At 33.1% G+C, this 144,179-nt stretch overlaps 10 protein-coding genes across 11 annotated transcripts; 3 read left to right on the top strand and 7 right to left on the bottom strand.

The window, feature by feature from the left end:
* Positions 1-33,107: 33,107 nt before the first annotated feature.
* LOC140058251 (uncharacterized) lies at positions 33,108-34,646 on the top strand. The gene has a single exon (XM_072103816.1). The coding sequence runs from the start codon at positions 33,108-33,110 to the stop codon at positions 34,644-34,646; it is 1,539 nt and encodes a 512-aa protein (XP_071959917.1).
* A 2,200-nt stretch (positions 34,647-36,846) lies between these two features.
* Positions 36,847-38,046, bottom strand: LOC140058250 (uncharacterized). Its single transcript, XM_072103815.1, has one exon. It carries the CDS (start codon positions 38,044-38,046, stop codon positions 36,847-36,849), a length of 1,200 nt encoding a protein of 399 aa, XP_071959916.1.
* An 8,881-nt stretch (positions 38,047-46,927) lies between these two features.
* On the bottom strand, positions 46,928-48,091 carry LOC140058249 (uncharacterized). The gene has a single exon (XM_072103814.1). It carries the CDS (start codon positions 48,089-48,091, stop codon positions 47,024-47,026), a length of 1,068 nt encoding a protein of 355 aa, XP_071959915.1. The 3' UTR covers positions 46,928-47,023.
* Positions 48,092-63,496: 15,405 nt separating this feature from the next.
* On the bottom strand, positions 63,497-85,712 carry LOC140058733 (uncharacterized). Its single transcript, XM_072104456.1, has 2 exons — positions 85,640-85,712; positions 63,497-65,142 (listed from the first exon to the last, which is right to left on the bottom strand). The coding sequence occupies exon 2, from the start codon at positions 64,914-64,916 to the stop codon at positions 63,999-64,001; it is 918 nt and encodes a 305-aa protein (XP_071960557.1). The 5' UTR covers positions 64,917-65,142; positions 85,640-85,712; the 3' UTR covers positions 63,497-63,998.
* On the bottom strand, positions 72,080-73,915 carry LOC140058248 (uncharacterized). The gene is made up of 6 exons (XM_072103812.1): positions 73,777-73,915; positions 73,543-73,685; positions 73,318-73,461; positions 73,019-73,223; positions 72,641-72,935; positions 72,080-72,250 (listed from the first exon to the last, which is right to left on the bottom strand). Exons 1-5 carry the CDS (start codon positions 73,913-73,915, stop codon positions 72,769-72,771), a joined length of 798 nt encoding a protein of 265 aa, XP_071959913.1. The 3' UTR covers positions 72,080-72,250; positions 72,641-72,768.
* LOC140058830 (uncharacterized) lies at positions 73,587-75,252 on the bottom strand. Its single transcript, XM_072104582.1, has 7 exons — positions 75,142-75,252; positions 74,843-75,046; positions 74,503-74,733; positions 74,335-74,411; positions 74,054-74,246; positions 73,777-73,969; positions 73,587-73,685 (listed from the first exon to the last, which is right to left on the bottom strand). Exons 1-5 carry the CDS (start codon positions 75,213-75,215, stop codon positions 74,173-74,175), a joined length of 660 nt encoding a protein of 219 aa, XP_071960683.1. The 5' UTR covers positions 75,216-75,252; the 3' UTR covers positions 73,587-73,685; positions 73,777-73,969; positions 74,054-74,172.
* A 5,380-nt stretch (positions 85,713-91,092) lies between the features above and the next one.
* On the top strand, positions 91,093-100,869 carry LOC140059236 (uncharacterized). Its single transcript, XM_072105101.1, has 4 exons — positions 91,093-91,330; positions 97,734-97,935; positions 98,998-99,155; positions 99,416-100,869. Exons 1-4 carry the CDS (start codon positions 91,274-91,276, stop codon positions 99,677-99,679), a joined length of 681 nt encoding a protein of 226 aa, XP_071961202.1. The 5' UTR covers positions 91,093-91,273; the 3' UTR covers positions 99,680-100,869.
* Positions 100,870-105,762: 4,893 nt separating this feature from the next.
* LOC140059235 (dipeptidyl peptidase 1-like) lies at positions 105,763-114,750 on the bottom strand. Its single transcript, XM_072105100.1, has 5 exons — positions 114,517-114,750; positions 112,436-112,712; positions 111,030-111,188; positions 108,763-109,013; positions 105,763-107,102 (listed from the first exon to the last, which is right to left on the bottom strand). Exons 1-5 carry the CDS (start codon positions 114,686-114,688, stop codon positions 106,606-106,608), a joined length of 1,356 nt encoding a protein of 451 aa, XP_071961201.1. The 5' UTR covers positions 114,689-114,750; the 3' UTR covers positions 105,763-106,605.
* A 310-nt stretch (positions 114,751-115,060) lies between these two features.
* Positions 115,061-121,824, top strand: LOC140059237 (ADP-ribosylation factor-like protein 8A). The gene is made up of 6 exons (XM_072105102.1): positions 115,061-115,269; positions 116,092-116,172; positions 118,034-118,107; positions 118,380-118,473; positions 120,311-120,449; positions 121,472-121,824. Exons 1-6 carry the CDS (start codon positions 115,147-115,149, stop codon positions 121,519-121,521), a joined length of 561 nt encoding a protein of 186 aa, XP_071961203.1. The 5' UTR covers positions 115,061-115,146; the 3' UTR covers positions 121,522-121,824.
* Positions 121,825-127,586: 5,762 nt separating this feature from the next.
* Positions 127,587-139,914, bottom strand: LOC140058759 (acid-sensing ion channel 1A-like). 2 transcript variants are annotated; one of them, XM_072104493.1, is made up of 12 exons: positions 139,699-139,914; positions 139,005-139,413; positions 138,477-138,658; positions 136,812-136,915; positions 135,908-136,071; positions 134,643-134,747; positions 129,895-130,009; positions 129,577-129,649; positions 129,132-129,189; positions 128,916-128,989; positions 128,550-128,625; positions 127,587-128,036 (listed from the first exon to the last, which is right to left on the bottom strand). In XM_072104493.1, exons 2-12 carry the CDS (start codon positions 139,374-139,376, stop codon positions 127,824-127,826), a joined length of 1,536 nt encoding a protein of 511 aa, XP_071960594.1. In that variant the 5' UTR covers positions 139,377-139,413; positions 139,699-139,914; the 3' UTR covers positions 127,587-127,823. The 2 variants fall into 2 exon arrangements, with proteins under 2 accessions (XP_071960594.1, XP_071960595.1); XM_072104494.1 differs by lacking the exon at positions 139,699-139,914 and having other exon boundaries at positions 139,005-139,419.
* Between the last annotated feature and the right edge of the window lie 4,265 nt (positions 139,915-144,179).

Raw genomic sequence — 144,179 nt, 5'->3', positions numbered from 1 at the left:
GAATTCCAGAGTGTGGGTGCTGCAAAAGAAAACGATCTATGACCAAAGGTTTTAGTGGTTATGCGTGGAACAGAGAGTAAAAAATCATCAGATAATCTAAGAGTCCGTCCAGGAACATAAAAGGTGATCAATTGACGGATATAAGCAGGTTGGTTGAAAAGAAGTGCTTTAAAAGTAAGGAGCAAGATTATAAATTTGATTCGATTGTCAATTGGGAGCCAGTGAAGTTCTCGAAGAACAGGTGAAATGTGAGAGCGACGGTTAGTGAACGTAATGATACGAGCAGCCGAGTTCTGTAGTCGTTGAAGACGATTAATTTGAAAATTCGGAAGGGCATAGAACAGAGAATTGCAATAATCAAGACGAGAGGAGATAAAACCATGAATGATAGAGGATGTGGAGCGTATCGAAAGAAATCATCGAATGTGTGCAATATTGTGAAGATAAAAGTTTACTGATTTAGTAATATAACTGATGTGTGCTTGCATGTTTAGAGATTCGTCACGTTTTATACCAAGATTAGTAACTAATTGAGACGGATGTATGAAAGATGAGCCAATAGTAATAAAATGGGGTGCTATTTTTTTTTCTTATGACAAAGTTATACAACTACAGTTTCGAGATCACTTTTGCAAACCACAAAAAAGGCATCTTTTCGGGATTGGGCATCTTTTCGAGGTGGGCTTCTTTTCGAGGTCGGCCTTTTTTTTTAGATGTTATGGTATGTCATCAAAACGGACATAGTAGCCTACATCAGCTCTTACAATTCGTTTTTTTAAAGGGAAAGTACAATCATGTCGCTCCAATTTCATCCGTATTAGGGTTCGGGATGCTAAACAAATATTATTTGTTTGATATGGCCTACGAAATGTTCACATTATTAACTTTATTTTAATGATTAGTGAAAAGTCAAAATTAATTATAAATGATAAAAATACAGTACCGTAAATACTTTATCTACCAAACCTTACATGAATTCACAAAATCCACCAAACTATATCGATAAATGTATATGTCATAATTAATGATAAAACCAACATCAATTGAAATAAAAACTAAATTTTATATACCAAATCTTACATAAAACTAATGTAATCCACCAAACCACATCGATAAATGTATATGTAATCATGGATTAAAAAATGATGTAATGTACTTTGTTTACGTCTTTTATGGGATCGTCCTACTTTTAGGCCTATTTAATTTTAAATAGAAACGTTCTCTATAAATTGTATTGTATAGTACACAAATATTTTCTATCTTCGGGAAAAACCCTTTTGCGTGTAACTCAATGGATACTTGGGCTTACTTATGTTTACATATGCACATATAGACAATTGTGAAAAGATAAGGGTTGACCGACGAGTTTATTGGTATAATAAACGTCGCTGCCCACACGTAAATTTCGTCAGGAATATCCCACCACCCCATTTCTGAACAGAAACTCATTAGGATTATCGGGAACCAGCAACAAAAATCAGTAAAGACAATGATTCCTAATTTCCGTGCCATTTTTAATTGTTCCTTTCGTTTTCGTCGTCCACAGACGGTGGCTCCTGACCTCTGAACTGAGAAGAAAATGGTGGCATAACTCACAGCGATGACGATAAAACCTATTCCATTAAACACAACAAATATGGCAACGGCGTACTCCCATCCTGGCCATCGGCTTCTGGTTAGTGGAAGTGCCAGACATACACTCTGCTTTCCATAGTAACTGTCGCCGAAATACGGCATGTCGATGACGCTTAGTTTGTGTAAAACTGGTAGAAAACTAAGCACAAGGAAAACGAGCCAAGCGAATACAATGAGAATTCTGCAGTATTTGCGGTTGAGACGTCTGGTGCTAAATGGGTTTACGATGTTAACAGCGCGATCAACGTTCATAACCATTAAAGTAAACACCGAACATTCACCCGAAAGAGTAGAAACAGCTCCGGAAAAGCTACACATGAAGCTGTCCTTCCAATCCTTTGCAACTACCCAGTATCGTCCTCTGTAATGAACATCCGCACTTGCTATTGTTATTAAATAAATAGCCATTAACAGGTCGGACACGGCAAGGTTGGTGATCAGTGTGGTTTGAACCCTTTTCGCACTGCTGTTGATATTATCGGTTTTGTCATCCTTTTTATAACATCGTGAGATTATAACAACTAAATTTCCAATGACGAATGATATCCCAATAAGGAACATCAACACCCGTAAGACTTCTCTTTTTAACAAGTCTTTGCAAGACGCAAAGACATCGGTCGGCTTGCAGATTTTAATGTCACCCACAAGACAGCATAGACGATCAAAATCCGAGTACCTATTTTGGTGATGTACAAATAAAAACAGTATTATTTGCAATATAAACGTGTATATAACTAAGCCTTATTCATCCTGAAAAGGGATTTTTGAATTGTTTTGTTGAATATGCCATTTTGATATCACATGACAGTCATTCACTTTGAATACTTATAGATTTAAGTTATCTTATATTTTATATGAAATTCTATTTGTTGAAGTTAATTTAACCAATTTGAAACAATAACAATATCAATATATAAACTTCACACCGACTTGTAGGTTCATGTTTTTTCTATCTTTGTTCATGGATTGTATATATTAATAAATTGCACACGTTTGGAGATGATTCTAACTTTCAATTCAATTTAATTTCTTTTTATTTCGGAAATATTATCCATATTAACAAACTTATAAACAGAAAAAGAAAAATCGTAAACTCTAGACTTAAGTATATAGAATGCTTCTCCATCTACAATACATTTTGGCTGCAGTCGCGTGCTCAAGTTAGTATTTACCGATTAACCGACCGACCGACCAACAAACCGACCGACATAGTGAGCTGTAGAGTCGCGTTGCACGCGACTAAACACTGTAATTTAAAAAAAAAAAAAAAAACAGTAAAAATAGTATTTTTTCATTGCATTTAACCGCTTATTTTTGTTTTATTTTGTTCTATTATATTTCTTGTTATTGTATGTCAAATTATATTGTTGTGACGTTCCCTAATAATCAGTTTGGTCCATGAAACACACTCGTACGATAAATATTGTTGAAATAAAAAACTACAAAATGTCCTCTGATTTTATTAATTTCATTTTTTTTTAATGTTTTGGGGACAGTAAATCTTTAAACAGTAAGTCACCAACTCACTGCTTTTGATTAAAGGCCATGTGCAAGCAGTTTATCAAGAGAGATCATTTTCGGTTACCGCTTGATGAAAACCATTTCCATGGTTTGCCGTCACATCATAAATATTCCTGTATGGAATCAGGCCCTCTATAGTTTCTGCCTTAACCTAATAGGGAAAAAAATGCGTCCCGAGTCTACTTCAATCTCATCAAGCAGACTGACAGTGTCTTTAGTTAGAGATTGTCTTTCCACAGGGGCATCAGTGTATGCCTACTTGTCAATTTGCCAAATAATTATACAGAAATATTATTATATTTACATCTGACAGCAGCGCCTTACTTTATTACCAGACAATTATAACAATAGAAAATACAAATTATATTTTTTTTTACAACATTGATTTATTTAAATCTAACATTAATAAATGTTCACATACAGTAAATTTTGGTTCCCACTAGAGACGCAATGCCATGCGCAAGCGAGTTAACCAATCGCAATCGACAGTTGGAATAATCCATCGCTTGCATGATTGGTAAACAACGTTGCGTACCGTGCATTGCGTCCATAGGGGTCCAAACATTAGCAATATACCAAGCATGCAGTAATAATTCCTTCACAGAATCTTCACAAGAATATACATTGATACGGTTCTTACAATTTAATCACAACATGATAAAGCCAACAAAGTTACAGATCGGGGTTGGTGAAATCTGTAATTATAAGGGTTTAATTTGTCTATTATTGTTCTGTCCGTTGTGGACAGAAAAACGCACATGTATATGTAAAGCACATAATCTGAGTGCTTCACATACTGTCATAACATTGGTTAAAATAAAAGTCTTTAATTACGATTTTTAAATTATTAATTTAAATTTAATATAGTAATCCGGCAACTGAACACGAGCGATCAGCTGAATGTCTTCACATAGCATCCGTTGCACTGCCAAACCGACCCTCTAGGAAAAAAGCCTAAACTATCTTTAAAAGAAGCCAGATAGTCACAGTGTCTTTTTTCCGATGGACTTCTTTTCGAGATTAATATTTCAAGCTAAGGAGCGGCTTCTTTTTATTTGACTGTGTTCTTTTTTTTTTCAAAGTGGGCTTCTTTACGATGTCGGCTTCTTTTTTAGAAATTCGTTTTCTTTAATATAAATGAATTTCATCAGTGGGTATCAATACGTTAAAAAATTAGTATTTGTTTTATATGGCCTAATATGAAATATTCAAATTAATAACTTTATCTTTATAATAATTACTGAAAAGCGAACATTAATATAATAATAATCAGTATTTATCTATCAAATATTACATAAAACTAATACAATCCACCAAACTACTGTCATATATAAATGTAAATGGTATATTAATGAAAAAGACAAGATAAAAATTGAACTAGATTTGGGTTATCTGCAGCGCAAAAGCCACGTGCACGTCATACGTTAGAATATTGCGCACAGAAAAATGATTATGCCATTGAAAAAATGTTCGTGTGCGCTCCCTATTTGTGTCACGTCTAAGTATATACAGTATACACTAACTGTATACGTACTACATGCAGTGCAAAATAGGTGAAAATAAGTGACGCTTTTGAACATGATGACGTCATCACAATTTTTAAAATCGTAACTTTCTGTGAAACATGCCATTTTTAATTCATAGAAAGTTTGCGCATGATATGACTTAAATTTTCAACAAGTTTCAATACAAAATTACTTTTGGTTTTCAATCTATGATCAATCATTGCAATTCATTGTGCAACTCTAAAATCATAAAACGAAGTTTCTTGCACATCTACAGCTACAAGTCAATCTTATTATTATTATTATTATTATTATTATTACTATTATATCAAAATTTATAAAGCGTCAATTCAAAGACCGAGGTACAAAATCAAAGGCGCTGGGCATGTTAGTGGTCGAAAAAATGAGTTTTGAGCAATTTTTTAAATAAGGCAACAGAAGAGCAGTGTTTAATTTGTGCGGGGAGTGAATTCCAGAGTGTGGGTGCTGCAAAAGAAAACGATCTATGACCAAAGGTTTTAGTGGTTATGCGTGGAACAGAGAGTAAAAAATCATCAGATAATCTAAGAGTCCGTCAAGGAACATAAAAGGTGATCAATTGACGGATATAAGCAGGTTGGTTGAAAAGAAGTGCTTTAAAAGTAAGGAGCAAGATTATAAATTTGATTCGATTGTCAATTGGGAGCCAGTGAAGTTCTCGAAGAACAGGTGAAATGTGAGAGCGACGGTTAGTGAACGTAATGATACGAGCAGCCGAGTTCTGTAGTCGTTGAAGACGATTAATTTGAAAATTCGGAAGGGCATAGAACAGAGAATTGCAATAATCAAGACGAGAGGAGATAAAACCATGAATGATAGAGGATGTGGAGCGTATCGAAAGAAATCATCGAATGTGTGCAATATTGTGAAGATAAAAGTTTACTGATTTAGTAATATAACTGATGTGTGCTTGCATGTTTAGAGATTCGTCACGTTTTATACCAAGATTAGTAACTAATTGAGACGGATGTATGAAAGATGAGCCAATAGTAATAAAATGGGGTGCTATTTTTTTTTCTTATGACAAAGTTATACAACTACAGTTTCGAGATCACTTTTGCAAACCACAAAAAAGGCATCTTTTCGGGATTGGGCATCTTTTCGAGGTGGGCTTCTTTTCGAGGTCGGCCTTTTTTTTTAGATGTTATGGTATGTCATCAAAACGGACATAGTAGCCTACATCAGCTCTTACAATTCGTTTTTTTAAAGGGAAAGTACAATCATGTCGCTCCAATTTCATCCGTATTAGGGTTCGGGATGCTAAACAAATATTATTTGTTTGATATGGCCTACGAAATGTTCACATTATTAACTTTATTTTAATGATTAGTGAAAAGTCAAAATTAATTATAAATGATAAAAATACAGTACCGTAAATACTTTATCTACCAAACCTTACATGAATTCACAAAATCCACCAAACTATATCGATAAATGTATATGTCATAATTAATGATAAAACCAACATCAATTGAAATAAAAACTAAATTTTATATACCAAATCTTACATAAAACTAATGTAATCCACCAAACCACATCGATAAATGTATATGTAATCATGGATTAAAAAATGATGTAATGTACTTTGTTTACGTCTTTTATGGGATCGTCCTACTTTTAGGCCTATTTAATTTTAAATAGAAACGTTCTCTATAAATTGTATTGTATAGTACACAAATATTTTCTATCTTCGGGAAAAACCCTTTTGCGTGTAACTCAATGGATACTTGGGCTTACTTATGTTTACATATGCACATATAGACAATTGTGAAAAGATAAGGGTTGACCGACGAGTTTATTGGTATAATAAACGTCGCTGCCCACACGTAAATTTCGTCAGGAATATCCCACCACCCCATTTCTGAACAGAAACTCATTAGGATTATCGGGAACCAGCAACAAAAATCAGTAAAGACAATGATTCCTAATTTCCGTGCCATTTTTAATTGTTCCTTTCGTTTTCGTCGTCCACAGACGGTGGCTCCTGACCTTTGAACTGAGAAGAAAATGGTGGCATAACTCACAGCGATGACGATAAAACCTATTCCATTAAACACAACAAATATGGCAACGGCGTACTCCCATCCTGGCCATCGGCTTCTGGTTAGCGGAAGTGCAAGACATACACTCTGCTTTCCATAGTAATTGTCGCCGAAATACGGCATGTCGATGACGCTTAGTTTGTGTACAACTGGTAGAAAACTAAGCACAAGGAAAACCAGCCAAGCGATTCCGATGAGAATTCTGCAGTATTTGCGGTTGAGACGTCTGGTGCTAAATGGGTTTACAATGTTAACCGCGCGATCAACGCTCATAACCATCAAAGTAAACACCGAACATTCACCCGAAAGAGTAGAAACAGCTCCGGAAAAGCTACACAGGAAGCTGTCCTTCCAATCCTTTGCAACTACCCAGTATCGTCCTCTGTAATGAACATCCGCACTTGCTATTGTTATTAAATAAATAGCCATTAACAGGTCGGAAACGGCAAGGTTGGTGATCAGTGTGGTTTGAACCTTTTTCGCACTGCTGTTGATATTACCGGTGTTGTCATCCTTTTTATAACATCGTGAGATTATAACCACTAAATTTCCAATGACGGATGATATCCCAATAAGGAACATCAACACCCGTAAGACTTCTCTTTTTAACAAGTCTTTGCAAGACGCAAAGACATCGGTCGGCTTGCAGATTTTAATGTCACCCACAAGACAGCATAGACGAGCAAAATCCGAGTACCTATTTTGGTGATGAACAAATAAAAACAGTATTATTTGCAATATAAACGTGTATATAACTAAGCCTTATTCATCCTGAAAAGGGATTTTTGAATTGTTTTGTTGAATATGCTATTTTGATATCACATGACAGTTATTCACTTTGAATACTTATAGAATTAAGTTATCTTATATTTTATGTGAAATTCTATTTGTTTAAGTTAATTTAACCAATTTGAACCAATAACAATATCAATATATAAACTTTTTTCTATCTTTGTTCATGGATTGTATATATTAATAAATTGCACACCTTTGGAGATGATTCTAGCTTTCAATTCAATTTAATTTCTTTTTATTTCGGAAATATCATCCATATTAATAATAAAATCATCAACAGAAAAAGAAAAATCGTAAACTCTAGACTTAAGTATATAGAGTGCTTCTCCATCTACAATACATTTTGGAGTTATGGAGCATATGTTTGCAAACACAAGCAACAAATGTGTTACCACTATTCAACATACATTGCATGAAACCATAGGTAGATTTTCTACTAATGTACTCATTAAAGCGTGGTTCCCACTAGCGACGTAACGCAAGGACGTAACGCAACGCAAGTGAATTGACCAATCACAAGCGATGGCTTATTCGCTTGTGATTGCTAACTGTCTATAACTTCGCTTGTCATTGGTTAAAACGCTTGCGTTGCGTTTACGTCCTTGCGTTACGTTCTAGTGGGAACCAAGCTTAAAGACACTTATAGAGACATTAAGTATACAGCGCAGAGCATTATTGTAACATACATTAAGAGATCTAATATTCTTCATACGATAGATACACCAAAGGGCTGCACAATACATATTAATACAGCAAGATCTAAAGATTATTAAATAAAATATCATTCTCTTGCGAAAACTCTTCACAATCATGTACCAATTGCTGGAAGCCAGCAACTGAGGGGGGAAGTAGAACAAGATCATCCGCATAACTAAGATGGTTCAAGATGTTTCTACGTTGGCAACCCTGATACAAACCACTTGGTCTACAATTAAGAGTACTAATATATATGTTATAAAGAAAAGGGGACATAACCCCACCCTGACTAACTCCCAATGGATACTGTAAATGCATTGGAAACAGAGTTTCCCCAACGTATCATAAAACTCTGTTTCTCATACCAACATTTGAGCAATTTATCAAAGATTAATAACATTGTTAATAGTTTAGTTTAGTTTAGCTTTAGTTAGTTTTTAATTGTAGTAGTCAATTACATGTTTTAATACAAAGATACACGTATCAGTCGAGTTTTTCGCTTTAAATGCAAATTGGTAGTCATTGGAAGTTAAAAAGCCATGTGAATACTTACAATTCGTTTAAGTTGATCAAGTTTTCAAAAGTACTATCTTTGTATTTTTTTAATCCGTTGCCTTGTATCAACCTGCAAAAACATTTGAGAATCGTAAAAGTAAAGATGTAGTGGTGCTAGGTCATGAAAAAGGCCAACGTTAAGTTGGGGTCGCTGTGGACATTTCTCATTCCTGGTTAAACCGTGTGCGTTACTAACCGTAAGGTGATTGGTTGTCTTTGTTCACACTTAACGCAAGGACGTAAAAGGAAGTAATTTGACTATACGACATAACATAATAGGTCATCCGAACGGGATGTGTCAACTTATTTGCGTTTTTCCTACGCCGTCAAGTAGTGGAAACCTAGATTTGAAGTAGTATATTTGATAATTTGCTAATCGACAAGGTAAGGCATATTATACTATTTTTTTCCATCAGTTCATTTTAGATACTATATAAGCCTATGTTATTACTATTATATTTACAATAAATTAAACTAATTTCATTACAAAACAGATAGTTTTAACTAGCTTATGACGTCATATACTTTAATTTAAATTTAATAATATTATTTTCCTTTTGGTTAACTTTAGATGATGTTCATTTTAACAATATCAACAGACAAACCAAAAAACAAATTATTTTGCAATTTGTTCTAGATTCACCCTAGTTTTGACTTATCTTTATATTGGATTAAGATTTATATGACATCGTAACAATGTGTTTAATACGGTCCAATGTACTTGAAATGAATGCAGTGTGTAGAGGTAGGAGGAGAAACTGTTGTCGTTGTTTATTTCCTATAAACGTACAACCGTACGAGTCGGTGTCCAAAGCCAGTGGCCTAAAGCATACGTGTATTTCGAACTATTAAAAAATGTTAACTTTTTTCTTGCTATGTCTACGATACGTAGTGTGTTGTATGTAAAATAGAATTTGGTAGTCCAATGAATTGTTTAGAGCATGCATACAAACAACTGCATTTAGATTATTAGACTGCTACACAGTTAAGTATTAACTTACAGTTTTAACAGTGACGAAGCAAACGCAGAAAATGCACCTTGTTCTATGGTAGTTATACCGTTGTCATTTAAATACCTGCAAATAAATCAATATACACACATTTCCAAGAAGTATAGTGATACTACTATATAACAATACAATAACTAGAATAACAATCCAGTTTTTCTGCTATATTTCATAGTACAGTTATGTAATTGTTTTCATCATTTTGCCGATTTAGACTTTCTCTGACACACGAATTATCACCTCACAAGCAAGCTATTACTGAACCATACAACATGAGGGAAGAAATAAAGAGAATAAAAAACTTGAAAATCAGAAAAATGGCTAAACTTAGGAAAATGGTATGTTTACATTTTAACTTAGGTTAATATTACGGACGGATAACGTGAATAATGTATCTGGACCTACAATCAAAATAAGGTCCGATTTTTTGCGCGTGCGAAGAAAGAAATAGTGCTATTCCTCCGTACGGAGGGATAAATAACCGATGTATGTCATAATTACATTACTTTTCATTCAATAACATGTAAGTGATAATAATAATTTACTGTAAAACTAACGAATCCAAGCATCAATACACACAATACAACTACAGGAGCCTATGTTATAGAATAACGGTTACATCAATCATAAAAAAATAATCCAGTATTGCAAAGGATTAGCCTACAAATGAAATAAATGTATATTATAACGAAAATATACTATTTTCAAAAGTATGATAAACAATAGAAAGCACTCACAGTACTGTCAATGATGTCAAACCATCAAACACATTTGCTGGTATTGTAGTTATCTGGTTAAAGGATAAACCCCTGAAAACCGTGGAAAAATAATATAAATAAGTATACACAGTACCAAAGGATAGTACCTGAAACCGTGAACAATGCGTTAAATAATAATTACTACAGTTCCCAGGTACATTACGATCAACATTTATTTATTTTTTTATTCTTGAAAACACAGATAGCTGTATTATTGTGCTAAAAGAACCAAAGAGCTTTTGTAGCCGATTAAGTGTGCCATTCCAACATTCCAAGGTGAACCAAGTCATCAAAAAGTCACTAAAATGTGTACAAGGAAAAAAATAATACTTGTTGATGTTACTTTGGTCCTTATTACCATATTATTAAATGAAGATGATGCATTCGTTCTGCTATTTTATTTTTCATTGTAGGATTATTTCATCATAGAAGAACAAAATGAAAGATATTACGCTTGCACGTATTGCACATGAAACAGATACTTTAGAAGTATTAATGTAAAAATACAATAATTAGTATTCGGCTTAGTGTAAAACTTTGCCAGAAAATAAACCTGATTCAAAGCACTACACAGCTGAGCTCCCTGGTTGAAACACATTGTTCAGCCGATACAATTGTATGCGGAACAAAACGACGAATATACAAAAAGAGACACAAAGTTTATGAATAATGGCATACTACATTTTCGATAATTATAAGGATGATTATTTTCACATTTGTGCCGATACAATTGATACGTCCTAAATTCACCTAAATACCGATAACGATATACGGGCAGGGCCTACGTAACAGATGCATCTCATGACCGATGACGATTTCATAAGAGATATATAACATTTGTTCCGCGTGCTCAATAAGCTTATTACACTATTGCAGCATATTTTAGGTGAATGGAACAATGTCGAGCATTCCTTCTCGTGTGGACAACCACATAGAGAAACTTGAACATGTGAACGCAAACTTAACGTCGTGCGTCTGAAATGCCCATTATGTTACCCTGTTCTCAGTCTTCACGTATGACAATTATTTCCCCAGTATATAGGATAATTTGGTAATACAAAGCCTCACGTATATCACATGTTTTGCATGTATCATTAGCTTATGAATTAGGTTATAGTCTATTATAGTAGGTGATACATATGAAACATGTGAATACTGTGATACTAGAGAAATCGAAATACACTACCAATAATCAGGTGTATGTTAGACGTTACTTCGGCTTGGAATGGAGGTCTTAGCTTTGACCACCTTCTGAAATGTGACTGTACAATTTTGTGAGGCAAAAATTGTATCTTGTACACATGGATAAGGTACCGTAGAGACATATATATTGTCTAATAGCTAAATCCTTTCAGAAACTTGTCGATAGATATAACACAGTACTACTGATTTTATACGAATTGTATAATTGTAACATAATGCGAAATGTTCCTTACCATGCTAGTAGTGGTGCAGTTATTAAAGAATTACATGATTTGTAAATTAGTTTTTATTATCACAGCGTTGAACATAGTGTGACATATTTTCTGCAAACTCTTATGAATGATGAATTAATATGCATTTTATAATTATTATGTAATTTCTCATTTAATAAAACATACCAGTTATAATAACAAATTACCGTACTGTAATACAACAACCGAATCCAAGCAAACTACATTGTGGTAAAATATTACAGATGTTATTATATTATATCATTAAAGATGTATTGTCCCTTTGTCAAATTCCAAAAAAAAAATTAAAAAAAAAGATTTCGAAAAAAGTGGCTCATTTTGAAGTATAAATAGTTATTAACTTTCACAAAAAATTAGTCGAAATCATTTAACTGAAATACAGATGTTTTTTGGTTCAAAAAATAACTTTGACTTCCAGTCAAAGTTTTCGATCAAAACATATCTCATAATGCAACCCGCTTATTTGGCTACTCTGTATGTATTAATCATAAAACTTCCTCGGAATCTGTGTGAAAACACCACCGTGACGAGTTGTAAACAATCCTAATTAGCATCATGCATAATGCGTACTCATAGTTTGAAATCTGTGTTTACTTTTGCTCGCGACGATTTTCCAGACAATGTAATCAAAATAAAGCTGTTAATTACGTAAAATTGTTGTTTTTGGCTCGAATTTTCGACTTAAAGTGAATAACTTTAATAATAATTTGATATGGCCAATTTAAATATTTTTACCTTCATTTTGTTTGTGTTTCAAGGGAAAAAACATCTTTAAGATAATAATAATAATAAAAAAACAACAAAAAACACCTGATATATTATTTTAGATTTGAATGAATATTCTGTAATTGTAAAGCATAACAAGTAACGAAAATATACTATTTTCAAAAGTATGATAAACAAAACGAAGCACTCACAGTCCTATCAATGATGTCAAACCACCAAACACATTTGATGGTAATGTTGTTATTTGATTACTGCCCAAATCCCTGAAAACCGTGAAAAAAGGTATAATAATGATATGTATAGTTTCAAGGTACAGTAAACAACCAAAAAAGAGTGCTCTGTTACAATGTAGAAAACTCCAGCTAATGTCGAAACAACCGTTAATGTAGAACAATCCACCCACTAATAAGTAAAACCTCCAGCTAATGTAGAAACCCCAACAGCTTATGTAGTAAATAAAAATCAACACCAACTATGATGTAGAAACGGTCAACAGCTTATGTAGTAACGAAAATAGCCTCCCAGCTTATGTAGTTACTTGATTGCATTGTCAGTACCAACGTAATAAAAGTATCAGAATATACTACACCCAATCTTTTATGATAAAGCGATCACATTATTATTTGAATAGACTCATAGAATCATATGAAATTGATTACAAAAATAACGTTTTAAAACTGGTTTCTTGGTGGTCAACAATCAATATTGACGTGAGTAGTGTACTCCATATTAATTATGTACTGTCATTTGTTAGGATATATTTTTAAGTAAACAAAGCTAAAAGTTAAATCAAATAAACTAGACTTATAATTTTAGTTTTTCCTAAGTAAATTTACACTGTTCAAACTGTACACCTACACATATCATATATCATGTCTAATTTCATGATTAATTTGCAATGTAAATCTGCAGCATTGACATTTTTTTGAAGTATAACATTATAAGAAAAAACACTTACAGCGTCTGCAAAGATTTCAAACCATCAAATACATTTGCAGGCAATGATTGTAAGTCGTTGTCGTGTAAAGAGCTTCAACAACAAAAAACGTACAGCAGTTAGTAATAAAACATTCACGAGCTGTTTTTAAGGATGTCGTCTTTGATTGGGGCCAAAAAATAGTTACATTTGCGTATTTGCCAGTGATAACAATATGTTGGTTCGGTTATTACGCAAATGTGCCACTTATTAAAACAATGTATAGAATAGGTGTCAGTGGAAATTAATATTATGACCGAGATAACGTTACGAACGTTCGGTTATTACACAAATAAAAATGTAAAGTGTATTAATCGAATAGTGTTAGGGTTCTAAGATGGAGAGATAGACATCAAACTCGTCTGCTGTCATTCATCTGAAACTTAATTGATAAACAGTCAAGCCGTTATTATACATGAGCAAAAACGTTGTAAAAGTATTAGTAATATACTTAAATTGAATTTAAACGTTTCCCAAAACGTCGATTGATGTTACGCATGAAGTTATATCCGGGAACATTGCGTCACGTTTATCGAAATATTTGGGTATGAACTTTCAAAACAGCCTTACCATGCCATTAAGTAATTGTTCATATAAAGAATAGATTTTCCTATACCAATGTAAACGCTTTCATGTGGTTCATGTTCTAAAAAAAACTTCTATTATTAGGCCTTTCCGTTGAAAAAATGAACCTATTATGTTATGACGGGACATTTTGCTAATCGCTGAACACGTCGTTGATGTTGGTACTTAGCGTTAGTTAGTTTTAAGTTGGACAAAGGCATTTTAGTAACTTAAAAGGAGCATCCTAACCATTGCTTGGTCGTCGATCTTTTGAATAAACTACCTAAATATACAGCAAAACGATGTCCAGGCATTTGGCGGTCACGTAATGATACAACATGATCCCAAGCTATAATTTACGAACGTAGGAAGCCTCAAAATCAAAATGATACGCACATATCTTAGTGCCTTTATTTATGATATTTATTAGGTCCATATTAGGCCTAGGTTAACCCACTGTGCAACTGTAGAGCTGTTTTTTTTTTAATTTCAATTCTTCTAGGATAATTATTGTTTTATTTATTTTACCTATAGAAGGTCCATAACAATACGAACGTTAGCCTATAATAATATGAACAAAAAAATGTAAAGTTTATCGATAAAGTAGATCTTTGGATGTTTGTCTAGATTAGGTAGTTTTCGTAGGTTAACGAATTATTTTTTTTATAGCGCCGCTACATACTCGCACATCATTTGTTTAATAATTTAAGCAGATACTGAAAGATACGAAGGGTTTTTTTCTATATCAAAATAATACGTATGTAAGGATCAACACCTGGAAGAATAACATCGGTGGATTTAAGGAAAACACTTAACCTAATAAAACTTAAAATCATCAACTAACATACCCTTTTATCCGCTTTGACAATAAAGAATAAATCAAAGAAGTTGTTATTGTTCACAGTCATACCACCATAACGCTTCACTTTAATTAACAGACTCTAACGTACCATAATTTTAGAAGTAAAATTAAACAGTTTAACCTACCGTTAAATGTATAATTTCACAATTAACATGATTTATTTGAATTTTTACAAGTAAGAAAAAAAAATGGGGAAAAACACTTACAGTGTAACCAATGACGTCAAACCAACAAATGCATTTTGCCGTTACTTTCTAAATCCCTTCAAAATAAAAATAGTTGGTAAAATAACAGTTCATGAGTTGAAATTTTCTTCTTTAGGGATAGTTACAGTTTGGTGTTTATATGTCAGTGGATGAATTAGTGAAGGTAAAACCCTTTGTCTGTAATGTACTATTATTGTGTATTACGTGTCAGTGAAACCTAAAGAGAGTCGATAACGGTACAAACAATAACATTTTATTCAAAATAAAATACAAAATGTATTCATTGAGTGTACGTAATACGTCAGGAATAGATCGTTAGTTTATATAATCACTAACAGGAAAAACGTTTCTAAGACTGAGAGATATATCAACATTTTAATATATCTTAGGGCAATTGATAAATAATCGATCCCTTGCTATAAGCAGAAACGTAGCAACAGTATGGGTAACTTATTTGTTATAGAATAGAGACAAAATAGTACATGTTTAGACTCAAACCAACACAGCTGATGTAATCTGAGGGTATGTAGTCTACAATAATTAAAGTGTATAACAAAACGATAGATAAAGAAATGTAGGCCTATACAGAATATAGATGTTATCTGATAACTAGCTCGATGAGATCAAACGGTGCATCTACACACACTCACACATCGATCCAATTCAAAGAGTTTTTTTAATTATGAATATTATCGTCAAGTGCCAAAATAATAATAAAATTGCATGTACATATTAATCGTTATTTAGTGCCTTTGATTCTAACATCCGTTACTTTATGAGTTAACCCACTGTGTAATAATAATATTGCCTGTTCCCGTGGTTAATTGCGCGGTGCAATGCTGGTTTTTCAATTGAGGATTTTTTAATTCTGTTCTCCCACGATTGTATTATTCTATTTGTTACGATTTGAGATAGTGACAAGATGAGGGGCATTTTGGAAACACATTTGTTATTCAAATGAGTACCGGTACACGATGTATCTCATTTCTTTATTAGCCAAACAAATTTTAAAAAAATAAATAGTCCAAGAAGATGGCATGGAATGTGTAAAATAAAACTTTGACCCGCAGGCCGTTCAATCCGTAAATGTAATGTATCAACCGATTTATGGAACTTACGTATCGAAAATGAACCACGGACTGAAATCGAGGTTTTGTGTGGATGGTGCTAATTGGAATGATTCGTTTACGCTAGTCCTGTATCTATATATAATTTTTACTATTAACTAATTTTAATTTTTCGTTGTATCACTTTCATTTCTATAATTTTAAATCAAATAATATAATCATAATAAACTATTTTTTAAAATATAAGCTTAAGAAATAACGTAACTGCGATCAACGTTTCAATGTTACATTATCTAATTTAAATTTTCCGTTGTATGATTCTCATTTCTATAATAATAAAAATATTATAAATTATAATATTTAAAAAAAAATAATATACACTGTAAAAATAACGTAACTGCGATTAACGTTTCAATGTAACTACGCTTTGCACAAAACAGGTTCTTGGATGATACTTACAAGAATGTTATTGGTTGATGATTGTTGTAGTTCCTGACGGATTTTGCTGTTTTATTAATATATTTCTGACATCTTAAATAGCTTAATGAACACGTGCATTTGATTGGACATATCTGTGTTAGGAATAATTGTTCTGTAAAAAAAATATGATTGTTAAAATAGCTAGTTAATAGTTTCGAATTTACTTAAATGGACAGTAAAACACTGATTTAAAAATAGCAACAAAATTAACTATGTATTAACTATGTTTGTCATTTAACTATTACTGGTATATGACTTGGCTCTTTAGTAGGACTGGACGTTGTTTAAAATGCAGATGTATCTTAATTCTTCAAAGATATCATGAACTAATATCATTTTTTTTAAAACACTGCTGTTGTACATCTTTAATTTTGGATGTGTGGATTTGCAGCACACTGGATAAATATTGATTACAAAAGAAATCTCTTGTTACTTCAAAGGTCTCTCAATTCAGTGTCCAATTTCGTCTGCCGATGGAAATATTGGTATAGTCTATAACAATGCACCATCATAGCGTTGGCTCCTTGTCTACCTTCTCCGGAGAGAGATATATCCTTATCTAATTTTCATTTCACTTATTTTTGATGCGTGTAAACTCACAGGTTAGCCTAAAATGTGAATACATGTTTGAACCAATTCAATTATTTTAAAATATTTTGTTAAATTTGGTCAACGTTTATTTACCTTGTGTAACAATTACTGCTGTAACTGTTGCATTAAATCCTCTCTTTGTTACAGTCTTATCAGTAGATAAAGCAATCCACATTGTGTTGTTGGTGGAAACTAGAGAATCAAATATTGAACCTGTAAACTTAAAATTATATTCATTTTCTGCAAATGCTATTTTCAAATAATCATATCCATCTTCCAGTTGAACTTCGTTGAACTCAAGATGAATTAACAACTCTGGAGAGGTTGTAACCATCCATTCACAGTTTAAATTGTTGTCGTAGTTCTTCGGATAATTAGGAGACCAAAATACATATGATGAGTTCTCAGATTCAAGATGAATATCCCTGTTACATTCTGCAAAAATGTAGAATTAGTTCGATAATAATAAATATTATAATCATTATTATATTATGACTAATAGCATAAAAAGTAGCAGTAAATTCATCTCGAGAAGCGGATTAGATCAGATTAGAATGAGATTTAAATATACTGATTTTCATTTTAAGAGATTAAATGTTATCATTTCATTTTGCAAAATTGACCTATATATTTCTGAACAATATTAGCTTTTAGAAATGCAGAATACTTATTAAAGTGACTGGTATGCATATGCGGATTGCCGGCGTATTTTATCCCTTTAAAAAAAATTGTGGATTATTAAAGAAATAAAAAATCATGCAATTGTATTTGTACTGATGTAGTGTAGAATAAATAACCAACAAAAAGTATCAAAGCGAATCAGAGCGAATCAGTGCGAATCAGAGCGAATCAGAGCGAACCAGAGCAAATCAGTGCGAATCAGAGCGAATCAGTGCGAATCAGAGCGAATCAGAGCGATTCATAGCGAATCAGAGCGAATCAGTGCGAATCAGAGCGAACCAGAGCGATTCATAGCGAATCAGAGCGAATCAGTGCGAATCAGAGAGTTGGAAAGCCATCGTTGACCTTCGATAATGCATAACTTGTAGGCCTTCTGCTCAGTATCTTGAACATTTGTTTTAAACATGTCAATATGAAATATTCACAACAGATTTTGTGAAATAATCTAATAAAGTAGGCATGAGTAGGCATATTATGTTATAACATCCGAACAATGATTTTAATAATTTATCTTTCATAATGATATTATAATATTCAGTCAAATTAATGTTTTATTTATATCCAATTATCATCGTCGTCACTATTATACGTCATCATTTTGGCCTATACCATTACAGATACAAGCATTACACATATATCACAGTTAAGTAGTGTCAATGTTTATACATTTTTCATGCTGCTGCTCTAGTCCGCTACGTCCCATTAGGACTACTTAATCAGAAGCTAAAGCAAGCAGCAGTTATAGTTCTAAGGACGACAGTTTTGCGAAAATGGAAACTCGACTATAATTTATAGATTTCCAGCTGCTATGGTACCTACTGTAGACCCAGAAAACGTATTAGGACATGTCATGCTAAAATTACAAATCCCAAAGCATTTGTGGTATTTATGACTTTTGATTGTAATTTACTGTCAGATATTCATTGAATTATTATCGAAACAGTCCATTAAAGTTTGTGTCTGTAATATGATACTTCACACTTGAAATATCTAAGGTGATGAAGTGACCCCCAGACTTGACCTTAGCAATGAAATTAACTAAAGTGACAGATATTGAGTATTTACTTCTGTAACAAAAAAATAATATTTATTCACATATAAAAAGAGAAAAGAAACCCAAAAACCATTGTCTGCCTGACAGACAATTTAAGTATTTGTTGCTTTAAATTACATTTTTTCAGGTAAAATAACTATTATGTGACAATAAAATGACACATTCAAAAACATTTGAAATAAAAAATATTTTTCAATAAGCGAGCAGCGTTTTTTGTAAGAAATATTTCTTATTTAATCTGCTTTATGCTTACCACAATAAAAAGTACAAATTTTGGATAACGAGTGTTTGTTACTAAGTTGGTCGCACATTAAACCACTACTAAACCCTTTCTTTTTCTGGTTTATGATTATCAATTTTAAAACACTGGACTTTTTAAATATAAGACAAGACCGAACATTTTATTCAATTTCGATTGTAAACAAAGTATCATTAATAATGAATGCTGTAGGCTATGTAAGCCTACATGTTTCCGTTGTATATATAGAGTAGTTTTCGTGGTGTAAAAGCGCAGAGGGAGATCCTTTCAATTTTCTTGGCGTTCTTATTATAACATATTCATTAGTGTACAATAATATTGGTTCAGTAATGTATTTTCAGTATTTTGTACAAATTATTATAAGAAAGTGTACGATTACGTGAATTGTCCGCTTAACGTAGGTATTTCTATTAAATACAGGAATAACAATTATTTTTTTTAATTACTTTTGGGTGAGTGTGCTTTATGTTAGGTGTCCGTATAGAATGCATGCCATTTTATGAATTACCTATTAATTTGATTTCAATGAATTTCGGTAAATAATAATGGTTAGCGATTTCCGTTTACCAGGTGTCCAGTTTTAACCGAACAAGGAAAGTCAGCACCAAATCTACTCTTACACCAAAACCTGAATCTGCACATGCGCAAAAGCTTGGTGTTCTACAAATGTGGGTGAAACATGGATAAAAACAAACAACAGCGACTACTTCTACCAGGTAAATCAAATTTACAAATAACATGCCTATCGTCTTCTTCTTTACTTATGTAAAATTACATACACATTCACAATCGTCTGTTCATGTTAATATTTAACTCATAGTCATACACTTTTTAGTAGGCCTATGTTATGTAGAAAGAGAATCACGATTGATAAAGAGAGATAAAACATTAATTTGTGTAAAATTGAAGCGAATTACGATTTCCAATGAACTCTCAAACGTTGTTTATTTAAAAAGTTAAAAAAAACTAGTCGGGCAATTGTTGTTTTTAATATGTTTTACAGAATTAACCAGTTTTCTGTAGAAGAGAATTACGGTTGGTTAAGATTGAAATGATTGTGTAAAATTTCAGAGAATTAAAATTTTCAATCCACACATTAGGTCTATAAGTTGTTTTCAAATCAGTCGGGCAATTGTTGTTACTATGTTTTCTGTAGAAAGAGAATTACGGTGGGGAATTGTTCAAGGAAGAAACGACTGTGTAAAATTGTGGAGAATTACGACTTTAAATCAATTCTAAGATAAAAAGTAAAACAAGTTGAAGTACTTGAAAGCATACTCACGACTAGAACAGCTTGAAAACGGTACAACAACCAACAACATGATAACGCTAAAGATAAACATCTTGTTACGTAATTCTGTACTGATTCCTTGACGATTTTACGCAATTCCGTAAGTTCACTCACTCGTTTTCGCGAATTCAACTTACCTCTATGATTCTTTCCAACTTATACTTGTTTTCGGTGGTCTTCATTAAATTATGATATTGCTTTTAGACAATTTACAAAATTGATTAGATAAATCGTATCACCAGGCCTATAGGCCTACCTAATAAATTATGAGTCTGTTACTGATGTTGCTTGCATTATGTTATCTACAATAATTCTAAACTTTGTACGATATACGCTAACTAAGATCTAGAAGCGATGTGAATAAGATTTAGTTACTTAACTTAACTGGTGACGTAGGCCTACACGGCTTTGCATACAGAGTTGTAGTGGGACTGACAGGATTGTTATCCCAGAGTAATTAAAAGAAGGTAAAATAACTGTTGAGTAACTATAATGTGACAAAATTCAGAGGCGAATTCAATGGGAGGGGAGGACCAACCGTCTTGGTGGGTCTTATCATGGAGGTATACCTCCATGGTCTTATAAACGTGTGCCGCTGATACAAAAGCGTTTGTTCAATAATGTTTACTTTACCGTTCAATCGCCACTAAACACACCTGAAATAATCACTTCCGATACGTGTTGTTAAGTTTGTAAACGTTTAATTGAATTGTCAGACATATCCTTTGATTAATTATTTATTTGTTTATAAACCGTTGAGAGAAGTTGATTGATTGTATACGAGTACATATGTTAAAGTCTCCATTTTGTCATTAGTTGTTACACATAATCTATATATATAAATTTACGTAAGTGCAAGTGCATTCGGTAAATCGCGCGTTATTTCTAGAAGGTTTACTCAATGATGGTATATAAAGTTGGTTAGAATATCGGTACTTATTTTAACCACCTGATGTAACCCTGTTTACTAATTAAATTGAGTTAGATAATTAGTTATTGACAATTAAAACGAATTTAGGTTCAACGATTTGCCCCAAATAGGGGTGTTTTCCAATCGTGGTATACACTGTCTAGATGGATGTCCTATTGAAAAACACCTGCACACAATAATACGATAATTGATTTTAATAGCTGAAAAACCGTTTGAACAGCTCGAGTACAGAATCATAATGTTAAAGACAGGCCGATTTTTCTTTAAAAAAATACTATTTTGATAGATTTAATATTATACGTTTATACAAATGTATTGATTTGCGATGAATGGAACATTCCAATCTCTCGGACTCTCAGTTTGTAGGTAAATTTATGAGCCCTTGGTTTAACACAAGTAGGTACATTTATGGGCCCTTGGTTTAACACAAGTACATTTTGGGCCCTTGGAGAATAAATTTACAACGGAGATATAATATTGTAATACTTTGGCAATATTGTAAATACGTATTAACCATTTTTAGTCGCCTTTTGAATCAGTTTTAAAAAAGTATTATAAATCGTAAATGTTTTACTGTGTTTAGTGGTATATTATTGATATAGCATTTAAAACAATATTTCGTCACTGAGTGGATAGAACATATATTTAAAAATTGTTCTTCCAATCCTCTTCCCCATCCCACAACTCTAATGTTATATACTAAACACAAATTGGGTTTGTTTAAATGAGTTAAGATAAAAAAATTGGACTCATTTTTCATCGTGCCTATTTATTCGTTTCTGAAAACGACAATGTATTTATAGGCATGCGGTACGTACATTTGAAATCACCAGTTTTTTTTACGCTGAAATTACTGTGTATTTGAGTACCATCTGTGAACACGACCTAGATGGTACGCGAGCGAACCATAGTCTAGTAATTATTAATTCTTCTTATCTGCTTCAGATAAAATATCTATGTTTAAGCAAACGTTCATTATGTTCATATTGAACACACATAAACATTGTTATTTTTTATGTTTATGTATGTTGATTTGATAAACCACATTTCACTCCTTAGCTAATCTGCTGGTGGATAAATAAATCAAATTATTTTGTTGTTTCTTTGCTCAACATGGCCACTCTTCTCTATCTCATTCTTTTTTCATTCAACTCTCTTATTCAACAAAATGTATTCATATGCACACTTGTCCTCCAATCAGCAACTCACATACTGTCTTTACTCTGATACTTCTCAACAAATTAGGGACCTACATACAATCCTTCTCTGCAACACACTACTCTACTCACACAAAGGCTTGATTCATCGTTTTCAAGTTTATAAAGTAATTCGGGCGTAGCTGTTTTTAAATCGTCTTAACTTGTTAATAATTCATTTACATATTTAGAGATTTTACATTTTTTTGGTAGAGGCTTTGTTACAATTTCATTTCGGTATTAATAAGTCTGTCTGTCTGTCTGTCTGTCCCAATATTCTGGGCCTACTTCAATCCAATCAAGCAGACTGACAGTGTCTTTAAGTTAATAATAATAATATCCAGGATTTATAAAGCGCCTAATGTAATGAAACCTCTATGCGATGAACATTATTACCCCAGTCATTTTTTTGGATCAAACACGTATGGAAACATACTTCCATAATACAGCTAGTAATCAGCGCAAAGTTGTGTCTTGATCTTGATGACCATTCACAAGCAATGGTTTTTATGATGTTATTACTCACTCGCGCTGTGTATATATTACGTCTCTAGTGGGAATCACGATTTACTTACTTACTTAATTAAACATTTATTAATTCAAACAATTATTAATTCTCCTGGGTGAAGAGAGGCAAACGTAAGTCAAGTATCTTGCCTACAGATACAAACAATGCGGCGAGAGTTGGATTCGAACCTCGGTCTCACGATCAGTATTCCAACGTCAAACACACTGCGCCACACGCCTAAGTTAGAGATTGTCTTTCGACAGGGGCATCAGTGTAGGCCTAATTGCCATTTATCAAATAATTATACAGAAATAGTATTATATTTACATGAGACAGCAGCGCCCTACCTTATTACCAGACAATTTTATAACAATAACAAAAAAACAAATTGTATTTATTGATTTATTTAAATCTATAACATTAATAAATGTTTACATACAGTAAATAGTGATTCCCACTAGAGACGTAATGCATACACAGCGCAAGTGAGTAATACAATCATAAAATCCATTGCTTGTGATTGGTCACTAACGTTGCGTAACGTACATTGCATCTATCTAGCGGGGGGGGGGGGGGGGGGCAAGCATTAGCAATACCAAGCATGCAGTAATAATTTCTTCACAGAATATTTATCAGACTATACATTGATACGGCTCTTACATTTCGAGATTACAAAAGCTTCAGGATCGGGCTGCAAGGTTAATTTACCAAGTACCTATGTTTGTTAGTTCTAGACCTCTGCTTTATGAATTGCATTGGTTACCTGTTGAAAGTAGAATCACTTTTATAGTGTTACTTCATGTCTAGAATTGTATAAATAATAATGCGCCCTGTTATCTGAGCAATTTCTTACGGGTGTTTAGATGTGCTAAGAGAGGCCTGAGGTCCGAGATAGATCACACTAAATTGGATCACTGTCTCGAAAAGCAGACTTCTGGAAATAATACCTTCTCAAAATTTGGACCGGTGATGTGGAATGAACTCCCGTATGTGATCCGGGGACAAACCACGGTTTTAAAATTTAAAAAAGCCCTCAATACACATCTATTTCCTAAGAAGTAACTCATTGTTGGGTCTGCTGATGTAAAGTGCTTTGATCATTTTACACTAATTTGGAAAAGCGCTATATAAATAAAATAATAATAATAATAATAATTAATAACAACATGATACAGCAAACAAAGTTACAAATCGGGGTTGGTGAAATCTGTAATTATGAAGGTTGTATTTTTTTCCATTATAATTATTGTTCTTTCCGTTGTGGACAGAAAATTCCCAGTATGGACAAATAAAGCCCATTACTATAATGACGCTATACTAATAATAGACTAGGTTAGAATAGGTTCACCAACCCTATCAAAACCTCGTGTATGGCATAATTGTAACAATACGGTTACCAACAATTACATCAATATTTTTGTTAAGGCCAAATAAATAAATGTTTAAGTTTTTAAAGTTTTTTTTCTAAGGAAATAATTAGATACACGGCAAGTAAGTAGGCCTACCGTCTGTCTATTCGTCAGTATTCGTCATATCCAATATATTTGGTACCAGCAACGTTAAACGAACGATAGAGGTCATAGGTCAATTATCACTAAATTACTGTTATACAATTCCACTATAATAATATATATCGCAGCAGCCAAACAAATCTTGAACCATGATTCTGTTCATGTTACCATCTGTTATATGCCTACAGTATTATCAATTAAGGTATTAACATTAACACTTATTTAGCGCACTTTTCTATAGTGGCGCTTCACATACTGTCATAACATTAGTTGAAATAAAAGTCTTTAATTGATTTTTAAATTGTTAATTTAAAAGTTTATATAGACTATAGTAATCCACGTTGCTAAAGCCTGTTTTCCTGTCGACGTTATTCGACGCTATCATCGTTGATCGTTAACAGTTCAACGACGACCGTTTGCGCGTCGAATAACGTCGACAGGAAACAGGCTTAATGTTACTTGGCAAATTGCAATGTAAAAGCAACGGAAAACGAGCGGTCAGCAAATTTCTTCGCCTAGCATCCGTTGCACTGTCACAACATGGGGGTAAAAACACTAATAGGCCTAAAGAAGCCTTAAAGAAGCCCCGATAATCCCAACAGGCTTTATTTCGATGGGCTTCTTTCCGATAACATTTTTTTGTCAAACTAAGGAGCGGCTTCTTTTCGAGGTGTTCTTTTTTCGAGGTGCGCTACTTTTTGAGATGTTACGGTATATCATCAAAACGGACAGTGGCCCACATGAGCTCCTGAAATTCGGAATTAGGAATTAATTTCATCAGTTGGGATCGAGATGCTGAACAAATTATTGTTTTACATGGCCTATGGAATGCTCATAATAATAAACTTTATCTTTTAATAATTACTGAAAAGCGAACATTAATTATAATAATAATGCAGTATTATAGGCCTACTTTATCTATGGAATCTTACATACAACAAATACAATACACCAGACCTAAGATATCACACTTCCCATTCGATCAATGAAAATAAACACGAGAAACTATTTCAAGGGCGCCTCGCACGTCGAGTTAGGGACGAAACAGTGCAAATTAATCATATTTTTATGATTTGGAATAAAAATTTGTGTTTAATTACCTAGAATTGTTTAGGTACTATCTACCATATTTTTATTTCTTTTATTTTTATTTCTTTTATTTTAATGTTTTTATTTTATTACAAATCAACTGAACCATTTTATTTTATTATTTACACTACTAGAGACATTTTTTTGTAATAATTATACATATTTAAACCCTCTATTGTACATACACACACAATTATATATAAGATCAACGTTCGATCAAGCACAATCTGTTTTGAATTGCCTTCACTTTATTCCAAATCATATTTTTTTTCTTAACAATTTTAAAACAAATGCTATAATATGAAAAGGAATGGGCAACCACGAACAAGCAAAGCTTTGCAACTGTGGCACCCTTTAAAAATTATAAAACAAATTATTTTAATAGTATGCATGAAAGAATAGAAATGTACTAAAAACAGTTTTTTTTTTTTTTGCAAGATAATAAATATTAAACTACTGTATACTAACTTATATATACATATAATTAAGACTTCATCAGAGGAAATAAACAAATACAATGTGTATGCCTGTATAATGATTTTTAGTCGTGTGCAACGCGACTCTACAGCTCAGTGTCGGTCGGTTGGTCGGTCGGTAGTAGGTTGGTCGGTAAACACTAACTTGAGCACGAGACTGCAGCCATGTATATGGCCTTGTTAATGATTGTATCCCTACTCGTCGTGAGAGGCGGCTTATCTTCCTACTACACTATCTTTTACCAATCTACATCGGTAAATATATACCGTATGTTATGTTAATTAATTTCAAAATTCAATTATTTTGCCATATTGTTATAGATTATAATAAGCAGGCCTTTACAGTATATTTTTTTTTAATGTGTTGTCGGTTGATTTAATTTTTGTGTCGCTTTGCTTTTTTTCAAAACAAAATGTGCCCATTAATTTCTAAGTTGATGTGCAAAACAAATTGTCACATTATATAACATGCGCATGGCCATTGTTTGAAGAAAAGGAATGTCTGTACAGCGATTTTTCGCAAAATGTCTAAAATGTATCAATAATAGCGATAACATTCCTATTTATACACTATGCGAGTAGTATAGGGAGTAAACCAGGCCAAAATATAAGTTTATACACCCAGGGCAGAAGTATTCCAGACCCGAATGGAATGTCATACCCCCAGGGCATATTTCATATTTCTATTGTTTAATTTCCAGGTATTGTAATAATAATTAGTGAAAGGTCACTCTTTGTACCAGACCCGAAAGGAATGTCATATCCCCAGGGTTTATATTATATTTTCTATTGTTTAATTTCCTGTTATTGTAATATTAATTAGCGGTCATTCTTTGTTAGAGAAGGGGGTTTGTTATTTTGGCGGGGTTTTCGTTTTGGCCTGGGTTATAATTGTAGTTGGTGATGAATTTGTAATTTAAATATATTAGTGAAGGTAGTTCTTTGTTTGAGGATTGCTGTTGTTATTTTTAGGCGGTTTGACTATTGCATAGGTCACCTTTGTTTAGTATATCCTAATTTCTTTTGTTCATTGGTCTTTTTGTTTGGTACAATAGTTTTGTTTTTGATATTTTAGAGCCGTTTCTTTTTAGACATTGTAAGAAGAGGGACTGCTTTTTGTGACCTTTTCAGTTGTTTCGTCTATTTTAACGTAGAGTTACAGTATTTCGCTATGTCTGGAAGTATAGATTTTTCGTTAAGTAGCTGTGTAGATACAGTTATAATTATTACCGATGATGAGGAGACTGTTGTTACAGGTAACGATATCGGTGATCGGTACATGCGGACCAATGAGGGTATACCGGTGTTGATGAAGGAGTTGAGAGGGGTAGCCGCGATACAAGTTGTATATTTACGTTCGTTTCACTCTCTCTGTACATCACTCTACATACAATCGCTCAATATGAGTTTAAAAAAAGTACCTGCTCCAAAATTAGCAATTGGTGAGAAGGCTCGTAGGACTATGAAAAGAGTTATGAGGAGCTCTAAAACTGACGAGTGTAGCAGTTTTAAAGTACCAACGATGACTTCTAACTCCTCGAAATTATTGGATCCTAGAAAATTTTTCAACGGTCAATCTAACGATTTGAGTAAAGCAACGAAGCCGTCAACAAGTAAAAAAACATTTCACTCTGCCCCAGGAATGAGCGCCAAGGATTATGCCGAAATGACCGGTGCTGAACCAAAGATTACAATAACATCAACAAACAGGATTTTCTGTCTGAAAAACGCCATGTAGTGGCCCAGCGCTGGGGTGAAGTTGTTTATGTTTGCCTCAGAGAATTTTATCAAACGGAAGAAAATGGTGCCTTCAAACCTGGACCTGTAGGAGTAGAAGTAGTGGGACTTCAGACAGAAAATGACCTTGTGTATTTCCTGATTACGTAATTTCCGCCAGGTGTTTCTATTGAAGGTCATTCATTTCCTGTTATTGTAATAGTTATGTAATTTCCGCCAGGTGTTTCTAATGAAGGTCATTCATTTCCTGTTATTGTAATAGTTATGTAATTTCCGCCAGGTGTTTCTAATGAAGGTCGTTCTTTTCCAGTTAATGTATTAGTTATGTAATTTCCGCCAGGTGTTTCTAATGAAGGTCGTTCTTTTCCTGTTATTGTATTAGTTATGTAATTTCCGCCAGGTGTTTCTTTGTCTCATATTTATTAATTTTTCGGCGCGAGGTTCTGGTACGTGGTGAGTGACGTCATTACTTTATTTACGATTTAAGATGGTGTAACAAAGTGAATCGGTTATTGTTGTACTATTCTCCAGTTGTTTTGTCTATTTTTGCGTAGAGTATCTCTTTACAGTATTTCATTATGTCTGGAAGTATATATTTTTCGCAAGGGAGTTGTGTAGATACTGTTATAATAATTAGCGATGACGAGGATAGTGTTGTTGTTCCAGGCAGTGATATAGATGATCGTTACATGGCGGCCGAAGAGGTTATCCCCGCCGGTATAGATGAAGGAGTCGAGAAGAGTAACAGGCCTACAAGTTGTATATTTACGTACGTGGACGAGGTGGAGAGAGAATTTTTGTTGAAAATGGAACGTTTGATTAAAAAATTGTTTGTTGCTCAAGTGTTAGGCCAGTGTTGGTTGTTAAGTAAAGCGGCTTGTTATGGTTGTGAATTTGACAGGAGCAGTCAAAAAGATCATGTTTTTTGTTGTATGAAGTCTCTAGAAGAACAGATTGACTATTTTTATCGGGAGGTTCTGGATAAGAAGTATGTTTCAGCCGATACCGTTTACAACGAACTAAATATGCACGGAGAATGTTCATTGCCTCGGTATAGACATTTCGTTTATTTTCTTGTAAATATCCTGATTAATTCAGAGGCTATTTTTAAGCTGTTGTGCGAGGACATTTAAGTTGTGTTTCGCACGTGTCACGGAAACGATTGACCGGAAAAAGGTATCACTACATCTCTCAATTTTCTCCCTTTGTTGTTTTAATTAAGGTGTTTCCTGGGTCCATGTTTTCCGTTTGGTCGAAGGCTAAATCTAATGGTCACTGTTGTGGGAAGGTCTTCCTAATTATTTAAGGGCTGTTTGACCAATCTTAATAGCGGACACATTTCCTAAAGGAAGTTCTTGCTTTCAGTGCTTCCCGTTTAGGTATAATAAATTATTTTTCTGGCGCGTATTTTTGATTTGTCCTTTCACTACATCTCTCAATTTTTTCCCTTTGTTGTTTTAATTAAGGTGTTTCCGGGGTCCATGTTTTTCCGTTTTGTCGAAGGCTAAATCTAATGGTCACTGTTGTGGGAGGGTCTTCCTAATTATGTAAGGGCTGTTTGACCAATCTTAATAGCGGACACATTTCCTAAAGGAAGTTCCAAGTACCTTTGTTTGCATATATTATTAAATGTAATTAGTGTCATGGGATGGTATAAAAACAGCGTAAGTGTGGGTAATTCTTCATTCGCTTACTGATTATTCTAGACTTATTACTGATTTTTTTTTTTTTACAATGGCTCATAACGAATCATCTTCATCATCTTCCGATTCTAACGATAGCTTGTTTATCGAATGCCAGAGAGCAGTAGAAGCTATCGTTAGTTTATCGCAAAATAATGTCGAAAATATCGATACCGACGATGTTATCCCCGATATTGGACTACTAGAAGATTTCGTATTTAATGACCAGGATCTTGATTTGGATGTTAGCCAGAGTGTTTCTGAAGCCGATAGCCTCTCACTTTCGGATATTTGTAATAATGCTATTGAGATAGTGCAGGAGCTATCGGCTAATTTGCGTATTGATGACGTAGAAGTAAGTGTTTGTTTATTTTATTTTTTTTTAACGTACTATTTATTTTACCGTGTATAATTCTAAAAAAGTAGATTGCGTGTAACCGAACGTGTGTTTACAGCGTTTTACGGCTTCTTTGTGTTTCTTTCTAATTTATTTATTTAATTTTAAATTTTTTTTTTTTTACCGGGTATATCTCATAAAGTAGTAGTTTATGTAATTGGGGCATTTACAAAGTGTTTCTGCGTTTACGGTTTATATACGTTTTCCTTTCTAATTTATCTATTTTTTTTTTTTTTCTGTATAGTACGGTGTTGGTGCTCACACCAAATGTTTGAGTTTGAGAGGAAATGTCGAGATTAATGATTCAGCGGAGTCTTCGATTATTGAGGTAACTATCGTTTTATTTTCTTTACTACTGTTGTTGTTGTTGTTGTACAACGTCTTTTATTTCATTTTCTTTACCGTTTTTCTCTTTTTGTTTTCAGCCTGCACCCATACAATACGGAAGGGGCGTTAATAGAAAGAGGCTCAGAATCGAAGACGGAGAAGAAGAAGAAGAATTTGCCGATATTGATACTGTTGAAGACGAGTACCTTAACCTTGATGAGGTAGAGTTGAATCACTTCTGTAGAATCGTTCAATTAGCTGATAGGTATAACCAACGTTTTAACGCGACTATTAGCGATTTTTTAGTAAATTTTTTTAATATTGATCATAAAAGTTTAGAGGTGTTTCTGCCCACACTGTATCGAATTTTCGAGCATGTCGTCGATAATGTCTGCGTTAACGTGCATGTCGACGACATGCTTCGAATAGTCATACAGGCTGAGGGGTTATATTCACCTATCTCTATCCCTTTTGGACGGAGGGGCCATCTTACGGCTGACGTTATTTTTGCAGCCATTATGAAGGTCCTTCAGTCCAAAACGGATATTTTTATTAATAACAAGTTTAAATTTAACGTTCTCCACATGAGAATGCCTAGGGGTGGGGGCTATAGAAGAAACGGTATCGACATATTGTTAAATGCTAAATGTATAATTAAGATTAAGAATGATGATAACGAAACTATCTGCTGCGCACGCGCTATTGTTACGGGTATTTCTATGCTCGAAGACAAAATTAACAACGTAACTAGATGGAATAACGTTAGGCAAGGTTGGCGTCAGCAAAAAATAGCCGCCTTTCATTTACTTAGAGATTCGGGGGTTAGGGAGCAGACATGTGGCATCGAGGAAATAAAAAAGATGCAATCAAAATTACCAAATTACCAAATTATTGTCATTTCAAAAGACAATTTAAATTCTGTCATTTTTAGCGGCGATTATAGAAAGAAGCAGATATATCTTTATCACCATTCTAATCATTACGATCTCATAACCACAATGAAAGGTTTTCTAAAATTTGACTATTTCTGCGATAGATGTCATAAGGGGTATAATCACAAATACCAACACAATTGTCAATTTACGTGCGTGCTGTGTAAGCACAATGACTGCCCCTCTTCTAATTCTTTTGATAATAGAGAGAGTAGAATAGAATGTAAAGAATGTAATAGATTTTTTAAGGATAAGCAATGTTTCACCAATCATAAACAATCTCCTGATTCTAAAGTTTCAGTATGTAGCAAAATTAAAAATTGTTCAACTTGTAATAGGATCGTTCAAAAAGATCACAATTGTCAAAACCGCTTTTGTAGAAATTGTAGGACTTTCGTTTCATACGATCATCAATGCTACATAGAACCGGTTGTAGCCCCTAAGCATACTGAAAGAAAGTTTAAGAATCAGGAGACCCGTAACAGAGCTGTCACCAAATATTTCTTTTTTGATTTCGAATGCACGCAAGATACAGGCGAACACAAACCAGATGTATGCGTTCTTCAAAAAACTTGTCTTAATTGTATCGACGGTGCTAATGATTCCGCCGATTGTGACGTGTGTGGGGATAAAACAGTGGTTTTTCACGGGGAGTCTGCATGCGAAGATTTCTGCAATTACGTATTCAAAGATTACAAATTTAACGAAAATATTACGTGTATCGCTCACAACTTCCATGGTTATGATAGCTACTTCGTGCTCAACTACCTGTACGAAAACTCCATTGTACCGGATGTAATTGCTCGCGGTTGTAAACTTATTTCGATTAGGACTAAAGAAACGAGCATTCGATTCATCGATTCCCTTTCATTTCTGCCCATGCCTCTATCCAAATTGCCCAAAACTTTTGGGATCTCCGAACTTAAAAAGGGTTACTTTCCTCATTATTTTAATTCTTTAGAAAACCAAAATTACGTAGGTCTTTACCCCGATTCTTCAAATTATTCCCCCGATAAAATGACTACTTCAGGTCGAGAATCTTTCTTTAAATGGTACAACCAGAAAATTGAAAGTAATCAAGTATTTGATCTTAAAAAGAACTCGTCGAGTATTTTATCAGCGATGTAGATATTCTCAGAAAGTGTTGTCTTACTTTTAGACATCTTTTTTTTTAAAGTAACTATATCGCCGAAAGACCCTCTACTCGGCGGTGTTGACCCCTTTTCAAATAATTTAATGACAATTGCCTCAGCGTGTAACCACGTATTTTCTAGAAATTTTTTAAAACCATCCACCATCGCTCTATTTCCATCATCAGGGTATCTAACAACCGTTAACCATTCTCACTCTAGCATGGAATGGCTGTGCTACGAGTCGCATAAAAGGGGGGTCTTTATCCATCATGCCAGAAATGGAGGGGAAAAAATGTTTGGGCCTTACTCCGTCGACGGCGCATGTTTAGAAAACAAAATAATTTTCGAATTTATGGGTTGTTTTTTCCACGGGTGCCAAGATTGTTATAGACCCGATTCCATTAATCCCTTCAATAACGAGACCATGTTGGAATGCTTTGTCAAGACAAGCAAGAAAACACGGTTTCTGAAGGAACAATTTCCAGATTTCGAGTACGTCGAAATTTGGGAACACGAATGGAAACGGATCAAACAATCGTTGGCCCCAAACATTAAATCTATCGTCTCCAAAGTTCCTTTAATTAGGCAAACTTTGAATCCAAGAGACACGTTTTTCGGTGGGAGGACTAATGCCAGTTGTTTGTTCTATAAGGTAAAACCGGGTGAAGAAATTAATTACATAGATTATACTTCCTTGTACCCTTATGTAAATAAATACGGTACCTACCCCGTAGGGCATCCTGAAATCAATGATCGCAACGACATGTCCACAGATATCAACGATTATTTCGGCTTGATAAAGTGTACAATCGAAGCGCCTAAAAAATTATTCCATCCGGTCTTACCTTATAGATCAAACGGTAAATTAATGTTTGCTCTCTGTAGAACATGCGCCGATTCTCAACAACAAACCGCTTGCAATCATTCCGGTACAGATAGAGAATTTACGGGTTCTTGGGCAACGATCGAAGTCGCTAAAGCCGTGGAAGTTGGGTACGAGATACGTAAAGTTCACGTAGTATGGCACTTTAAAAATAAAAGCGCGTACTCTGCAGATTCTCCCTCGTCCGGTATATTTGCCTCTTACATTAACACCTTTTTAAAATTGAAACAAGAAGCTTCGGGTTGGCCTGAATGGTGTAAAACGCCCAAAGATAAACAAAAATACATTTCGGACTATCGAACCGTAGAAGGTATCGACTTGAATCATGACGACATTGCGTACAATCCTGGGCTTCGATCTCTGGCCAAATTAATGCTAAATAGTTTTTGGGGTAAATTTGGCCAGCGTGAAAATCTCACGAAAATTAAATACACGCAAGATCCTAACGAGGTTTACGATATTTTATCGAACCCTGGGATAACCGTTCATGACATAAATTTTGTTAATGATGATTTGGCGGAGGTAAAATACGAGGACGAGGAACAATTTGTAGAAGTTAACCGAAAGGTTAACGTTGTCATTGCCGCATTTACCACAGCGTTAGCGCGTTTAAAATTGTACGAGCTGTTGGAGCAATTACAGGAGCGCGTCCTGTATTATGATACCGACAGCGTAATCTTCGTATCAAAACCCGGGGAATGGGACCCTCCCCTGGGCGACTATTTGGGTCAGTTAACGACCGAGGTCGATCCTAAAGATGGTAAATTCATCGAGTCCTTCGTTTCCGGGGGGCCTAAGAACTACGCCTATAAATTGGATACGGGGAAGACCGTTTGTAAAGTTAAGGGTTTTACCCTTAACTTTACAAACGCTCAGAAAATTAATTTTGACACCGTCTCCAATATGGTAAGGGGTGTTGGTCCCGATACAATTAAGACGGTTAAGAAGAATCGCATAACGCGCAAGCCAAAAACACGAAAGATAGTCAACGAAACATCGACTAAAGACTATCGAATCGTGTACGACAAAAGAATTATTATCGAAAATTATCGTACAGTTCCTTACGGGTATGTTTGGTGAATCACGGCCATAAATTTCTTTTCAAAAATGTAAACATACTTTGTTATAGATAATTATTTGTTACTCTTTATACATTCTTTACCGTACTCTCTCTTTTTTTTTTATAGTTTGAACAAAATATATTTGTAGTTTTAATGTAAATATTTTTATACCTGTTTTAATATAAATAATTTTTATACCCGTTTTTTAAAGTCGAATTTTTGCGGGGTTAAGTAAATATATTTTTAAATATTTTTCCGCTTGATTTTCTTATGTCGATGCCGTTTCTCTTTTTGTAGATTAAGTACATATATTTCGTAATTTTAATTTAAATATTTTACCACTTGAATTCTTATGTCGATACCGTTTCTCCTTTTTGTAAATTAAGTAAATATATTTTTCCACTTGAATTTCTTATGTCGATACCGTTTCTCTTTTTGTAGATTAAGTAAATATTGTTATAACTGTTTTAATGTTAATAAATTTTATACTTATAAAGTCGATTTTTGTAGATTAAGCAATATTTTTGTAATTTTAATTTAAATATTTTTCGACTTGAATTCTTATGTCGATACCGTTTCTCATTTTGCGGATTAAGCAAATACATGTTTGTAAAGTTATTTTGTTTTATGCGAAATTTGAAATAAATTTAATCACTGTACTTGTTTATAATATATATACTTGTCTGTTTCTTAATGTTGACGTAGACGATGATGATAACAACAACAACAACAAAAGACGTACGTAATGGTGACTGTAATTTTTATTTTATCGTATCCAATATAAATATTGTAATCTCTCCTCTTTCTTGTTTAAATTTTTTATTTATCCAACGTCACCAAACAATTCGTTCCAGCAAGGCCTTATAAATGCCTACTAGCCAGTCGATCAAGTACCATGCTTTGTTAATTCCTAGCTTCGTACTACATAGAACAAGTTCCTATAAAAATAATAATAATAAATAAAAGATAATATAGAAATTAACCATGACCTCTGGTCAACCGTTTTATTGGGAGGCTCTCAAATTTCGACGAAGTCGAAAACTGAAACCCCCATGCTTTTGGGACCAGAGGTCATGGTTAATTGTCACAGTCTATTCGTCCTTGTATAGAGGTCAAGTTCAAGTGTCAATTGACACAAGTCTTTTTTCCCACGTTCAGAGTTCATGGTTAATTTCTATATTATCTTTTATTTATTATTATTATTTTTATAGGAACTTGTTCTATGTAGTACGAAGCTAGGAATTAACAAAGCATGGTACTTGATCGACTGGACTGAACAAGAAAGAGGAGAGATTACAATATTTATATTGGATACGATAAAATAAAAATTACAGTCACCATTACGTACGTCTTTTGTTGTTGTTGTTGTTATCATCATCGTCTACGTCAACATTAAGAAACAGACAAGTATATATATTATAAACAAGTACAGTGATTAAATTTATTTCAAATTTCGCATAAAACAAAATAACTTTACAAACATGTATTTGCTTAATCCGCAAAATGAGAAACGGTATCGACATAAGAATTCAAGTCGAAAAATATTTAAATTAAAATTACAAAAATATTGCTTAATCTACAAAAATCGACTTTATAAGTATAAAATTTATTAACATTAAAACAGTTATAACAATATTTACTTAATCTACAAAAAGAGAAACGGTATCGACATAAGAATTCAAGTGGAGAAATATTTAAATTAAAATTACAACAATATTGCTTAACCTACAAAAATCGATTTTTATAAGTATAAAATTTATTAACATTAAAACAGTTATAACAATATTTACTTAATCTACAAAAAGAGAAACGGTATCGACATAAGAAATTCAAGTGGAAAAATATATTTACTTAATTTACAAAAAGGAGAAACGGTATCGACATAAGAATTCAAGTGGTAAAATATTTAAATTAAAATTACGAAATATATGTACTTAATCTACAAAAAGAGAAACGGCATCGACATAAGAAAATCAAGCGGAAAAATATTTAAAAATATATGTACTTAACCCCGCAAAAATTCGACTTTAAAAAACGGGTATAAAAATTATTTATATTAAAACAGGTATAAAAATATTTACATTAAAACTACAAATATATTTTGTTCAAACTATAAAAAAAAAAAAGAGAGAGTACGGTAAAGAATGTATAAAGAGTAACAAATAATTATCTATAACAAAGTATGTTTACATTTTTGAAAAGAAATTTATGGCCGTGATTCACCAAACATACCCGTAAAGAACTGTACGATAATTTTCGATAATAATTCTTTTGTCGTACACGATTCGATAGTCTTTAGTCGATGTTTCGTTGACTATCTTTCGTGTTTTTGGCTTGCGCGTTATGCGATTCTTCTCAACCGTCTTAATTGTATCGGGACCAACACCCCTTACCATATTGGAGACGGTGTCAAAATTAATTTTCTGAGCGTTTGTAAAGTTAAGGGTAAAACCCTTAACTTTACAAACGGTCTTCCCCGTATCCAATTTATAGGCGTAGTTCTTAGGCCCTCCAGAAACGAAGGACTCGATGAATTTACCATCTTTAGGATCGACCTCGGTCGTTAACTGACCCAAATAGTCGCCCAGGGGAGGGTCCCATTCCCTGGGTTTTGATACGAAGATTACGCTGTCGGTATCATAATACAGGACGCGCTCCTGTAATTGCTCCAACAGCTCGTACAATTTTAAACGCGCTAACGCTGTGGTAAATGCGGCAATGACAACGTTAACCTTTCGGTTAACTTCTACAAATTGTTCCTCGTCCTCGTATTTTACCTCCGCCAAATCATCATTAACAAAATTTATGTCATGAACGGTTATCCCAGGGTTCGATAAAATATCGTAAACCTCGTTAGGATCTTGCGTGTATTTAATTTTCGTGAGATTTTCACGCTGGCCAAATTTACCCCAAAAACTATTTAGCATTAATTTGGCCAGAGATCGAAGCCCAGGATTGTACGCAATGTCGTCATGATTCAAGTCGATACCTTCTACGGTTCGATAGTCCGAAATGTATTTTTGTTTATCTTCGGGCGTTTTACACCATTCAGGCCAACCCGAAGCTTCTTGTTTCAATTTTAAAAAGGTGTTAATGTAAGAGGCAAATATACCGGACGAGGGAGAATCTGCAGAGTACGCGCTTTTATTTTTAAAGTGCCATACTACGTGAACTTTACGTATCTCGTACCCAACTTCCACGGCTTTAGCGACTTCGATCGTTGCCCAAGAACCCGTAAATTCTCTATCTGTACCGGAATGATTGCAAGCGGTTTGTTGTTGAGAATCGGCGCATGTTCTACAGAGAGCAAACATTAATTTACCGTTTGATCTATAAGGTAAGACCGGATGGAATAATTTTTTAGGCGCTTCGATTGTACACTTTATCAAGCCGAAATAATCGTTGATATCTGTGGACATGTCGTTGCGATCATTGATTTCAGGATGCCCTACGGGGTAGGTACCGTATTTATTTACATAAGGGTACAAGGAAGTATAATCTATGTAATTAATTTCTTCACCCGGTTTTACCTTATAGAACAAACAACTGGCATTAGTCCTCCCACCGAAAAACGCGTCTTTGGATTCAAAGTTTGCCTAATTAAAGGAACTTTGGAGACGATAGATTTAATGTTTGGGGCCAACGATTGTTTGATCCGTTTCCATTCGTGTTCCCAAATTTCGACGTACTCGAAATCTGGAAATTGTTCCTTCAGAAACCGTGTTTTCTTGCTTGTCTTGACAAAGCATTCCAACATGGTCTCGTTATTGAAGGGATTAATGGAATCGGGTCTATAACAATCTTGGCACCCGTGGAAAAAACAACCCATAAATTCGAAAATTATTTTGTTTTCTAAACATGCGCCGTCGACGGAGTAAGGCCCAAACATTTTTTCCCCTCCATTTCTGGCATGATGGATAAAGACCCCCTTTTATGCGACTCGTAGCACAGCCATTCCATGCTAGAGTGAGAATGGTTAACGGTTGTTAGATACCCTGATGATGGAAATAGAGCGATGGTGGATGGTTTTAAAAAATTTCTAGAAAATACGTGGTTACACGCTGAGGCAATTGTCATTAAATTATTTGAAAAGGGGTCAACACCGCCGAGTAGAGGGTCTTTCGGCGATATAGTTACTTTCAAAAAAAGATGTCTAAAAGTAAGACAACACTTTCTGAGAATATCTACATCGCTGATACAATACTCGACGAGTTCTTTTTTAAGATCAAATATTTGATTACTTTCAATTTTCTGGTTGTACCATTTAAAGAAAGATTCTCGACCTGAAGTAGTCATTTTATCGGGGGAATAATTTGAAGAATCGGGGTAAGGACCTACGTAATTTTGGTTTTCTAAAGAATTAAAATAATGAGGAAAGTAACCCTTTTTAAGTTCGGAGATCCCAAAAGTTTTGGGCAATTTGGATAGAGGCATGGGCAGAAATGAAAGGGAATCGATGAATCGAATGCTCGTTTCTTTAGTCCTAATCGAAATAAGTTTACAACCGCGAGCAATTACATCCGGTACAATGGAGTTTTCGTACAGGTAGTTGAGCACGAAGTAGCTATCATAACCCTGGAAGTTGTGAGCGATACACGTACTATTTTCGTTAAATTTGTAATCTTTGAAAACGTAATTGCAGAAATCTTCGCATGCAGACCCCCCGTGAAAAACCACTGTTTTATCCCCACACACGTCACAATCGGCGGAATCATTAGCACCGTCGATACAATTAAGACAAGTTTTTTGAAGAACGCATAAATTTGGTTTGTGTTCGCCTGTATCTTGCGTGCATTCGAAATCAAAAAAGAAATATTTGGTGACAGCTCTGTTACGGGTCTCCTGATTCTTAAACTTTCTTTCAGTATGCTTAGGGGCTACAACCGGTTCCATGTAGCATTGATGATCGTATGAAACGAAAGTCCTACAAATTCTACAAAAGCGGTTTTGACAATTGTGATCTTTTTGAACGATCCTATTACAAGTTGAACAATTTTTAATTTTGCCACATACTGAAACTTTAGAATCAGGAGATTGTTTATGATTGGTGAAACATTGCTTATCCTTAAAAAATCTATTACATTCTTTACATTCTATTCTACTCTCTCTATTATCAAAAGAATTAGAAGAGGGGCAGTCATTGTGCTTACACAGCACGCACGTAAATTGACAATTGTGTTGGTATTTGTGATTATACCCCTTATGACATCTATCGCAGAAATAGTCAAATTTTAGAAAACCTGTCATTGTGGTTATGAGATCGTAATGATTAGAATGGTGATAAAGATATATCTGCTTCTTTCTATAATCGCCGCTAAAAATGACAGAATTTAAATTGTCTTTTGAAATGACAATAATTTGGTAATTTGGTAATTTTGATTGCATCTTTTTTATTTCCTCGATGCCACATGTCTGCTCCCTAACCCCCGAATCTCTAAGTAAATGAAGGGCGGCTATTTTTTGCTGACGCCAACCTTGCCTAACGTTATTCCATCTAGTTACGTTGTTAATTTTGTCTTCGAGCATAGAAATACCCGTAACAATAGCGCGTGCGCAGCAGATAGTTTCGTTATCATCATTCTTAATCTTAATTATACATTTAGCATTTAACAATATGTCGATACCGTTTCTTCTATAGCCCCCACCCCTAGGCATTCTCATGTGGAGAACGTTAAATTTAAACTTGTTATTAATAAAAATATCCGTTTTGGACTGAAGGACCTTCATAATGGCTGCAAAAATAACGTCAGCCGTAAGATGGCCCCTCCGTCCAAAAGGGATAGAGATAGGTGAATCTAACCCCTCAGCCTGTATGACTATTCGAAGCATGTCGTCGACATGCACGTTAACGCAGACATTATCGACGACATGCTCGAAAATTCGATACAGTGTGGGCAGAAACACCTCTAAACTTAAATGATCAACATTAAAAAAATTAACTAAAAAATCACTAATAGTCGCGTTAAAACGTTGATTATACCTATCAGCTAATTGAACAATACTACAGAAGTGACTCAACTCTACCTCATCCAGATTAAGGTTCTCGTCTTCAACAGTATCAATATCGGCAAATTCTTCTCCGTCTTCGATTCTGAGCCTCTTTCTATTAACGCCCCTTCCGTATTGTATGGGTGCAGGCTGAAAACAAACAGAGAAAAACGGTAAAGAAAAAGAAATAAAAGACGTGGTACAACAACAACAACAACAGTAGTAAAGAAAATAAAACGATAGTTACCTCAGTAATCGAAGACTCCACTGAATCATTAATCTCGACATTTCCTCTCAATCTTAAACATTTGGTGTGAGCACCAACACCGTACTATATACAGAAAAAAATAAATAGATAAATTAGAAAGGAAAACGCGTATAAACCGTAAACGCAGAAACACTTTATGAGATATACACGGTAAACAAAAAAATTTAAAAATAAATAAATAAATAAATTAGAAAGAAACACAAAGAAGCCGTAAAACGCTGTAAACACACGTTCGGTTACACACAATCTACTTTTTTAGAATTATACACGGTAAAATAAATATTACGTAAAAAATAAATTAAACAAACACTTACTTCTACGTGATCAATACGCAAATTAGCCGATAGCTCCTGCACTATCTCAATAGCATTATTGCAAATATCCATTTAAGTAAGAGGCTATCGGCTTCAGAAACACTCTGGCTAACTGCAAAATCAAGGTCCTGATCATTAAATACGAAATCTTCTAGTAGTCCAATATCGGGGATAAAATCGTGGGTATCAATATTTTCTACATTATTCCGCGATAAGCTAACGATAGCGTCAACTGCTCTCTGGCATTCGTTAAACAATCTATCGTTAGAATCGGAAGATGATGATGATGATGCGTAATGAGCCATTGTAAAAAATCAGTAATAAGTCTTGGATAATCAGTAGGCGAATAAAGAATTATCCACACTTACGTTGTTTTATACCATCCCATGACACTAATTAAATTAAAAAACAAACAAACAAAGGTACTTAGAACTTCCTTTAGGAAATGTGTCCGCTATTAAGATTGGTCAAACAACCCTTACATAATTAGGAAGACCTTCCCACAGCAGTGACCATTAGATATAACCTTCGACCAAATGAAAAACATGGACCCAGGAAACACCTTAATTAAACAACAAAGGGAAAAAATGGAGAGATGGGAGAAAGGACAAATCAAAAATACGCGCCAGAAAAATAATTTATTATACCTAAACGGGAAGCACTGAACAATTAAAAGGAAACAACTGGAAACAATTGTTTACAAAATCAATTTCTCAAAAAAAATTAATGAAAAAATATATAAAATACAAAACAATAAAAACCAGATGAAATTTTTTGTGAACAAAAATAACCTGTAAAAATATGATATCTTCGACAAGCATTATGCCGGCGGATAGGGGTGATACATCGCAGGCTCCCCGTAAAACTCCTCCTCCATTTCCTCTATGGCAACCTTTAGCAGATACCACAGCGTGGAATCAGGCACTGCCATCAAAATGTACCGCCTACAGGCGGCGTAGACGAGGAGCTTAACCACCTCTTCTAACATACTTGTGGGGATGTAAGAAATATCCATCTATACAACGATACAATAACAATAAATTAATTGAAAAAAAAATAAAAAAAGTTGAGAGCTACTCTAATATAACGAAATAGAAAATAAACAGAAAAAAGAAACTCACATTAGGCTATAGAAATAATATACACCCAAACAAATTGGTAAATCCAAAAAACGAGACAAATGAATCGAGTACAGCAAGGGATCTAGAGAGACAAAAAGAGACAGCGAAAAATAATTAAAAGAACCGAGGAAAAACGATAATTAAATGCCTTTTACGTGACAGTACGACTCAATAAGAATTACTAAATAAAAAATATACTATACCGAGACAACAACAGTAGTACTTACAATATTAGAAAACAGGAACGCAGAAAAGTAGAAAATATATTATACAAAATCGAAAACAGGAACGCAGAAAAGTAGAAAATATATTATACAAAATCCACTTGAACTGGTAACCATGAGATGTTAAGTCAGTAATGGAGATTTGAAAGTGACTGGGGGAGTCTGAACAGTCAAAATATATATCTTGAAATAACAATACAATCATTATGGACAATGCGATAAGAAAGATTGGGGAAAATGGAGGGGACAATGGAGGGTACCCCTTGCAAAAGAAAACAATAATTATAATACACCAGATAAAAACATACCCTTCAATCAAAACTAAACAAAAGAATTACAAATTGCGCCATAAAACAAATAATTAAATAAAGGATCATCTGTAGGATATGCTAATTAAATTTTTACCAGCAAAAAATAATTACTAAAGGTCAGAACGGAAACCCGAAATAATTAGATTAATTAACCTCCAGCAAGGACGATTTATAATCCATTGCAAAACACCATTAAAATATAAATAAATATATTAATAAATAACGCCCCTAACAAAGAAAGACCTTCATTAATTAAGAATAATTTAATTATTACGAAATCAGGAAAAGAACGACCTTCATTAATTAAGAATAATTTAATTATTACGAAACCAGGAAAAGAATGACCTTCATTAATTAGGAATAATTTAATTATTACAATAACAGGAAATTAATCTAATTAATTAATTAATGAAATGCTAGGGTGGACTGAAGTACCTTATTTACTACTTAGGCCAACTGCCTCTGTCCCGCTTTTCTTAGTCATGTTTAGTTTTTAGACCTCAAGTTTTTATTTTTTTAGTTCTATTGTCTGGTCTATGCTCACCTTTCCTGTATGCCATAAAACAGTAAATTAGTTTTTTACATAATTTCATACGCATCCAAAAAAAAAATAAATACATATTACCATATTATACCACAAATAAAGATGCCTCCCCTGCCCCTAAAAACCCCTTTGAACAATAAATGCCTGGGGAGTTTAATCGGATACACATGGCAAGTTACTTCTAGCATTCTGAAAAGAACTGTTGAGCTTGACGTTTCTATCAAAATGTTCTTGGGGACAGCAATAACTAGTACTTGAAATTGAAACAATTTAAAGTATCAGTTATTGCATACAACATTACTGTCTAAGGATAAGTTATGTAGAGATATGTTTTTTGTTTGAAACGTTAGTAATAGTATTTCTGTTCATCTTTTAACCACATTTTCTTTTACAATGAATGTAAATATGTATATTTCGAACAATTTGATACCAAATATAAGTTTCTACGACCAGTACTTACAGAGATATGAAGATGCCATGATATGTGGGTCAAAGGTCAGAAATGGCATTTCTGATAATTTTTGACTAAAATGTCCCATTAGATTGAATATGAAAGCATGCCTTCTGAACATTTTGAGACTAAAATTGACTTGCTGCGACGAGTGGTTGCCGAGATACAAGTATCTATTTTTATTTGTTCATATAACCTTTGACCTTGACCCTTTGACCTTTTGTAACATTTTTAAAAATGTGCTACAAATAATAAATATTTATTTCAAACAATTTAAGACCAAATTTAAGTGTCTACGATCAGTAGTTACGGAGATACATACATGCCCTGAGGTGTGGGTCAAAGGTCAGAAATGGCATTTCTGGTAATTTTTGACTAAAATGTCCCATTAGACTGAATATAAATGTATACCTTCTGATCAATTTGAGACCAAAATTACTTCGCTGTGACCAGTGGTTGTTAAGATTTAAGGACATATTGGTGTTTGGTCTTATGACCTTTCACCCTGACCTTTTGACCTTTCGCCACATTTTCAAAATGTGTAACCAAGACAAAAAATGATTGTTTGACCACCCTAAACCAATTTCTGAAGTCAAATTCTCTGGACCTCAAAGTGCATACGAAAGTTGATCTAGCTACTAGAGTAAAATAACCAGTCAGGGGGAAAATGGCAAAAGGGTTCCTACTTTCTAGGAGTTTTATTTGTTTAAGTTATGAAATACAGTAGTCTATATTGTTTTGACAACTCTGTAACGTGACCACAATGTTAATTTTGCCATTTTTCTCCTAACTGTATGGAAACTGTCATGAAAAACACTGATCAAGAACAGTAACAATAAAGGTGAAGAAACACTTAGTTATTAAAGTAATGTCTGCAACATGGTTCCAAAAAAAGGAAGTTTTCAGGTGTTGGTTGTTAAATACGAAAACCATTACTTCAGAAGGCATAGCAATGAAAAACTAAAACATCCAGACATAGAGTACCTCAGATATGCTTCAGTGGTTTACAACCAATGTAATGTTTTTAATAGAGGTGCTCTTTTATATTTTTGTTGTAACAAGTTTTGTGTGAATGATGTTCAGTATAATTCTATATTATTTTATATTTGTTATGTTTGTTGTGTATCAAACGACACATTTCCAATTGTATATATTGTGTATGTAATTGGACTATAACAGTTTTTTAAATTTTGAATTTGAATTCTACTCATTTGCATAACAGCGTAGTCAAGCGAGCAGTTGCTATAATATACTTCTTCGTTTTGATTTTTCTTCTACAAGAAGTGTAGAACACAATGCATGAATACCTTGTGCCTAGAGATTAGGCTTAGCAAGCATGTTTAATAAATAGCGTATTGCGATGAACAATTCTAATTGTGTGGCTTAAGCAAAAACATTAAATTCACCATTTGTTTTCTCAAATATTTTCTTATTATATTTTCGATACCCTTTGGTTAACATTTTTCTTTGATGCTATTTTTCAGAAATAAGGTTTTCTATACATATAACTTAAGTTTTAATAAAGCTTGCGCATATAGGGTTGGTTACAAAGTGGGCGGAGCTTGTGTATTACACGTTGGGAAATACTTTAAAACATTATAGTCTGCTCCTGTTTATTAGTTGTACCTACCTATAGGTTTCAGAATGTATACTAAATGTTTAATCGGTTAAATTTCTGAATTCTTGAATAATTTTTTGTAGAACAAGCTACACCACAATGTACCGGTACTTTTTTAAGACTGAAATTCAACTTTAAATTTTACAAGACCATGTACAGTACAAAATAGCTATGTTGGTTTTTTACCTGAGGATTATTAAAAACCACAATGTGTTCTTGTTACATGCACATTATTAAGGAAGTTTTGAAAAGTATAGTAAAGATCTGTTTTTCTAATAAAGAAATGAATTGCTTCCTTCTGGTGGTATTAATGCGAAAAGGTGATGTGATTTAAAAAAACAAAGCATTCACGTTTGCGTTTATTATTATATATTAGGCTAAAGAAAAAAAGGACAAATGAAATGAAAAGTACAATTAATAGCTACAGTTCTATTTCTAGATTCTTCTAACAAATATAAAATAGAAATGGTATATTTTTTTTATGTAGCCTATCTCTTAACACATATTTATTATATTCGCATTATTTATGTTTTTGTGGAATGCATTTTATAAAAACAAATAAAAAGCATAAGATACTCTACAATACAAAACGGTCATATTGGAAATGTACAGTTATTATACTGATAAATGATATTGATAACAAGCCGATAATTGTATCATTTTCTTCAATTCTTGAATAATTTTTTGTAGAACAAGCTACACCACAATGTACCGGTACTTTTTTAAGACTGAAATTCAACTTTAAATTTTACAAGACCATGTACAGTACAAAATAGCTATGTTGGTTTTTTACCTGAGGATTATTAAAAACCACAATGTGTTCTTGTTACATGCACATTATTAAGGAAGTTTTGAAAAGTATAGTAAAGATCTGTTTTTCTAATAAAGAAATGAATTGCTTCCTTCTGGTGGTATTAATGCGAAAAGGTGATGTGATTTAAAAAAACAAAGCATTCACGTTTGCGTTTATTATTATATATTAGGCTAAAGAAAAAAAGGACAAATGAAATGAAAAGTACAATTAATAGCTACAGTTCTATTTCTAGATTCTTCTAACAAATATAAAATAGAAATGGTATATTTTTTTTATGTAGCCTATCTCTTAACACATATTTATTATATTCGCATTATTTATGTTTTTGTGGAATGCATTTTATAAAAACAAATAAAAAGCATAAGATACTCTACAATACAAAACGGTCATATTGGAAATGTACAGTTATTATACTGATAAATGATATTGATAACAAGCCGATAATTGTATCATTTTCTTCAAAGTTAATAATAAACAAACTTCTTATAATAATGACTTAATATTTTTTTTAAATGTGTGCTATTTAAAAAAACTGCTAAAATTCATAATTTTCTTGACATACAGTATCTACCTTTCAATTCGGAAACCTCTAAAAGACTATATGTCCATCTGTCCATCCCATTGGTGGATACCTTCATGGTAAATACGATTGAAAAACCAGATCACATTAGAGGTCTTAGGTCATTTTTTTTAAGCTCTACTGATAAAACATCTTTTTTTTGTTTCCTTTTCCTACAGAAATATTATAGGAAAGGAAATACTATCAAAAGAACTATACTATATACAACAACAGTGCCACCAATAGCGACTGAACAAGACTCGTTACCATCATCTGGTACACGTGTTATGGTTAATTGTGGTTGTTCATCAATTCTGCTTGTTGGAATCATATTTGTAGGCCTACTGATAACTTCCAAAAATACTTGGTCCTGTGCAGTTTGTCCCTGCTCATTTCTTACAACGCATTTGATTGCAGTCTGATGATCACTAGCTATAACTGAAGTGATTGTCAAAACAGATTCCATTCTCGTATCATTCTGTGTATACCTGCTCTTTGGTATATTACCCACAAACCATTCAAAAGTTATTGCTGTAGAAGTAGAACTGAAGGCTGAACAGGTAAAGTTTGCTGGTGATCCTTCTTCATACACTGCAGCTCCTGAAGTAACGGCCACCACAGGCATATCAACAACATTAAGCGCATTAAAGTTACAAGATTCCGAGTATGATGTAAAATGAGAGCTTGTAGAAGAGCAGCTTAAAACCATACCAGTATGGGAGAGTTCTGCTATAAAAGTGTATATAAGATAAAGTATGTTATTATCTTCTCTTTCAGTTACTGTACTTGATAACGGTACACCATCCTTATTCCATTGTAAATGAACTTTTGGATCACCAATTTCCGACACACATGTCACCTCAACTTGAGTTCCAACAGACACAGTTGCAGAACTGTCCAAACCAGTACATTCTGGATATTCAGGGACTGATGGAGTGTACAAGACATTCAATGTTGCTACAGTAGATTTAAAATCTGTAATGGCTGTACACACATATGAGGTTGAAGAATGTTGACAAATTGCACATTGATAATTTCCAGAATCTACACCTTTTATTGAATCAATAACCAAATTATACTTTCCTACGTCACCTTGGTAAATTTTAATAATCCAGTATCGATCTTCTGGGTCTTCACCATTTATATTTTCTAAAGCAACCTTATCAATGTGATGACGTGCCGAGAAAACCTCAGAATCTTTAGTCCATGCAACAAATAAAAACCAAAAAGATAGGTTCTGTTGACAATGCATTCCAAAACATGGTCTGCACCCTGTGTCACTTCTGCAGATTGTGGCTCGGTTAAAAACTGAGAATTAACACCAACCAAGCCAACAAGAATTAAAATCATCGGCAAACCATGTAGATATCTAGATGTTTCCATACTTGTTGAGTATCTTCCTAGGGTACTAAGATGAATAGTAAACAGAATTTTAATTTTTATTTTATTTTATTCAATTTCCAGGTAACATAAAAAAATCATAAACAAGGTACGGCATCATTCAACAAAACAGAACAAAAGTACTATCAGCACCTGCGGGTAACCAAAAGTGGATCAGTTCAAAAGAACTGCACTGTCGAGTGGCTTTCCCAACTAATAGTACGAAAAACGCAATAGACATAAAAACACAGTGATAGTCTAGATGAATTCGATATCAGTAATACATTTTTTCAAATCCCTTCTAAACCCCCCAAAGTTAAACAGGACTTTGTTACGAACTTCATGCGGGATACATTCCCATATTCGAGGGAAATTAACAAACAGGGAGTATTTAAACGCATTAGTTCTAGCATACATGTGTTTAAAGGTGAGGGACTCTCGGATACCGAGAATTAATTGTAAGGTATTCAAATATATCAAAATCAATTAAATTATGCAAACACTTAACTACAAAAATTATACTATGAAATTTCATTCTTTGAACCATATCTGGTAAATTTAGTATCTTAAGCCTGTTAGTGAAATTTTTCGAATACACTAAAAATACAAAGTTAAATACAGTAGTCCACTTTAAAACAGCTATTCAAACAAAACTCATCTCACATACTGTAGGATGTTCCTACCAACATCACCTTTTATAAACCAATCAGACTTTACGCCAATGTAATCCTACATTCTGATTGGTCTATAAACAGATTACACCTCCAGTAAATAGTTCCACCCACCAAAGTGATTTTCTAACTACAGTACTTTACAATAGCCTGCTTATTGTGAGAATTTACAAAATGTTTTTCTTAATATCAAATGAACATAAATAAAACATAGACCCACCTACTTTTAAAATTCAATCTGTTATTTTTAAAAAGTGCGTTTATGAAAAAAAAACTCCGAAAATGACTGGGTTCATCCCGGTATAGCAGCATGTTTGGAATCAATCAAAATTCCACAAAGAGAGAATGTAGAACCAAAAAATAAAAAAAAAAAGATTTTTCTTCAGCAAGATTTGAACATTAACATGCATATAAAACATTAGACAAAATTTGCATAATTTTCCCTACCTAATTTGTGGATAAAATACGGTATTTTTAAATTTATACCGTATATTTTGTGTAGACTTTTCTGCTGCCAATAAAAAATACCATATATTTTGATTGTCTGTAAGTTTAAGCTATTTACACATGGATAGCATATAGTGAATGAAAGTAAGGAACAACATCACAGCACTTGCAACTAATCTGTTGGGGGAAACAGACAATTCGGAAAAATTGCAAACAGGACAGCCAGATTTAGAAAGGAAATTTATCAAAGAAGGAAAGTACGGTACTTGTAGTTGAAACAAGTCAATAAAAAAACAAAAATAGACCGTGAAAGTAGAGGCTACAAAGACAACAAATTCTAAAAATAATTCTAATTCAAAAGGCGGGCTGGTTAAAAAAGACAAATTTTAACATGACCACCCAAGATAGTACTTCTAGCAGAAACATGTTAGTCAAAATACAGTATAAAATATATTTTATACGGTATTTGAGGATATGCAAAAACAGGGCCATAGAGAAAAGAGCATAAATACAGTAAAGCTATTGTTTTCTATCACCACAAAAAAAAAAACAATGTGTTCTTGTTTAACATGCATTACATTAAAGAAGTTTTGAGAAGTAAAGATCAATTTTTCTAATAAATTATAATCCAATTGCTTCCTTTTGGTTTTAATGCGATAAAAATATATGAACAGAAACCTTAATTACATTTATGCTAAGAGTACAAAATAAATAATAAATCACACTAATAATTTTTTTAAAGTATTTAAATTTGTGGCATTTTGTATTGGTTTTTCTAGAGTATTCCATAATTTTTTTTTATATTCTCTTTTGGGTTTATCCAATTTTAATACATCCTTTGATCTTGTATTGTATGTGTCTAGTTTGGGTGTAAATAGTTCGTTTAGATATGGTGGTGCTTGATTATGGAATATTTTATATATCATTTTGGCTTCATTATTATATACATTTATATCTACAACTCATTGGCTTCCATAAAAAGTTAAAAAAATTGGGGGTCACCTTCCATTCTGAAGAGTTATATTCATTTTAAAAAGGCCATATTTTTTACCATTTTTAGCACTTTTGTACAATTAATTTGCGCATTTTTTCATTTTAATAACATGCTCGTATAGAATTATTTTAAGTCGAAATGGGCTCACATTTGGTGAATGTACTCAGGATTGTGAGTAGAATGTGATTTATACATCAAATTTTATTTTTTACGCATTTTACGAATCGCGTGCGCAAAAACGTGTTAATTTTTTGAAACACGCAAATGGCCTAATTCATGCTCTAAATTGATCAAAACTTAATTTTGAGCTTTTTAAATTTTTAACGCGCAATTTCACGCGCATGACCCTACGTACGCGTGAGTTTTTATTTGCTAATATTTTTACCCCTGACCTGAAGTTTAAAGCTCAGGTACAGGCATGAATTTAAAATATAATATTTGGTTAATTGTACATAAATCAAATATTTGTAACAGAAATCATGACGAAAAAACATCAATTTCCCGTAATATGGACAAATACAAAATTTGGCAAAATTCTTCCATAAAAACCAGGATAATGTTTTTTCAGTAGTTAGGTAGTTAACCTAATGTAATAACATGTCTGGTGACTCCCTAGATGGTGAAAAAAGATGGTGGATATACAGTGGATAATTTTTGCTATAGCATGAAAATAAAAATCTGAAGTTGAATAAAAATATCAGAAATGTAATATTTAAGTGATATTACCTATATTTAGTCATCTGATAACATTTTTTTACCACACCATTTATTTTTCATAGCTTTTTAAAACGCCTTTTTATTTACAAATTTGTGTACAAAAGAATAGATATTTTACTGTGTAATTTGAACTCTAATTACCGGTACTATAATTACTGATTAGAAAGTGCTTATTTTCAACAAGCTCGTGTAACACAAATAAAATCCCAAAAATTATGAAACATAAGGGAATCTATAGATTGATAATTATTGGAATGTATGATCAATAGAAATTTTTTACCCGCACCTAGCCTTTAAAGGCAAAGAATTTAATTTATTTGTGATAATGAATTATGGAGATATGATTGATAATGTGATTTCACAAAATGGCGTATAAATGACGTCACGGTTGAGTGATCACGCTGAAAAGCTTATTAGGATTAAGTTTAAGTATTTGGAAGATATTGTGACATTTTTGTGATCATTGACATTTTACTTTATGAGATAATTGACACACATAATTTTCCCTACCTAATTTGTGGATAAAATACGGTATTTTTAAATTTATACCGTATATTTTGTGTAGACTTTTCTGCTGCCAATAAAAAATACCATATATTTTGATTGTCTGTAAGTTTAAGCTATTTACACATGGATAGCATATAGTGAATGAAAGTAAGGAACAACATCACAGCACTTGCAACTAATCTGTTGGGGGAAACAGACAATTCGGAAAAATTGCAAACAGGACAGCCAGATTTAGAAAGGAAATTTATCAAAGAAGGAAAGTACGGTACTTGTAGTTGAAACAAGTCAATAAAAAAACAAAAATAGACCGTGAAAGTAGAGGCTACAAAGACAACAAATTCTAAAAATAATTCTAATTCGAAAGGCGGGCTGGTTAAAAAAGACAAATTTTAACATGACCACCCAAGATAGTACTTCTAGCAGAAACATGTTAGTCAAAATACAGTATAAAATATATTTTATACGGTATTTGAGGATATGCAAAAACAGGGCCATAGAGAAAAGAGCATAAATACAGTAAAGCTATTGTTTTCTATCACCACAAAAAAAAAAACAATGTGTTCTTGTTTAACATGCATTACATTAAAGAAGTTTTGAGAAGTAAAGATCAATTTTTCTAATAAATTATAATCCAATTGCTTCCTTTTGGTTTTAATGCGATAAAAATATATGAACAGAAACCTTAATTACATTTATGCTAAGAGTACAAAATAAATAATAAATCACACTAATAATTTTTTTAAAGTATTTAAATTTGTGGCATTTTGTATTGGTTTTTCTAGAGTATTCCATAATTTTTTTTTATATTCTCTTTTGGGTTTATCCAATTTTAATACATCCTTTGATCTTGTATTGTATGTGTCTAGTTTGGGTGTAAATAGTTCGTTTAGATATGGTGGTGCTTGATTATGGAATATTTTATATATCATTTTGGCTTCATTATTATATACATTTATATCTACAACTCATTGGCTTCCATAAAAAGTTAAAAAAATTGGGGGTCACCTTCCATTCTGAAGAGTTATATTCATTTTAAAAAGGCCATATTTTTTACCATTTTTAGCACTTTTGTACAATTAATTTGCGCATTTTTTCATTTTAATAACATGCTCGTATAGAATTATTTTAAGTCGAAATGGGCTCACATTTGGTGAATGTACTCAGGATTGTGAGTAGAATGTGATTTATACATCAAATTTTATTTTTTACGCATTTTACGAATCGCGTGCGCAAAAACGTGTTAATTTTTTGAAACACGCAAATGGCCTAATTCATGCTCTAAATTGATCAAAACTTAATTTTGAGCTTTTTAAATTTTTAACGCGCAATTTCACGCGCATGACCCTACGTACGCGTGAGTTTTTATTTGCTAATATTTTTACCCCTGACCTGAAGTTTAAAGCTCAGGTACAGGCATGAATTTAAAATATAATATTTGGTTAATTGTACATAAATCAAATATTTGTAACAGAAATCATGACGAAAAAACATCAATTTCCCGTAATATGGACAAATACAAAATTTGGCAAAATTCTTCCATAAAAACCAGGATAATGTTTTTTCAGTAGTTAGGTAGTTAACCTAATGTAATAACATGTCTGGTGACTCCCTAGATGGTGAAAAAAGATGGTGGATATACAGTGGATAATTTTTGCTATAGCATGAAAATAAAAATCTGAAGTTGAATAAAAATATCAGAAATGTAATATTTAAGTGATATTACCTATATTTAGTCATCTGATAACATTTTTTTACCACACCATTTATTTTTCATAGCTTTTTAAAACGCCTTTTTATTTACAAATTTGTGTACAAAAGAATAGATATTTTACTGTGTAATTTGAACTCTAATTACCGGTACTATAATTACTGATTAGAAAGTGCTTATTTTCAACAAGCTCGTGTAACACAAATAAAATCCCAAAAATTATGAAACATAAGGGAATCTATAGATTGATAATTATTGGAATGTATGATCAATAGAAATTTTTTACCCGCACCTAGCCTTTAAAGGCAAAGAATTTAATTTATTTGTGATAATGAATTATGGAGATATGATTGATAATGTGATTTCACAAAATGGCGTATAAATGACGTCACGGTTGAGTGATCACGCTGAAAAGCTTATTAGGATTAAGTTTAAGTATTTGGAAGATATTGTGACATTTTTGTGATCATTGACATTTTACTTTATGAGATAATTGACACACAAAATCTGTACAGAAAGAAATAAAGCGGAATAAGATTTCATACAATAACAATAGGTGATCATTTTATTCTAAATGATCACCTAAAAAACGACACTACCTTTATTGGATCAATTGATTGTTAAAGAAAGCACAATATCTTATTCTATGCGCGCTAAAACTGACACGTGGGAAATTAGTGAGTGGGGAAAAAATTTTGCACAAAAAATGTTGTTTTCTATTATCTCGTACTCTTCTTGCAAACGAATCGGGGAACTCCCTTTCAAGGCAAACAGCATGACATCACGGCAGAATAACTACTATTATGCATGAGCTTTAACAAAGTGGGCGGAGCTTAGCATGAAATTACATCATCTTGAGTTTTGGAGAACGATGAAGTTGCCATTTTCCCGTTTACGGAAAACGACTAAAAATAAAGTACATAAATACCGTTCAAATTACACTTAACGTGGAATTTTAAAAATTCTAATAATATTATTTGAACTTCTAATTTAATTGTTTAATGAAACAACATTTTTATTGGGTTCAAATTGCTGTGTTAAAAGTTGCGTTTGAATGTGAGGCCCTAGCTAGGAAGGCTTATGCTGTATCACCAGAGCCAAGCGATTTAGAAGGGCACCGTGCCAAGAGACAGGGGAGGGAGAGACTGCCGGTCGTGTTTCGTAAAGTCCCAAATACTCAATGAAGGAATCGTACAAAAGAAAAAACAATATGCTGCTCAGTCAAACGTTAAATGATGGGGAGCAACATGCCAAACTTGAATAAAGGCATCCAAACAGTGTTTAACCAAACGGTCTGCCAAACGCATTTCTATGACATTTTCTGAAAGCGTTTTTGTAGCTTGAAATAATTTGCCGAAGGAGCCTTACTACATGGAATAATTACTGTACACCTGGTCGGACATATTACAACTGAGTTTTCTCCAAGTGCTTTGTGTGATCAGTTAACTCCCTTAAACTGATTGCTGATTTAAAGAACACGATTATTAATGCACTGTGATAAAACGGTGCTGTCACACATGGAGAGTGTGTCTATGCTTAAACACTTTGTCTTCTTTCCGTTGGATTTTAGGTGATCTAAAAAATGTTCTCATTCGTTTTTTATCATTCAGAAAGTAAGTCAATCTTTTAAGGACATTTACAGTAAAGGTTTTAATTAACATGGTGTCATGAAATCCCCTGAAAATGCTAAGTTATTTCTGTTCTATTTTCTTCCTTGCACAACACTTTTCGTTATCGATCGTAAGGATGTTTTCCGTTTCGAGAAAAAGCCGTATAGACTGCAATTGCAACTCAGATAGACCATAATTGAACTATAATAATATTTATTGACATTCTTATTTTATTCATCAGTGACATACAGTACAACAAAAGGGAGTGTCAAAAGATATTAAATTTAAATCTTTGATAGAGAAAAAAGAACTTCAACATACATACAGTATTAACTATTGTTGGTAATTTTCCTATCATAGAGCAAAGAACTTGTAAGTCTACAGTCGATCTATTGTTGGTTTTCCTATCATAAAAACCACACGGTTTTCTTGTTACATGCATACATTATAAGGAACTTTTAAGAAGTAAAGATCAGTTTTTCTAATCAAGTGCAATTGCTTCCTTCTGGTATTAAGGAGAAAAGGTGAGGTAACTTTTAAAAGGAAAACAAACAAAAAATCACATATTTCTTGATTTTTACAATTAAAGTTAAAGAAAAAAAACACAATATATTTGTTTAGTTATGTCATTTTTACCAAATTACATGATTACATTTTTTACAAAATTATGCAATATAAAAAAGTAATATAAAACTACAGTGTAGATTATATATATATATATATGGTTTTTTTGCTTAAGATATATTGTTTATATATTTTTTAATATTCCATTTAATATCACATAATAGTTATTACTTTGACCCAAAATTGATCAGAAAAAAAAATGATTTATCTGAAAAAAACTGTAATTTAGGCAAAAATAGTCATGATGATGATGGTGAATTTAACTGTTATTTTGTATATTTATAAAGTGAAAACATAATTGTTTTTATTTTTTTTACAAAAGTGACTTGATTAAAATTACAAAATGACATATTCAAAGACTGATTTTATTAATCTTCATTTTTCCTGTTTTTTTTCAAGACAATGCAATTTTAAGTCTGAGGATGATACAACACACTACTCTCTACTGAATTTAAAAAAGGAAAAATATCTTCACATTTTATAATATATAAGTTCAGAGTGTAGCTTACTTAACTAAATTTCTAGTGTACAAAACAGATACAAAATGTGAGGAAATGCCAAACAGAATCTTCAAACACAGTCTGCTATTGGTCAATCCAAAACAGACTATAAAAACAAAATTAATTACCATCTAAATATTTACCAAAAATATGCAAACATTTTATAGATTTATTAATAGCCGCTGCACAAGAATCACTACTATATTCTGATACAGGTGTTGTTTGCGATCCTTCTTCATCCTCTGCAGCTCCTGAAGTAGCAGCCACCACTGGCATGTCAACAACATTCAGCGCATTAAAGCTACACGATTCCGAGTATGATGTAAAATATGAGCTTGTAGAAGAGCAGCTTAAAACCATACCAGTATGGGAGAGTTCTGCTGTAAAAGTGTATATAAGATAAAGTCTGTTATTATCTTCTCTTTCAGTTACTGTACTTGATAACGGTACACCATCCTTATTCCATTGTAATTGAACCTTTGGATCACCAATTTCCGACACACATGTCACCTCAACTTGAGTTCCAACAGACACGGTTGTAGAACTGTCCAAACCAGTACATTCTGGATATTCAGGGACTGATGGGGTATACAAGACATTCAATGTTGCTACAGTAGATTTAAAATCTGTAATGGCTGTACACTCATATGAAGTTGGCGGATGTTGACAAATTACACATTGATAATTTCCAGAATCTACACCTTTTACTGAATCAATAATCAATTTATACGTTCCTGTGTTACCTTGGTCAATTTTGATAATTGTGTATCGATCTTCGGGGTCTTCACCATTTATATTTTCTAAAGCAACCTTATCAATTTGGTTAGGTGCCGAGAAAACCTCAGAATCTTTAGTCCATGCAACAAAATAATAACCAGCAAGATAGGTTCTGTTGACAACACATTCCAACCCATGGTCTGCACCCTGTGTCACTTCAGCAGATTGTGGATCTATTAAAAACTGAGAATTAACACCAACCAAGCCAACAAGAATTAAAATCATCGGAAAACGGTGTAGATATCTATACGTTTCCATACTTGTTGAGTATCTTCCTAGGGTACTAAGATGATTAGTAAACAGAATATTAGCACCACTAGACAAACTTTGGTTACAACAAGTGTGATACGGATAGTAAGTGATCCTCAAATCAGGAACCTTCTGATTTCAGAGTACACAATTAGCCAAGAGAATGTAGGCATACAATGTAAATTGTTATCCTCAATTGGTGCTGGAATGCTCAACTTCAAATATAACTTCTTTCTGAAGGGAAAGCCTTTCATGAAATTGTTCGAATACACTAAAAATACAAAGTTTAATATAGTAGTCCACTTAAAAACAGCTATTCAAACAAAAATCATCTCACATACTGTATGATGTTCCTACCAATATCACCTTTTATAACCAATCAGACTTTAAGCCAATGTAATCCTACATTCTTATTGGTCTATAAACAGATTACACCTCCAGTAAATAGTTCCACCCACCAAAGTGATTTTCTAACTACAGTACTTTACAATAGCCTGCCAAGTGTGAGAATTTACAAAATGTTTTTCTTAATATCAAATGAACATAAATAAAACATAGACCACCTACTTTTAAAAATTCAGTCTGTTATTCTTAAAAAGTGCATTTATGAAAAAGTTTTGAGGACGACTCCGAAAATGACTGGGTTCATCCCGGCATAGCAGCATGTTTTGATACCGTATATTTTGATTTTCTGTAAGTATTTACACATGGATAGCCTAAAGTGAATGAAAGTAAGGAACAACATCACAGCATTTGCAAATAATCTGTTGGGGAAACAGACATTTCGGAAAAATTAAAAAGGAACAAACAGGACAGCCAGATTTAGAAAGGAAATTTAGCAAAATTAAAGGAAAGTATGGGGTATGCGGACTTGTCGTTGAAACAAGTCAATATAAAAACAAAAAGAGACTGTGAAAGTAGAGGCTACAACATCGCCAAAGACAACAAATTCTAAAACTAATTCTAATTCCGGCAAGGAAGGAATAACTTTTCCCCATTTTAGGGGATCGAAAGGCGGGCTGGTTAAAAAAGATAAATTTTAACATGACCACCCAACAACTACAACTTCTAGCAGAAACAGCGGTACTCAAAATTCAGTATAAAATTCCACAAAAAGAGAATGTAGAACCAAAAAAAAAAAAAGATTTATCATCAGCAAGATTTGAACATTAACATGCATGAGATGCATATAAACATTACACCAAACTTGCATAATTTTTCCCCACCTAATTTGTGGATAAAATACGGTATTTGAGGATAATGCAAAACCAGGGCAATAGAGAAAAAAGCATAACTACAGTAAAGCAATATATTGTTGGTTTTCCCCACCACAAAAAAAAACAATGTGTTCTTGTTTAATATGCATTACATTAAGGAAGTTTTGAGAAGTAAAGATCAATTTTTCTAATAAATTATAATCCAATTGCTTCCTTTTGGTTTTAATGCGAAAAGGTGAGGTAATTTTAAAAGGAAAAAAAACAACATGCAACATTATTTGTTCAACTGATTGTTAAAGAAAGCACAATATCTTACACTAACTGATCGACACGTGTGAAATAAGAACCAAATTGCTCTTCTTGTGTTGGGAGACATACTACAGTCATACAACTTTTTTTTAAAGAAATCAGGTCCTAACTTGGCTGGGAGTCATTGGCCAATTAGGTCTACTTGACCTTGCTGGGCTAGCCTACTATTATAGGCCTAGGCTTAGCCTAACTAGCTAGGAGCTTAGGGCCTAAAAATGTATTTACCTGTATTTCACAAAGTAACAAGCAATAGTCTTATTGATAATAAATCACAAAAAAGTCATCTCCAAAATAAAGACAGAGAAGAAGAAGAAGAATCTCTCTCCAAATATTAAGCATGTATTTAGGGCTACAATTAAATATTGTTTTTATTAATTATATTTTTTATCTAAATTGCTTTGTTTAATAAAAGAAACCATGTTGTTGGTACTTGTTCTGCTTGCTCTAGAGGAGGTGTTTCTATGACACCGCATTGGATACACTGTGAGCTAATGGATGTAAATTCACTAGAGGAGGTGTTTCTATGACACCGCATTGGATACACTGTGAGGTAATGGAAGTAAATCCGCGCTTGAAAGCAGGCAGGGAATTCCCATTTTGGCAAAAAGCTGATTGCCGATTTTAAGAGAACAATTAATTCTCTCCTTAGAGGTCAATAAGGAGCGAGGAGGAGCGCGATCAAGCACGCGCTCCTTAAAACTAATTATGACCTTTCAGTTTCAGGAAATGGAAGATATCTTTGGATGATGACAAACAATGCTGTGCAGGAAAGGATAACAGAAATACAGTAACATAGCGAGAAATGGATATTTTTGAAGCACAAGTTTACTTGAAAAATGTCTAATTCCTTAACGGACATTCTTATGGACAAAATGTTTACTGTAAAAGGTTAGCACATCAGGGCATTTTTGCCGTTGATGTAGCCTACTTAGTCTGTGTATACTAACATAAAAACAAATATGTCACACGATTAAAATATTGAATCTAAAAAAGGGCACCTTTCAAATTTAAGGGGGGCGGGGACCTGTGGACCACCCCCTTGGATTCGCCCATAAACTTTGATAGAGTAAAAAGTTAAGAACTTAAACATACATATAGTAACTATTGTTGGTAATTTTCCTATCATAAAAACCACAATGTTTTCTTGCTTGTTTTCTTTTAAATCAACTTTAATAGAGCAAAGAACTTGTAAGCCTACAGTCGATCTATTGTTGGTTTTCCTATCATAAAAACCACACTGTTTTCTTGTTACATTCATACATTACACTAAGGAAGTTTTGAGAAGTAGAGATCAGTTTTTCTTATAAAGTAATACAATTGCTTCCTTTTGGTATTAAGGCGAAAATGTGAGGTGATTTAAAAAGAAAAAAAATCAGATTCCCTTTATTTTTACAATTAATGTTAATGACAACAAAAATCACAATATCTGTGTCATTATTTGAAAATAACATATTACAAGCGAAGATTTCTTACAAAAGTATGCAATATAATAAAGTTATGAAATGAAAGCAGGTTATTGTGAAAAAAATGACATGCCTTTAATTGTACAATTGATTGTTTAAGAGAGCACAATATCTTATTCTATGCGCACTAATTGATCGACAGGTGGGAAATTAGTGAGTGGGAATCAATTTTGCACAAAAAATGTTGTCTTCTCTATTATCTTGGACTCTTCTTGGAAACAAATCGGGGAAACCCCTTTTGCGGCAAACAACATGACATTACGGTAGAATAACTACTAAACCTCGGCCATAATACTGTGAAGCCAAAAAAATGTATCAAAAAAATAGATTTTTTTTTAAAGTTAAATGAAATTTACAGATTTGGTTATACATTTTCGTTATTATATTATATTAAGTTTGACCAATCGACAATTCAAAAAACGTTTATTATAAAAATAACCGAAATTCTACATGATGCTATACTGTAGGTCTAATTGATCACGAAGCATCGTCACTTTGTTTACCCTAGGGCTATTTTGCTACTTGACGCCAACTCATGTTAACACGAATCAATTCGTGTTTGACATTCATTCCAAACAACAGGCTTATACGCATAACTAAATCGTACCTTCATATTTATTATATTTTTTATGACAGCATTAATATCTCTAGTTAATAATAAAGACATTGATTTATATTTCCAACAAGAAACAAGGCCATATAGATGGCTGCAGTCGCGTGCTCATTAGTGTTTACCGACCGACCGACCAACCTACCAACTGACTGAAATTACTGAACATGTTTAAAAATGTTGAAATGTTTAAATACATTTATATTTTTTTAATTTACACGTGCGTAGCCTGTTACTTTTGATGTGCTCGTATAACGTAATTTTGAGTTGAAAAATCAAGAAAACAGAAATCGGGCAAAAAGAGTGCGCAATAACATTTGACGCGCAGTGCGCGTGCAAAAATCTGCGCACTCATGGCAATTTTGTAAACGCTTAAAATTGCCTGAAACGTACTCTTATTTCATCGCAAATAAATTTGGAAAATTTTAAGCGTGCGTACGCATGCGTTATATGCGCTACGCACGTAATTGTATTGCCATATGATGATTTATGCCCTGAAATTTATGAGTACCAAATTTTATTTAATTGTGATTCATGGTTGTGAAGATATGATTACAAACGTGATTTCGTTAAATCGTGAGTAGACCGCGTAATTTTTTATTGCGCACCGTGAAAACATAACCACATCGATTCCTGGCCATAAGGAATATACTGTGAAAAATTGACTTAGCTATAGATTAAACTGATATCAAGATAAGGTCAGAAAGCGATAAAACGCATAGTGATACCGGACCGACAGACCGACAGACATAGTGAACTATAGAGTCGCGTCCACGCGACTAAAAAGACAAAAAAAAACAACAATTTTAAAAGTAGTGTTTAGCCATATTTTTTCTCATTTTCAAAAGAATCATACAATCATTCACAATACCATTAATGCATTTCATTCTGTTTCCGATTTGCGCTTGAGCTACAAGACATACTGTAGGTGAAGGAAAGACAAGAATAAACCACATATTTTCATGCTCAACTTCAATATCGGGCGTTTTCACAACATTGTTGTTCACAAATTAGAAATACCGCTTGCTCGAGCTTGAAGAGGTACTGTGTATAATACCATGGTGTACAGTATTTCGCTCTCAGTTTTGGCGTTTCCACACAACAGCATTGCTGCCCTTTAAACTATTTTTTTTCGGGCACACGAATACACTCTGCAGTTTATTATATCGGATACTTATGTTATGAGAGGGGAGGGAGAGACTGCTGGTCGTCGTCTTTGGGAAACGGTGCATAACTAATAAAGCGGCTATGTTGCCTGTATATGATTTTATGCTCTAGCAAACACAGGATATTCGTCGTCCTCCCCTAACCATCGTGTTTCGTAAAGTCCTTAATTACTCAATGAAGGAATCGTACAAAAGGAAAAACAATATGCTGCTCAGTCAAATGTTCAATGGGGGAGAGTAGGGGGGGGGGGGCAACATGCCAAACATGAATAAAGGCATCCAAACACTGTTCCATCAAACGGTCTGCCAAACGCATCTCTATAACGTTTGTCTGATTGTTGTTTGAAATAATTTGCCAAAAAAGCCTTACTAAATGGAATAATTACTGTACACCTGGTCAGACATATTACAACTGATTTTTCTCCAAGAGCTTTATGTGATCAGTTAACTCCCTTATACCTCAAGATTTGTCAACCAAGATATAACTCTGATATACAGTACAGCACTGTTGATATGTTTGAGAATGAATCATTGTAATAAATTGCTCTCCTTGTGTTTTCGAGGAGAGCATTTTGCTTGCTTTGCATGCTAGTCATACAAGTTGTTTTTTAAGATATCAGTTGGCTGGGAGTCATTGGCCAAAATGGCTAAAGTAGCCGTTTTATTTTTCGCAAATCTAGAAACGTTTTCGCCCATGGCGACTTGGCGATCGGCCAGTGCGAGCACAGTGTTTCTATGACACCGCATTGGATACACTGTGAGGTAATGGAGGAAAATTCGCGCTTGAAAGCAGGCAGGGGAATTCCCATTTTAGCGACGCTGATTGCTGATTTGAAGAGCACGATTATTAATGCACTGTGATAAAACGGTGCTGTCACAAATGGAGAGTGTGTCTATGCTTAAACACTTTGTCTTCTTTACGTTGAATTTTAGGTGATCTAAAAAATGTTCTCATTCTTTTTTAATAATTCAGAAAGTAAGTCAATCTTTTAAGGACATTTTACAGTAGATGTTTTAACTAACATGGTGTCCTGAAATCCCCTGAAAATGTTATTTCTGTTCTATTTTCTTCCTTGCACAACATTGTTCATCATCGATGGTAAGGATGTCTTCCGTTTCGAGAAAAAGCCGTATAGACTGCAATTGCAACTCAGATAGACCATAATTGAACTATAATAATATTTATTGATATTCTTATATTCATCAGTGACATACAGTACAACAAAAGGGAGTGTCAAAAGATATTAAATGTAAATCTTTGATAGAGAAAAAAGAACTTCAACATACATACAGTAATAACTATTGTTTGTAATTTTCCTATCATAAAAACCGCAATGTTTTCTTGTTATATGCGTACATTTATTAAGAAAGTTTTGAGAAGTAAACATCAGTTTTTCTAAAAAATCAAGTGCAATTGCTTCCTTCTGGTATTAAGGAGAAAGGTGAGGTAATTTTAAAAGGTAAACAAACAAAAAATCACATATTCCTTAATTTTTACAATTGAAGTTAAAGAAAAAAAACACAATATATTTGTTTAGTTATGTCATTTTTACCAAATTACATGTTAAATTTCTTACAAAATTATGCAATATAAAAAAGTATGAAAAGAATATAAAAGTACAGTATAGATTATATATATATATGGTTTTTTTGCTTAAGATTGTTTTATTGTTTATATATATTTTTTAATATTCAATTTATTGTCACATAATAGTTATTACTTTGACCAAAAATTGGATCACGAAAAAACATTTATTTGATTTTATTTTATTTATCTGAAAAAAAACCCTGTAATTTAGGCAAAAATAGTCAAATTGGCTGCCAGCCAATTGATTTTAATTGAATTTAACTGTTATTTTGTCTATTTATAAAGTAAAAACATAATTGTTATTATTTTTTCTACAAAAGTGATTAACTTGATTAAAATTAAAAAATGACATATTCAAAGACTAATTTTATTAATCTCCATTTTTCTTGTTTTTTTTCAAGACAATACAATTTTAAGTCTGAGGATGATACAACACACTACTCTCTATTGAATTTAAAAAAGGAAAAATATCTTCACATTTTATAATATATAAGTTCAGAGTGTAGCTTACTTAACTAAATTTCTAGTGTACAAAACAGATACAAAATGTGAGGAAATGCCAAACAGAATCTTCAAACACAGTCTGCTATTGGTCAATCCAAAACAGACTATAAAAACAAAATTAATTACCCTCTAAAAATTTACCAAAAATTTGCAAACATTTTATAGATTTATTAATAGCCGCTGCACAAGAATCACTACTATATTCTGATACAGGTGTTGTTTGCGATCCTTCTTCATCCTCTGCAGCTCCTGAAGTAGCAGCCACCACTGGCATGTCAACAACATTCAGCGCATTAAAGCGACACGATTCAGAGTATGATGTAAAATATGAGCTTGTAGAAGAGCAGCTTAAAACCATACCAGTATGAGAGAGTTCTGCTGTAAAAGTGTATATAAGATAAAGTCTGTTATTATCTTCTCTTTCAGTTATTGTACTTGATAACGGTACCCCATCCTTATGCCATTGCAATTGAACCTTTGGATCACCAATTTCCGACACACATGTCACCTCAACTTGAGTTCCAACAGACACGGTTGCAGAACTGTCCAAACCAGTACATTCTGGATATTCAGGGACTGATGGGGTATACAAGACATTCAATGTTGCTACAGTAGATTTAAAATCTGTAATGGCTGTACACTCATATGAAGTTGGCGGATGTTGACAAATTACACATTGATAATTTCCAGAATCTACACCTTTTACTGAATCAATAATCAATTTATACGTTCCTGTGTTACCTTGGTCAATTTTGGTAATTGTGTATCGATCTTCGGGGTCTTCACCATTTATATTTTCTAAAGCAACCTTATCAATTTGGTTACGTGCCGAGAAAACCTCAGAATCTTTAGTCCATGCAACAAAATAATAACCAGCAAGATAGGTTCTGTTGACAACACATTCCAACCCATGGTCTGCACCCTGTGTCACTTCAGCAGATTGTGGATCTATTAAAAACTGAGAATTAACACCAACAACCAAGCCAACAAGAATTAAAATCATCGGAAAACGGTATAGATATCTATACGTTTCCATACTTGTTGAGTATCTTCCTAGGGTACTAAGATGATTAGTAAACAGAATATTAGCACCACTAGACAAACTTTGGTTACAACAAGTGTGATACGGATAGTAAGTAATCCTCAAATCAGGAACCTTCTGATTTCAGAGTACACAATTAGCCAAGAGAATGTAGGCATACAATGTAAATTGTTATCCTCAATTGGTGCTGGAATGCTCAACTTCAAAATATAACTTCTTTCTGAAGGGAAAGCCTTTCATGAAATTGTTCGAATACACTAAAAATACAAAGTTTAATATAGTAGTCCACTTAAAAACAGCTATTCAAACAAAAATCATCTCACATACTGTATGATGTTCCTACCAATATCACCTTTTATAACCAATCAGACTTTAAGCCAATGTAATCCTACATTCTGATTGGTCTATAAACAGATTACACCTCCAGTAAATAGTTCCACCCACCAAAGTGATTTTCTAACTACAGTACTTTACAATAGCCTGCCAAGTGTGAGAATTTACAAAATGTTTTTCTTAATATCAAATGAACATAAATAAAACATAGACCACCTACTTTTAAAAATTCAGTCTGTTATTCTTAAAAAGTGCATTTATGAAAAAGTTTTGAGGACGACTCCGAAAATGACTGGGTTCATCCCGGCATAGCAGCATGTTTTGATACCGTATATTTTGATTTTCTGTAAGTATTTACACATGGATAGCCTATAGTGAATGAAAGTAAGGAACAAAATCACAGCATTTGCAAATAATCTGTTGGGGAAACAGACATTTCGGAAAAATTAAAAAGGAACAAACAGGACAGCCAGATTTAGAAAGGAAATTTAGCAAAAATTAAAGGAAAGTATGGGGTATGCGGACTTGTCGTTGAAACAAGTCAATATAAAAACAAAAAGAGACTGTGAAAGTAGAGGCTACAACATCGCCAAAGACAACAAATTCTAAAACTAATTCTAATTCCGGCAAGGAAGGAATAACTTTTCCCCATTTTAGGGGATCGAAAGGCGGGCTGGTTAAAAAAGATAAATTTTAACATGACCACCCAAGATAGTACTTCTAGCAGAAACAGCGGTACTCAAAATTCAGTATAAAATTCCACAAAAAGAGAATGTAGAACCAAAAAAAAAAAAAAGATTTATCATCAGCAAGATTTGAACATTAACATGCATGAGATGCATATAAACATTACACCAAACTTGCATAATTTTTCCCCACCTAATTTGTGGATAAAATACGGTATTTGAGGATAATGCAAAACCAGGGCAATAGAGAAAAAAGCATAACTACAGTAAAGCAATATATTGTTGGTTTTCCTCACCACAAAAAAAAACAATGTGTTCTTGTTTAATATGCATTACATTAAGGAAGTTTTGAGAAGTAAAGATCAATTTTTCTAATAAATTATAATCCAATTGCTTCCTTTTGGTTTTAATGCGAAAAGGTGAGGTAATTTTAAAAGGAAAAAAAACAACATGCAACATTATTTGTTCAACTGATTGTTAAAGAAAGCACAATATCTTACACTAACTGATCGACACGTGTGAAATTAGAACCAAATTGCTCTTCTTGTGTTGGGAGACATACTACAGTCATACAACTTTTTTTTAAAGAAATCAGGTCCTAACTTGGCTGGGAGTCATTTGCCAATTAGGTCTACTTGACCTTGCTGGGCTAGCCTACTATTATAGGCCTAGGCTTAGCCTAACTAGCTAGGAGCTTAGGGCCTAAAAATGTATTTACCTGTATTTCACAAAGTAACAAGCAATAGTCTTATTGATAATAAATCACAAAAAAGTCATCTCCAAAATAAAGACAGAGAAGAAGAAGAAGAATCTCTCTCCAAATATTAAGCATGTATTTAGGGCTACAATTAATATTGTTTTTATTAATTATATTTTTTATCTAAATTGCTTTGTTTAATAAAAGAAACCATGTTGTTGGTACTTGCTCTGCTTGCTCTAGAGGTGTTTCTATGACACCGCATTGGATACACTGTGAGGTAATGGAAGTAAATCCGCGCTTGAAAGCAGACAGGGAATTCCCATTTTGGCAAAAAGCTGATTGCCGATTTTAAGAGAACAATTAATTCTCTCCTTAGAGGTCAATAAGGAGCGAGGAGGAGCGCGATCAAGCACGCGCTCCTTAAAACTAATTATGACCTTTCAGTTTCAGGAAATGGAAGATATCTTTGGATGATGACAAACAATGCTTCCTTCTGGTATTAAGGCGAAAAGGTGAGGTGATTCAAAAAGAAAAAAAATCAGATTCCCTTTATCTATATATAAATTTACGTAAGGGCAAAATTCGGTAAATCGCGCCTTACTTTTAGAATTTGTACTCAATGGTATATAAAGTTGGTTCGTACTTTCGGTACTGATTTGAACCACCTGATGTAACCCTGTTTACTAATTAAATTAAGTTAGATAATTAGTTATTGACGATTAAAACGAATTTAGGTTCAACGATTTGCCCCAAAGAGGGGTGTTTTCCGATCGTGGTATACACTGTCTAATGGATGTCCATCTTGAAAAATACCCGCCACAAAAATGCGAGGAGGCTTTGCATTTTCCTATCTCCTCCTACGATAATTGTTTTTAATAGCTGAAAACCGGTTGAATAGCTAGAGTACAGCATCATATTGTTGAAGACAGGCCGATTTAAAAAAAAAATACTATTTTGATAGATTTAATATAGAATTCTACAAATGTATTGATTTGCGAAGAATGGAACATCCCAATCTCTCAGTCTGCCAGAGTTTAACACAAGTAGGTAAATTGATGAGCCCTTCGTTTAACACATACGGTAGGTAAATATATGGGCCCTTTGAGAATAGACTTGCAATACTTTGACAACTGTAAATACCTATTAACTATTGTTGCTCCTCATTTGAATCGAACATTTCCTACTGTGAATGTTCGTACTGTTAGATGTAATATAAAAATATATACAAATAAACTTTATTACTGAGATTGTGGATAGGCTCTACTGTTAGATATATAAACACATTATTATATACAAATAAACTTTATACTGACAGTTCCTTCTCAACGTTTGTATTAATTAATAATTACCAATAATATAAACGTCGTAGTGGTGTATCGTGACATGTACTTTAATATTTCAATCGATTAATTATGACAGTGACAGTTTTAACAAAGTATTAAATCGCAAATGTTTTACTGTATTTAGATGTAGGCCTATATATTTATAGGCCTATAAAACATGAAAGAAATATTTCGTTACTGAGTGGATAAAGAATATATTTAAAAATTGTTCTTCTTTGAACCTATCCGCTTTCCCATCCCTCAACCCTAATGTTACATACAAAACACAAATTGGGTTTCTTTAAATGAGTCCAAATCAAACATTTGGACTCATTTTGTGAAAAGTTTCTACTTCGGAAGTAATTCCCAGGGTGCTAATTTTAGTTGACTACATAAATCATTGTGTTCTATTTATTCGTTTCTGTAAACGACAATGTATTATAGTCCTGTGGTACGTACACTTGAAATTGCCAGTTTTGTTACGCTGAAATTACTGTGTATTCGAGAACCATCTGTGGGTACGACCTAGATGGTACGCTCGCTTCGCTCGCGTACCATCTAGTTTTTACAATTATTATGTTAATGAAAAAAAAATCACAATATCTGTGTCATTATTTGAAAATAACATATTACAAGCGAAGATTTCTTACAAAAGTATGCAATATATTAATTTATCAAATGAAAGCAGGTTATTGTGTTGCAGGCCCCGAATTTGGGGATTTTAGGGGCAAGGCCAGTTAGCATCCAGTTTTTCATTAAATTAGGGCCAGCAAGGCCAACTTGGAAGGCACCATAGCCATTATTAAACAAAAAAAATTATCGACAATTTATCACTACAAACGCGATTTCTTGTAACTTGGATTCCGCTAACTGCCATATACGGCAGCTGTGGAAACGCCTGATACTGTAATTGAAAATTGTGCGAAAATGCGAGATTTCTTTTTTTCTGCGCAAAACTATTTTGACAAAACAAAATGTCATAAAACAAGCTTAATTTTTCTATTAAAACACTACAATAATACAAAGTGTGTGTCAACTTCAGAAAAGCATTTCATTCAAACAAAAAACATCTCATACAGGATATTCCACTTCTTATAAAAAAAAAAACAGACAAAAGCTAAACGTATTCTGATTGGTCTATTAAACAGATTACACAGTCACCTCCAATATAGTTCCACCCATCAATGTGATTTTCTACTAGGGTCATTTCATTCCAACAACTCAACAAATGGGATTGCTGGGTACCACCTCAGATTTCCTTGAAACTCACATATAATATGCAACTATATGTCTCACGAACACACCAACAATTTCAGTTGCCAACTCCAAGTCGTTTAAAAGTTATCGCCATTTGAAAATGTGTCGTCTGTAGAATTTTTTGTCTTAATAAATTACCTTTTTGTAAAGTTGCATTTTTAATTAGCCATATTTTAAAAATTATTAAAGCTATTAAAGCTGAATATTGATACACTGACATAATTTTGGTCATAGATTGAAAATATGAAAAAAAAAATGCTGTATCTCAATTCATTTTCGAGATATTGGTCCCTAGAGACCCCAATTTATTTTGTCGCGAACAGCTTCAGCAATTTTTACCCCATATTTAAATATGAAAATACATTTTTAAATTGATTTTTTCCTATACATTATTAACATATGGTGTTAATGTATCCATACAAAAAAGTTCATCATTTTTAAAATGCATCTTATGGGTAAACTGTGCGTCAAAAAGTCACTCGGGACACAAAATACGAAAAATCATTACTTTTTCGTTTTGAACTTTGACCTTGTGGGCAATTATTCCCAAAGTTGAAACTCATCATTGTAAGTTTATCAATACATGATTCAGCTATGTTCTAATTACCAGTTTGGTGTCTTTATTCCTTCATGTCCAAATATGACTATTAAATTAGGCCATTTTGTGTATATTTATAGCAATTTCCATGTAAAACATGCTATCGTCAATTTTCGGAAGATCATAATTTCAGCATTTTATCTCTGAGTGCTTTCAATTCATTCAATTTTAGACAATTTTTTAATCTGAATCCATTTCTGCAACATTCAAAGCAAGAAAATGAATAGTTCAAGAGATACACATGGTCAAAAATGGCTCAAGTGCATAATTAGTGTGCACATATTGCTACAATCGCGACATTTAAATGGACATAAAGTTTTATACTGAAACCCCTAGAACATCACAACTTGTTATCCTAGCAAAACTTTTGATCCTGAATCCATTTCTGCAACATTCACAGTAACAAAATGAATAGTTTAAGAGATATACATGGTCAAAAATGGCTCAAGTGCATAATTAATGTGCACATATTGCTCCAATCGCGATATTTAAATGGACATAAGTTTTATACTGAAACCCCTAGAACACACCACAACTTGTTATCCTAGCAAACCTTTTGATCCTGAATCCATTTTTTCAATCAATGAAGTAACAAAATCAATAGTTTTAAAGATACATGTGCTAAAAAATGGCCCTAGAGTGAATGCACACAGCAACAATATGATGTACATGTAAAAAATGTTTTTTTTTTAGATTTTTTTTCTGAATTTTGCTACAAATTCAATTTACAAACATATAATGTAAAAATATTTTTCTAACATGATAGGGCAATTTATTTTAATGTTTTTAAAAAGGAAATGCATAATAATTATAATTTTTCCCTAGAAATTTACAAATTCTGGCTGTGCAAAATTTGTAAATTTTAGGTGTGACGTGTACGTCCATAACAAAATTACAACAAATCACTTTTTCTTAGTTGTTGCATATTGGATATTGATATAGATTTTTTTTTAGCTGAACTATCATTTTTTAGCCTTATGATTAAAAAATAATTCATAAATTGTGAACGTTTCATTTCATTTTCTTTTTTTTGTCGTTATCACAACTGTTTCAGTCATGCAACCGCGAGTAAATAAGTAGGACGCCCTCAGTTTTCAAACCGCGCATTATACTATACACTAGAGGGCGCATTACAATATCCATGAGCAGAGCCATAATATATATAAAGAGTTACGACATTGGATTTAAGTCACGTGATATGCAGATCAATTTGTGTCAAACTTGTCTCCGTTAATGCATGTAAAGTATAGGAGCAAGAAATTACTTTAAACTTTTTCTTATATCAAAAAAAATGTAATTGCACATTTTACGGTGGAATATCGACGTGCACAGCGTACAGAACCACTTGCGCCAAAGAATATTGCGCGCGCGTACGCTAGTACATTATAACGTTCGATTGATTGATTTTGGAACAAAACATCCCATAACTACGTCCCATTAATAACAATTATGTAATGTTTTCAATTCATAATGCATGCTTTGATGACTAAATAAAATAATAAAGTGTCGTGGATATATTTGTTAATATACTGAAAAGGGTATGAACAATATTTAAATAATAAAGGCAAATTATTACAAATGAAATGATGAACGAGTCTCTGAAAGTTTGTGTCAAAAACACACAGAGAGCATATACTGTATAAAAAGAGGGGTGAATTTGTATTGGTTCATGCTTTGATGTATCCTGACTTGCATGTAGGCCCTAGTATTTATTCTTTTGTTATTATAGACACAATATATATATGTTACAAAATTAATACCATTAATAAAATTAATTACTAAAATAAAAACGGAATATAAGCATTATTTCATAGACAAAAAAATCTAAAAATAAAGCATGAACTACCGGAAAACGCTATACAAATAAGACGCGCGCGCCCTCAGCGTGCGAATTCTTTGACACAAACATGGCTTCTAATCTTCAATGTCGTAACTCTTTATATATAATGGCTCTGTCCATGAGTAAACACGTGTGTTTACCTTTAAACAAAAGTGACCAATGACAACGTTTGAATGGCAAAAAAAAATAAATATTCATGAGGTTGTCTTCCAAGGGCTTTTATTTCTCGAAGAAACCATTCATTTTTCTTATTTCATTTTACAACATGGCCTGAACGATCGATCATGGTAGGTGTATTTATACATGACTTTTTGAATATTTTTCAACCTTAGATTATACAGAAATTTTAATTACATGAATAAAAATATATAGAACTAAATATGAGTTCATATAAATATATTTAATATGATTATAACTGGAAACTGATTTCATAAAATACTGTAAATGTAATATCAATAACAGTATAAGAAATAATCAATTTTATAAATCCAATAGATCCAATAACCTGCTAAATTAATAGCAAAATTTTATTTTTCAGATCAGAAATTGCTTGATTGCTGATGACATCACTCAATGCTTGCATTGACTGTGTCTGTAAGAAAAGTAAGAGTGTAAGTTGTACAGTATAGTAGACAAGATTTTACTGACGTTGTTTAACTGTGGGGATCAGACTATAACAGGTGTTTCAACGTAGTATGGTTGTATACAATATAATAAGATAATATATAGAAACACGAGGGACACACAAGCTACAAGCAGGGAATAATTTCGCCAGTGTAGCATAGCAAAAAGCTATACAAAACAACAATATTGCTACACATTTCTAAAATTGTGTAGCAAAAAATACAATACAAAACTATGTTTCTTGACTCAAAAATCAGTTTGATTAGCAATTTTGCTAAACAAAATTACAAAATGAAATTTTTCCTTGACAAGTCTCAACATCAAGTAAGTATGTGAACAATTTATAGTAATATCTTACTTTTTTTTCGTTGTTTTGGCTGTTCAACCTCACCTTGAATAATAGGTATTGTGGTGGTAAAATGCAAACGCATTATTGATAGATTTTGTTTTGCTTTGTCTGGCATGCCGCTAACAAAACGCCGTCTTTTATTGAATACGGCATGTATCGCCTCGCCACCTTGCTCTCCCAAGAGGCCAAGACCAAAATTCCATCTTCTCATTTGCTCTCCAACATGAAATTGAAGCATATGCAATTTTGGGGATGAGGTCAGATTTGGTTTTGTATGCCTCAATAAATAGGCATATGTCAGATTCTGAAAATAAGAATATAAACAAATGAATTGTATGTGGAATCTAGACATAATACATCATATGTGTGTTTTGAATTAAAACTCACCAAGCCTTTGGATATCTGCTTCAGACATTACATTACAACGATTCATCTGGTTATGTACTTGACCATATCCAATGAAAAGAGTTTTAAGCTCTTCCAATTCTTGCAGCTTTGCTTTGATGAGTTTCATTTTCGCAATCCCAACTTTTTCTACCTCTTTTTTCAGGACTTGTGCAGGAATTTGGAAGAGTTTCTCAATTACGGGAGGCTATTAAGATTAATACATGATTCCATTTCAATTTTATTTAAAATTAATACAGGTATGATTTCATATTAATTTATTTATTTTATACACTAAATACCTGCAGAGCTTTGTGGACATGGTTTCCATTGAAGGCTTTACCGTGGTACTGTTGACGTGTAATTTTATTTTCTTTCAAAAAATCGTCAAGCGCTGTTACAATGGGACCTATACCAAAAGGTAGGTTTCCTTCAAGCTGTTTCTCCTATAAATAAAGACAAAGTTCTTTGTTTTTTAAGTTTATACAGAACATTTAGAATTTGAAAAGTATCTTTTAGTTACTCACAATATTTGAGACCACTTCTTTTGCCTTGATAATGGTCTTTATATCCTTGTCAATTGATTGTCTGTCATGTCCTTTGAAGTAACTGAGTTGGTCTTCCATTTCTTCTATCTCTTCTTGAAGCTTTTCTTTCTTTATCTTTAATGCTAAAAATAGTATGAAAGTTTAAAACCAAAATATAATATTTAAAAAAATGTGATCATTAACAATCTGGTTAAATATTAATTTTTGGCATACCCATGTTCTCTTTGACTTCTTGCTTTAGCCTTTTGTCAAATTCATCTTCTTCCTCCTCATCACTTTCGCTTGTTTCAGCTATTTTAAGCATTGAATTGTAAATTATCATATCGATTTGATGACCTTCATTTTCTAGCATGTCATAAAGGCGCTTGAAAATGCCCAGTGAGATGTGCAGTGATGGTACTGACACCTGAGAAAAAAGACAGGTAAGTTTTTTACTGGATTTAAACATTTTGGCACAAAATATTATATGGAGGAAAAAAAAAATATTTACATGATTTTTTCTGTCTCAACTAGAGGTTCTCTAATTACACAACGAGAAATATCTTTTGCTTTTTCCTTTCGGCCATCCAATTTGAACTTTGAATAGTCGTTCTTAATTTGCGCAAGTGTTCATGCTACATCTGGCGTCTTCCCTGCATGGATTTCCCGATTTGTCAAAGTGCAAAACAGGCAAGGGTAACGGCCTGAAATTTTAATATAAAATACATTTATAAAATATGTTCAAGCTTAAAATACAATAGTGACATACTAGGTTTGATATAAATTACTTACCAGTTGGTCCTAGTAACCCATATAATTTTGTCAGGTACGCGTAATCCCCAAAGCCAAACATTCTCAATGTGTAATCTCTGTTAATATACAACAAAGTTTTTATTTTAATCATAGCAGATTATTAATCTAATAAATCAAAGTTATGTTCAAAATCAAAATTCAACATACCTCCATTTTTTTCCATTCATATTGGAAATCTCACAAGAAACATTGGGCAAGGTGGCTTCAATGTTATACAAGCAGTCAGGGGCCTCAAACAATAACACCACTATAACATTTCTTGTTGCATTCGGGCTCTTGATATTAAGAATTTGAACTTCAAATTTTGTAGAGCCTTCCCCCTGATCCCCACCAAATTTGAGCCATATTTCGTTGTTAAATGGAACCAGGTTATCTAACCTATAAAACAAAAATATTATTCACATTTTATGAAAAAAACAATCTTGAATTTTTAATAAAACAATTGTTTTTTTTTTTTAAATATACATTTAAAACTATAATAACTTGCATGAAGTGTTGCTCTAAATGAGCTCCAATTGTGTCCTCAATCTTTGTCATCCAAACAACAGCTGAATCTGTGAGACTTAATCCTTTCGTCCTTGTGCTTCTTTGCATTAGTTTCTGTGTAGTCGCCATAAATACTCCGTCAATAAGTTCTTCCTGACGTTTGCATATTTTCCTTTCAGAAGGAATATTCTGACCAGCAGAATATCTATCAACACAAATGTGATATACCTAAGTTTAATATTTAAATGGTTTGGCTTATAATTATGTCTCTGGACCTGGTCAACCCATAAATTTTATTACCGTTTTATCTTTCTCAGCTGTTCCCAGGTCACATTACAATCGGTAATCATTGCTAAGGCTTTGTCCACTGACATTGACGTTGATTGAATGCCAGCTTCTTGGAGGTCACTTTGGGAAGAATGCTTTAGCTGATCAAGCCGATGTCGTTGTATGTCGTTGTTGCTTATCTTGTTTGAAAGGTTGTCCAGTTCTCTTCTTCGCTTAAGGAAGGTTTTATTGGACACCTCAGAACTTTTGTATGTAGTGTTGGTAATTAAAGTCGCCTTCCTCGGCTATAATATAAAATATAACCCAAGATAAAATGTATGAAATCTATTTTAAATTTTGTATTTATACTGCATTATACATTAATTATTACTTACCCTTCTACTTGTGTGAATTTTGTGTTCACCTTCATTTTCTTTCAGATTTTTCAAAAGGACTTTATCTGAAAGCTGTTGAACACACTTGTGGATATGATTTGTGTTGTCGACAACTTCAAGAATGCTGTGTGTCATTGCTTCCAACTCCCTCTGTTCCTGAATGACGCGTGCATTAGGAATGCATATGTGACGACCGTTAAAAGAATCTCTGTAAATTGTGGTGACATTGCAATTCGTACACAATACTTTAACATCAAGTAAAGCCTGTTTTGCCAGAGGTTGGGGAGGTGCGAAATCAGATTTAATTAGTGGACTGTTGCATATGAAACACGGAATTTGTTTACGAAGTAAAACAGAAAATATGGAGTTTACACATTCATTACAGAAACTGTGGCCACACGCAGAAACTAAATAATTTGGACATAAAATTTTGTTACAAATAAGACACAAATACAAATCATTAGCCTGCTGTAAATTAAAAAGCCTGTGTTCATGTGTTGTGCAATGGTGCTGATCTTGATTATCTTTCAAAGAAATAGTGATTGGTCGCTTGAGTCTAGTATAGTTTATTGATTGTTCTCTGAACAAATAACAAGTAATACAATAACAATCAGAGTGAAAACCAAAATTAAATCGAAGCTTGCAACCGTCTTGAACTATGAATATTGCAATCTACACAAATGTTACAAGGAAATACTTCATGGTCAAACTTTAAAAATGCTGATTGGTAATTCATATCTGGTTTTGTAGGATGCTTTCTTTTTCTTTGGAAACCTTTTGTTGGAGATTTAAATTTTTTCCCACAGGCACAGCATATCCCATCTTGGGAAGAGTTATGAAAATCCATAATATACTGTAAATAACAAAATCATAATGTACTGTAATATTTTTCCCCTGGGTATACTGTATTAATAAAGCCTACGATATAAATGGAATACAGTAGGTAGCATATAGGCCTATAGACTGACAATTGTAAAGTAAATTCAACTATCTGAGTGATTAGAATATATTTTTAAAGAACAATATTGAGAAAGAAAAGTTAAGACATTATTTAATACATATATTGTTATTTTATTGTTTTTTCCTAAAACTATACTGTCTATTACTTAAACCTAGGCCCCTCCCCCCCATCACCTTTTGGTGGTTGACACCTTTAGAGTACGCTGACCCCGTGACCTACTTTTTACTGAATACGCCGCCGGCGAAGGCTTAGCTAGGCCAGTCTTTGCTAAACTTAATATCTACCGTGAAACACTAACTTATAAACCTGTTGATTACAGGTTCTAGAAAAAAAACGACATTTTATTTTAAAGATAATAAATCAGTTTTTTTTTTTACCAAACACTGAACAAATCTGAAGAAAAAAACGACTTGCAACACGCCTTCCTCAAACAAATTAAAATAAAAAAATTAGTGACGAAGATAAAATAAAATGTGAACTTCTATTCTCCGAAAAAGATTATTTTGAGGCCCTAAATGAAATGGATAACAATAAAACACCAGGAACCGATGGTCTCCCAGCTGAATTTTACAAATGTTTTTGGACTGAAATTAGCCAAACCCTAACAAATTCATTCAAATACTCCTTTCAAAAAGGTAGTCTTTCTATTTCACAAAGGCGTGGGGTAATATCATTGATTCCAAAAAAAGAGAAATCGCCAATGTTGTTAAACTGGCATCCCATCTCATTACTGAACGTCGATTATAAGATCATTTCCAAGACCATTGCGACACGACTAAAAGGAGTATTACCATCTGTGATTAGCCCTGATCAAACTGGATTCCTTAAGGAACGATACATTGGCGAGAATATAAAACTTCTCTTTGACATTATTGAACATGCACAAAGAAATAATCTTCCGAATCTACTTTTTTTTGTAGATTTTGAAAAAGCATTCGATAAAATAAGATGGGACTTTGTTTACTATGCACTAGAACAATTTGGATTTGAAAATAAATTTATAAATTTGATAAAACTTCTTTATAATGATATTTTTAGTTGCGTTATTAATAACGGGTTTTCTTCTGAATTCTTTAGTCTTAGTCGTGGTTTACGACAAGGATGCCCTCTATCACCATACTTGTTTATTCTATGTTTGGAAATCCTAGGCAATGCAGTCCGTCAAACAGAACAAATAGAAGAAAAAAAAAAAATAGAAAATATAATAACGTAAACATTAAATTAAGTCAATTTGCTGACGACACGGTATTCTATATAAACGATTCCAATTCAATAAACCCCATTATGGACATTTTGGACTTATTTGCTTTATCCTCAGGGCTTAAGATAAATTATGAAAAAAGTAATATAATGAGATTGGGCTCATTAAGAAATTCGGATTATAAAATTCCCACCAAACAAAACATAATATGGACTAATGAACCCATACGATACCTTGGTATAAATGTTTCAAGTAATTTAGATAATATATTTGATTTAAATTTTCGACAAAAATCTAAAGATATCGATAAAATATTAAACATGTGGAGGCAAAGATCCCTAACCTTATTGATTGAACAAAGATTGAATATATATTTATACTGGGTAACCTCTTCAGTCAAAGACTGGTCTCCCAGAGGGCCCAGTTGGTGATCAGTGGCTGTAATGTACTAATACACCGGGGTAACCCCCTACTCGTCTCGAAAGATGTACTAGGTTCTTTAAAGTGCACACGAGCTAGATGTGTACACTGGACCTACGGTTTATAGTCCTTATCCGAGAAGACTCGTTCTACCACCAGAACCATGGAGTGAGTGAGCCTCGAACCCCTGCCGATGTTATGGCTACGTAATTACGGTTCCACTGTCTTAACCGCTCGGCCACTCACTCCCTTATTTGGTAAAATTACTATAATAAAAACACTGGTTATGCCAATTTTAAATGTTCATTTTTCAAACTTACCGGACCCACCAAATCATTTCTTCAATAATATACAAAGTAAGATGTTTAATTTTTTATGGAACGGAAAACCTGATAAGATAAAAAGGAAAATCATGAGCAACGAACTAGAAAAGGGAGGGTTGAAAATGCCACATGTTCAAAGTTACTGTCAAGCTCTAAAAGCATGTTGGGTTAAAAGATATCTAGGAAAAAACGATGGTAAATGGAAACTTTTTTTTCAAAGAGATCTACATAATTTTGGAAACGACTTTATTTTTTATAGTAACTTCTCAACATCCTCCGCGATGCTTAAACAGTTCAATGGTTTTAATAAAGACGTTCTATTAGCTTGGAGCGAGTTTAGTTTCAAAGAACCGAGCTCTGTTAAAGAAATATTATCACAATCCTTATGGAATAACTCTTGTTTTGAAATCAAGGAATTCAATATAAATAAGGTTTGGTGGGACAAAAATATCAAATACATTAAAGATATTTTGACTCATAGCAACCGAATTCTTAATTTAGAAGAATTCGAAGAACGATACAATTTTAAACCAAATTTTTTACTTTACCATCAAATTGTACACTCAATTCCAAGGCACTGGAAGCAAACAATACATCACAATTAATAATCGAAAATTCTAAAATAAATAATTTGATGAAAACAAAAAGAAGCTGTAAACACTTGTATTCTCATTTCGTTAAAAAATATGCAACAGTGCCCGATAGAATCGAGTCCAGATGGGAAAAGGAACTGGATAATACACAATTGCAATGGGATATGATATTCACAACTTTGCATAAATGCACAATCAATACGAAACTTAAAAACTTTCAATATAAATTTATTCACCGTATCATTTATACTAACTCTTTTCTACATAAGATATCAATTGTTGAATCACCAATTTGTGAATTTTGTTTAGAAAAAAAGCAAACTTTAATACACATGTTCGCCGTGGAATGCAAAATAATTGATGTCATGTGGAGGAAAATACAAGTTATTATTGAACAACAGTTTAAAAGAAAAGTGATTATAGATAAAGAAAGGATATGTTTTGGTATTGAAAATCATAGAAATAATCATGCAATTAATAACTTAATACTGATTGTAAAATTGTATATTTATAACTGCAAAGTTAACGAACAAAAACCTCATATAAATCACTTTAAATCGGTATATGAGAGGTATAAAGAAATTGAAAAGTACATTGTTTTTAAAAATAGCTAGACTATTGATATTTATGTATAAAAATAGCCATATGTTTTGTAACTTGAAAAGGTTACTTTATTATTATTTTGTATTACTTTGTAATGTAACCAAGTTATGTAATGTATACTGTTTTATGAAATATAGAAAAAAAATAAAAATTAATAAATAAATCAGTTAAATATCTATAGAACACTTACACTTTAAATAGAATATAAGATTAGCGGGGGATTTTCTGCATTAGAGTTTCTTAGGGCGGCTATTTTTTTTCGCTTCTGTGTTCGATCGTTCGATAAGTAGCGCGCGCTAGGCTCTAAAATTCGACTATGTTTACATTATTATTGTGCGTATTTTCTTTTATTATTCCAATTGTAAGTTATATTCTGTGGAATTATGTAATATATTTTATCAAAAAATATAATAATAGTCGTGTTTAGCCTTATATTTAAGACATAATTGTTGATCTATGAGCATGATACTACCGCTTCCACATCGATACATTTACGTAGCAAATCTAAAAATAAACAGACCAAATGACGTCATGAAAAGGCTCGCGCTAACAAAAACAATCAAACGCGCTGTAAGAACTTTTCTTCCGTATTGAAACAGTGGTGTTATATATAATGGACGTACGTACATAATTTTATGTATGTCCATCATATACAGTACGTTAGTTGAACGGGCTGAGATAAATTTCCTAACAAAATGTGTATACAATATAGGTAGTGGTGTTCCCTCTCAAATATAGTCATCTTTTTATAAAAGTACTTATGATAAAGAATGGTACATTGGAACAATACTTGAAAGATCAGAAGAATGAATGTGTCTATGTAAAATTCATGAACATATCCAAGAAGCGCGCACCAATGCTCTATATCTTAACCAGCAGATTCTCTACATTAATCAGTGCTATATTCCAATTCAGGATATAATCTGCATTACCTCTGCATTAGATTCATTCTTTGGGTTTACTGTATTATCTTTAAAACTGTATCATTTTGGAGAAGCTAGCTACTGTATAGGTGTTTCAGTATACACGCGGCGCGCGGAGAGAGAGAGACACACATACATTACTTGATAATGATCAAATTTGTGCACATTTTGAGCACTTATATCTTTAAAACTATTGATTTTGTTAATTTAATGATTGCAAAAATGGAATCGGGATCAAAAGTTTTGCTAGGATAACAAGTTGTGATGTTTTAGAGGTTTTAGTATTAAACTTATGTTCATTTAAATATCGCGATCATACTGTAGCAATATGTGCACACTAGTTGTGCACTTGAGCCATTTTTGCCTATGTATATCTTTAAAACTATTCATTTTGTTACTTTGAATGAAGCAGAAATGGATTCAGGATCAAAAGCTTTGCTAGGATAACAAGTTGTGATGTTTTAGAGGTTTTAGTATTAAACTTATGTTCATTTAAATATCGCGATCATACTGTAGCAATATGTGCACACTAATTGTGCACTTGAGCCATTTTTGCCTATGTATATCTTTAAAACTATTCATTTTGTTACTTTGAATGAAGCAGAAATGGATTCAGGATCAAAAGCTTTGCTAGGATAACAAGTTGTGATGTGTTCTAGGGGTTTCAGTATAAAACTTAATGTCTATTTAAATGTCGCAATTGTGCCAATATGTGCACACTAATTATGCACTTGAGCCATTTTTGACCATGTGTATCTCTTAAACTATTCATTTTGTATACTTTGAATGTTGCAGAAATGGATTCAGGGCCAAAAGGTTTGCTAGGATAACAAGTTGTGATGTGTTCTAGGGGTTTCAGTATAAAACTTAATGTCTATTTAAATGTCGCAATTGTGCCAATATGTGCACACTAATTATGCACTTGAGCCATTTTTGACCATGTATATCTCTTAAACTATTCATTTTGTTACTTTGAATGTTGCAGAAATTGATTCAGGGCCAAAAATTGTCTAAAATTGAATGAATTGAAAGCACTAAAAGATAAAATGCTGAAATTATGATCTTCCGAAAATTGACGATAGAACGTTTTACATTGAAATTGCTACAATATACACAAAACGCCTTCATTTCATAGTCATATTTAGACATGAAGGAATAAAGACACCAAACTGGTATTTGGAACATAGCTCAATTATGCATTGATAAACTTGTATGATGAGTTTCAACTTTGGGAATAATTGCCCACAAGGTCAAAGTTAAAAAACGAAAAAGTAATGATTTTTTGTATTTTGTGTCCTGAGTGACTTTTTGACGTGCAGTGTACCCCTAAGATGAATTTTTAATAATGATGAACTTTTTTGTATGGATACATTTAGCACCATATATTAATATTGTATAGGAAAAAAATCAATTTAAAAATGTATTTTCATATTTAAATAAGGGGTAAAAGTTGCCGAAATTGTTTGCGACAAAATAAATTGGGGTCTCTAGGGACCAAAATCTCGGAAATTAATTGAGATACAGCCATTTAAAAAATATATTTTTAATCTATGATCCAAATTATGTCAGTGTATCAATATTCAGCTTATTAGCTTTAATAGTTTTTAAAATATGGCTAATTAAAAATGCAACTTTACAAAAAGGTAATTTATTAAGACCAAAAATTCTACAGACGACACATTTTCAAATGGCCATAACTTTTTAACGACTTGGAGTTGGCAACTGAAATTGTTGGTGTGTTCGTGAGACATATAGTTGCATATTACTGTATATGAAAGTTTCAAGAAAATCTGAGGGGGTACCCAGCCATGATTTTCTGAAAATTTGTTGAGTTGGCATGGAATGACCCACTAACCAATTGTTAGACTTGCCCCAAGTCTGTATTGTCTTTTTTTTTATTTATTTGTTTTTATTTCGACCGCGATTTTTGTCTGAAAATACAGACTTGTGAAACACGTATAGAAATCGATTTGCACACCGCAAACATCCGATAAGAATGACGTAGGTTATCATACCGTATTTGGCTATATGGGGCGGCCGGTATGTAAATATGGATTTCGAATCAACCAATGATCATTTTGTTTTAAAACGAAAAAGATTTAGTACGTACAGTGCTGAATGTACGATCGAGACTGTTGAAATATAAAATCGTGTTGCCAAGTTGTTTTTTTACCTCCTTTGTAGGTCCTACTCAACTCGCACGTATGACCTGCCAAATAAAACATACATACCACCACCACCGGCACACAACAGGGCTACACCACAGAACAGGACAGGGTGGGAATTAAATCAAATTATCTCCGCCTAATAAATGATCCATTCAATGTTTGGGAAAAATCCCATCAAATGTTTACCAGACTACTTGGCATATAAAATCATTTCTAGCCTTCAGAAACTTTCATCAATGTACCCAAGTACACATTGTCTAAACGTAACATAGCGCATGCGCACCATCTTAGTTGTTGCGTCTTTGAAATTCTGAAATATGAATATTAAAATGAGTGTATGAGTGAGTAGCCAATCGCATGCAGCTGAAACTAGTCAACCAGATAATCTATGCACCAAGAATTCTTGGCGTCAAACCACGTGACTTTTGCGTGTTTCCCCAGACGGAGTATCCAAACTAAAGTAATACACGTATGACACGCCATATGTGCACAAATATTTATATTTTTACTAATATTAAGACAAAACTCCGTCTGGAGCCCAGACTAACCAATTGTATGTACTTGCAGTATGCCTGCCTAGTCAAATTCATTCTGTTAATTTAAACAAAGGTTCATCTTGATAGCTTTGGATGCCGAAATTGGACACACATCAGTAAATTACTTAATGTATCGTCCCCCAAAAACATGAAAAATGAAGATTAATTCAATCAGACTTTGAGTATGTTATTTTGTAGTTTTAATAAAGTTAATAACTTCCATAGAAAAAAAAAAGTGTTTTCACTTATAAAAGTGACACAATAAATGGTCAAATTCAACCAAAAATCCATTGGCAGGCAGCCAAATTGATGATTTTCTGCTTTAAATTACATTTTTTTTCAGGTAAATACATTTTTTTTTATCCAATTTTTGGTCAAAGTGGATAACTATTATGTTACTTTAAAATGGAATTTTCAACAAACTTTTTTGTTCAAATTTTTTTTTTTCAGGGGGACAATACATCTTTAAGCTACCCTAATATAAATTTCAATCATTCAACAGGCACATTAATTATTGATAAATTAATGTTGTCATACATGTAGCAACTGTTTAATGTACACTAGAACCTGTGTTTTATTTACCCTGATTTTACGTTCCCTGGATTTTATGTACGCATAAAATGACCGATGACGTCATGTTTAGTAAATAGTGCTATTTTCTTACATTGAGGGCGCAATTTAACAACACACCACAAAGTCAAGGCTGTGAGACATTACTCCTACAGCAGCGACTGCTTGTATTGATAGAAAATACAAAAACATTGATACAGCTCACTATGTCGGTCGGTTGGTTGGTAAACACTCTAACTTGAGCATGCCACTGCAGCAATGTATATGGCCTTGTTCTTGTTTATTTATATAACCCTTTATTTAAACATTGCACAGCCTGCATATACTTTTCTAGTTAGGCCTCACATCTAGCTAGGTATACATTAGTCTAGACTAAGCTAGTGACCACTGCATGAGTCAAGTAGGTAAACACGACAGCCTTTTAGCTACGATCTACGTATTTGGGGGTCAATTTAAGGTCAACCTGGATTTTACGAATCCTATGTTTTACGTATGCCTTTTGGTCCTGTACCGTACGTAAAATGAAGGTTCTACTGTATAAGGGTTTGATTGGCTATTTATTATAATTATTTATTTTATTTTATTGTGGCACGGGCAGTCAAAGGGTTGTGACAGCAACAGTTAGTGGCATAACACATACATAAGTATTAAGTTATAGAAAATATGAAGAAAAAAAAAACAAACCGCAATTTTAAAAACATCCTAATAAAAAACAAATTTTCTTGCAGTGAATTATCGGTCAACATTTTTTCTCAGATTCCTGAAAATGTTTTCTAAGACTAGAGAGCATTAATTCAACAATTTTCTGAGGGAGGATCGATATTTTTTTTTTTTCAAAAACACTTTGAATATTAGCTGATTAAGTGCTTAAATATTCCTTCTTCTCTAAACACAGCTCCTACATTTTCTAGATCTAATTTAAGCTCACAAACTACATTTCATGTAAAAATAAATACTATATGGTCCTATTGGGATAACTTTAAAAGGTTAAAAATGTGAAAAATAGGTCGATTCTAATCATTAAGTGTCCCACTACAAATCTCAACATGCATTGCACAGGGATTTATATATATTTTTTTTTTCTGTAATTCATCCACTTTAAAATCAATCGTGAGGTCAAACCAAGCAAAGTACCAGATATCTCCAAATTTTTATTAACGGATTCTGGTAAAAACAGAAAGACAATTAATGCAGCAACTAGACAACGTTAAGCTAGGCCTATAGCTAGTGTACGATGTTTGTACGTTACAACCTACAAACTAAGCCTAGCCAGGCTAAAGACCTTTCACGAAACGTCATTCAGAGCTACCTACTTAGGTAGTAAATGGTTTCTCTCTTTTTATCATAATTTACCATAAAACATACATTTAAGACAAGAAATTGTATTACTTTGTGAAAAGTAAATTGTTTAATATTATTTTTGGTGTTGCACACCAAATGATAACCCACTACACTCCTTGTTTCCAGTGAATTGGGCAGTACACCGGAAGACGATCCCTATACTTGCACGAAGAGTGCAGTATGTGCACATAAGCAGCTGTGTGCAACATTAAAGTCTCGTTCGAAATACAGTACGCTATCTACATGTTTTCCAACCCGCCAGTTTGAACACACAAGAGAGCGACTATGGGATTCGAGCCATGGACCGACGCAAACATGGTTCACAGTTCAGCGGACAACGCAGTGATTATCACCAGTTTACTCGACTGTGCTATATTAAAGTTTTCTTATGTTTTATGTACATGAGGTTTTGGTCCAATACCATGCGTAAAAAGTGAGTCAGTCACATACTGTAAATACTAAAAATACTACTAAAATAACAAGTAGTCTTCACGCACCTTACAAAAGTAGAGCCATTGAGTTGAAAATCCAGCAGCACTACTCTACTCTTGACTTAGGTCAAGATCCTGGTGACCATAACAGCCTTCTCATACTCTCCATCATCTGACGAAGTATCTTCAAAAAATCATGGTGACGGAACATGTTTACGATCAGATTTCTATGTGAATACCTGAAAAATTAAATTCAATCTGCTAGTGAATTGACATTCCACAGTCACTATTACCTATTTGTAATATACAGGAGCCAGACTAAGGGTCCATACAAAAAAACTGACTGACATCAATTCATTTCGGCTCTTGTTTCCAATTGTGTGAATTTTGAATGCAAAACAGAATCTACATTCAATTGTATTATGTCTTTGTGTTTTTTATATCATCTGTGTGATTTACCTATAGGCCTAGGCCTATACTACAAAGGCCTAGGCCTATACTACAATCAATCGTTTTATGCTGCAATGTATTTTTTTTTTGTGATTGAATATAAAGATACCAACAAATATATACTGTATATACAGTATGAACAATTTAAAGAACATTTCTTGAAAATCATGGATAACAATTCAATCAAGATAAAAAGAGTCAAGTCTGATTCACAAAAGTAGGTAGGCCTATAGACTATACTTATATCTAGGCCCAAATAATACTCCTTTTCAGGCACTGTTTATTTATGCTTTTTCATTCATAATATGAAATTTACTAATAATATATTTAAAAATTATTATAGGCCTAAATATTTTCATAGATAAGTAGTAGTAGCGTTGAGTATACATTTGTTTAAATTATGTATAATAATTATTTAGATAAAACTTGTATGGTTTGATTCCTCCGCGGTTTGATTTATAAACTATACTGCCTAGGCCGCCGAGATACCTCACAATATTACTAGGCCTAGATAGGACTCCAAAACCACACTCACTGCTGCACAGCCGGTCGGGTTAGTGAGGACAGGTCTATAATAAACTAGGCTAGCCTCTATTCCTATCTATGTCTACTACTAGGCATAGAATGGCATAGGCAGGCCTATTCTAGTACAAGCGAAGTTGTCGCGGCTAAATCACCAGTCTAGTAGAGTTTTGGCCTGTAATGTAGGTACTGATTTGAATCTGCAAACCTTTCATTGCTTGGTTGAAGAATGCCAGTAACAGGCAGGAATTTCCTAACGTACTATACTGTGTACAACATGTGGTGTGACACGACCTTGTGCCACAAGGTATATTGAGTAGAGGGCGCTCTAATGATTAGGAACACTGTAAACAAAACATACCCGTTGTTCTGAGGTTCAAGAAGTTGGCAACAAAGAACACAAAGAACAGTCTAATCGAAAGAAAGGGATATTTAAAATCATTTTCTGATTGGGAAGCACAGACGGTATTTCAGTCTTTCCTGACATCACGTACCACCAAACAACAATATCGGGTAAGAAATTTGATTTTATTTCCACACTGGAAGCTATACACTAATAATGAATAATCGATAAAACATGGCAATAATTATTTTCTTTTTTATAAATTATTTTAATTACAGTTGGTTATTTATTGTATATGAAACATTTAGGCCGATATTTTTATTTTGAAAGAATTGTATCATTAAGTATGTAACACTAATGTTAGTGTCTACAATACAGCGCTGCAGCTGAGGATGGATGTCCCTGATCATTATCATGTCGAGTATTAGTAAATATCTAAAGATGTATTACTATACTACGGTATAGTTGACTTAACTATGGAGTTTAAAAAATGTGTAGACCTATATACCTAAACCAAAATGGCATGCGAGTTTCTTTCGCTTTATACAAAATAGTCGTTGCATTTAATTGGTTTTGATGAAGCCTATCGTACCTTTTTTCTTTTTTACCACTTACGAAATCATGTCAATATCTTAATATTTGAAACATCTCTAAATGTTACGTATGTTTAAACGATTAACATGACGTGAAATTTTATAAAAAATGTCCTTATAATAATAAATTTGAATAACGACGGAATAACGTAACATATTGAGTATTATTTTTTACTGCATGATAATTGATATTAACTACGGTATATTAGTTATTAACAACGTAATAGGACCATCGGCATTAGGCCTGATAAAGTAGATTTGTAGCATATTGTTTAGAAATGTGAATATAAAACAAATAGTAATACATATTTAATGAGGCTATGTCGTACATTTTTTCTTTATTAAGAAATAAATTAAATAAATGTTAATATTTGAACATCTATAAATTTGAACGTAGGCCTATATTAAAATGATGTCACATTAAATTTAGAATTCCGACACAAATTAATAACGTACGGTAACAATTCTTTCCTCCATGATAATAATATCAACGCAATAAGACAATCAGTCCGTAGGTCTGCTAAAGTATATATTTTCTAGGCCTATTGTGTAGAAATGTGAACAAACCAAATAATTGAATTAATGAAACAATGTGACCAGCACTATTTTCAACACCATCTGGAGAGCACGGTAAGTGGCCAGAAACAAAGTTAAAAAAAACAATATATCCGATAAACACAAAGCAAGTCATAAGCTGGAACAAATGAGACTGTTCAAACATCAACACAATCGCTTTTAAACCGAACAATTTAGCAAAGGCAATGCTCTTATGTGTGTGTGTGGGCAGGGGTGGGGGTACACCTCTTGGGGTGTGGGACGAAAACTTTTGAATGTTCTGTTGTGGGGCGTGCGAGAGACTTTGAGAATGCGATCCTATACTGCCCAACTCACACTTTACTAATCTTGGAACCGCTACTTATTCCAAAAGAGTAGGCCTAACTAGTGTGAAAATTGTAAAAAAAATAAATTAAAGATCTGTCTAAGATAGAGACGTAGATGATGGTTAACCACAAAAGAAAAAGTTTATATTATATAGGCCTACATGATGTGAGATAGATGCAGTCGAGCTCCCATGGGACACTGTATTGTGGACACAGTCGGTGCACGAACGTATACAAAGATGGGAGTGTGTTAACACAATCAACCCCTTCAAAGCGGACATGTTTCTCCAATGGGATAGTTTTTTTTACTGTCCCCTCAATTTTATCTTTAAAAATCTTTAAAACAGAAACAGGAGTGAAGTTGTTGCTTGGTGGTTATGATGCTAGGCTACCACTCCAAGGTTTCTGGGTTTACGTCCCGCCACATGTCAGGATTTTTTCTAAGTACAAAATTACATCTCCCCATACTTCCAAAGACTTGTAATAAGACTTTGTTTATGTAAAGCATCTTGTGTATATGTTTGTCTTGTGAATGATCAGCAATTGCTGGATGGATCACCCTCTTTAAATATGGTCAAAAAGAGATAAGTAAATAAAAAAAAAAGAAATAGAAATGAAAAAAATGCTAAATTCGTCCATTAAACGATTAATATGTATAAGGCCTAAATTATACTGATTACATTTTTAGGAATCAAAATTAGAAGTAAAATGACCTTTGTCTCATTAGATCCCTAATATTAGAGATTGATACTGTATTTTTAACTTTCCCATAGTTCGTTACAAAGGACAAGTGGACCACATGTATTTCTTTTTACCACAAGCATAATTAAACAGTCTATTGTTAACTAAATACAATTCAAGCTGAAACAGAGACACCGTGGTTTTATACCGTAAAAGTTCTTTTACTTTCGAATAATAATATTTTACATAATAATTATCAGGAAATTTACTATTCAAATAGTTCATAACAAAGTAGAACAAACGTGTGACCTTCGCCTTACAAACACTTAGGCCTACCCACATAAATGTACCGATTATAGTTTTATTAAAAATACACACAACATTGGTCATACTCTCTATATTCGTCAATCAAAACAAGACAATTAACGCAATCAAAGGCGTTGCGCTTGATGCGGATAAACAAATAAATATACTGGTAATAAAACTGATTAAAACGTTTTAAAAAAATATAACGAACTCTTGGCCAACATAAGGTGTGATAACGTTTTAAGAATAACCACGGAGAAATAATCTCCATGGAATAACACATCCGGCAGCAGCAACAAGTGTAATATTTTAGCCGACTCCGAGCAATATTACGAGGTGATAACTCTGAAATCAACACACCCAGGTAGGCATAAACATGATCTACAATATTCTTATTTCAGGTATAATCATAATTTTATACCAATCAAATATTAAAGATATATTGTCCCCCTGACAAAATAATTCTTAAACATTTTTTTAAAATATGCCATTTTAATTTCACATAATAGTCACCGTATTCACTTTGACCAAAAATTGGATCGAAAAAAAATTATTTACCTGTAAAAAAACTGTTATTTAGGCAAAAAAGTGTCAAATTGACTGCCATCTAATGCGTTTTTGGTTGAATTTAACCATTTATTTTGTCATTTTATACGTGAAAACATTTTCGGTTTTTTCTACGAAAGTGGTTAACTTTATTAAAACTACAAAATAACATATTTAAATAATCTTCATTTGTTTTTGGGGGACAATTTGCAGAAGTAAAACAACGGCATGATATTCGTATAACGAAACTGCGATGACCAGTTATTAAAACAATATACCGTTGCACCTCAATAATCGAGAGTTGGAACTTCAATTCCAAGTATTTTATAAGCATTATGCTAATAATACATTAAATAAAATATAATTTTTATCTAGAGTCGTCATGAAGACATTGCATTAAAAGTTTGCGGGATTGAATAAGGTAATTAGGCCTGTTTTAATAAAGTAGTTTTTGTCACTTCAAACGTGATTTCCCGGCTTTGTGTTTCTGGAACAGCAGAGCGGACGTGGGTTTGGTCGTCTGGCCATGGACCAATTAGGGCCTAGAGATAGGTTATCCCAAATCGTGGAAAACGGATGTAAACACTATTGTTAATCAACGGCTACTAATTTATTTTCTAGTTTTGAACAAAGAAATGAAATTGACAGAGATCAATTAATTTAGGTTTATGACGGAAACCGACAATTTTTTTATGAGACGTGTAAAAAAATAGGTAAATACATTGATCAGCAGACAAACCAATCAATCAATCAGCTACCGATTGCATGTTCAATTATGAATTAAAATTTCTCAATAGAAGTTACTGCACTTACCCATCTCGTCACGGGTGACCTGTTTCTAAACACGTGACGATTATCGAAATGACTTCAAAACTGGTACATTTTGATCGAAAACAATGTAGATTCTCAAAAAATATCATCTGGTTTCAAATTAATATTGTATAAATATAATTAACTTTTCAGTAAACCAATTGTAGTAGAAATGAACTAATATTATAGGCTTTTTATTTCCAATGTTTTTTTTTTTTTTTGGGGGGGGGGGGGGGGTTCGTGTTGTTTCCCTTGGATATTGTGCTCCGCCAACAGAGTAAACAGAATTTCTATGTTTTTTTCTTAAAACAACTGACAATAAATGATACTTGATGTATATTGCCTAGCTTAAACAATAACTAGTCTTGGTTCAATTCTCAACCACCTGGTACAAGGATTTCTTTTATTGACTTTTTTTCACTTATATAAATAATGTTCATTTCGTTGTTTAATTTTGTCGTTCTTTTATTTAATTTCCTCATTGTTATAGATTACGGGAAAGTGCATAGCAGCTTTGGAAAGTACCAAAACGGGAGAACGTGAAAACGCAAGGTATCCAGTCGTGAGCATGTCGTTTTTACGTGATCGTTCTTTTTTCAGCCCTGTATTCAGTCTTTTAAGAATGGTAAGTGAGGCTTAGAACTAAAAGCAAGTAAATTGTGTCAACATAAGCGGTCCGAGCAACTCACCGCAATTCTAAGTATTTTAGTTGCGCAAAACATATTGACAGTGGGAATAGGAAGGATAAACGTAAAACCCTGGTAAAGCGTACCGTAACTAGCGTAACTGTTCCTTGTGGAGTTGACTTGCTTTCCGTCCCATGTACAGCCATTATTTTTAATATTAATAAAACCAGATTAAATATTTTGCCAGTTTAATTAATTGTTATATTAAAGGTGTAACTAAGTTCGAGTGCTAAAACCTGAATCCGCTAATTGGCGAAGTCATTTGCTGTTGGATGGATAACTTTATTATGACATTGTAAAACGTTTGAGAAAAAAAAACATCTTGCCCTAAGCACATGGTATTTGTAAGGGTTGAAAGAACCGCCTCCTGAAGTACAATTTTTAATCTAGAGACTATCAGGGAAATTGCTGTGTAGATAGGCCTAGCTCATGTAAAGCCAGCAGGAACATTAGTTCATCAACTAGGTTAGGCCTTTTTTTCTTACTCATAATCACAGTACACTGTAATTTGTCCATGTATACTTTTTTAATTTGATCTGAGATTGTGAATAAAGTTATTATTTGTTTAAACTTGTAAACATTCCGACAACGAGCTTGCGACATCGTAACTCGTAATTTCGATCTTCCCCTTTTCTCGTATTTCATACCACGCTATAAGCCAAGCGACATTGATTTCAATTAGGTTAACTATAGAAGTAGAGTTTAATACGGTAGGTCTTAACGTTTGTTGAATAAAGCAATCAGATTAACTGCATAGCAAATACAACAAATCCAAAACGTACGTAGTCCTAATAATTGGCACGCATGCCTTCCTTGATCATGCCCATTTTCTCTCAAATTTAAATGTCCGTTTATAGCCTACTATAACGGATGAAGATAAATCGGTATACAAAAAGAAAACATTTTATCCTGCAAGACAGCACAGATACTGTCGCTACATGACGTCATTTTCTTGTGAAATATTATTTTCATTAAATAAATAAATAATATATAAATATACTGTAAATATTAATTATATTAAAGGCTGTCCACTTGTATTTTAAATAGAAAATAGAAAGGGAGAGAGAAACCTGGTTAGGTAGTCGTGACAACCGCATTGTTTACCATGAGTCATTTTGTACCCTTAGTGTATCGATTGTATTGTGGTCTGTTAATTTTATCGTAATAGTTAGAAAACTTGATGGAGCCATAATACACAGAAAAACCAAATACTCAGAGATTTATGCGGTTTTAGCTAAAAAATCAATTTGCTCACATTATTTCGAAAATCAAAAACATATTTGTAATTTTGAGGGTACCGCAAAATGCACGTGGTGACGATGCCAATCTTATGTTAATGTTTACATTCCTTGCATTTAGTCACATTTACCTTATTTAAAAACACTTCCCGCACCCTAACAAATTCAGAATACAGACAATTTACTGCATTAAGAATAACGAATATAGTCCCAATTGCACATGAAGTTTGTGTTCTAAAAGTACATAAAGAAGTTTAAAGATATAATGTCCCCTTAACAATTGTTTTTAAACATTTTTTGTTGAATATGCCATTTTAATGTCAAATAATAGTTATTCACTTTGACCTAAAACGTCTGTCAGACAATGGTTTTTGGTTAAAATTAACCGTTTCTTTTGTATTTTATAAGTGAAATAACGACGTTTCACTAACTTTATAATAACTTTATTAAAACCGCACAATGGCATAAAGTCTGATTATATTAATTTTAATTTTTCATGTTTTTTGGGGGACAACACATCTTTAGTTATTACCGTACCAGATAAAACAAAGGGCAGACAAAAAGAATAATGTTCAAATTAGATATGGTTACAAATTAAGAATGGACTTTAAAACAATACAAACAAGTTCATTCGTTGAGAATGGAACAATGTGCCGAGAATATCTGTTAAAACAGTGGGTACCGGTATTATTTATTATGGAAACCCAATTGTTATTCATCAGATAAGCCACCTAAAATCTATAAGGAACGGGCCTGATATGCTATTTCCAACCAAAGAACATAATAGTACACTATCAAACTACAGCTCACTATGTCGGTCGGTTGGTTGGTCGGTCGGTCGGTTGGTCGGTAAACACTAACTTGAGCACGCGACTGCAGCCATGTATATGGCCTTGTCCAAATATCCAATGTCCAAATATGATAGTAAAATGACATTATCGCACATCATATTTTTTGTCACATAAAGTTGTAAAGACAGAGGTACTTTGGAGAGCAGGTCGTCATGATTTCATATTAATTTATTCAGAATGTCTGTTGGACATTAGTGGTCATTAAAATTCCGTGCTGAATACGGATGATCACGTGTTAGATTTACTTGAATGGAAAGAGACCGAACCGTACCGTACTTTTCCAAGAATTCACTGAGGTTTCCTCACATGACGCTTATTTCCTACTGCGATGATACAATTTCACTATCAACGTCAAGCTCCAGTGTGGGTAATCTGTATAGTATCCTAATAAATGTCATAAATACACTGTCACATGTTACATCTTACAAACCATTCCGATGCATGAGTTCTCACATCTGGCTAACATGCGATGCTGAACATTCCTGAGCATATCACATTTTTTGCTTCATAAAATGTGATAGTGTAAAGCACTATCCAACTAATTCGGCAAAAAAAAAGTGCGATGTGTTTAAATATGGACGTACTAATATGACATCATCGTATCCATATAAAGGCACATCACATTTTGTTTTCGCATAAAGTTTGATAGTATAGACAGAGCTTAGGAACAAATTAAAAATAGGAGAATTGAATTAATTTGCATGCAGCCCAAACATATTTTTTAAATAGTTACACACCAATTGATTTTGATGTATAATCTTAATTGTATTCGAAAGTTTTGTCTACCTCACAGAGAGACTTCGGCAGTGACGATGTACTTAAATGATATTATTTGTATACTAATTGAAATCCCTCTTAAGCTCTATCTACACTATCAAACTTTATGTGACAAAAACATGTGATGTGCCCAAATATGGACATGGTGATTACATATCACTACCATATTTGGGCATATCACTACCATGTTTAAGCACATCACAAAACTAGTTTGATAGTGTATACAGAGCTTAAGCTTATAATAGTAACAATTATGCCATCTCCCTGTCACCATTATCTTATATGTAATCAAGTGATCTTCACATTAACTTTAACCTTTTAAATTAAAGAAAACAGAAGTACAGAGGCCTAACGTTGCCCAACGCTCATACCCATTATATTTAAAATTGAATCGACATGAGCAAATTGATTCTACTAATTTAATTACACCGTTATATCTTGAGCGAACGATATCATAGAGTATTTAGATCTTACTGAATCATTTTAAACAGATATTGCATCAATTAATTTACATTCATTTCCACTAAGGCAGGTTTACTGAGAAATGGAAATTTAAAATTTAGATTTCATTTCCCGTTTTGCTCACAGCATTAATTTTATCGTGATGATAGTTTATTAATGCATTCAAACACAAGTGACAAGTCGTTTCAACTTTTAAACCTAGTAACGCCACCTGTGGCTTTTCCTAGGTCTGACTGAAAAACTGAAAAATAAAAGTGCTCAGCGAATAAGTGAGGACTAGTTAAATAGTCAAATAATAACAAATCTGCTTGGCCAGTTACAATTTCAGAAAAATTTGACGAAATACAATAATTTTACTCAATTCACCTCATCAATATTTATTTACAAAATATTTTACGCCTGGATTAATGTAACTATAAGATCGATTTTCTGTTCCTCAATTTAGTTTTTTCAAGTTAATGTTCAGGTACAAACAGTATTTTTGTTGTTATTGAAGGCCTTCCTATTATTTACTGTAGGCCCATATTCTGTGACCAGTAAAAGGAGTGGAGGACCAGTAAAAATGTAATTTTACTGGTCCTTAACGGAGACCCCTGGTAATACACACGGATGAGTGTCGATGCACGGATAGTTGCACTGGATCAGATCCAGGAGGGGTCATGGTGGAACCCCCCCCCCCCCCCCCCACAAACCCACCCACCATTTTTATTTTTTCAGGAGGTGCGGGAATCGTTTCGTCGACAAACCCATAAAATGTATAGATGAGCAACTTCGTGCCCTGTCGAAACATTGTGTTTTTCTTTTTTCATTCTCGATACCGTTATCAAAAAGACATAAATGTTTAGTCCATAGTTCTAGAATGAAAACTTATCTAATTTCTTTTGTTTTATGTAAGAAAAATTATCTTTATCCATTCATCGTCGATGGTTATCGTCTTTTGTTTCGCAGTCTTTATAGTTTTTATGGCCATAATCCTATTTGCTTAAGTCTGAAAATACTCGTGGATACTCGTCCAATTTAGAAACGTGCGAATCAAAATATCGCGAGTTCTGAAGATAAATGGATCCAACAGTAAGTAGCCATTTATAATTTTGTGAAGAATATAACCACGGCCGGTTACGCGCTAAAACCATAACCTGGCCTTGACCCGGCCACGAGTACGTAAATAAAACATTTACTAAATGAATAAATCCTAGTAAGTTCTCCGATTCATAAACGATTCCTGTGGCCGGCTATTTTGATAATGATTTGATGAGTATGGAGTAAAAAAGTACAACAAAATAAAGGAATTTTGCATTATTTGATAGGGGTGCTCACATTATGAAAGTGTTTTGGTAGTGTTTCAGAAAGATTTAATCTTACCCATAATGTATGGTATCGACAGTTTTGGCCTTTGATGAAGCTTGCGGGGAGTTTTTTTCTTGGAAAAGTACAGTGATAGGAAAAAGTCTGTTTTCGATCTCATAAACCGATGAGTGGTAATCCGCTATGGACGTAATTCTATAAGTCCTCGAGATTGTTGTTATAGTTTTTCTTTCATGTTTGCGTCAGTGTCTCGTTAGTTATTCATACGTAGGCCTATCTGTAGGCCCGAGATCGTCAGACCTGCACAGTTTATTAATCGCATAGGAACACATTTAATGTATGCGCCGCTGATTAACCGTCCAGTGATTGTAAAAAGAGGCCTAAATGTTGATTCTTAGTTTTTCTCTGAAACATTTCAACGTCTCGAAGGAATTGTCGGTTTTTGTAATATAACCAGTTTTGTCGTTTTCCTGTTTTGTTGATGAATGTAACGATTCATAATTGTAACACCTTATCCCGTTTTTGCACTTTTATGCAGTGCGCAGTACAGATTAATTGGATATCATATCTCAGTGTTTTGTGAGTAGTTTAATTTTAAATTTAGTAAATAAATACCTGCATATATAATTAGTCGTGAATATAGTAAAATTAGTATTGTAATTATTAATTTTTATTAATATTGTTTTATAACATACTTTACCTTTTAATACATTTTGTTTTATTAAAAGTTTTGTTTTACTAAATGAATGAAAATGCTGGCAGATAATGATCATACAATTAAATAGGCGCCATTTTGAAATCCAAAATTGTAGGAAAAATTGGCCCCCAATTTCAATTAATTCTAGACCTACCCTAGACTAAAGATTCCAAATCTGCAAAGAACTCAATTTGAACATTACAATCTCACGAATTACATTAGGCTTCCCACAATATAGGCAACCATTGCCAGAAAAATGTCTATCATTATATGTATTTTGCAAACAGAATTCATTTTCCAGGAAAAGAGAATGCATGCGTTGCATCACACTGACCATGCATTCAAGCATGACTTAATATACGTCATTTATACATTCCGAATCATTGCTAGGTAAGGTAGCATGTTAGAGATATGTTTACAGTGACAGATCCGGGATTTTGATATATGTTCTATCTATTCGAAATGTAGGGGAGGGGAGTGGGGGTGTGTTTTTTCTGCTTAATGATTGATTGAATGATGATTAATCATCATCACAAATTTAATTTTCGATTTTGATTGATTTGTTGACAGTACAAACTTCAGAAATGAGCGTTAATTTAGATTTCTTTCATCTCCTTGATGAAAAGAAAATCAAAATATTGCAAATAATAGTACAGTACAGTACTATATATTGTACAAATAAAATTTGTACAATATTATACAATAAATATTATACAAATAAAACGTACGTAACGGATGTTCTGACAAAATATGATTATCGACAATGGCACATTTCACTTATGATAATATAATTTTTCTATTTTTAAGTTTACTGGTTATTTAATCTTTATTATTGAAATTCTTACTGATGCCCTTTCCCTTAAAAGACGCCTAACCCATTTCGTTAGAAAAACAACTGATTCTTTCCCTGGAGAAGTTTTATATAATTTTCTCGAAGGCCTCTTAAATATTTGATGACGGAATACCGTAATATAAAATTGTGTTTGAATTGTATCATGTTTTATCTTCACAGGTTGGTTTCCATAATTCAAAAACACAAATCATCAAAGTTGCGGAAAAGCCGAACGGTGAAATAGCAATTAGCGACATTGAGAATGTTCAACAAAATACGGGTTCGAATCTTACGACTGCATCTGATTTGGAGGAAATGTTAACAGAGAATAATAGTGATATACCTTTATGTCGTATATGTCAGGAAAATATGGGGAGCAAAGGTAAGTTTGATTCTTGAAATAAATTCATTTTGATCCCAATTATATATATATATTCTGGTCTATTCATTCTACAAATTGTACAATAATAAAAAACAGTTAAAAACATTAAAATCTCATTCTGAACATCAATAAGTCGTAAAATATTATAAAATCAGTATAAGTATAATAACAAAGAAACTATTAACCTGGCCACAAAAAAAGGACGTTAACATTTACTAAGACATTAAAATCGAAATTGTGATACTGTTCTGATTAAAATTGTTAAAATTCATTTTTATGTTATTATTATTATTACTATTATTATCGCATTATAATTATTGTCTGTTTTCTTGTTCCAATGAAGTACGATAGCTAGATGAGTACAAAATAAAAAGAATTTACTAGGTCTACGACGTTTCGCAAACGTTTCGCGCTTGCTTTATTATTCTTTCATTTATTTTATTTCAATACGAATTCTTTTGACTTGTAGGCATATTTACCGTATTATTTTTTGTCGCTACAGCTCACTATGTCGGTCGGTTGGTCGGTCGGTAAACACTAACTTGAGCACGCGACTGCAGCCATTTATATGGCCTTGTTTTTTTGCTAATCAATTGGATAAAGCTTAAACAAAGTGTAGTTATTCAGAAAAATAATTTTGACATGGTCTCTTAGGAATAGACAACCCTGATTTTCTTCGATGTTTGTTGCAGTTCTACGAATCGTGAGATCGTTGGTTCGAATCCAATGCTTTTGTCGCATTGCCTTCTTTAGGCAAATCACTTATGTTGCCTCTCCCTCTGCCCAGGTGTAGAAATGAGTACCCGGTTAGGTCAAGACACAACCTTGCAATGATTAGATGTGAAAGTATGTTTTAATACATGTTTGATTTAAAAAATGACCTGGGAATAATATTTACATCCCTTATAGGTTTCGCATTAGGCGCTTTATAAATCCAGGATATATTCACCGGGTCACAATTTAAAAACAAAAGATCTTGATGATTATAAAGTGAATGGTCGAATTTATAGCGTAAGTTCTCGACATACCATTTATTAACTACATGTTATTTTCATTGTTTAGGAAAAGACAAACTGATATCGCCGTGTGGTTGCGCTGGTTCTTCCAAATATATTCATATTAATTGTCTTCAGAGATGGGCACGAACAAAAGGCTCGAATATATGTGAAATATGCAATAAGCAGTATGATAAAAAATATATGAAGTTTCCACGGTTGACGGTAAGTAATAGGCCTGATTTGATTTCATGTAGTGTTTTTTACCATATTTAATGAGGGTGATCCATCCAGCACTTGCTGATCATTTGGGACTCTTAGGTAAGGTAATGAGAGTAAAGCATCTTGCCTAATGATGCAATTAGTATGGTACAGGAAAACGGATGTTAAGTGAAAAGGATGCTAATCGAAAATTTAAAGAATGTATGTAGATTTTTATTATAATTAATGTAACTTTTATTCATTGCAACATTTTTATTTTTCAGACATCAGAAGAAAACACACTTATATCAGCTTTAATAATTCTTCTACTTCTTGGTGGAGTGGCAGGCGTCGGTGTATATCTCTTAGTTTCCCACATTCGCGGAACAGGAGGCAACATTACAGACGATATATGGATTTCTCTCAGTCTTGTAACATCTGGCGGAATGGGCCTAGCTCTTTTTATGCCTTGGTTTGTTATGTTTATCTGGCGTATATGCTTGAACAGTAAGCGAAGGAGACAGTTCCCAATGTACATAAACGTTTAACTAGTTAGGCCTACCCCTTAGCTGTTGTCGGAATACGGAGCATAGCCTACGTCATGAAGGAGGCCTGCATTTACGAATGGTCGACTCGACCTCCCGTCTTCCTATCCGTCCCGTCAAAGAGTTTGATTGTTCAAGATGAACATTATACCATAGTTTCAACTTTTCATAAGACTTTTGCAAACAGAATGCATTATGGGCCGTGTTGTGCAATGAATACTTTCGATTGTGGATATATTTGACAGAGAAAAATGCGTGCTTTTTAAACGCACAACACCTTAATTTACAATTAAAACAAATATTTTAGTTATTTTTCGATAACACAACACACTGGATGTGTAATAATAACAGTAAATTGTAACTTTTGAAAGGTTACACATATCAGGTCAAATAAGCTGTTTTGCGATTAAACAGCCATTGCACCAAATGAACATTTTGCTGCATCTTTATAAATAATATTTATAAAGTTTTATTATTTATTTCATTCTATGGATATTTATGGCTATTCTTTCAATTTAACGTGCCTTTTAATTTCGGTTAACTATTATTTTACAATGGCTAGGCCTAACTTTACTCAGTGATTGTTTTAAAAAAAACTTTCGTGAGATATGGACCATGTATAAGGTGAAGATGGCGTTTAACACATTGTCGAAAGTGCCTCAGTGGAAGTATTGTTACCTCTGATAAAAATATTGCTTATTGCTGTCTTTCTGTACTTAGAAAATGACGTATTCATAATATATTGAGTCTATTATTCTGCGCATGATATGCTCATATGTTTCTGAGCATGAGCAAAACGAATACGTACCGGCAGTAGTCATTGAGCACTACCTGCGTTCAAGTAACTTTCGACTTTGCAATTATTGAGCTTCTGCGCGTGTGCATATTTTTCTGACTTTGGAAACCATTCTTTTAGACTCAATAGCTTTGCAGACGAGTTGTGTTGAATTAAAACCATTATTTTAAATGTACTACCTTTTTCTATACGTTTGAGACGGGTACATTATTAATTCTTTAATATATTATTGATTAAATTAAGTTTGTTTACACTAATACCCAGAATATATGTATGTTGAAAATTAACTGCCGGCCGTAAGGGATCAAGCATTATCCTACTGCAGTTACTGCAGTAAAACACAAACGTGTGATTAGTTATTTTTAATTTATAAGTTTAGGAGGCATTATAATCAACAGTATGTTTGGTTACCAAAGGTTTGTTAAATAATAGAAAAGATGTATAATAGTTACCGCAGTTACTGCAGTATGATATGTTTGACATGGTCCATAAAGCGTGGTTCCCACTAGCGACGCAACACAGGGACGTAACGCAACGCAAGTGAATTGACCAATCACAAGCGATGGCTTATTCGCTTGTGATTGCTAACTGTCTATAACTTCGCTTGTCATTGGTTAAAACGCTTGCGTTGCGTTTACGTCCTTGCGTTACGTTCTAGTGGAAACCAAGCTTAATAGACAGTAAATGTTTGTGTATTAGTAATTAACATATTTTCTAGGAAATCATGATTGTAACGAAAGCTTTTAAAAAGTACAAGTGTATTTATCCTAATTTTTCTACATGCCCATTGCGGTATGAATCACGCATGTTTAGTTGCTTTTTGGAGAAACAATACGTTATGTATACAAGATCAGTTTGAATGAACCTGAACTCAAAAGTTACAGGCCATACAAGCTGGTTTGTAGTGGATATGAACTAAAAAGTTACAGGCCATACAAGCTGGTTTGTGATGGATATGAACTCAACAGTTATAGGCCTAATAAATATGTTTTTTTTGTGATGAATATGAACTCAAAAGTTATAGGCCTAACAAATTATGTTTTTGTAATGGATATGGACTCAACAGTTATAGGCCTACAAGGGGCTTGGGATTGAATTTGAACTCAAAAGTTATAGGCCTAACAAATATGTTTTTGTGATAGGTATGAACTCAAAAGTTATAGGCCTAACAAATGTTTTTTTGTGATGAATATGAACTCATAAGTTATAGGCCTAACAAGTTATGTTTTTGTAATGGATATGGACTCAACAGGTATAGGCCTACAAGGGGCTTGGGATTGAATTTGAACTCAAAAGTTATAGGCCTAACAAATATGTTTTTGTGATGGGTATGAACTCAAAAGTAATATGCCTACAAGATGGCTTGGGATTGAACTTCCGATAATCTTAATTGAGAGCTAAGAAATACAGTTTTCAAAGAATATACATTATTTATAAATCAGGCCCTAATTCTTTTAAACTTATTAATTTAGTAGTTTTTTAGCTATTCTGCAAAGTGTATAATATTATTTAGATAATTGTATCAATTCTATTACTATGTTATGTATTTAATTGGTTATCCGCAACGAAGTTGCAGGATAACCTCTTGTGATTGTACGAAATCATCATCATCTTTTTCTTAATCTTCTTTCTTTCTGTATGATTTTTGTGTAACGCTTTTCTCTAAAACTTGCAAACATAACATTTTGTTAACTATGTTAACATTTTGACATTTATGTAACGTCGTCAAGCGAAGCTTTTCATGATGTTTACAATCGCGCAACGTGACGTACGCGCGATTTAACGATTTTCTCGTATTTAACATATATCGAAAACCAAATAACATTTTAAAGTGAAACTTTGCAAAAGTTTAATTTATATCATGCGCTAACTTTCTGTTGAAAAAAAATTGCGTGTTTTACACAAAGTTACGCGCGCACGCACATTTAAAATTTCAAAATGCGCAAAATTAATTTATAATCAACTTTCTACGCGTTTCATGTCGTTTTAAGCATGTCAAAAATTCCCACGCGTGCGCACATTTCTACGTGTGCGGTGCGCACGTAGCATTGAAAACGTATTTTTTTCGCGTGATTTATGTTTTTCCAGCCTTTTCTAGTAATTTTTCCAAATTTTAAACAATTTCGACTTAAAGATACGTCATACGAGCACGTCGAATTGGACAATTTGCGCGCGTTTTTTATGAAAAGGTTAAAAAATTCGTTTAAAATATGCCTTTTTTTAAACAGTCGTAATTTCTAAACTAGACGGTCAAATTTGTGTGGATGACATATTCTGGAAGTAGATGAGTTGTAGATATCAGATCAGGTATTAATATGGCTAACCGGACATTGTGACGTCATCGTATGGCCACGCGAATATACAATTTAGGATTTTTGTATCTTTTGTCATAGCTCATCACATTGAATAGAGCGCATCTCCACTTATCCGTTTTCCATTTTCACCCCGATTTTGATATTGTCTAGTTCAATCAACTATCTTTCGCATGAGTGAAAAATATTTTAATTTTTTTGACGTCATCGTGCCTAAAAATTTAAATCACGTGTGGCATCAATTTCATCTTTACAGTAAATTTTAATCTGTTATAGCTCGTAAGAATAAAATGTGATAATCACGATTAAAACTTTTTCTGGAAGCTATTGGATTGTAGATATGAAATTATGTAAAAATGTTGCCAATCGGATGTTGTGACGTCATCATATGGCCAGTTAAATAAAAAAAGGTCGTATTTTCATCTTTTGCGTCATAATTCATTACATTTAAAAGAGCACGCATCAATATTTCACGTATTCAAATTTCTTCTACACGCTAATACGTTGTTGCTGAGATAATTTCCTTTCGGAATTGCTACCTTCGCGTTTCATTTTAAAACCGTCAACATGTTAAAAATTGCAATAAATAGCGGGTCCCGTAATTTCACCTATTCTATGTATGTCACTGTATGTGATATGGATACAGATTATACTGTGTATACTATATATGAATTTAAATAATAAAATTCAGCAATAACAACATATCATATTCTTCAGTTCAGGTCATAATGCCAACGTGAACACTTCCTTTTGTCCTCAACCTATCCCCTTAATGTTAATGTTGCACCACTTGCGCGGCGGATAACCAAACTCGTCAAAGTGACGAGTTACATGTCTAGTTGTCCTGTTATTGTTATTATGTGGGAGTATGTTTCTATAGGTGTTTGATCAGGAAATGACTGGGGTAATAATGTTCAGCGCATTGAGAGCTTGCTTATATGCGCTATATAAGAATGAACTATTATTATTATTATTATTATTTTAGAGCTGATCATAAAGTAAGTTATGGATACGTTTTATATTATGCATTGTTTCTATTAGTCTTTCCAAACTTTATTGAATTTTATATGGATTTTAAAAATAAATTTTGACCAAAATGATATGGCTTACTACTACACTGAGGTTTCTTTAATGTGTTTCTACGAAAGCTTATTCATGCCACTACTTGATGAACCTGTAGTCAATAACCGGAAAGATTGAAGGAAAGAGGAGCAGGGGTAGAAAACATGTAATGTGGATGACAAGCCTAATCGAGTGGTTGCAAGTTAATGGAATAACGAATCAAGGAGTGGACCTTTTAAAGAAAGCAAGAAGCAGAAAATTGTGGCAGACCATGATCGCCTACGCCCGTAGATAAGGCACCCGAGGAGAGAGAGAGAGAGAGGGGGGGGGGGGGGGGGGGTGGGAGAAAGAGACTTGATGATATAGTAATTCAATAATAATTTAGTGGCACGAATGGACTTCCTTTGTTTTCTGCTTGTAACAATGCGAATATTATAGGATACGGTATTTTCAGGTTTCGTGTCGTACTAAAACTTGTATATGTTGGATAATGGTTTGAGTCACAACACGTAATCCTTATGTAGGATGACGCCATGCACTACTATAATTTATGATAAATATGCATTTATAATAAGGAATAATCGTATACATTATGAATGCAATATACGAGAGTTTGAATAAATAAAATAGTTTGATGAAGCCACAATCAACGTCGCAAGCGAATTTACCAATCAAAAGCGATGGATTATTCGAACTGTCGCTTGTGATTGGTCAATTCGGTAGTGTTGCTTTACCCATGGAATAATTGTATAGGTCCATGCTTTACCAATTCTCCTGTTGTACTGTTTTACTACGAGGCGCATGCACAAGCCATGTAATTTACCCTAAATAAAAGATTGATACCGACCGTGAGAAGACAAATACATCCAAGGTAGTTAGTGATGCAGTTCTGAAGGCGTATACAAAATGTATGCATTATTTATATACGTTTTATGTACGTGGCAGATGTTTCTCAGAAAATGATTATTATTAAGCATTTATATACACATCCATGAACGATAAGCAGACGATATTAACCCCTCAATTATTAATATCTTCATTGTAAGGTCGCGCGCAATTACAGCATATTCAATTTCTAAGAATATCTTGGATTCGTGTCAATAAGTGATGACAGTTTATAATCAAACGGGAACTTCTGATGGATTAAAATTCCTTGAACAATCTTGTAGACACTAGAAATAGTCCATCAACCATTATCTAAAACGTTTCCGACTAACCGATTTATTATTTTAGCAGGTAATATTGAGACGTTTTCTGCAGATTTTGAATGCGTAAGGGCGGTGACCTTTGTAGGCCTACCGTACTCGACCGCGCCCACCACATCGACACTAAAATTACAACTGTGGATGGTGTATTTTAAAGATTTAAAGATTTTGTTTTTGTTCTGTGTCAAATATTATTTATTTAAATTTAAAAAAAAGTTTTTAGTGTCAATTATTTGCATAGCCAGGTGCAGTACTTTACACTCTTGAAACCGACGAGACTAACAATCTTTTATTTTCCAAAATGTTGAAACAGGAGAGACCACCACAAAATGACCATTTCGAGAAATAGTAGCAATGCATGACACGGACATCGGTATCTTTCTAAGAACTTTAAGATTAAACAAAAAATCCTACAGTAGATTTAACAAGATGGAATTGAAGAGAGAACTGATGACGTCACAGTTATCAGCATGAGGAACCATCGAGGTAAATCATTTTAAAGGGACACTTAATACAAGAAGAAAGGAAGCAAATTAATTTCTAAATTAAGTCGCGATTTGTACTATAAACAAATAACATCGAACCGATTGTAATATAATTATTATGCAACATTAAAATGGCCGATTATTACAAATATGTTGCCATTTGCGGTCTTCTCCCTCGTTTTAATAATACACAACGCTATCTTATCAGTCTAGTTTTGCAATACAGTATAAATATTTTATTTCTGCATAATATAAAAAAACTATTTTATTGCAATCACACATTATTATCTAAGTACTGTAAAGAAAATTATATATCTGAAAATCAAACAAAGATTACGAAAATAAATTATAACAATTTTGAATTTACGATTCACAACAGATTCTGTATTTAATACAGTCCTATTGATACTATTGTATTATAAACATAGGTGTTAGTAACCATTAGTATTAGTAAACATAATAAACAATATGTAGAGTTAATTCCCATTGTGTTAGCCATAATACTGTACTAAGCAAGGGAGATAAAGGACTATAGCAGAATTGCTAACAAAGTTTTAGATGGCATCTTTCCCTAATCTATAACACCCAAGTAGATCTATTTTTTTTAATTGGAGGATTGTGGGTAACACAATTTCAAATGTACTCCATTGAACCAACGGCAACAAGAGTTTTTAATTATCTTCATTTTGGTTAGCGCAACCTATAGATGTTTAAAAAAAATTAGGGATTTGCTCATATGAATTCGTGCAATGAAGCAAATATTTTCATTCAGTAAGATAACATGTTATAATTTTACCTCATGAAAATGTATGTACCATTGCATCGCATACATTTGTGCCATATCATAATAGTAGTCATTAGAAACTGCGTTAATAATTATATAATTCACTAATACTAATGGTGCATCATTGGTTATTATAAAAATAATGTTTATGAAAGAACAAATAGAATTATCCTCATCCTGTTGGGAAAAATAGAAGCATGTTTTTAACATAGTAAATGGTAAGACTATGGAATAATAAATGACTAAACGAATTTAATATAGAATTACTATAAAAATTGGTAGAAATTATGGAATTATTGGGAAGCTATCTAATGCCATGCTTTCAATGCCAACCTCATCAACACCTCGTATGATCTTAAAGTATCCATCTTCACCCCATCCATCTCCCCAGCTGTTCTTCACTGTCCAGTACTTCAAGCCAGAAGCTGCATCGGTGCCATAACCAACAACCAACACCGCATGGTTTGTTTCTTCAAACGGGTTGAACTTGTCTTGTAAACCCGTGTGCTGATATATCCCGCTTTTGTATTGAAAGAAATCGTCTAGAACTTCAAAACCCACAGCCAGCGGTCCATTCTTCACAAGAGCGATACGCATCAGTGCCTCGTTGCAAGCCCCGTAGAAGCCTCCGACGTACGAATAATCAGAAGCATAGTAACGCTTGCAGCTGTTTTTGGTACATGAGCTATCTTTGCCAAGGTAAGGTGTGCAGGACTCCTCAACAACCCCAAAATCCTGTGCGTATTTCCCTGCTATCAAATACGGAAAGCCTCCATCACATCCTACAATAAAGAATATGTAGTTCCTTCAAAATATCAAAATGAAAGCACTCAGAAACTGAGTGAAGTACTTGGCAAAATATAGAGAGATAGAGGGCTCACTACTTTCGGCTTATGTTAAAGAATACAGAGGGCATGCTATTTAATATTTCAGCTTGAAGATAGATAAGCTTTTGTGACATAACCAATATATCAATTTTCCGGGAAAATTACTTGTTTAAAAACAGTTATATTTTGTTAATTTACACGTGCGTAGCCTGTCACTTTTGACGTGCTCGTATAACGTAATTTCGAGTTGAAAAGTAAGTCAAGAAAACAGAAATCGGGCAAAAAGAGTGCGCAATAACATTTAACGTGCAGTGCGCGCGCAAAAATCAGCGCACTCATGGCAATTTTGTAAACGCTTAAAATTGCCTGAAACGTACTCTTATTTCATCGAAAATAAATTTTGAAAATATTAAGCGCGCGTACGCATGCGTTACATGCGCTACGCACGTAATTGTATTACCATATCATGATTTATGCCCTGAAATTTATGAGTACCAAATTTTATTTAATTGTGATGCATGGTTGTGAAGATATGATTACAATTGTGATTTCGTTAAATCGTGCGTAGACCGCATAATTTTTTATTGCGCACCGTGAAAACATAACCACATCGATTCCTGGCCATAAGGAATAATATACTGTGAAAAATTGACTTAGCTAGATTAAACTGATATCAAGATAAGGTCAGAAAGCGATAAAACACATACCGGACCGACAGACAGACTGACCGACATAGTGAACTATAGAGTCGCTTCCAGGCAACTAAAAATGAGGATGCTATAATGCGAACAAACAAACAAAGCAAGAACTATATGCTCAGCAAAATTCTATTTTGCCAAGTAAGAAACCAGACATCATGTGGGGGCCGAGGGTCATTTGTTAATTTGCTAACACTAAATATAGTAGTGACTGATAAAAGAACTAAACTCCAAACAATTACAATGTCCTGATTCTTTCCAATAGTGGCATACCATATAACATGAATACGGTAATAAAAGCATTCTACAGACATCAAGAGGTTACAAGATGAAAAAGTGAACTATCTGAACGATTTATGGAAGCATTGCCAGAGAGGGCCCTTAAACAATTTAACTACATCAAACTATAGAGGGTGCTATCTAAAATAATCTTAGGCAATCGGCATCTGCAGTAAACAATGGATATATGCTTCTTCAAGCATGGTTAGTAGAAAATATGTTGGGGGGGGGGGGGAACCTACAGAATAACGTAGAAGCTTGCAGCAGTCTGCCGATACAATTTATACTGTTCTCTTCTTTCAAATTTAGGTATTGGCCGCTTTTAGAGGTACATTTTCACTTTTTGATCTCCTCCCGTCAATTTTATATTTACATTTTTGTTCCATTTGAACAATTATACCTTTTGAAAAAGCCTCTTAATTGTTAATTGTTGTTAATTGTTGAGTTTGAATATCATTTTCTCATTCACCCAGATTTCCTCATCTTTATCGTTTCAAAATGAATACATTTTCAGTTTATCAACAGGTGCTTTAGAATTTATTCTAATGTATTGTAAATGTATATATAGATATATTTCTATTTTTGTCTTATACGTCTGTGTAAGATTTCAAACAAATAAAAATAATAAGATATCTTACCTTGGGCATATTCACTGCAATCTACTACATCCTGAGGTGAAAACACCTTATTTATGGTGTTATTAGTTGCAATTTTCAATCGGGCTTCTAACATAGCCATAGATGCAAAAGCAAAACAGCTACCACAGCCACCCTGGTCGCGAACAGGCGTTACAAAGTTCTGTCCAGCCATGTTTCTCCAGTCGAACTCCATCGGTAACTGGCTAGCAATCTTTGCTACTTCAGGTTTTACTTTTGCCGATGCCAAACGTCTGAAAATACACAAGGGTTGATGAAACTTGGCATGCATTTTTATAGGTTATTTTGTGTTAACATTTTACCAATTATATGTACACATATTTTACGCGTGTAAACAAAACAAACACACATAGTGTTATTTCTACATGTACAGAATGGCAAGATTTTACATGTAAACTGCAACAGTCAATAGTATACATTATTACAATAATTAATGTTTATGAGTGGAATGGGGTAAATAATTTAATGAGGTGAGAATACAGTTAGAACATTTAATCTTTCACCGTATTAAAAGATTTGCCTCATTTCATGAATATAAAACATACATTATTTGTTTTAAACACACCAGCTAGGGGTTGCGGACACTCTCGTGTCATGGCGCCGATTGTGTCGAATAAATAAATGAAAAAGCTTTTAACACTTTGACTGCCAAACACGAAGAGCTTCGTTTTTGGAAACACAACGCTTGACTGCCAAAAACGAAGATCTTCGTTTTTTGTGTTTTTTTACGAAATCCGGTAGATAGGTTAATTATTGTATATACTATAAATATGAACACTATATTCGGTCTGGACCGTTAATATTTTACAATTTGAAAGTAACTAATCTGGTTACGAACGACTGTCAAAATGGTACCTGTCGAAATAACAAACACCGCGCATCACAGTAGCTCGTAGAGCGATGGCTTGGCGCATTGTGTATCGGTCGCGCGCTAGCTATGCCGCCGAAGCATTACAAAGGTTTTTGTGGATTGACATGTTTGTTTGTTATCTGAATAAAAAATAATGGAGTCATTTTCAATATGAGTCTTTAATTTTATTATTGTATGTATACCCTAATTGTTTTGGTGTTTTACTGAAAGTTACCGAGTTTCATGCAACAAACTTGTTTTGAAATGGTATGGTTATTATCAGTTTACTATCTCCTAGGAGGCCTAGGCTAGTAGTACTAGGCTAGCCTAGCCCTAGTCGTAAAACGGTTCCGGACCAACTTTAGGCCTGGTTAACTAGGCCTGGTGTCTTTACTATGTGGATTTTGGCGAAACATTGATGTAAGATTTATGATTTATAAATGTAATACATTTTTCGATAGTGATAACTTGTTTTTATAGGCCTATCGGTGCCGTGTAAGTAACTTTTTCGTTGTTTGTTGATCTCACCGGGCGATATTTTCATATTGTGATGTCTTGCACAAAATCGCGAATATCTCGACTTTCTTGCGCGAAACTACGAAAAATTCAAAAAGTGGGTTACTTTCATTTTACTATTACGATTTACATATTGCGATTTAAAAATCGTTCTTGGTACCATTGTAAAGCTAAAATCTTTATGATTATTTTAGTCTAAATTACATATAAATCAGATCACATACATGGTTTCAATCAGCTTTAATAAAAACATCGAATTGGGCTAAAAACGCTGGCGGTGGCAGTTTCTAACTGGAAAAACCTCTGGCAGTCAAAGTGTTAAGAACAGGCTAGGCTAAGGCATAACTCATTCGGAAAGGCAGTGCTCCAATTTTGGACGTTTAGTAGAGTAAATGTAGACGGCGTAATCTACAGGTTGATAGAACGTGATCGTCAACACACAAAACAATTTTGTAGTTACTCAATTGCATATTATAACGATTTCAGACTCTCGATGATGTAATCAAGATTGCTACACAAGTACACAACTTGCTCGTGTGCACTTTAAAGAACCTAGTACATCTTTCGAGACGAGTAGGGGGTTACCCCGGTGTATTAGTACATCACAGCCACTGATCACCAACTGGGCCCTCTGGGAGATCAGTCTTTGACTGAAGAGGTCACCCAGTATAAAGATTAAAACAAACGAACAAACAAATACAGTACAGTAATTATTTAATATCATGTGACCCACAATCTTCCAATCATTGATCAAATGACAAGAATCTACTTGTATTATAAAATATTCTAACTCTACTAAACTGTATAAAAGATACCTCTCTGGGCATAAATGTTTACATTGTCATACAGTAATAACTAGTTAAAAGTAAAGAATGTGACCAACTTCCTTGAAGACTTTGAAGATGTTCCTCCAGCACGTCTCACCATTTCTTGAAGAGTATATGTCTCATGTTGTGGGTATGCCGCCGCCTTCCACGAAGACTGCACTGAATTTATCTTCTCTACAAACTCAGGATTGTTTCTATAAAGTCTGGTTTTCTGACTAGAATAAAAAAGAAATCATTGTTTTAATAGTTAGCAATTTAGTGATGATAATCTCAAATGGGCAAATATGGAATATAATGACGTAATGTACCTAACTGAGGGCGGTGTTGCCTTTGTATATTCAGAGCCATAACATAATGGCTCTGTATGGAAGGCAATCACCGCCAAAAATACAATTACAAACATACAATATATTCGTGGAAATATACAACGTACTCGCAGAAAGGTACAACAATCGCAGAAATGTACAACGTACTTGAAGAAAAGAACAACAAAAAGACATTCACAAAAACGTACGTGTTCGCTGAAACAGACAAACACAAAAACGTACAATATCAACGAAATAACCATGGAATCGTCCATTATATAAAGGGTATGGACATTACTGATGAAAATACTGTAGTATAATATTCAATCAAGCATTTCAAAGATAAAGATAACGAGGTTTTTTTCTCTTTATTATATAGATGCACCTTCCTCATGGTTGGTTCCACAAACGTATAATATCCAAACTATTTACTGTCTCACTAGTTTTATTTACGTACGTGCACGTGCGTAGTTTCGCAACACGTGCTGCACAATTTTCTTGTCCTTTTCTTCTTAAAAAAAAAAAAAATGGTGGCCATAGCGGTAAATTTATTGCGTGGCCAAGACCACTCAGCTGACCCCAACAACGGTAGGAAAAATGCAAATATTTACTTTTATACGGTCGATTTATGATTCTGATAAAAAACATGGATGTGGCCCATTTTGCAGAAGTGATAATCTTGCAAATAAGAAAAATGATAAATAAAAAAAACCCGCATTATCTTTATCTTTGAAATGCTTGATGTCATCCTAAATGTCCATACCCTTTATATAATGGATGATTCCATGGTTATTTTACTGCACATTCATTGTTGCGACTTCGTTGTACGTTTTTGTTTTTGTCTGTTTCAGCGAACACGTTGTACGTTTTTGTGAATGTCTTTTTGTTGTCCTTTTCTTCAAGTATGTTGTATGTTTCTGCGAGTACGTTGTGCATTTCTGCGAGTATGTTGTACATTTCTGCGTGTACGTTGTATATTTCTGCGAGTACGTTGTAGGTTTCTGCGTGTACGTTGTATATTTCCACGAATATATTGTATGTTTGTAATTGTATTCTTGGCGGTGATGGCATTCCATAGCTCTGTGTAGATTGGAACATACTTAACTGAGGGCAATGTTACCATTAAAGATAATTTAAAAATTCTGACAGGAGCATACCTAACAACTGAGGGCGGTGCTGCTTTCATGCCAGTATAGCATGCCCAGTCCTTGCCATCAACATTATGAACCCAGCCTGGCAACGTCTCATTACATACGCTTTGTATTTTGCCAGAAACTTTCTCATATTTTGAAAAAGCAAAGTATTTCTTGTTGTTGATAGTCACTTCAAAGCCTTGGTTGTAGATCATGGTCCAGTGGCCTTGGTGACCATAGTCGAGGTCAATTGCGACATCCGGAAAGAGCAGCTCTATGGACACCTCTTTTACAGATTTTCCTAAAAAGTTGAGAAGATAAAAACAAATAATTTCACCTTCCCTGGTAAATAGAAATACTGAAGAATAGCATTTATTATAATAATCAGTGTAAACAATGGTTATTATCGTATCCTAGGCCTCGTCAGTAGGCCTAGACAAGTACTAGTCAACAACGGTGTATGTGCATTTTTTTTAAGTCATATATTTATAGAATGTTAAAAATAAAAGATATTATAAGGCCAAAAAAAAAAAATAGTTTGTTTGCTGTCATCCGCCGCCCCTAATTTCGCCAAAAATTTGGGGCGGAAATAAGAAAAAGTTTTTTTTTTACGTTGAGGGCGCTTTAAAAAAAAAGTTTTTTTAATGATTTATTTTGGCCGAAAAGGTGTAAAAATCGAGTGTGCGAGGATGAAACAATAAAAATAATAACGTAGCGTATATTTCGGTGTATAATCGCACTTTTGACACGCAAATTTAACCTCTAAATTAAGGGTGCGTCTTATACACCGAACATAAATGCCTCAAAACACAGATCGCCACCTCGTTGGCTAGGCCTGGGCTTTTTAAGGTAAGGCCTGGGCTTTTTAAGGTAAGGCCTAGCCTAGCTAGGCTAGTAGGCCTATTTAGTATTACTAAAGTCTAAAGAGTAGGCCTAGCCTAGCTACAGTATACTAGCGTAACAGCAACCTGCTAGTTTTCAAGGCATTTTAGCGTGATTTTATACTAAATATGATGAAAAGATTTGTTCATTATGGAGCTGTTTTAGGCGCTCCGATAAAATTTCATTTGAAAACGACGTTTACGATTGGAATAGTATTATAGTTATACGCACGACCGTCGTACCCCCAGCGCGAGCGAGCCCTTCTTGGCAACCACATTGTGTACACAGTATTCGACTAGTTATTATTCTCCAGTTGATTATAGCATAGACCTAGCGTACACACTTCTAGGATACATAGATACTAATCGAATACGATTGTCAGTCCGTGAAAACGTGCGCCTCTCGATAAAAGGATCGAGAGCGAGGCTAGCCCACACACGCGTGCGGTCACTCGATGTTGCGGCGTGCGAAACTCATTCATAACAAGTTAGAAAGAACTGACGGAATGGGGGACTTCCCTTCTTGTTGAGGCTGGGCGCGGCCGTCTTATACATCGACGATATACAAAATACCGATATTTTACTCTCAGTTAGGGGTCGGGTGCGTCTTATTATACACAGGTGCGACTTATACACTGAAATATACGGTACACTAACTTCTAAAAATTAAAATATTTAATTAGGCCTGCTAACAACGACCTACTGTGTAGTACTAGTAGTAGGCCAGGCCTAGGCTAGTTTAGACACGGGGCCTAACGCGCCCAAAACAGAATTAAAGTGTGAAACAAATTATGAATAGATGTTTGAGCTCGTTGTTTTATTCAGTGTGTTTTGTTACTCTCAAATTCGCGTACAATTAACAGAGAAATTAACATTAAAAAAAAAAAAAAAAAAAAAACTTTTTTCCACCCGCCCCCCTACCAAAAAAAAAAAACTTGACAGCAAACAAACAATTTTTTTTTTTAGGCCTAATAACACCACCAGCCATCCTCCTTCATTCCTATTTTTATATCAATAGACAACAGCCCAAACCGTCCCCCCACCCCCACCCCAACCCCATCCCCACCCGCAACCCCATCGCCACCCCCACCCCAACCAAAACCCTAACCCCCACCCCACCCCATCCCCATCCCCACCCAACCTCCTTCATTTCTATTTTTATCAATAGACAACAGTGCGCACACACACATGACCACCTCCACATGACACACAGTGTTTACCGACCTGGATCTGAACAATTCAAAGTATTATCATGACCGCCTTCGCCGACAGAAAACTTCCAAACTCCTACTAAATCATCAAATTTACAATCTGCTGGTGTATCTGCATTTACTGCTGTAAAGCAACACAGACAAATTACCAACAAAAGTGAGTTTAATAAGGAATACATGTTCATCAAACACTACCAAAACTAGTGCTGCTAGTGCTAGTGCTAGTGCTACCTCCAGTCTACAAAAGACAAGTGGTTTTTAATGCAAAACATGTGACATTTATGACAGAGGAATCAGTAAATATTACATCTAATGAAAATGAAAATATCCATTAAAAAACTTTAAAATGGTAGATCATACAAAATAAAATTTTAAAATTCTCGTCTTTATAATTTAATGATCAACAAACAGTGTAATATCTAGATAATTTAAAATCCGTTTATCAATAGAGAATTTCTTGTATTTGGCTAGGCTACGAGGAGACCTCATCATCACATGACGAATGTCGCGTTGAAACAGGAAGTGCATTTTTTGTTGTTTCTTTATATCCAGCAGCTTTACACACAAGGCTGCTGCTCTGAGTGCTCTATCGTTGCTCGTCGATTAATTTTCTTTAGGGTGCAATAAACGAACATCTTTCAAAATGCTGTCGTTTTTTAGAGGAATTTTGGACTGGTTAAAAAGTCTATTTTGGAAAGAAGAGATGGAATTGACGCTTGTTGGTCTTCAGTATTCAGGGAAAACGACTTTCGTGAACGTAATTGCGGTAAGACATGCACGTATGCTAGGCTAGCCTCTCTCTAGTCTAGGCCTAGGCCTAGAGGCCTAGGCCCTAGTAGTAGCTAGCCTAGCCTAGTAGGCCTATGGCTATACATACAGTTTCAGGGTCAAAAGGCAATACCAACCGCCGAATCGGATTTTCGTGCTTCCACAATAGTTTATGGTTCCTGGACACACGGGGCCTGGCCATCTGCTATTTTGTAGCAATACATTCTCATTCAGTGAAACATTTACAAACTTTTTTCCAATTCAATAATTAATTGAATGATGTTTTATTGTCATATAAACCACATTTTATTTTGTTATGATAATTTATAAGTAGGCCTATTCATATTATTGAATGAGAGAAATAAAAATGATATTCCATTCACTGTACTGAGTGAGTACTGATAAACACTCTTAAATATTCAACTTGGCAGTTTATTAAGGTTTCCGTAAAACGGGTAGCGCAAGTGCCTCATGCCTCGAAGTGGCTGCTGCACCTCCCCGTTTTGTTGTACACAAACACCCCCGGGGCAATATCGCCTGGTATGGTTTTAAAAATGATGTCATGTGCATGATATTAACACGCTTTAGTGGTAAATTTAACTTACAGTATATTATTATATTTGTCACAATGCATCAACATTACAACCAATGGAAACTATAATTCTTTTTTTATTTAGGATTAATTTGGTTGTCCTGAATTCACCATCAAAATGTTTTTCTCTTTTTTATTATACTACGCGTCCATAAATAATTTCCACCTAAGAAAGTTATTTTTATGAACTTTGACTTTACAATTAAAACAAAATCTTTTATTTTGTAGTCTGGTAATTTTTGTGAAGATATGATACCGACTGTCGGATTCAACATGCGCAAGGTCACAAAGGGTCATGTTACCATAAAGGTAAGGTTTAACTTAATTATAATTTCAGAAAGTAAAAAAAGAAAGTACCAAGAGAAAACACAAATAAAACATTTTCTAACATTAACAATAAATCATCCCTAAAACTACCAAAAAAAAAAGACAAACACCAAAAAAAAAACCATAACAAAATTATGTTTATTACCAACAAAACATACCAACAAATACAATAAGAGAAAAAAAGTATACAAGTTATAAACATACATGTATTACATTAGGTAAATAAGTTGATAGACTTTACGACTCGGTTCTTAGCATGTTCCAGGTACTGTAGTTAAATTTCATAACTTAAAATGTATATACTTTGGATACTGTAGGGCCTGACTACAGAATAATCATGTGCTACATACTTTATGCATTGTCTTTATGTTGAACTTTGACCTATGACTTCCTTGCCTTTCATTACATTACCAACAATAACTTTTTATGCAATAATTTGTGATATTTATTCATAGTTACAGCATGTACTGTAGCAATGAAGTTGTTACTTTCAGATTGGCTAGATTTTATGGCCTTGGGGAAAAAAAACCTTTTCAGCAACATATTTGCCATCAGATGATAACTTATACATTACAACACATGCATTATTTAATTATGCAACCCATATCTGGCATAATGTTTTTTATGTATAATACCTACTACTAGCAGTTTGATTTACAGGTCCATCATACAGTATTCCATCTTCTATCTGACTGTTTTATTAGTATTTTTTCATACTGAGTAACCTAGCTACAGTAATTATGTATAATCAATGCCCTTGTTAATCTACCATATGGATGAAAGGAAAAATGCATGAGAACAAATTTGTATTTTAGTAGTTATTGACATAATAGGGAGGTTTCGCAACCTTACGAATACGAAAACGGATACGTCACACATTTGTGAAACTTTGGAGCTGATCCCCATTTCGTATTCGTAAAGCGTATTCGTGTTGACGAATATCACCAGTCATATTCGTAACTACAAAACGAGTATAGTTTTTGATCTATTTTGCACATTTTGCATTTGAATCAGGAATGATTCATGACTATAATATAATTATACCTTTATTGAAAGTAATTTACTAAAGTAATTTACTAAAATGCCAGGTCAATTTTGATAAATAGCAGTTTTTAAAGTCTTCACTCGCTTTTGATGTTACGCTAGGCCTAGGCAGCCAAGCACCAAGCAACACGTACCTGCGCTTCGCTCAAATGTACCGCAGTCATATTTTGGACGGCGCCCTCAATATATCGTTGCCATGCGAAACAGATTTTTACTGGCTTACGAAAAACGAATACGTGTGCGTGACGTATCCGTTGTCGTTATCGTATTCGTAAGATTGCGAAACCTCCCTGTACAGTAGGTTATTACTACAGCTTGTTTTAGACCGCATTTACACACGGTTTGGTCTGAGGCAGCAAACGATACAGAGTAAGCATTTCCCAAAGTTAGGTGGCTGTCCCTGGGCCGGGCATTAGGTGGCTGTCCCTTGGCCGGGCACGAACGTGGTTACAACTCAAGGTACTGTTAAGTTCAGGAGCAGCTATAACGTTTGGCCGGCTTATGCAGTGAACCGTGACCAACGGCTAGAGAAATGAAGTAATGAAACAAATTTAGACGAAAAAAAAGTCGGCATTTTGAATTACTTTATTTCTGTTTCTGACATTTCCAATCTTGTTTTCTAACTTTCTACTTATTACAGTACATACAAATGAATTTTTTTTTAGTGAAAACATTTTCTTCTTACTTCTATTGGCATAATAATAGGATAGTTCATATATAACTTTTATTTTACCTTACGTTTCAAGCAATGAACTATCATGTCATATTTAATTAATCATTTTTTTGTTTTTACTCTCAGTTATGGGACATAGGAGGACAGCCACGGTTCAGGAGTATGTGGGAACGTTACTGCAGAGGTGTTAATTGTATTGTGTAAGTGTCTGTTGTACTGCAAGCAGTAGGACAGTCTTTTGTTTTCGATTTCATGCACCCAACACATGAAAAATGCCAAATTTTACCAAGGGCCATCAGTAAATTGTTTCATTGCTCGCACTTTTTTGCACCTGTTACTGTTAGTTTACCAACATTTAACATCTCAAGGTTGTGTTTTTGTTGCTCCCCTCCCCTGCCCAGCATAATTGCATCTAATGTATGTCGGTAGATATTAAGAACAATGTGTTAATAAATTATGATTGAACTTGTAGGTATATGGTAGATGCTGCTGATCATGAAAAGCTTGAAGCTGCAAGGAACGAGTTACACAATCTGTTAGATAAACCACAGCTACAAGGAATACCTGTGAGTATATCAATCATGCTATGGGTCACACAACCTGTTAACCATAGTTAAAAACTAACTGGGTTACACAACCTGTTAAGCTTAGTTTACAAGTAACTATGGGTTACACAACCTGTTAAGCATACAGTACAGAAAGAAATTACTGCTTCATATCTACGCGTAGGCTTTTGTAGGTAGATCGTAGGTAGAACGTAGGTCATTGTTCTCTCCTACAATGTATTGTTTGTAGCCTACGATGTATTATTTGTAGCCTACGATGTATTGTTCTCTCCTACGATGTATTGTTCGTAGCCTACGATGTATTGTTCTCTCCTACGCTGTATTGTTCGTAGCCTACGATGCATTGTTCTTAGCCTACGATGTATTGTTATGAAATCTAGGCTACGCCTCGATCGTAGGGTGGTTCGTAGAAGCATGGACAATGCAAACAAACAATGTATTGTTTGCTAATTAAAATCCTACCTAAAGATAGTAGGTCAATTTTGGTAGCCGCCCTACGCATCGGTTATCCTAATTTGGACGGAAATCCGCCGACGAAACGACATCGGGCCGGTGGACCTCAGCTCACGTAGAGAGAGTCGGCGGCCTACACTATAAATTATTTATTCCTACCTTGTTGGGTTAGCGAATTATAAAAACAACGACACCTACTAGGCTAGGATACCAACAAAATATATGCAAAATAAATATATATTCCATATTAAGATTTAACATACATAGGCCTTTTAAAATGATTACGACATGTATAAAGAAAAAGGCCCGGGAAAAGGCCCGACCAGAATTTGGAGGGGAAAAAACATGTGAGCTGAGCAGTTTAGAGAGAGTATTATGTTTCATGTCATGTGACACAAAATCCAGGTACACGATCTTAATTACTGTTTTATCGTCGTCAGGCGGTAGCCACCCTCTCATGCTCGTACTGAGTAAAAAAAAAACGTGTGAGAGATTGCGGTAAGCAGAGAGAGTATCGCGTTTCATGCCATGTGACCAAAAAAAACTAGGTCTGTATTCATTACGGTCTTCTGTCGGCAGTCTTTTTGAGCGACCGATTGAACGTCCTGATGCTATATTTAGAATGAATTGTTTACGATCTTTTTTTCTCGGCATCGTTTCTGGATGGGACTGGACGTTCACTATATTAGTTGGCTTGTTCGTTGCGGTTCACCTGTGTTGGATCGTGTCTCTCTACGTCATACATCGTGGGAAATTTATGTTTATATTCGCTGTTGAGTAGGTAAACACGCACGAAGGAAAAGATTACGATTAAAAAATATTATTTATTTTTTATTAATTTACAACTTTGTCCTCCGCCAGTTAAATTTAACACATTAATTTCACACCTTACTTCACTAAGAACATCTTAGGGTTGTTTATTTAGGTTACGAACTCCCTACGAAGTTCAGAATTCAGTTCATTGAAAGTTGTTTATTGAGGTTACGAAGCCAAACAATAGAACCTACGAAGCCAACAAAGTTGCCTACGTTCTATCTACGAAGCTACTTCGTAGGTAAAGTTGCAGTATTTTCTTTCTGTACTGTAGTTACAAGCTGACTATGGGTTACACAATCTGTTAACCATAGTTACAAGCTGACTATGGGTTACACAACCTGTTAACCATAGTTACAAGCTGACTACGGGTTACACAACCTGTTCAGCATAGTTACAAACTGGCTATGATGTACAAAACCTGTTAATCATAGTTTCAAACTGACTATGGGTTACACAACGTGAATAGACGACAATCCAATTTCAGATGGCCATATTATGATAACGTGCAGAAATTGAAAAATGCTTTGCAATCAATGAAATAGTTTGATTTATGTGTTAATTTCTTTAGGTTCTTGTGCTCGGAAATAAGAAAGATTTAGCAGAGGCTTTGGATGAAAAAGAACTGATTGAAAGAATGAATTTATCTGCAATCCAAGACAGGGAAATCTGTTGCTACTCAATATCATGTAAAAACAAAGAAAATATTGGTAAGTTTATTATTATTATTATATTATCCCTCCTCTGTTTCATTGTTTCCAGACTAAGAGCCTATTTCGGAAAATATACATATGTAATGGTCGCATGTGTTGTAAATTTTAAGATAAACCAGCTGTTTCAAAAACCCCAACTCATGATGTGGATTTTTAAATTACACCTGCAAACTCCAAGCTGATTAAAGATGTATTGTCCCCCAAAAGCATTAAAAATGAAGATTATTAAAATCAGACCTCGAATATGCCATTTTGTAGTTTTAACAAAGATAATTACTTCCGAAGAAAAAAAAACGAAAAAAAAATAATGTTTTCACTTAAAATAACATAATAAATGGTTAAATTCTACCAAAACTCCATTGGCTGGCTGCCATTTGACCATTTTTTTGCTTTAAATTCCATTTTTTTTTAGGTAAATACATTTTTTTAATCCAATTTTTGGTTGAAGAAATAACTATTATGTGACATTAAAATGGCCTATTCAACAACAAAAAATGTAATAATTATTTTTCGGGGGGACAATACATCTTTAACCACAAACAAGTATGATTTGATTTGAATTTATTTGGAAACTCGTCATAAAAAATACATACAAAGTGATATTACATAAATTACGGACATTTACAAATAATACATTTATAAAAGACTTTCCAGGATAGCCCAAAAAGCAACAAATAAACAGTAGTGTAAAAAGATTCATGAAATATGACCTTGCTGGGTAAATGTTTTCAGTTTACATGTGTAAATTGTTTTTTAGCCTGAACAGTTTGTCGGGTTATTGCTACAAAAGTCATTTAAGTTACACATTGTAATTGAGTTTAAAGTCTGAACACAGCCTAAGACTTACAGTGGACACTCCTTTTCTTGTATTGCTTCCTCTCTTCACTTTTGTCTCATTTAAACATTATTTTAAAACTCATTTATTTAGCAAATTTCGTCAGAATAGATGGAGCTTAAGGGGGTTATTTCAGACACTTCTATTTCTTTAATGTACTAATCCTAAAACTTTTTGATTTTAGATATTACATTGCAATGGTTAATCAACCACTCAAAAACTGGAGGGAATTAAGGGTCAAAGGTTGTAGTCATTCCATGAAGTTTATGTTTGTAACACAAAATGTTAAGCGGAAACGAAATCACCGTCTTGATATACTGAAACTGTACAGAAGAACATTGTATATATTATAACAAGTCTTTGAACGATTACTGCTACCAATCAGGCGCAAGGAGGATTGAAACGAAATGGATCTCGCATGGTTCTTTTATTATTTTATATCCTTATCTATTGAATAATTAAAATTTACATAGAAAATATTTAATTATTACTGTTAAAATATTAGGTAGAAAATAAATGTTCATTGAATACGTGAAAGGTGAATTGTTCTGCTCATTTTGCATCACTTAAAAGTTAATTGATTTAAGTCAATTGTATTTTTATGAAAGAACGTACATTATACTAGTTGCCTATATGAAATTAACATAAAATACACCATATCACATCCCATACTATCAATAGTATACTGTACTATGTGGTTGTTAAAAAAAAAGTTAGCTAGCCATTATGATTTCATTTTAAAGCGCGTTTCTCACTTGAACACAATGCAGCGATGTTGGCTCAACGCAAGGAAGTTGACCAATCGCAAGCAACCGTTCTGATGATCCATCATGTCGTGATTGGTCAAATTACTTGCAACACGCTTAGTCCTTGTGTTGCGTCCCAGTTGGAACCAAGCTTAACTCAAGCAGTGGCAGGAAGTTGACCAAAAACAAATTGTATATTAATCCAATGTATGTGTGGTGTAGTTGCAGTATTGGCGACCTTTTGTTTTCATCACTTGGCTATTGAGTCAGTCTTAAGCTTGGTTCCAATTAGAACGTAACGCAAGAACGTAATGCAATGCAAAGTGATTTGACCAATCTCATGCGATGAATTATTCGAACAGTCACGTGTGATTGGTCAACTCGCTTGTGTTGTCCTTGTGTTGCGTTCTAGTAGGAACTAAGCTTTACTTTCATTCTGTGCATGGTTATACTGTATGTATCATAGCATGTGCAGAATGACTTTTAAACTCAACAGCTGGGGCACATCGTGAAAACATGAAAGGTCGCTATTTTCACACATGGGCACATCACATTTTTTGTCACATAAAGTGCAGACAGACCTTTAGCACTAGTCCACGATGTTGCTATCAGCTTATAAGGATATAACGGAAGTTTTCTTGAGCGGAGCCAACTGCTGCTAGGAAAAACAATTTTCTATATTTACATTCTAACTATACATCATTTAATGTATAGAATTTTAGGAAATTATGCACATGTACTGTAGTTTGGTGGAACATTTAAACAAGCCAAATGATATCGTTATGTGGTGAGCTCTATAGTGGTTTTTCTTTGCAATAGGTAACATATAAACATACTGTATAAAGATTGTGTACTGTACTTAGTGTTAAATTAGTATTATTTCAATACTGGGTGATACATTCGATCAAAATTCCTCAATGATTTTATTATGTCCAGTACATATTTTCATGTATGAATTGTGAATTATATCAATATTTTATGCCCTAGAGTAGTTTGTTTTCTGAATTATTTCACCACATGATTTCATTCATCATGTGATTTTACCACATGATTTCACTATGTGATATTACCACGTGATTTCATTCATCATGTGATTTTACCACATGTTTTCACCATATCATTATGTGATTTAACCATGTGATTTCACCACATGATTTCACCATATCATTATGTGATTTAACCATGTGATTTTACCACATGATTTCACCTATCATGTGATTTTACCATGTGATTTTACCCTATCATTATGTGATTTAACTGTGTGAGTTTACCACATGATTTCACTGTTATTTCACCACATAATTTCACCATATCATGTGATTTTACCACATGATTTCACCATATCATGTGATTTTACCACATGATTTCACCATACCATGTTATTTAACCATGTTATTCCATATGTAGTTTAACCACATTACATTTTTGTGAGTTTATGACATGATTTCATTATGTGATTTCACCGTTTGGTTGCATAATGATTCAATTTTACCATATTCACCATGATATCCATATGTGGATTCATCGTGTGATTTTACCAAGCCATGTTATTTCACTATGATATGTAATTGTGTGGTTTCACCATGTGTACTTTTCACTAATAAAGCACAATGTGTACTAAAGTTCCATTACAACTTTCAACAAACATATTGTAAAGTTATGGGTTACTCTTACTTACTTAACTTATCAACTTAACTATTTGTTTGCATTTTAGAATTGTGCAAAGAAAGAATTTGCAAATCAAATATACATTGTTGTTAAATCCTGAAACTAGGTTATATGAGGTTAACAAGCCTTAATTAACTGGCCATGAAACAAATATATTTTATATATGGCTTATTGCCTAGAAAATGAACCCACCAAATTCATATAACAGCATGGGAAAGCTGGTCAATCAAATGCATATTTAATGTTTTGTAATTGCTTCAGTATTTTGTATAGGTACTGCAGTAATAGGTACTTTGTTACAGTTACACCATAAACCTGTTTAAGCAAGTAAAGTACATGTAGGGAATATCCAATTTTAATTTTTTAATTGCTGCAGTATTTTGTTATAGTTACTGCAGTATCTTTATCCTAACCTTGACACTCTGTCGCATTTTGCACTCAGTGTTGCACAAATATACAAGATGAATATTTATTTTAATTTTTTTTTTTTACGATTTACACAATTGTTATTAATTAGTTATTTTTGTGGGTATACACTGCTGATTTTGATGGCTTATCACTGCAACTATTATCTGATACCGATTATGTATATAGCCTAACTTACGGTTACGTTAATTACTGTATAGTGCCTACAATTTGGGACCAAACAGTTTGCCTATTTAAGGGTGTGCCTATTTAAGGGTTTTCCTATTAAGGGTGTGCCTATTTAAGGGTTTGCCTATTTAAGGGTTTGCCTAATATTATAGTAGAGAATATAGAGGTTTTGATTTAGGATATGACTTATTATGTAGTGTCATTTGTCCAAGCATGGAGAAAAGAAAATGTCCAAGGCTCTGTAAATTAAAGAAAATTCACCCAAAAAAGGTTGAAATGCAAATGTCTGAGAGAATCGACCAAATAATTTGATCAGACAACTTGACAAAAATGACGTACAGTACATCTCTATGACGTCATAGGTCGTTACTAAATCCTTTTCAACAATGTTTCTTGTTTGTAGATTAAAGTTACAATATATTATGTGTGTAAAATATTCCAAATGTCTTCATTGTCGACTTAAAATTATCTAAGTATATCATAGAAAAATAATATTACTCATATTTAAACACCCAGGTCCGGTAACATTTGACATGAGTAAATTAGTTTAAAATGATTCCTCTGTGGCAATATCTATATTTTTAGTGTATGTGTTTTGCTTGAATAATTCAAAAGTGTTATAGGGCTGTACACTATCAAACTTTATGTGGCAAAATGTGATGTGCCCATGGACACGGTGATGTCATATTACTACCATATGTTGGAATATCACTACCTTATTATTTGGGCACATCATGCTTTTTTGTCAAACTAGTTTGATAGTGTAGACAGAGCTTTAGTGGTAGTGAACTTTGAGTTTTTAAAACAAAACGTAATTCTCATCGAAAATAGTAGATAATTGAATGTATTATGAAAATTCCTAATTATTAAAGTTTTGTATATGAGTTTATAATGAGGGTTTACTTGTCCGATCACCGCACCAGTCTAAATGTAAAATATTATATCTGTGAAAAATACATTAGAAAAAGGAAAAATAAAATAAAAGCATACTTTGAATAGGCCATTTGTAGTTTTGAAGTTAACAATTAAAATATCCTATTCAATAAAAACACAATTAATAGTAGGGCCTATTATTATTTGAGGGTGAACGTCATATAGTCAAATTTGTATAATACGATGGAGGTGCTTATTATTAATTATTCAATGTGTCTGAACCGATCTAAACTGATTAGACAGACCTCCCAAATCTTCCGATAATGGAGGGAGTTCTCCCGATATTTCTAATTCCTATTGCTACTCCATATGCTAAATAAGCAGTCCACAAGATGTTTTTAATCAATGTATTGTTTAATAAGTGCAATGAGTTGACATCGTATTTTCCGCCTTTTGCACGTATTATAAATAACAATAACTTTAATAGCGCCCTCTATAGTTGTATGTATTGTCTTAAATATGATAGCGCCCTCTATAGTTTGAACATGATTACGTAAAACCTCCCAATATTTGATTTTTCCAAGTTAGGACGTCTGCAAATATAATATATGAAATGTAAGGTAGTTTTACATCTAACCTTTTAGTTACAAACAAAATTGATCCCTGTTCTTTGTAAACTTTGTATCCTCAGTGATGATAATTAGAAATGTGCATAAGTTATTTATGTAAATATTATTACGATATAGAAACACTTTAAAAAGTGATAATTTTCGTACTGTTACTTGTTTTTTATGTTTATTGCAGTTATTTGAAATATAATACGAATAAGAAGAATAATTTGGTGTTATTCTTTATTCTAACAACACATTTTCACTTACAACAACAACTCACAGCCTAGGTTCTAGACTGTTTTTATTTATAGTAAGATAAAGATGAATATTTAGGCACATATGGCCTTTCATACGTATAATCCTTCCCAACAGAAATTGAAACGCCGACTTACTGTTGGTGGACTGAAATGAAAAAATAAAAATTAAAAACAAACTTGGGAGAGGTTTAAAAAACTCATTAATGCTGTAACAGATAGCAGAAGAGAGACAAAATAGAATAATGGAATGTCTTTGGGCTTAAACAATTTTAAAAACACTAGATTTGTACTCTTCGTCATTGTGGCGGTTTCGAGTTCCGCGCAACATAAATGTTAAAGAAATCAGCAGTTTGTTTGAATGGAAAGGTTAAAGATGTGCGTGAAATGCGGCAGAAATGTATGCGTGTGAAAACCTAGATTGAACTTTGAGAAACAAAACGTTTTTATTCTTAAATCAGCAGGTAGAAGATACATCATTTAACATTATAATTAGTTAGGATTTATTAATCGGATCTGCTGGTTATCATGCACTCCAAACTGAATTTATTATTCATTATTGGAAATTATATACAAGAGAACAATTATTATTGTTACTACATTCATTTACCGAAAAATGGTAAATTATTTATTACACAATCATTTACATAAAAACACCACATATATAAGTATATATTTAGATTTCTACTGATTAGAACTATTCCAAACTATACTTTAATTTGCCCCACAAACTGCAACAGTGAAGCTAATAATTCTTGACGTATTTATATTCTTAAATACAATTTGAATGTTTATTTTACATTAGTTACGCTCTTTGATCAAAATGAGACATCTTTAATATTGATTTCGTTTAATTAATGCAGTACTATTTTCAGTTAATACTGTTCATTGAATTATAAGTATTGTTTCCGGAGAAAGTCGTCATGAAATAATATTACATTAATGACGTCACAATTCAATTTTTTAATTGAAAACTAGCCGATACTAGATAACATTTCATAATCCTATAACAAAATAATGAATATGTTTACATTTTAGAAAGTATGACATCTATCCATATGTATAGGCTACATCATTTTGTTTTTATCTTACACCTAGTTTTTTGTTGTTTAGTTTTACATCATCATTTTACCGCTTTTTTATCTATCCAGTTTTATTTTATTCATTTAGATTTCTTACATTTCCTTTTCCCCAACTTCTTTCAAGTTACATTGTAACCTGTTTTTTAAAAATCATATGCCTACGTATTTGATTACGTACAATAAGCCTAACGGGTACTTCGACACAAAATCATACCTTATTTATTAATTATTTCTGTATAGGCCTGCACTTAGTAACTTAGTTAGGTTGGCTTTATAAACGATACGCCGATACATTCTCAACTTTGTGCAGACGTATTTCCTTTTTGGAAACACGTGTTATAATGTTAATGAGAAAGTTCAGATACCAATGGTGGCTAATATAATTATACAGTAGTATTAAGTGGTGCTTTGTCACCAACAAAATGCGCCCCCTCCACCCCCCCCCCCACCTTACTGAGTGAGCGAGGAGTATATCTATCAATCGTATACGTATTATCCATTTTGAGTCAAAATTTAACCTATTTTTAGGAGATGTCAATATGCGCAGAACGTTATTCCTATCGAAATACATTACAACAAAATCTCCTGTCAAGACATGTTACATTCACTGCATAATGCCTAATGCTTCTTACAAATAGTACTGAACATTAATATTAAATTCATCTTTTTGAAATCAATTTTACAAAATCACCTAATAAATCATTGCTACTATTGTGAAAATGCATCGTTCTTGAAGGTCGCACTGGAATGGTTTTCAGCTCCATTAGCCGATTGGCTAACGTTCTGTGTCGCGTTTTTTCGCCGGAACATCAGTACGTATAACACGTCGTACATGCACTCTAGAAATTCCATCAACGTTAAAGCCGACATACCAATCCAAAGACCCAAGTGTCCTCCAACATTACTTACAAGTGATAGCAACTTTAGAAAAAGAAAATAACAATAGCTGTTATATAATCATTTCTCCTTACAAGGCCTAAATACGTACCTCAAAGCCGTAAACAAAATGTTATGGACAACGCGCCTTTTCCTAGTCAGCTGCTGCATGCTCTTTGGAACGCACTTCCAAACTCAATCATGAATGCCGAATCAATCGCCACATTCAAACAACTCCTCAAATGCCACCTTTTTAATTTGCATTTTTAACATTAATTAATTAGTGTTACTTTTGTTATTCGTTCAGCGCTCTTAGAGGCGCCCTGCATTTTGCGTTATTATTATTATTATTATATAATCGATGTGAAATAATTAACATTAATTAATGTTTTTGTGTGTTTTTTTTATTTCATCAACTGGTTCCTAATTCATAACAACAGTAATATATTATAATGTCGGATGATATTAATGTCAAAATAATGAAATACACGTACGATATCGTGCATTTCAGAATGTACTATGTGTTCATAGCTGATTTTAATATATATTATAACTTACTGTGTACGTTGCTACTTGTTCGATTGAGTCGTATTGCAGATTTTCATAATAAACGTTCAATTTTGCAAAGTTTTCACTAGAAAATAAATGGTAATTGAATAAATAAAATGGATATATTTTAGTATACTATTTGTGCGGTATAGGACCATATTTGTACCTATAACGTACATATCATATTAGCCTACTAGCTAGATATTATACATGAATGCTGACAACATTTATTTGTTTATTATATTTGTCACAGCACTGGTATCACAGACAAAAACAAAATGAATACAAATGAGAATAAAAAAGAACAAACAAAATATAAACAACGCTGAAAATATGAAGAAGAAAAAAATGTTAAATAAGTATTGGTATATTTACTAAATGAATTTCTCGGTATCGTTGCCTTCTACACTAATTGCTGGTGTGTTCAGAAGTTTGTCTACGATTTTAGGCTGTGAAAATAATGTGTGAAAAAGAAATTTAAGTAACAACTGTATCTGACAAGTTCAAAATACTCTAAAATTATCACATATCACATTGATTTTATAAATAAAAAGTTTGTATTTTATTAGAAAAAGTGATTGAAAATCTCACCAAATACTCTGAACCCGGCCATGCCGATGAAAATACGCTCGTACTGTAAGATACCTCTCTGTGGACAACCAACGTAAACAAGAAATTATTACTATAGGCCTATACTTAAAATATAATTATAATTGGTAAAAATGGTTGCCCTACTCTGACCATGGAGGAAAAAATAAATTATTTTTTCCTCCATGTTTATACTAAGTACATTATGAGAATATTTAAGTCAAAGTCGAACCACCAACGACCTCCAGATCACTAGCCGAGCATTGGTTCCTCTAATGCTTTGTTTCCATATGACGGAACGTAAGGAAATTCAGATTATGTGATTTGGTAAGCTAAGGATAGCAAAAGAACGGTAAATACGGCAATTAATGTAGGGTCTACTTATACATTATTATTCAGGTTTTAAAAGATGGTAGTGGGCTGGTGACATTTGAAAGCACTGACTTACGTGCATGCAGGCCCACAGTTACAGCTGATGTTACCCTCTGCAATCATTGTTTCAGTATTAAGCAAGCACTCCTCTAAATAAATACCGTATTCAAAAGACAAACACATTAATGAAAGTAAATAAGTTATTATAAACTGTATCTGACTAGGATGTTTTGTTTTTTGTTCTATCGTACGTTATATTTAGTCAAATTTAGACATATTTGTATTATTTGACAATGCAGAGAACAGCTGAAATTCAGTAGGCCTACCGGTACTGTAGGCCTAGCCTACTCATCATTTTTAACAACGCCACAAAAATAAAGAATAGTTGTGATACCTTCCTCTTCCACACCAACTTTGCACACTGGCGATTCAGAATCGTAAGTGTATCGAGAATTGTAACAGTCACATTCAAGAAATGTGTGTCTGTAGAGACAATCTTTTAGACAAGCCTATGCAAGGAAACATAAACAATTAAGAGCCATTGTCTGTAAAAATCAAAGATTTGGTGGCAGATGTAAAAAAATGGATTTCTCTCAAATTTTTACCATGAATAGACATTTCAATAAAAAGCATATCTACAACATTCATTTCAATTTTTAGCCTCCGTTGCCATGACAACGGTCAATTATCCAAATTTTGATGTTTTTGCCATTTTTCACAGATTTTCTATAGTGAAAAAGTACAAACTTGTATACTTATTTTAACCAAAAATACTTACAGTATACAGTTTTTGTTTATAGCAGTGTAAACAACATGTATTGAGTTCCATTTAATGTAGAAAAAAAATTAATTACAAAATGGAGTTTGGTTGATACCATTATTTTAAAAAGGGATGTTTTTAAAATATAATTTTTTTATAAAAGTATACCTCATAAACGTACCTATAACTTCCAAAGTGGTGTTTTTAAATCAATGAGGTTTTTTAATTTGATAGTCAATAGGTTTGTCAACAATAATCACGAAAAAAACACTGGGGTAAATTTCGTACATAGGTTTTGTGTTGCCAGGAAAATATGAAAAATACAAAAAATATAACAAAATATCAACAAACAAAACACATGAAACACAATTTAAATATGGCTAATCCAATAATAAAATGTATATGTGGCTTGCCATAATGCTACTAGAGTCATACGAATATTTTAGATAAAATAGGAGAATGTGTTGCCAGGTTTATTTCAATTAATTTCCAGAAAAACAGTATTTTGCATTGAAATATGTAGTTGATGGAAAATAATGTTAAACTTGGAAATAATTGCGTCAATGGTTTTTATAAATTTTTTAATCTATTTTGTGTAAAGAGATACAGAAAGACCTCCCAAAAAATCTGACCTTGTAAATAGGTCATTTGAGGTCAAAAGGAGTCAGAATGCAAAACAGGACAGGTCCCCACTTTACTACAACTATTAATGTTTGATCAAAATTTACAAGATAGTTCTTAACAATTCTCAACAATTTTCTTATTTTACCTATAGTGTTACCTTAGCAACCATTTCTATGTGTAACTAAGGAAAGTACTTTTTTTTTAAACTTAAAAAATGGTGTTTTTATAAATACAAAGAATTGATTGCATTTGTAATTTTTCTCAATTTTACTTCTACTACATTCCATTAATGACAAACTTGACCTTGTAAATTCATTCATTTTGAGGTCAACATTTTACCATAGTAACTGTTTCTATGCGAAAATTTCAAAAAAAATAAGGGGTTTTTCATAAATACAAAACATTTTTTCTACATAGTTTTACAAATTACATTTCTACTTTTTGCCAAATTTACTTTAAATACTGAATCCTAATAATCTCAGAAAGAAAGTCTTGACGAATCTGAATAAAGGTAAAAAAAATGACCTTTAGTGTTATCTTAAACCTGTTTACGTAACAAATGATATTAAAAAAAAAAATTAAATATGGAGTTTCATGAAAAAAAAAATTGTTTACATATTGAGGTCAAATGACATCAACATTTTACCTATAGTGTATTGTAGCAACTGTTTCTATACGTAACTAAGTACAATATTTTTAATATGGGGTTTCATGAATACAAACAATTGATTACATAGCTTTACTACCTTTTCCCAAATTTACTTATCTACTGAATCCCAGAAAATGTCTGACCTTGTGAAACGGTCATTTGTTGGGTCAAGTTATGTCAAAATGTATTATTTATGTTATCTTAGAACCTGTTTCTATACATAACTAAGGATAATTGTTTTTTTAAATATAGTTGAACCTCCCGTAAGTGGCCACCCTCGGGACCTGGAAAAGTGGCCGCCGCTTACGGCCGGTGACCCCTTACGGGAGGTTCTGCCAATAAAGGGCGAAAATCACTTATTATGGCTATATACGATATTCTTAACGAAACGAGCCTCTCAATTTTCCAGCTAATTGTAGGCCTATTATTATTTATAATCAGGTGGTTTAGTATTTTTTAGCATTTTCAGACAAATTTTAAAAACTTTTATCATATGAAAAATGGTCGGTCAAAATCTGTGTAGTTTTCTCATCTCTTCACAGTAATGTTTTTAAAACCTCTTCAAAATAAAGCTAATATATAAAGAAATACAATAAACATGCACCTCTAATTCATAGGTCCATGCAATTAGTAATATTTTTCGATTGGCCGCTTACAAAAAATCTCATTTTTAGTATAAAAAGGTGCCCGCAGCTGCTTACGGTAAGCACCAAATGCACTAATTAGATAGGAAGAACAAACAGGCTTTTCAAAGTGCGTCCGTTAAAGGGAGGTGGCCGCTGTAAATAAAATATGGAGTTTTCATGAATAAAAATAATCACAGAAGAAAGTGCTTACGAATATGACCTTGTGAAACGGTAATTTAAAAATGCAAATAAGGCATGCCTGCTAATAAACTACAAATTTAAATTTGTATGAGATAAATAGGCAAAATCTAAAGAATATCTCATTTTTAGTTACCATAGTAACTGTTGCTATGCATAACTAAGGGAAATTAAATAATTATCAGATAATTATTAATTAATAATTAATACTGAATCCAACCATCACAGTAAAAAAAATATAGAATTTAAAACCAATATTTAATAATAAAGTGTGATATTTTACATGCTGGTTGTAGGCGAGGGTCTAAAAACTTAACTTTATGTCCTATCTTTTGCATTGCAATTTTTAACTTGGGGTGGGTGGGGGCTTGGAGAAAGGGGGAGGGGATGGGATGGAGGAGTTTGAATCCGTCTATTCATTGGGGCGATAGTAGCGGCAGTGTGGGTGGTGCTTGAATGCATGCATTTGACACTCTATAGTGGATGATCGACCAAGGTGTTGCAGTTTATCTTTTTGTGGTTATAGTCGGTCGGGGTGGGGTGGGGGGCGGTGGTAGTCGAAAGTGGTGGTGGATGGGCATGTAGGATCTGCTTAGGTTAGCAAATAAAAGAAGTAAACAAATGAAAGAGGAGCTTCAAAATAAGAGAGGAGTAATCTGTTGCAAAGATTAAAATTCACAACGATCTGATAATTTATTCAAATTTCCAGAGGATATAACCTATAAAATGACATTAAAACTGGGAATTACAGAATCTATAATTAAAAATTAATTTTTTTTCTCACAACACAACTAGAACTATATAAAACATTAAGAATTTTTCTGACCAATGAGTTTCAAATCAAATAATCAAAGAAAATAAAATGTTTTTACTAATATTAAATGTTTTTTTTTTATATAAAAATGCCTATGTTACTCGCAACACTGCTTGTAGATTTTAAATTTACCCCAGTATTTTATTTTATAAATCAATTATTAAACATTAGAACTACCTACTTGTAATAAATCAGCTAAAAAAATACACCACTTTGGGCGTTATGGTGAAGTAAAGTTTAGTTGCATTGAACAATTTAAAAAAAGTGAAAAACACCCCTTTTTAAATAAATGGTATCTCCCAAGGTATGAAATAAAAAAAAATAAAAAAATTTGAAACAGGTACACAATGCATTGTTATTATGCATACACTAATTATTTTTTATAATTAAATGAACAACAAAAAAATATCGTTCATCAAAGTAGTACCAATATCCATTTTAAAAAACCTTAAAAAAGGACAAAATTTGTCAAAAACACAAATTTGGCCGTTGCCATGGAAATATACGTGTGAAATAAAAAATACTTCATATTTGATTTCTCTCAACACATATATAGCCATGTGCAAAATTTGAAAGAAATCCATTTTTTTTAGTCTGCCACTCTTTTTGATATTTCTTTGATTCTTACAGACAATGGCTCTTAAATTATCGATTAGTATGCTACCGTATGGGACAGGCCTCTTGTGATTTCTAAAAAGGAAAGTTAAGTTAATAATGCCGTCTAGTAGACCTACATGGCTGAAACTAATTACTTTGTAGGCCTATGTTTGAATTTTAACTGAGAACTACATTTTCAATATTTTTGGAGTAAAATCCTTATTTTAACTAATTTAAAAGAAAGCCTTCCTTTATCCTATTCAATGTGTAAGTCTCAATGTGAACTACTTTGAAGTAGCTTTGCGTCAGGGAGCTTAAAGGACAATCAGATGTAAATAACACTCGGATAATTAATTTCAATCCAGCATTTAAGATAAAACCCATTTAATCTTAGAAAGATGTCACCATAATAGTGCGTAAAACCTAATATGTTTCAATGCATTAACGAAAAGCAAGATATCAATTTATAATACATAACACCCGTCAATATAGCTTATAGCTATGGTTGCTAACGGTAACACATTAGTAGTAATTAGAAGAAATAATAATTACTCAAGAAATCACAATTCTTCATACGTACCGAACCGTGGTAATAATAATAATTATAATAATAATGATCTTCCAGTGTTGTTGGTAGTGATTCATTGCACGTTGAATGCTAAATCTTACTTTATTAAGTTTACAGACTGTAAGCCTATTACCATGCCTAATACGTGGTTAATCATTTCATAACGTGTTACCGGGTTTTTCTTCTATGAAATAGATGACTCGGAAGCCTAAAATATTGTAAAATGATATGTCCTATATTTTCCTGTCTATGATAAATACCCTATTCCACTATAGTATTACGTTTTAAGTTGATTGAATACTTTACCGATTTGCTATATTCAATGCCAGGAAATCTTCTACTGAATATCGTCGGACTCTCTTTTAGTTTACAGTTGGACGGATAGGGATGTGGTAATCGTTCAAACTCAGTCTGTCGTATACAAAATCATAATGGAGAATGTTTTTTCAGAGTTTAGTCAAGCTGGTTAATGTATGTTAGATAGGTATGGAATAGAAATCCAATTGAATTGAAAACAAAATTGATGGTGCTGTATGTGCAATTACGTTAAGTTTAAACAAAAAGTACATCAAAAAATACTTTAACCATGCTTCAACAAAACTCTCTTAAAAAATTGAGAAAACCAACTCATTATTACTTGGTTCCTGTAAGAAATTACATGGTGCAGCTGCTCTTATCAATATTGGGGACTCTACCATGTAAGTTGTTGATAAGTTTAAATATCTTGGAGTTTGGTTGGTTTGACACTTCGCTTATGGAGTGTCAATGTGGATAAACTTTGTGTTAAAGTAAGCAACTTAATTTACCTTTTATGTAGACTGTGACCTATATATTGATAACACATCTCTTAATTTACTTTACAAATCGTTAATTTTACCTATTTTGATTATTGTGATTTAGTTTAAATTGGGGTAAGGGTCTGACCGGCTTTAAAAGATACAGAATAGAGCTACCAGTGTTCTTGTTCATTCGTTAGCATACGTTTTAAATGAAAGACGGGACACCCATGTGCTTACTTTTGTTTATAAATGATTGAGTGGCAGGGTCCCCATTCTCCAAAATAGTTTTAAATTAGCTGATGATGTTCATAACTATTTTACCAGGTTCAGTTCTAATAGTAATTTATTATTACCCAAGGCTAGAACTGAATCTGGTAGAAGAAGATATTTATGTATCATGGGTACGCAGATCTGGAATAATGATGTTGGATAATTTGGAACGTAGGGTATTATTTATTCTTTCTTGTACAGTTTTTGCATTTATATCGTTGGTTTGTTTTAAATTTTTTTGTAATTTTACTTTTACTGATTTGTATACTGGGCCCTCTGGGAGAACATTTTTTTATATTTTTGACTGAAGAGGTTACCCAATGTAAAGAATAAATAAATTACAATGATTGTATTGTTCTGATCTTATGGAAATATTATTTTCATATAAACCATTCTATTGTTCTCAAATGGAAACTGTTTTCTTCTTCTGAATAAAAATGTATTATGTATTTATTTATCGTCGTTGTTTATCGATCATATTCCTTTATAGTTTATCAAATTTTAAATATAAAAAACACTTACCCTATATACACCAACAGATGTTTCTCTTGCAGGAGGAACATTAATACCTTTATCTTCAGGGAATGGCATTTCATGTTGGTCGTGCACAAGAATTCGCAGTCCGGCGGCCGGTCGTATATCTGCAATGTACTCGGATTGTTGGATGTTCATTTCCAGGGTTAACCCTAAAATGAGTATAAATAGATAAAATTTGTGATTTGAATAAAGTCGATGTAACGGTTTAATAATTTGTTTCTGAGAGTACGCAATCCATTTCACGTTGTTTCTGTATTTTTATATTGCAATGTTTTAATGGTATGGCATTAGTGTATCCAACCATCATGCGTTTTGTAATGTTGATAACTGGATCTTGAAATTGCATTTGATACCGTAAGGAATACCATTGATCAATTTCTTCTAGCGATATTTTGCCATAGAAAATCTTCCATTAAATATAGGTATTGTTAATCGTATATTACCATCTTCAATTTAGTTTGCGTTTTCCTCTAACAATAGAAAAATCAATAGATGGTGTAAGGGTAAAGCAAACACAGCATCGATTGTGATGGAAAACATTCAGCCGCTAAATGAAGATGAGTAATACTATATCAAGCGTGGATTGGCGTCTTACTGATTTATTTTTATGCTTCAAGGCATTGTCGTATATTCTATTGTTCCCATAGATCGATAACAATAACACTATAAGGCGTGATATATATGCAAAGAAAATACATTCATCTTGTGTTTATATCTTAATGTAGCGGTTTATGATGTTAATAAAGATTTAATTTGTGAAATGCATTGGAAATTTGAACCTTTGCGGTAGTCCGATTTGAGTAAACTTTTAATATAATGTTTAGAGACCTAATTGTATTATAATACATCAACAACCAGTTGCTTGCAATGTTTTAAATCAAACTCTCACCATAAATGGGACCAGCACTGACGGTGCTACTGGCACGAAACTTCATACCATTGTTGTAAGTATAGCAGTTACCAAATAAGTAATTGTATACGTAGGAAAAATGGCTGAAAAAACGAAGTAAGAATATTATTAAGTTATTAATTAATATTATTAATTAATACTTTCTTAACATTCATGCAAACAACCAACTCGACTACCATTTTCCTTTCTTTAAAGGCTAGGTGCGGGCAAAAAAATTCTATTGATCATACATTCCAATAATTATCGATCTATAGTTTGTCCTATGTTTTATCATGTTTTGGGATTTTATTGGTGTTACACGAGCTTGTTGGAGCTTGTTGAAAATAAGCACTTTCTTATCAGTGGGGGGATAGTTCAAATTACCCAGCAAAATCTCTATTCTTTTATACACAAATGTTAAAAAGCTATGAAAAATAAACGGCGTGGTAAAAAATCTTATCAGATGACTAATAGGTAATATAACTTGAATTTTACGTTTCTGGTATTTTTATTCAACTTCAGAGTTTTATTTTTATGCTATAGCAAAAAGTATCCACTGTATATCCACCATCTTTTTTTGACCTTCTAGGAAGTCAACAGACATGTTATTACATGACATTAGGCTAAACTACCTAACTACTGAAAAAAGTCTTCCTGGTTTTCATAGCAGAATTTTGTCAAATTTTGTATTTGACAATTTTAAGGGATATTAATGTTTTTTCGTCTAGATTTCTATTACAAATATTTGATTTATGTGCAATTAACCTGATATTATGTTTAAAATTCATGCCTGTACCTGAGCTTTAAAAAAACATAATGTTTTTAAAAGAATAGAAATTAAATTAAATAATATAAATATTATTTAATTTTGTCTTCATTATTTTATTTATCAATGATTTCTTTTGTTTTGGTTTCATTACAAATTAAGTACTGCATCAGTATTTCATCTTTCGGCTCACATCCAACTACAAACGTAATCATTTGTAATATGGTTTGCATGGATTCCTATTGAATACTGGACAGCGAAGCTTGTTGTACAGTGGCTTATGTCAAGATAGTTAAGTGAAAACATTGACGCTTTATTTAACACAATTACAATATTACTCAATAACAAAAAATAACTAAAGCAAGTCCTGGTACTCTGAATATAGAAGCCCGAATAGATACACAGAGATGATTGTGCTCCCGCGTCCGGAACGTATTTGTAGACTATGTAACAGAGGAGAAGTAGAGAACGTCTTTCCTCTTATTTGTAACTGCCCATTATATAATTAAGAAAGAAATCGTCTTATTCCAAATTATATTTCAAATATGTTCTACTTTTTTAATTATTTAAATCCAGAAACCAACATACGATTAAGTTATTAGCAAATTGTATTGTATGTGCTGTCAAGAAAGGAACATTTTAATTGACACAATAAGAAATGTTTATAAACATAATAAAGCCTCTCTCTGAGGAGAGTTAAACTTGAAAAAATATACCTGGATGGTGTGCATGGATTTCCATTAAAACATGCAACAATATACTTGTCGTGATCTGAGCTGACATTTAAAAATCATGTTGCTTAATTTAAGATAGCTAAGAAGTTCTTAAACAAATCAAACGAACTTAAGCAAAATCTAAAAATAAAAAATCTAAAATAAAATAAACATTATTCAATATACTTGGGATTGCAGGGAATTCCATTAAATATACAAGACAACAGGCTTGTGTTGATCTGGTGACCACTACTTTCTCTGTCATCGTATGCTATAGGAGAGAGATGTTCCGTCAGAAGATTAATCAAATCAAAAGGAGCCTCATAACTTTCATCATCATCGTTGTCCCAATATTGAAACTTGGAATCCTATTTAAGAAAGTTTTTTTACAGACAATTATTAAAATATAGCACTTCAAATCGAATGTTAAAGACTTACTGTCCTAAAAAATCCTACTTTTTAGTAGTATTCATTTTCACCGAACACGAACCAGAACAAATAATTATAATGATTTCGCTTATAGAAATATAAAATAAACGGTTACAGCTAACCAGAAAATACTTTTATCCGAGCCAATAGCCTTCCTATTGACTTTTTTCGGTCCAACTTTTGATCAAAGTGACTAGGCTAACCACGGTATCAAAATGGCTTAACAACAAATACAATGATATATAAAATATACGTAATTCTAAATAATTATTTAAGCTTACTTACTAGTTTAGTGGCAGTACCATTTATGTCATTGAATAATTCTTCATTTTGTTGTAAGTATGACTTTAACATGCCGTTATTGTTGCATATGGTTACAGCGGGGAACGTTAGTTTCGTTTTGGTAATGACGTCTACATTGGTAGTGACTTGCCGATCGAGGTAGGCGCTGATTAGCAAAGTAATCTGCCACACACATACGGAAAATGACGTCAGAAAAGCACAAATCCAAAAGAGACGTCTGATATTCTGATGTGCGCGCTTTATATTTGAGATTCCATGCGCTGAACTATTCTCCATACACGATCCTATAATAAGGACGGCACTTGTAGCGGTCTTTTCACCCCCTGACCTACGTTGAAGTTCGATTGTCGTCATTTTGTTTAATTTTTCACTAAAATCGATGTTCTTTCTCCTACACTTGAAAGAGATTTATGAGAGACAGAAAATGATTTGTCATTAATAATTTGTTTTTACTCTGCATCAATTTAATCATAATCATCATCGCATTCTGTATATTATTAATACAGCTACAGACGTTTTATTATTCATAATCGTCATATCCATAACACACGAGACATTTGTAAGCGTATTTTTGTCGTGTGGGATTTGTTGACACTGAGTGATGTATTATATCACTACAGTGCAATGTGACCACGTCTTTTAGCAGCATCGTTACTATAAATAAATAATGCCTTACCTTTGTGACAATTACCTCTCTCTAAGTGACATTGCAGTGCGTAAGAAAGTTCAGTAGTATTTCGTCCATGGTTATCCATAATATTAAAAAAAAAATCTCCATCGAAACGTATTCAAAGGTACGTATACGTCTTTGTAAATCGTGTAACTTGGCGGCGGTATTACTACACCAGAGAAGTGACATTGATAATATAATCGATGACGATAGAACTGTTTTAATAGTTCTATCGTCATCGAAGATTGTTTAAAAACAATCTAAATTATCGTCGATTTACTGCTCTGATTACATCAACTATGTGATTCCTTTGTTGGAAGTCTTACTGAATTGTTATTGTTAATATACATTATTTGAATTTAATTGGTCTATATGAAATTGTTGTTTCATTGTTATTTCTGCCTTGAGTTGATTTCAAATTTTAATCACGTCAATCAATAACTAGCTGTTGCTTCCTTTATAAGAACGTGCGCGTGTATTATGCAATTAAGTCGTTTACTTAACTTAATTTTCCAACATTGTTGGGGTCTCCATCTCCTCAAAGAAAACAGGTTAAAACCATAATAACATGGAAGCCATTGTAGAAACATTAGCTAAATCAGTTTATTATTATTAATAAATAGATAATAAACCAAAATTGCTCCATTTAGGGATTGTCAAGGTTATACAAATTACAATTGATATAAAAAGTAGGATTTTCTCCAATTTAGTCAAGATATTTGAAGATCGTAACAGATAGTTCATTTTCACTTTTTCAAGTTACGATACTTAATACAGTATTTGCAAGAATGAATTAATTGTCGTATATATTCGAATGGGAAATTTCGTTGTCAGCATAAAGATTCGTTGAGTAGGCTACTTTTTGTATTCGAATGGTTAACAGATTGTGCTCAACAGAAAGTCATTCGAATAGAAAACGGAGAAACAGACTATCGAATTATTAACCACTAACGTAACAACTGGTTCCCACTAGCGACGTAACGTAACGCAAACCCCGCAACGTAAGACAATGCCCTTCCAATAGTTGTGTTTTTCCCCCGCCTGTATTTTTGACTTTTTGAAGTTCAGTTTAAATCCTGTGTGTTTTTTACAATCCTATGTTTAAATTTGTGCAAATGCATCTCTTTACTTTAGCTATCAGTCTCCACAATTTTTTAAAGTTACCGACCTTCAAAAGCAGCCATCTCATAAGTGACCACTTCCCTAAAATGACCATACATCATATGCAACCACCCTATTTACTTACCACCTCTCTTAAGGAACCCCTTCTCATAATCAAGCACAACTCGTAACGATCACATCTCGTAAATGACCGCCTCTCTCAAACTACCACCATATCTCTTAACATAATCGACCACCTCTATTAAGGGACCACCTCTTCTTGTAAGGGACCGCTTCTCATTATCAAACACCTCTCTTAACGACCACTACCTCTAGTAAGGAATCACCACTTTTATAGGACCACCACCTCTTGTAAGGAACCGCTTCTCATAATTGACCACCTCTGCACAGCAAAATTCTGATTCTTGTTTTAAGAAAAAAAAAACTTGTTTCAAGCAAAATATTTCTTGAAACAAGTAAATTTTGACTTGTCCGTATTTCAATACTTTTTGGCTTACCAAGAATCGTAAAATTCTTAACAAGAATCACACAAATTCTTATCAAGAAAATTATTCTTACCAAGAAATAATACTTTAAGAACAATATTCTTACCAAGAATTTAATTGCTTTTTTCATTCTTGTTTTAAGCAGTATCTGCTATAAAATAAGTAACAATTTATCGATTTTTTAAAATAGAATTCTTGTTTCAAGCAATATTTTTCTTAAAATAAGTAAGAATATTCCGATTTGTATTTTTTTGAATTCTTGTTTCAAGCAATATATTTCTTAAAATAAGTAAGAATATTCCGATTTGTATTTTATAGAATTCTTGTTTAAAGCAATATATTTCTTAAAATAAGTAAGAATATTCCAATTTGTATTTTTTTGAATTCTTGTTTCAAGCAAGATATTTCTTAAAATAAGTAAGAATATTCCGATTTTTATTTTTTGAATTCTTGTTTCAAGCAATATTTTTCTTAAAATAAGTAAGAATATTCCGATTTGTATTTTTTGAATTCTTGTTTCAAGCAATATTTTTCTTAAAATAAGTAAGAATACTCCGATTTGTATTTTTTGAATTCTTGTTTCAAGCAATTTTTTTCTTAAAATAAGTAAGAATATTCCGATTTGTATTTTTTGAATTCTTGTTTCAAGCAAAATATTTCTTAAAATAAGTAAGAATATTCCGATTTTTATTTGTAGAATTCTTGTTTCAAGCAATATTTTTCTTAAAATAAGTAAGAATATTCCGATTTGTATTTTTTAGAATTCTTGTTTTAAGCAATATTTTTCTTAAAATAAGTAAGAATATTCCGATTTTTAATTTTAATATTCTTGTTTCAAGCAATATATTTCTTAAAATAAGTAAGAATATTCCGATTTGTATTTTTTGAATTCTTGTTTCAAGCAATATTTTTCTTAAAATAAGTAAGAATATTCCGATTTGTATTTTTTTAATTCTTGTTTCAAGCAATATATTTCTTAAAATAAGTAAGAATATTCCGATTTATATTTTTAGTTTTCTTGTTTCAAGCAATATATTTCTTAAAATAAGTAAGAATATTCCGATTTTTATTTGTAGAATTCTTGTTTCAAGCAAAACTTTTCTTAAAATAAGTAAGAATATTCCGATTTGTATTTTTTGAATTCTTGTTTCAAGCAATATTTTTCTTAAAATAAGTAAGAATATTCCGATTTGTATTTTTTGAATTCTTGTTTCAAGCAATATATTTCTTAAAATAAGTAAGAATATTCCGATTTTTATTTGTAGAATTCTTGTTTCAAGCAATATTTTTCTTAAAATAAGTAAGAATATTCCGGTTTGTATTTTTTAGAATTCTTGTTTTAAGCAATATTTTTCTTAAAATAAGTAAGAATATTCCGATTTATATTTTTAGTTTTCTTGTTTCAAGCAATATATTTCTTAAAATAAGTAAGAATATTCCGATTTTTATTTGTAGAATTCTTGTTTCAAGCAAAACTTTTTTTAAAATAAGTAAACAAGAAGTCTATCAAATAAAAACCAGTAAATGTTTACTTATTTTAAGAAAAGTATTGCTTGAAACAAGAATTCTATCAAATTAAAATTCGTAAATTCTTACTTATATTGGGAAAAAAATTGCTTGAAACAAGAATTCTATAAAATATAAATCATTAAAAATTTATTTTAAGAACGATAAATGAATACTCATTTTAAGTAATATTTTACTTAAACAAATAATTCAAGAATGTTATAAAACATAATATTAACAATACTGTTATTTTCATTAAGAACTACAATTTACATGACATTAGGTACAATAATATATACAACTTCTTTAAAACAAACTTGTTTTTATTAATAATAAAATGCCATCAAAAGAAAACTTAAAAACATTAAAATGGTAAAATACAAATTTCGTAAAATTCTTCTCCCGCACCTGGGCTTTAAACTATTAGGTGTCTTTAAATTTATTAATGTATACTAATGATGATTCAACAGCCTTTGTCAAGTGTACAGGTGTGTTTTCATCACAAATCACTAACTGTTAAAGGATAGTGAGGCCTACTTCTTTTCATTTTGGATAATCGAAATCCAGAAGGTAAAAAGTGGAGAGGAGAGTAACTAGAGCCTCATCTAATTTTGCTTTCTTTGTAGTTAGAATTGTTTGCTAAACTTTAATGTAGGCCATTTCTGTGTCCAAAAGCAATACCGGCATATTACCTGATCGGCGTGAAGACCAGGATTCTGGATCTTTATTCATGTTCCTAAAAATGAAAAGAGATTTATATAGTTTTAGTTATTACTGTATTTAAAATATGTGTAACATCATCAACTAATTGGGTACGGTGTGGTTTTAGAGTCCTATATCTGGGGCGGTAAACACAAAAACATGACGCAATATTAGAACGGTGGTAAGAATAATTTTACATTATAAGACATAAGGGTGGGTGGAATATGCATTTGAACTTTTTAATCACAAACTTTGCCCTGTTTATACCGATCCCAAAGACAGGCCTGGCTGTATCTATTATTTTTAGTTAAATTATTAGGGTCTACATTTATTTTTAATATTACTATTTAGGAAGACAATACGCAAAACGGTGCTCAATCCTGATTGATGTTTTTATTCCGTATCAATGTTTATAATAACAATCATACAATTAAATGTAAAGAAGTGTTTTTAAATGTCATTATATTTCTCATTGGAATATGTGTATATAATACAGTACAGTATAATCCTTCGTAGATATTTCATGGCTACATTACAAAATAACTGTTACATTATAATTGTATTATCTATTATATTAGGCCTTCCTTATACCTAGCTGAAATAGGTCCGACAATATTTGTCCCCTCTGTCAATGTCTGAACTAAAATGCTAAGCTAAACCTATACACCTGTC

The sequence above is a fragment of the Antedon mediterranea genome, chromosome 9 (assembly GCF_964355755.1).
Source record: "Antedon mediterranea chromosome 9, ecAntMedi1.1, whole genome shotgun sequence".
Classification (NCBI taxonomy): Eukaryota; Metazoa; Echinodermata; class Crinoidea; order Comatulida; family Antedonidae; genus Antedon; species Antedon mediterranea.
The sequence above is the reverse complement of the archived record's forward strand: the minus strand, read 5'-3'. Positions and strand labels throughout refer to the sequence as shown.

Bases quoted from the DNA above. Each gene is read 5' to 3' on its own strand.
- LOC140058251 (XM_072103816.1), top strand. From the start codon at position 33,108: ATGTTGGAATGCTTTGTCAAGACAAGCAAGAAAACACGGTTTCTGAAG.
- LOC140058250 (XM_072103815.1), bottom strand. From the start codon at position 38,046: ATGTCCACAGATATCAACGATTATTTCGGCTTGATAAAGTGTACAATC.
- LOC140058249 (XM_072103814.1), bottom strand. From the start codon at position 48,091: ATGCATTGTCAACAGAACCTATCTTTTTGGTTTTTATTTGTTGCATGG.
- LOC140058733 (XM_072104456.1), bottom strand. From the start codon at position 64,916: ATGGAAACGTATAGATATCTATACCGTTTTCCGATGATTTTAATTCTT.
- LOC140058248 (XM_072103812.1), bottom strand. From the start codon at position 73,915: ATGCTAGAAAATGAAGGTCATCAAATCGATATGATAATTTACAATTCA. The intron at 73,224-73,317 runs GTATTTAGTGTA...TAATCTTAATAG, and splicing joins ATGTCCACAAAGCTCTGCAG to CCTCCCGTAATTGAGAAACT. The intron at 72,936-73,018 runs GTGAGTTTTAAT...TCTTATTTTCAG, and splicing joins AGCAGATATCCAAAGGCTTG to AATCTGACATATGCCTATTT.
- LOC140058830 (XM_072104582.1), bottom strand. From the start codon at position 75,215: ATGTCAGTGGACAAAGCCTTAGCAATGATTACCGATTGTAATGTGACC. The intron at 74,734-74,842 runs GCAAGTTATTAT...TTTGTTTTATAG, and splicing joins CATTTAGAGCAACACTTCAT to GTTAGATAACCTGGTTCCAT. The intron at 74,247-74,334 runs GTAAGTAATTTA...TTAAAATTTCAG, and splicing joins TGGGTTACTAGGACCAACTG to GCCGTTACCCTTGCCTGTTT.
- LOC140059236 (XM_072105101.1), top strand. From the start codon at position 91,274: ATGTCGTTTTTACGTGATCGTTCTTTTTTCAGCCCTGTATTCAGTCTT. The intron at 91,331-97,733 runs GTAAGTGAGGCT...TTATCTTCACAG, and splicing joins TATTCAGTCTTTTAAGAATG to GTTGGTTTCCATAATTCAAA. The intron at 99,156-99,415 runs GTAAGTAATAGG...TTTATTTTTCAG, and splicing joins TGAAGTTTCCACGGTTGACG to ACATCAGAAGAAAACACACT.
- LOC140059235 (XM_072105100.1), bottom strand. From the start codon at position 114,688: ATGAACATGTATTCCTTATTAAACTCACTTTTGTTGGTAATTTGTCTG. The intron at 112,713-114,516 runs GTCGGTAAACAC...TCAACTTTTTAG, and splicing joins TTTGAATTGTTCAGATCCAG to GAAAATCTGTAAAAGAGGTG. The intron at 109,014-111,029 runs GTTGGTCACATT...GTGTATTTTCAG, and splicing joins TCTTCAAAGTCTTCAAGGAA to ACGTTTGGCATCGGCAAAAG.
- LOC140059237 (XM_072105102.1), top strand. From the start codon at position 115,147: ATGCTGTCGTTTTTTAGAGGAATTTTGGACTGGTTAAAAAGTCTATTT. The intron at 116,173-118,033 runs GTAAGGTTTAAC...TTTTACTCTCAG, and splicing joins AGGGTCATGTTACCATAAAG to TTATGGGACATAGGAGGACA. The intron at 118,108-118,379 runs GTAAGTGTCTGT...TTGAACTTGTAG, and splicing joins AGAGGTGTTAATTGTATTGT to GTATATGGTAGATGCTGCTG.
- LOC140058759 (XM_072104493.1), bottom strand. From the start codon at position 139,376: ATGACGACAATCGAACTTCAACGTAGGTCAGGGGGTGAAAAGACCGCT. The intron at 129,190-129,576 runs GTAAGTCAGTGC...GGTTGTCCACAG, and splicing joins AACTGTGGGCCTGCATGCAC to AGAGGTATCTTACAGTACGA. The intron at 128,037-128,549 runs GTAAGTTATAAT...CTTTTTCTAAAG, and splicing joins AACAAGTAGCAACGTACACA to TTGCTATCACTTGTAAGTAA.